Source organism: Jaculus jaculus, chromosome 9 (assembly GCF_020740685.1).
Source record: "Jaculus jaculus isolate mJacJac1 chromosome 9, mJacJac1.mat.Y.cur, whole genome shotgun sequence".
NCBI classification, from domain to species: Eukaryota; Metazoa; Chordata; class Mammalia; order Rodentia; family Dipodidae; genus Jaculus; species Jaculus jaculus.
The window spans coordinates 43,833,518-43,977,696 of record NC_059110.1 but is presented as its reverse complement, the minus strand read 5'-3'; the positions used below and the strand labels follow the sequence as shown (position 1 = coordinate 43,977,696).

Sequence of the window (144,179 nt, the reverse complement as noted above, 5' to 3'; positions counted from 1 at the left end):
CATGATACAATGAGACCATGAAGCTTATTGCATCATAGAAAAATTATTTCATGGCACCTATAAATTTTATATTTTAGTTTAAAAGGTCATGCAAGTTTGCTGCAGATAACCTAAAGCATAACAGAAAATAAAACAAAATACAGGCATATCTAATTAATAACCCAACTTTTTGTTTTAATTCCAGTTTTTTTATTTAATGGGCAAGGTGACTTACAAATATATTTTCAACCCTAGGTAAGGCATATAAATACTATAAAATAGAAAATAATTTTAGAAACAATTTCTCTCCTGATAGAGTAATATCTCATAGTGGGAACAATATTAAGCCTTCATCTAGACTTTTTCAGAGCCTTAAAACTACAAATTCATAAGTATTCCAATGGCAGTGAATTAGTCAAGCTGATTCTTTCTTTGGAGCAGAATTTATGTATTCCTGCTAGAATAGCAACAGAAAGATTTTTTTTGTTGTTGTTGTTGCTGCTATTACTTAAGGAAAGGGACATCATCTTGACTCCCACTAGGTTGAAATACAATCTCTTCATGTGTGGGGGTCATACAGCAGAGCAACAGTAAAGTATATAGATTTACCCACAAAAAAAGGATTCATTTATAAATATACAGTGAATATTTTTACCTTCATGTCCCTCCTGACTACAGGAAACTGGAGCACTCCAGCTCTGGCATGTAGAGCTGAGATCCTGAAAAGAATGGATACTAAAAAGCAGCAGAGCAGTGGGTGGTGAGGGCACTCCAGACCCTTAAAACACACAAGCACACAAGCACACCAGCCCACACTGCGTAAAGTGATTCGATGGTAGTTCTTCAGCTGGATTGCACATCACAGGAACAGAGCCCACATTCCATACCCTACCCACTAGTCACTGAGGGTCATGTGGGCTAAAGTATGGCAGTCACAGGAATGGGAGACTCTTCAGTCACATTCTCCTGCTGATTTGTGGACAAATCATTCCAAGTACCTTTAGTTCAAATGATTATGTTTTCTAAAGAAATTAATCCAGATTATAAAGACCCATCTCAAATTTCATTCATTTTCTTTTCAAAATAATCTATTTTCCTTCTTTCTTTGAGAGAGAGGGGGTGGGGAGCAGATAGAGAGAATGGGAACACCAGGGCCTCCAGCTACTAAAAATGAACTCCAGATGAATGCACTGCCTTGTGCATCTGGCTTACGTGGGTCCTGGGGAATCAAACCTGGCTCCTTAGGCTGGGCAAACAGATGCCTTAACCACTGAGCAATCTCTCCTGCCCCTCATTCACTTTCAAAACAGATAGCTGAGGTAACAATATAGACACCACACATTTCTCACCCAATTTTCTCTAGTTCCCTTTGGTATGAAAGGAATTCTTTAACCTGAATTTGTTTGCCAACTAAATTTCCTTTTCATTTTAGAAACATGAGCAATGTAAGCATGCATTTTACTTGTAGAACCATTGTGTTTACTTTTGCTTATTTAGGAAATGAAAATAACATGCAATATTTATGTTTGTGATTGTCTTTATTCTGGCATAATACTTAAATCATGCATATGATAATGTTCAATTATTCAGCTAGGAAGATTCTTGTGTCTCACTGCCTTTTGGCTGTTTCAGACTCTTACCTTTGGTGATGTTGTTGCTGTTCGCTGTTATGAAAAGGCATGAACAAGCTGGTGTTCTTTGAGTTTCTGTTTCCTGGAGTCTCAGACCAGCCTGCTGCAGAGCACATCCAGTCATCACTAATTAGAAGGTTACTTGGTATGGAGCAGAAAATGGTGACTTAAAAACTTCTTATTCAAAGCATCTTCCCCTGTTTTGATATGTGCAACTCATCCTGTTTTGTTCTGCAAATTTATGTTTTATTGTAATTTCCATTACAATTTTATAATAACTTTTTTATGAAGAAGTAAATATATCTATTGGATTTGGAATGCAAATGAAATTGAAATAAAAACTTACCCTCTGCTTTAAATTTCTGTGTCATTTTTATGTCTTCAATCCAATTAGGAATTATATATTAGAGTTTTGAATAAATTGCCTTTCTTATGGTATGAAGTAAGACTGGATAACCATTACCTTGGATGAACACTAATTTTAAAAACAAGCCGATGCTTTGGGAAATGTGAGATGTCATATTTCTTTTGATACTTTCATGAAGAATTTGTGATGAATAAATTCATCTGGTTAGGATTTAAAGAAGTCCTATCACAGTGGATTTGACTAAAAATTATTCTTTTTTTGGTATTAGAAGCATGTAGTCTAAAGAAACAAAATGACAAATTTCAAAATGTATTGTTCAAAGATAAATATAGGGCTGGGCAGCGGTGGCACATGCCTTTAATCCCAGCACTCAGGAGGTAGAGGTAGGAGGATTTGGCCTGAGTTCAAGACCAACCTGAGACTACATAGTAAATTCCAGGTCAGCCTGGGCTACAGTGAGACCCTACCTTGTAAACAACAACAACAACACAAAACAAGATAAATAAAAGGGTATAGGGAGATGGCTCAATGCTGAAAAGCACTTGCTTTCCAAGCCTGCCAACCCGAGTTGAATTCCCAGCTACCCATGTAAAAGTGGCACAGTCATCTGGCAAGATCTGGTATGCCCACCCACCTGGCCCCCCACACACACAGAGTGTGTGTAAAAAGATGAATATAATCCAAATGTCATATAATGCCATTCATCAAAGTTTCTATGAAGACAGTTAGGGAAAGGAAGTGGTTTCACCTTGGATTTCTAAAGGGTTTTCCTGGACTACTTGCTAAGTAGAACTGTAGAGGTGCCATAGTGAAATATGTGCAGATGGGGAATGAAAGGTTTCAAATCCCTCTCTTCCCTGGAGGGGATGAAAAGGGGAAGATGTTCTTGGAACTTAGTTGTCCAAACCACAGTAAATAACGTAACTGGTTTGCATTTTTAATGTACAAATCAACAAATATGACTCTATTTTGTTATTTACAATATAGCTTTTTGCCATTTTCTCAATCTCATTACATGATAGAGTGTTTATTGTAAAATGATGAGGAAATTGTGGATTAAATTTATAAAAGCAAGTTCTCATGTATAGTAAATTAATGAAAACAGGAAAATGCAGTTTCCCTTTACTTACTCTTGAAAATTAGTAATTTGGCCTTTTTTTTTTCTGGAACAAAAATGCAAGCTTTCATTTTCCCTTAGGAAATCTTTCCCCTATATCCTATAGTCAGTCCCTCTCCCCCCCCCCCCCCTCTCTGTCTTGGAAATACTCACCCTAGTGATTTCAGCAAATTTTTTTGTTTTGAATTTTTGTTTTCTTGAGGATCTGGGGCTGATCTGGGATTTACTATGTAGTCTCATAGTGGCCTTGAACTCAAGGCGGTGATCCTCCTACTCTGGCCTCCTGAGTGCAGGGATTGAAGGTGTGCACCACCACAACTAGCTCAGCAAGATCTTATAAATTAACTCAAGTCCCACGTAAGTGAGATGTTAAATGAAAGAGTACTTCCTTTGACTTACACATCCCACTGCAATATTGTTACCTCATTATTATAGAACCTAAAATATGAGGGTGCTTCCTTTAATTTACACAGCTCACTTCAATATTACTACCTAATTATAGAAAAGGCTGGCTATGCAGGAGCAATAATGTTTTGGATTTTAGAATACTTGCATCCACATAATGATGTATCTTGAGGATGAGATCTGAATATAAACACAAAATTCATTTCTGTTTCACACATACCTTACCTAAGTATGTGTAAGTTAAAGATAATTTTATAAAATATTATCAATGCACTTACATTTTGACTGGGACCTGTCATTTAAGGCCACATTGTGGTAAACTCTGCATGTGCTGTCATGTCCATTTGGAACTTTAGAATGTTTTTGATTTTGGATTTCTGTATTAGGGATGTTCAGCATGTACCTGACTATCATTAGAGTACAAAACAGGATTCAGAATTTGAATGTACAATTGTTATATCAAAATAAGATTACCTAGGACTGGGGTGATAGCTGTAAAGTGCTTGTGCTTGCCTCACAAGCATGAAGATAGGAGTTAGATCCCCAGAAGCTATGTCCAATACGCTGTGGGTGAGGAGGCAGCTCAGCAGTGAAGGGTAAAGAATGGAAGGGTGCTTGGGGGGCCTAAACCGGAGACTATGATACGTGGGCTAAAGGACCAGGGGCTGCAGTGGTAGGTCACATACCTATTTCTAGAAAGATCATTAACAGATATTTTTGTTCCCTGTATTTTTAGAGGGTACTTGCAAATCATTTTTCTTCAAATTTCATTTCATTTAATAATGTGTCATCCAGTGCACTAACTTTTTAATCCCCTTTCCCATTGCTTTTCAAAAGAGTTCAAATAGAAGGAAATTTACCAAGACCACGGGCAATTTGACCAACATTTGGTAGAAAAAAAACATTTTGAATTTACAAGTTCTCAAATATATTTATGCCAGGCTAAAAGCTTCCTTATGAAGACTAGCCACGGACCACTGGCAAAAATATGAATTCTATGCTGCTATCTCATGTCTTCCCTCTTTCAGATAAATGCACACCTGGGACACAGAGACCCACAAATAGGGCCTAAGGTTGTGATGTACCCGCAGAGAAGCTGGTACATGGGTACGTTGTGCTTACAGAGCCAGTGAGGGGGAATTAGGTAGCTTTATAATTAAGTAGCCAGTCAGGAAAGGGTCCAAAGAACGACCACCACCTGCCTGCTTCAGCAGAACCAGAGGTCAACATTTGATCCAATCTTATCCAATCACCTTTCTCACCCCCTTCTTCTGAGCCAGCCCTGTGTCCAGACCAATCAGCTCTCTCTGAGACTCAGGTGGGTCTGAGGGTAAAGCCCACCCCAAGAAGATTATAAACAGATCCTTACCAGGTGGGCAGGCTTCTTTTTGCTGCTCATCTCTCCTGACCCTTCAGGTCACTGGTCTGGTAAGACCCCCATCCCTACCTCTGCTGGCCTGGGCTGAGACAAGGTTGGTAGAAAATTCCCAGGTAGGCACTCTGCTCCCTTCTGCTTTCCATATGACAGGAGCTCTTTGCATTTTTTCTCTCTTAATTTAATAAAGTCTATTACCCTCTTATCTATAGATTTTAATTAAAATTTTTAAGACAGAATCCAGGTTTCCTTAATTTGTTGGTACATTGGTGTATTTTCAAGGAGCCCCAAAACTCTTGTAACACAAGTACAAAAGAAAATCGAAGAAAGTGAAGTGAGTGAAAGGGTGCACGACATCTATTCACTCACTTTAAACATATCTTTTTAGGACTGCAAACATTTCTTACGTTTCAAAATGTGTATGTTGCATTTTGCTTACTTAACTGAAGAGCTGTTTCACAATTAATTTCCTTTCTATGTGTACTGGAGATTGGAAAAAATGAGCAAAAGTTTGGTAATTTTACAATTGCTCCATTTCCTGTCTTAAAATGCTTCAACTAGGAACTCTATTTTGCTGGCTTTGAAGTTGCTCTTTCACAAGCTCACCATTGTGTCTCCTGTCCCACTCTCCCGCATTCAACCCTGGGCTGAGGACTGAGCACCTGCAGATTACTTTTCCTGCCCTTGGGAAGCCTTTTGGTTTTTGCACTGCTTCTGAATCACTCCCAAGCGGGAGCAGGACTTGGAGGGTCCTGGCAGGACCTGAAGAGAGGCTTGGTTCTCATCTCAATACCCCTTTCATGAGATGCACTCATTAAATTAGGCAGGCTACAAAGTAATCTTCTCCCTAGTGAGAAACAAATATACTGATTGAGATCAGGCTGTGCTTGCTCTAAGGTATCCCATATTGTAGAAAACAATGGCTTTCAGATTGTGACTTGCCTGAGGGACTCTGCTTTGAGAGTGGAGGATAACTCCCACACCTGGGTGGATGTGTACTACCCATGCAGCACAGGCAGAGAAATGGCTTGTTCCTGGGAGCAGAAAGAATGCCACCCTACAAAATTATCAGGGTGAATTGGGACTCTAGTAATGTTAGGTTCAGAATTTAGAAAACCACGGAGACAGTTTCTTTTGGGCCCCATGTTTTAATTAATGCCAACAATGTGTTGGAGGGGTTCAGAGCAAAGAAAGAGACAAGGGAACCCTGAAGTGCCTAGCAAGAGAAAGAATGCTTGAAAGTCTTCTTGTGGTAGTGATAGGAAGAAGTTCTTACACTGTGCTTATGGGGTGTCTGACCCTCACTGTATGTATGGGGGGAGTTCTGCTGGAGCCATACCTTCCCACATCTTTGGAAGGTGGGACTTTTGATCTTGTTTCAGGTCTACAGGTGCTAGCTCCTAGGGATGGAGCTATTTCCTTCACTCTGGTACAGAAGGGCCTAGGAACGACCACAATAGTAGGTGTTGCTTGCAGACCGACCTGAGTTTACTTACAAGGAGGGGGCAGAAACAACTATTGGAAGCCTCTATTTCACAATAGAATATGGCAGTCTCTGGCAGTTAGAGTGAGGCCGGGATGAAATGAAAGGCTTCTGAAAGCTTTACAAGGAACATATAAGCATATTGAAATCCCATCAGGAAAACTAGGCACTAGAATATTATCAGACACACCAGACTGTGGAATTGGTGCAACTCTCTCACCTGGGCCCCATAATGAAGGAGACGCCTAGAACTGTGATACCAATTGTCCAGAGAACTGTTATCTGACCTTCCAGTATGTGCATCAAGGCACTCATGATCAGTCCAACTGCAATGGAAGTTTTGGAGCTCCTTGCCAAATAAATAAACTTAAAGAATTATGAATTTAAAGAATTAAATCTATAGACCAGAGGGTAAGACACAGAGAGATTTAGTTAGATTAAGAGAAGGAAATAAAAGAAAATACAGATAGCCCCTGCCAAGTAGAATGCAGGAATGGATAGGAAGCCCACATGGGAATGGGGGTGTCCCTCGTCCCCCATCTCAACCCTGTAGGACCCAGGTGAGGGCCTTACCACCCTAGGGATCTGGAAGTTCAGGAGAGGTGAAAAGCCAAAAGAGACCTTGCTCACCTCTTAAGGATCTATTTATAATCCATTGTGGTGGGCTTTGCCCTCAAACTCAAAGAGAACTGCAGGTCTGGGCTCAGGGGCTGAGTCAGGAGTCAGGGGTGAGAGAGCTGATTGGGTGGCTGGATCAGAATGTGACCTGTGGCTCTGCCTGAGCAATGTTCCCTCTTTGGGCCTTCCCTCCTGACTGTCTACCTTAATCTCCCTCACAGGGGCTTTAGCTCAGCTTGGTCCTCATGGTTTTCTACCTGTTGTATTCAACTGCCCTCAGCCAATTTGCCTGTTTGCCTGTGGAGACCAGCCTTGCATTGGTCCTGGACTCTCCTGTCCTATACTTTGCCTGGCTCCAGCACAGCTCTGAGCCTAAAGCCCAACTCTCCAGCCATCAGCAGAAGCACTCTTGCTTCTTGATCCTGGTCACAGGTCATCTTAGCAACACAGAGACCACTGTGTTGCATTTCCAGTAATTCTCAGTTCTGGCTACTTAGGCCTGCTTGAAGCTCTTTGTCTTTGAAAACTTTTGTAGACATTCCATAATATATGCAGAGATATTTACTGTATAAAGTGTGATTTAAGAATCAACTTCAGTAATTAAGATTGGAATAAAAGAATTTGTGTTTGCCTCCAGGGCTATCAAGGAAGGCTCAAGTATCTGGAAAATTGCTGCTATTGTAAACACATACCTTGTGAATTTATTGTCATTCAATTCTGACTTTGTGGAACGACATAAGTGTGTTTACTATGTTTCTAACACAGTATGCTCACAACACTTGTAAAATATCACTGGTGTAAAAAAAATCCAACTGTGCTTTAAAGAAATATGAAAATAACTTACTCTGAGCCAAATGTGAGTGACAATGACCCAGGTTCATGGACTCAAGTTAGACTGAAGATGGCATGTTCTGCCACAGGAAAGGATACATGAATTTTTACAGTCACAGAACAAAAGTCGTAATCTAACACATGTATGAATTATGTTGGTGTAGGATCAGATAGAAAGATAAGGCAAGGCAAGAACTGTGTAAGTATTAGCTATTGCAGTGTTCTTAGCTTTAGGGTTGGTGGAAGCTAGAGATAACTAAGTTTAGTGATATACTCTGAGATGTTTATTGGTCAAGAGTATGTTAGGCCAGAATTACAGGTTAAGGTAATTGAGCGAGGGCCTGAGATATCCCAAGACAACTTGGCTACCCGCCTATAACATTCCATCTTCTCAGAGTCATCAGAGTCTAGTTAGCCATGGTCAAGCAGCCTGCAAGGTCTTTAAAGCAGACAGCTTCTTCAGAGCCTTCACATGCTTACAAGGTGTTTGCCAAAGGACTTTTCAAAAGAAATCCACGCCTTATAACTTTAAACTATTAGCCTGACCTTAAAGAGGCCAGCATCACCATAAATGTAAAGGAACAAAGAATAATGTAAGAACGTATGCCTAACAGTTTGATTTTAAAGAGGCTAGCACCCTTACAGATCATAAAGCAACAAAGAATATATGCCTAACACGGTTTGGAGACTCTATATTTTTTGTTTCTATATAAATAGGCCAAAGTAGTTTCAAAAATCCCGTGTGTGTGTGTGTGGAAATGCAGCAGTGTCTATTTTACATTTTCTTTTTGTTTTTTTGAGGAAGACTCTTAAAAAAAATTATTTGACAGAGAAAGAGGGGAAGAAAGAAAGAGAGAGAGCGAGCGACTGGGTGCCCCGAGGCCTCCAGCCACTGCAAGTGAACTCCAGACGCCTGCGCCCCCTTGTGCATCTGGTTTACGTGGGTTCTGGGGAATCGAACCTGGATCCTTTGACTTCGCAGGCTTTAACCGCTAAGCCATCCCTCCAGCCTTATTTTACATTTTCGATGTCTCCAGCGTGATTTTGGGTTACATTTTAACTCGGTTGTGAAAAAAGTTAAAAACTGTATGCACCGTGGTGACCGTGAGCAGCTGTGGCGTGGGTGCTGGGGACTGCGCATCTCGAATTCGCAGGCGGTAGAGGCCCAGCACAAGACGCAGGCAGCCGTCCCAGTGCTCGCCGGCACGTCCCACGCACACCTGGGCCTAAGGACCCGTCACTTCAGCGCCAGGACGCTTGAGACGGCTGGTGGGCAAGGGTGTTCCTTCCGTCTGACCCACGAAGTAAGCTGCGAACCCGCTCGCCGGGGAATCCTCCTTGGCACGTGACCTGCAGGGCGTCCACCCCAACGACTCCGGCCTGCTCCACCCCCGGCCGCCGAGCCGAGCGCCGCGCCGCGGAGTCTCGCCGGGCAGAGGCCGCCATGGCTCTGCGGGGCGCCGTGCTCTGCTGCGTGCTGCTGAGCGCCGGGCCGGGCGCCGGGCTGCCGCTGGCGCGCCGCGGGGCGCCGGGTGAGTGGGCGTCGGACGCGGGCGCGGGCGGTGGCGGGACGTGGGGGTGGGCGCCGGCGAGGTCGCGGGCGAGCTGCTGCTGGCCGCGGGGACCCGCTGCCCGGCAGGGGCGCTGCGGGGCTCTTGTTTACGAGCTGCCGCTCGGTTGCCTTGCGCCCGCGGAGGGGGAGGATGGAAAAGCTGCTGGTCCCGGGCCGGGAAGCTGTAGGCTGGATCTCGCCCCTGCCGTCGTCCTTGAGTCGCCCCAGCCTATCTGTGGACGGCGCAGTGACTGACTTGCTTTGCCCTTCTCTCAGCAAGAGCGACTTAAACCACAAAATTCCCGGGCCATTTCACCCTTGAGTCCACTGGGCTTTCTGCCAGGGCACCGGGTTCATTCATGTCCAACACTTATACTGCCTGTCACTAAGTGTTTCACAAAGTGGCCCGTGCATAGGCAATTTGTTTGCAGTGGGAACAGGCCCTGCTATGCACATTCATATTCATTCTCATTCTCTCTCTCTTTTACTTCTTGTAAATAAATAAATAACATTTAAAAATCAATTATATGTGAGAAAGTAGCAAAATCGTTGAATTTACATGTAAATCAAATATAAGGAAACTTTGGGACCCTTCATGTGGGGCATTAGTAAGCTATACATATTTGAGCAGCCGTTGTACTTTAGCTGATATTAGTTTCTCCCCTCGAAACTCAGAAATTCAGAGTCACTTTCAGAATGAAATGACATAGTATATTTAAATGGCTTAATACTGTGCCTGGCATAGAATAAATATTTTATGAGGAGATACTTTTTCTAATATTTCCTTCAAGAAGTAAAATCCTTCTTAAGATAATTTCCAAGCAGGAATGCGATCAAAGCATCTGGCTTTTCCCTGAGCCCAAAGAGAACACTATCTTGAACAAATGCCTCCTATAATATTAACATTTTATGCAAGTGTATGATAGGCCTACCTCTGTTACATAGCTTTAAAAAATTTCTTGGACTTCCTATTTTAGTCTCATGGTTTCAATCGGAGATTTGTATTTAATGACAAGAGACAAGGTTATATAAAAGTTAATTGAGATACACGTTTCCTGCTTCTGCAGTAGATTCACTTGATCAAACTTGACAAAGTACATCATGTTTCTAAATCAGTCTTTTCTACCAAGGAATAGTTCTGCAATGAGACATGCTATTATTGAGTTTCCATATGATATGATCGACATGATCATTGGTCTCCAGAAGGATGAGTCCATAAATTTCATTATGCAAACTCCCCTTTGTTCTATAGTCTTTGTTAGGTAACCAAGCATTGCTAATTTTGAGTTCATTAGTTCTAACTCATGCATCTTGGATGTTCTTCCTACTGTTCTTTGAATCTTCACCTTCTCCCATGGAAGGATTGTATTCAGTCTTGTGTCAGAACACTTGCATTGTGAAGGCTTTCTTCTGTCTCAGGAGCACTTATCTGTACTTTACTATTAACATTTGCATGGGAATTCCTGAGGAGAAGTGGATTTATAACCATTTCTTTTCTAACCCACAGGGCAGTTTTGGCATGTGACTGACTTACATTTAGATCCTACTTACCACATCACAGATGACCACACCAAGGTGTGTGCTTCATCCAAAGGTGCAAATGCCTCTAACCCTGGCCCTTTTGGAGATGTCCTCTGTGATTCTCCATATCAACTTATTTTGTCAGCATTTGATTTTATTAAGAATTCAGGAGAAGAAGCATCTTTCATGATATGGACCGGGTAAGTGTTTATATAAACACCCCATGCTTGACTATAGCATAGCATTTTACTTCTTGTAAGTCCTTAAGCAGGTAATGAAATAGGCTGGGATTCTGTGTTTTTTTTTTTAATTGCATTTTTTCTTTTTATAGAATTGTCTATTGGAGACAAGTAGACAAGCACCCCTACTTTCTGATATGGGGTCTTGCTATGCTGCCCCAGGCTACTTTCAAATTGCTGGGCTGGAACAATTCTTCTGCTTCAGCCTCCTGATTAATTGAGACTGCCTGTGTACTGCCACAGCTGGCTTCTCACTGACTCTAATTGTACTCCGCTATTCGAAGTAGATGTTAATAAAGATGACACAGCAAGGACTTATGCATAAGTCTCCAAAAATGATTTTCTTATTCATGCTTCTGACTTATCAGGGATAGCCCTCCTCACGTTCCAGTACCTGAACTCTCAACAGATACTGTTATAAACGTGATCACGAACATGACAACAACCGTCCAGAGCCTCTTCCCAGACCTGCAGGTTTTCCCTGCACTGGGCAATCATGACTACTGGCCACAGGTAAACTTGACCTTAACTTCTAGAAATGCTTAGAGAAATTTTCCCCCTGAGTAGTGTCAGAGTTTTCAAAGGCTTTGGGTAGCTTCAAAGGCTTATTGAAAAGAATTCATTTATAGTATGTTGACAATGCATTCTTTTGCATTGTTTATGTGCTCACTTGTTTAGAAGCGCCTGTGTGGCTGTGCATGCTACTGTGTGCACTTGTGTGTTGAGACCAGAGGTTGACATTGGGTGTCTTTCTCAGTCACATTCCAACTCACTGACCCAGATGTTGCTCATTGCACCAGTTGAGCTAGGCAGCTGGCTTGCCCCAGGGATCTCCTGTCTTGACCTCCAAAGTGCTGGGATCACAGGCAGCCACCACTACTTCTTGGCATTTATAGGGTTGCAAGGGATCTGAACTCTGTCCTCATAGTTGCCAGCAAGCGCTTTATCCACTGAGCTATCTCCTCAGCCCCTTGATAAACAATTTTAGAAGTAAGTCACCCCAATTTGTAGATGATAATTTCTTCTCCTTCACAATCTTCTTCCATTCCTCTTTTCCTTGAATAATTTTCTTATTCATTTGCATTTCCATGATAGGTTTAGCTAGCAAAACTAATGCTGACAAATGTTCACATTGTTGCATACATAGGATCAGTACATTCCCATCAGCTGGATTGTGATTAAGAACAAATAACATAAGAGTAGTATAACCAGTACAGGGGAAGTCCAAATTCCAACCCATCTTATTTCATCCAGATGCACTTCAAAGCAAAAACTATTTTTAGAATATTCAAAGTACTTGATGTATAACCCTGGCTATATTCAATCACATTGGCTGACCATTTGTTGACCTGTGTGTAGCAACAATCAGTAGTGGTCACAGGTACCTGTAACAGCCATGAAGAAACATATTTGTATAGATACAAAAGATCCCAGAGATTGTTGCTTAGCTAGGACTTGGCAAACTGTGGTATGTGGTTCAAATTCATATTTTTGCCTGCTTTTGTAAGTAAACATCTTTTAAAGGATAGTCTCTGTTTCCACTCATTCTGTATTGTCTCTGTGAGCCTTTGTGCTATTATGGCAGAGTAGATTCATTGTCACAGCAATCCTATGGCCTGTATTCCTGCTTTGTGTTCTGTATTTCCCATTATAGATATGTCCATTGATCTGGATCAACTCTCCATTTTATCAAAGAGAAAACTGAGGTCCAGAGAGGCTAAGCTGCTTGTGTGTGCACCAGTCAATCTTATGTTGTATACCTGTTCATTTCAATTCTCAGCTCAGTTAGACAACATCCAGTTGCCTGCCCTTTGTTCTTGTCAGGCTAACAAGCTCAATATTTCCTAAATTATATGCTTTGTTTTCATTTTCCCGTTTGCTTAGAGTATCTTTTCCATATTGCTTCACATGTGTGCTGAGTGGGGACTTGAATTACTTTAGCTAATATAGCTTGAAGATGGTGATTTTGAAAAGTTTCACTCTAGGAAAAGCTCAAGCTTCAAGTACTTTCCTAGCCTTCACGTCCAATCCTGGGACAAACAGCATGTGAGTCTTTTTGGTCAGCCCATAAACTCGTTTTTTTTTTTTTTTTATGTTTATGTTTTTCAAGGTATGGTCTCGTTTTAGCCCAGGCTGACCTGTAATTCACTATATAGTCTCATGGTGGCCTCAAACTCAGGGCAATTCTCTTACCTCTGCCTCTCAAGTGCTGGAATTAAAGCATGTGCCACCATGCCCAGCTGAGCTTGTCAACTCTTGGTATATTAGGCAGCACAGTGCTGAGGATTGGGAGTAACCAATGGTCAGAAGCCCAGGGCTGTATACATTGATTTTATATGCCTTAGATGGTCAGTAGCCTGGAAAATACAGGGTTTAGAGTCACATTCACTAACATTTAAATTTCGACTCTACCCTACTTCTGAGATTGTAATGGGTAATTCACATACCCCACATCCATAGCTCACTCATTTGTTAGCAGGAGTGAAAATTCTTGCTTTGCACAGTTTTTGTGAAAATTAGTGATGATATAGGAAAAGAGTATGGCTTACATCTTGGCATCTCACATGCCCTCAGTAAGTGGATGGGTGCTTATTAGGGCTTGTGGGATTTTTGGTTTTTTTTTTTTCTTTTTACCAAATCAAATATTACAGTAATTCAAAGATATAAATTACTAGCCTGGTGTGGTGGCACACACCTTTAATCCCAGCACTTGGGAGGCAAAGATGAGTTCAAGGCTACCCTGAGATTACATAGTAAATTCCAGGTCAGCCTGAGCAAGAGCGAGACCCTACCTTGAAAAACAAAGTTTACTAATTTCTGTTTTTGCATATGTGTATGGTCCATGTTCATGTGTGATTGTATGTGTATGGTTTCACAGGTATGTGTGATTATAAAGGCAGGTGTACACAGTGTATGTAGGGGCCAGATGTTTATATTGGATATTTTCTTCAATCATATTCTACTTAATCTGAGATAGGGTCTCTCACTGAACCAGTTTGGTTAGATAGCTAGTGGTGCTCAGAGATTTGAGATTCCCTGTTTCCGTTGCCCCAGTGTTGGAATTACAGGCATATACCACAACACCCATCATATGACCTGGGTTTTGTACTCAAGTCCTCACTATTGCATAGCAAGCACTTTCTCATTGAGTCATTTCCCCATCCCATAAATACTAATTTCTCTAATTTATAACCATAGATAAGTTAGATTGCATATGTACTTTATTTTTTCTCTTCCTACCTTATGATGTTTTTTATGGGGATTGAACCTCAAGCTTCCCACACACTTAAGCACATACTGTATCCATTAGCTCAACCTCCAGCTCCTAGATTATCATTTTGTATCTAAAAAGCTTTTTAAAAATAATATTCACTGCTATCTTTTCGCCTCGGACATTTAGAAATATCAATTATCACATGAAAGCTCCACAGCAAGTGCTCCTAAGACTGCTGTTTGGGAGTTGATGGTTATAGAATATCCAAAATAAATTTGACACGTGTGATTCTTTCATTAAAACTCCATGGACCTTCACCCTATCTTAATAAGCATACACACAACAGTGCATGTCCCTGCCCAGTATATGGAAGCAGGAATTAATGTGGGCAGCTTAGGGATTCCTTCCTCTCACTGCCCAAGTATGACTTTGGGTCCCTATTTATAGCAACAACACTGGAACTCCCACGCAATACCCCCCCCCACACACCAGTATGCCACATTTCTCAACAGTGGTTAGATCACAGCCTCAGAGGATCAGGAGGAAGCATGGTGCAGTAGACAACTGAGGTCACAGTGATGGGGGAGGACCTAGGTGTTTGTGGGACTGACAGCTTCCTGAATTATTCACCTCATTTACCTGGTCCTCTCATTAAGATAGTATAGGCTGCCATAAAGAGACTAATTCAGGATCAATAGATGTCTCAGCAGTTAGAGGCACTTGCTAACAAATCATTATGTCAGGGATTCAATTCCCCAATGCCCGTGTAAAGCCAAATGCACAAAGTAGTACATGAATCTAGAGTCTGTTTTTGGTGGTAAGATATCCGGGTACACCCATTCTTTCTGTGTTTGTCTCTTCGTGCAAATAAATAAAAATATTGAAGTAAAAAAAAGAGAGCCTAATTCAACCCTAAAGCATCTGTCTATAAATCTATTCCTAAATTTAAGGAACTGAGAACCTTCATAATAATTTTAGTATTTCAAAGGACTTTGCTAAATCCTTAAGTCATTAAGGTTTCCCAGTACCTCAGTGTGCTACCCTAGGGCCTGCATGTTCAGGGCCAGCCTATCCTCATGGTCTCATGAACACACTTCTCATCTGTCTGTACAGTGGACAGGCCAAACACATGCTTTCCTTTGTACGTCCCACACATGTCTACACCTCTAGGTTTGTGTCTGTGCTATTTATTTTGCATTGATGGCCATGATTGCACATTTGGTGAAATTGTTGTTCAAGACCTGGTTTAAATGCTTCCTCTTCTGCTACTCCCCCAACTTAATGTTCCTGTTTTTGTGCTCCCAGGACCTGCATGATAAGCATATAACGTCTTGTCATTAATTGATCACATTTTGTCCCCCTTTTCTTAGCTAAACTATAAATTCCTTAAAGAAGAAATTTACTCTTGTATCTACAGATGTGTAATGTAGCAGTCTGCATTCAAGTATTGTTATAGTTTTAAATTTTTAATTGTTGATTGTCTTGTTTGTGGCCAGGATCAGTTGCCCATAGCCAGCAGTAAGGTGTACAATGCTGTAGCCAACCTCTGGAAACCTTGGCTCGATGAAGAAGCTGTTAGTACCTTGAGGAAAGGTAAGAGAAAGACACCCTTACCTTGCCTCTCTTTTGATGCATGTTGCTCCTTTCTCTGGCATTGCCCTTCTGGGGAGCCTCTGCCCCAACTCTTTATGGAGACAGTGAGAGGCCCATGTTGCCTTGTGAGCCTCTTTACCTTTATGGGAGCTGTCCTCCCCATTCCATCCTCAACCAAGATGCTCAGAATGAACAAAAGCTGAACTTTGAATATAAATGTAAATAAAATGTGTACATTTAAAGTGGAAAATGGATTGAGAAGATAGATTGGACTTTAATGTTTAACTGAGAAAGAACTTTATGAAACCAAAAGTGGTAAGGTGAGAATAACTAAGCTTCTAACAGGGACTTTGCAGTACTTAGAAAAGGAATGCAGAGTTAGTGCCTGATAAGTCCTTCCTGGGTGTTGTCTAACCTCAAGCCCCGTGGGAAGCCCCTGAGAGGGTGGTATGTGAAGCTGGGAGAGAAGCTGAAGCTGTGATAGGGATCCAAGTAGCCAGAGACACAGGAACATAGAACATCTCCTGGAAGAGGAAGCTGGCAGCAAGCATAGCTCAGGAGAGAGGCCATGTGCGTTGAAGCGAGAAAGGCAATAGGTGCTGGGCTGCTGCCCAATTTCTTAACAGCTGGTGTGCCACTACTGTGTGCCCTGGGTGCCAGACATGGAGCTGCAGGAGGCAATATTCATCCTACTGCTTTGATTTAGCCATCCTTATGACTCATTGTCTTTTCTTGGAATATCTTCTCTTAGTGTTTTGATGCTGTGATAAAATTCTTGAAAGTTTATTTAACTTAAGGGAGGAGGTATTTATTGGGTCTCTTGGTTTCAAAGGTCCGTGGTTAGTTGGGTGTATTGAGGCAGAAACATGTGATGGAGGAAAGCTGCTTACCTCATGTTAGTCAGGAAGGAGAGAAAGATGTGAGAGAGAGACAGACAGAGATGCAGAAAAAAGACTATGACCACGATAGACAATGGGTGCCAGATACACCCTTCAAAGACATGCCCCTCTGGTTTATATATACCCTCCAGCTTGGCACCATCTCTAAATAGATCATTCAGCCTTTGGGTTAAACACTGATGAAGTTAGCTCCTTCATGGTTCAGTAACCTGTCAGTAAGTCCACCAACTGGAAAACCAGCTTGGGTATATTTCAAATCAAAACCATAATGGGATGCTTACCTTGTGATTGTTGGCAAGGCGTCACTCATTTTCAATGTTTTATAGGGCTCATAGGGAAGAGTTCATTGTGACACTCAGAGGAAAAGTGGAGTTGTGTTTTTGAGAAATGCTGGAACTGTTGACACTGTGGGGACTTCTGACTAAATGCATTTTGTGTTGTAAGTTGGACTTGGGAATCAGGAGTGGAATATTGCTCATATGGAATGTACCCTTATAAGGTTCATGTGTTGAAGGCTTGGTCTCCAGTTGGTAGTGCTAATGATAGGTGATTGGATCATTATAGGACTAGTTCATTAATGAATTATTACATTAATGATCTCATAGCTTAATGAGCTCATGGTAAATAGAACCTAGTTGGAAGTAGGTCACTGGAGGCATGCCTTTGAAGGGTGTATCTTTTGCCTTGCCTTGATTTTTGTCCTCCCCGCCCCTCAATCTCATACACGCTTACTCTGTCTCTCTCTTTGTGTGTCTCTGCCTATCTTTCTGTCTCCTCTCTCTCCTTCCTACTACCATGAGGCAAGAAGTCTCCTTTTCCCTTTCCTTCTGCCACAATGTCACATCTTACCACAGACCCAGAGTCTTGGACCTAAGTGACCATGGCATGAAACCTCTGACAGCATGAGCCAAAATAATTCCCTCCATCTTTAAGTTGATATTTTCAGGCACATGTTCCCCCATAGGGATGGAAGACTGATTAGCATAGTCCTCTTCTCTTGTAGAAATATTGGTTGGTCAATATGTACTTCTCTGACATTTTATGATCTTAAGTAGGGTGCTCATCTATGAAACTCAAATTCTAGTGCAGTAGCTTTTATTTATTTATTTATTTATTCATTTTGAGGTAGGGTCTTGAATTCACTATGTAGTCTTAGGCTGGCCTCGAACTTACACCAGCAGACCTCCTACCTTGGCCTCCTGAGTGTTGAGATTAAAGGCATGAGCCATCATACCTGGCCCATCACTACTTTTGTATATATGAATTTGAGACCTACTATCTTAGAAATACGATTCTGATTAATCTGGGGAATTGTATATGGTTTTAAACTTTCAACATGAAACACATATGGGGAGCTTGTACACATTGAAGGACGAACCACAAAGTATGATCAAGATTCTTAAAGAGCCAAGTGAAGGAGCACATTCCTGTAATATTATGAGTTTGAGGCCAAGGATGTTCACCTAATTTCTGGTAAAACATTGGCTTCATAGAAGTCTGTCTTTGGAAGCCTTAAGAACAAAAGTGATTTCATCAGATTGGTCCAGCATGATGCTCTCCAAAGTTGTCATCCCAGAACCTCAAGTGATAGTTGTCAGCTATTTTGAGAAAACTTGCAGGGTGTTGTAACTACAGGGGTGAACATAGGAAATTAAGGAGGCTGGGGCCCGTAATGATTGAAAGGATGGCAAGGTAAGTGGATACAAAGCCAAAATGACAAGCTCAGTAGTGGTTCATTCTGTAAGTGCCAGTGTGGCAATCAGGGTGTGGTTGGGTCATGCCTTATACTACTCCACTGAGATTTTAGCAGTTATAATTTATTCTAACTTTTCTCCCCAGTGCTCTCAGCAGGATCCATATGTACTCCCATTCTTTACATTTTATATTCTATAATATCTCACATTTCCTATCACATAAAAGTATAAATTATTCCTTTAAAAATCAATCTCTTTGCTTATTGCCCAAGTGTATAATTATCTTTTCATCTGAATAGTTAATACAACTGCAACACCTCTGTACGTAGACCTGGAACATAGTATCTTTTTTTTTTAATTTTTTTATTTATTTGAGAGCGACAGACAGACAGAAAGACAGATAGAGGGAGAGAGAGAATGGGCGCGCCAGGGCTTCCAGCCTCTGCAAACGAACTCCAGACGCGTGCTCCCCCTTGTGTATCTGGCTAACGTGGGACCTGGGGAACTGAGCCTCGAACTGGGGTCCTTAGGCTTCACAGGCAAGCTCTTAACCACTAAGCCGTCTCTCCAGCCCCATAGTATCTTTTTGATAGTGTTCAATCAGATTGTTTTCTAAGCAATGAGAATAAGCCTGTTTCCTGACTGCTGCTCTGTAAAACTTGAGAATTTACTTTCAAGGTGTCTGCATATTTGTGTGCTTATGTTCCTAAAATGTACTTTAAATTTGTGTTTGTAGGAGGATTTTATTCACAGAAAGTTACAAGTAATCCCAACTTGAGGATCATAAGTCTGAACACAAATCTATACTATGGCCCAAATGTTATGACCCTGAACAAGACTGACCCAGCAAACCAGTTTGAATGGCTGGAGAGCACTCTGAACCACTCTCAGCACAATAACGAGAAGGTAGGTTCCATGGACCAAATGTATATATAGGTTACTGTGGTATTTTGAGTAGATGTCCCTCAATAGATTCAGGAGTTTTGTTCAAACTTGTAACTTAGATCTCCAGCCACCTGGCTAGAGAAGGTGTCACTGGGTGGATCCTGGGGTTCAGCCCTAAGGTGTGTATGGGGAATTCCAGTTTAAAAATATGCAAAGTGTTTGAGCTTTGCCTGGGGTTCCTAAAGTGTGCTTGCTTGCATTTTGGTGGTAGCTTTTCTCTTTCTCTGCTTGGGCCCATGAAAGGGGGCCAACTCTTTCTACCATTATGGAACTTCCCCTCTATCTTCAATAAATCGCTGTCTACTATAGTTACCTTATGTCATCAAAACCAAAGTATAAATGAGACAAGTATAATACACTATCATTAATAACTTCATAATTTCAACACTTTTGCCCCAAACAGGGCAGATGCTATATTTGCTTTCTAAATTTTTGTATTAGTAGACTGTTGTTTGTATATTCAAATGTCATTCAGTGGTAATGAATGTGCAAATGAGCTCTCATGTATCCTCCTTGTATTTCTTTTCCCAGGTGTACATCATAGCACATGTTCCTGTGGGCTATCTACCATATTCAAGTGGCATCCCAGCCATGCGGCAGTGCTATAATGAGAAGCTGGTAAACATTTTCAGAAGATACAGCACTGTCATTGCAGGGCAGTTCTACGGACACACCCACAGAGACAGTCTCATGGTGCTTTCAGATACAGAAGGTAGTGTTACATTCTGTGTGCACCTCCCTGGTCCAAGCTGCCAGTGAAAAGCAGTAAATATCCAAAAATTAAAATAATTGATTCAGGATATTTAAAGCTCTGTTTAAAAATTGCCAGGAGTCACCTTTTCTGATTTATCTCATATGCTTGCATGTTGAGTGTCCAAGTCATAAGGTCAGGCCTATATTTGGTTTCTCCAACATGAGCTCCTCATAGCTTTCCAGGGATAGCCTCATTTGTCTGAGATCCACAGAAAAGTCTCCGAGGCTTCAGCTCTCATGAAGTTCCTCTCAGGTACTTGAATTTCTAGAGCTCATGATGTTATATCTGCCAGAGACATTTCCTTTCATGTGTCTTCTTTCTCGGGATTTAAAATGTAGATCATGATTTCACATTTAAAATCTGTTAACCTCATACATGTTGATGCTTAGTTATCTTTGTCACTTATCATCAGCAAAGCGGAAGAAAAAAGAAGCTATAGCAAGAAGTTGAGAGTTACCACAAGAGTACAGATTACATGCATGATTTTCCGTGGTCTCTGAATCTACCACATGTGTATTTCCCTTACACTCTAGATCTACCACATAGGTGCTCTCACTTATCTCTAGGTCTACTACCTTTGTAATTTCCTTAAACTCTAGTAACCATGAGTGTATCTCTCTTTGTTAGTCAATTCTCCTCTGAATTTATTGGACTCTGCTTTATATTTTTTCTCTTATTTTTCCTTGAGCCTCACTGTTTGTCCTCTTAACTTCCCTCCACAGGAAAGCATGTGGTAGATACCATATGTGTTATTCTAAATATCTTTACACAGCTTCTAAATTCTATCCTCCACGTGCTAGTGAGTCTTCTCCAGTATTTCCTGGAAAGCCTCAATTTCTTTTAAAAAGGACATTATTAACTGTGCAGCATTTTCCACATGAGAGCATGTTTCCTACTTCCCAACTGTTTGTGACTCTGTACCAGCCTTCCTTCATAGACTGAACGTTCCTTAAATAAACCCCACAGTTTATAATTACTCCCTAAAGTAAAACCCACAAATTATAATTTCTCCCTAAATAAATTTAATAATTCATGATTTATCCCATTGAGTCCATCTTTATCAATTCTTTCTTCAAGGTAGGACAAAGTTTTTTTTGATAAATTCAATTAATCTGCATTATGTTTTGTCTTGTGCAGGAAATCCTGTAAATTCTGTGTTTGTGGCTCCTGCTGTAACACCAGTGAAGGGTGTTTCCCAAAGAGAGACCAATAATCCTGGTGTCCGACTGTTTCGGTATGAGCCTGGCAACTACACATTACTGGTGAGTCAGTGCAGTTTCAGAGTCCACCTGCTACTGTGTGTATTGGTGGTTTTCCTTCCTTTACTGGAGTCCTTCTCAGCAGACCATATGAGATGACTCAGTGTTGATGCCTCATTGTGTCCTTTTTTATACACAGGTATCTGTTAGCACTTTCTGTGCAGTGTGCTTAAGAGGTTGACTGTCCCTTTAAGGGCTTCCCACTTATTTCAAGCTTTACTCCGTGGTGCCTTGTTTGTGCCTTTGATATACTTTTTCTCCTCAACCAAATTAACTATTATTCTCACAAACATAAATATGAGGCTTAATGCAGGCTTTAGAGTCATAAACTCTCTTTGGTTGTACCATATACTGCTCAGAGCTCTGATCTCTCCTTCCTTAAAATGGGACAAGGAAAAGGAGAGAGAGAGAGGAGAGGGAGAGAGAGAAGCTCCAGTCCCTCTTGCTACTTTGTGCATCTGGTTTTACATAGGTACTGGGTCTGTTAGGCTGTACAAATAAGCACCTTTAATCACTGAGCCATCTCTCCATCCACAAAATGGGAATTAAAATATGACTGAATTTATAAAGTGCTTGAGATGATTCCATGGAGAAATCTGGGCATTTACAACAAGGCTTAGCTCATACTGAGTGCTCAGTAAGATTTTGCAGAAGTAATTTTTACAGGAAAAAAAATCAAATTAGATATTTACCTTTGTCTTGAAAGGTCCTTGGAGCATGTTTTGGGCGCTGTGCTTTAGAACAATGTAGCAACAAAGCAGTTGACCATTTAGATTACAGGAACCTTGGGTAGGGGAACTAACATTTTCTACAAATATAATTTGAAAATCTTTTATTTCAAGGCATTTTTCTTAAGCAGATTTAAATAAGATGGTTCTGTTATTTCTCAGGATAACAGGAAGAGAGGATGTTATAACATCTGTTTTAATCCAGTAGATGAAATAATAAACAGTAGATGGATAATAAACAACTGATACATCAGTTCAAAAATTAGTTGACATCTATCAGTGGTCTATTTAAATGTCAAATATGTGTGTATATACACACTATCACACATGTCTTGGTGTGTTTGTGTGTACACACATGCGTATCTTTGTATAATTACTGAAATGGAAAGATTCCCCTCATATAGCACTAAATAAAAGTATATCTTAGTAAACTAAGTAGACGTTTCCTTAGAATGAGGGTTTTTGGGTTTTTTTTTTGTTTTTTTTTTTTTTGTTTTTTTTTTTTTTTTTTTCGAGGTAGGGTCTCACTCTAGCCCAGGCTGTAATTCACTATGTAGTCTCAGGGTGGCCTTGAACTCACAGTGATCCTCCTATCTCTGCCTCCCGAGTGCTGGGGTTAAAGGCGTGTGTCACCACACCTGGCATAAGCCTATTTTTTGAAAAGGCCCAAAAGAGAAGTAGACATGTATATTCTAGTACCCTTCTATTTTTGTCTGTAAAGTAAAGGTGAGTGTACACGGGAGTGCCAGCAAGTACTCAGTAACTGATTCACTAGGGAAAACAGTTTGTTAACTTGGAGAGCCTGCTTATTTTCCCAGATAGAAAGTATACATGTCATGAATAACTTCAAACTACCAAAGTATAACATCAACTGACTCCCAAAATTTTTGAGAATTTCACAGTAAGCTTGGTGAGCTGGCTCGCTGCCCCTACACACTAATTTGAATACAGTTATTGGTTATTATTCTTTCAATATTTTTTTAACATGGGATACAGATTTGGTACTGAGATACTCTTTTTTATTTATTTGGGAGTAGGATGAGGAGGAGAGAGAGCGAGGGGATGCTTCAAGGCCTCCTGCTGAATGCACACTCCGGGTGCATATGCCATTTTGGGTATCTGGCTTTAGGTGGCTACTAGCTTTTGCAAGCAAGTATCTTTAACCACTGAGCAATCTCTCTAGCCCCTAGACTGTTTTTTAATTTAACCATAATGGCACTTCAAGAATGTCCTACAGGGGCTGGAGAGATGGCTTAGCGGTTAAGCGCTTGCCTGTGAAGCCTAAGGACCCCGGTTTGAGGCTCGGTTCCCTAGGTCCCACGTTAGCCAGATGCACAAGGGGGCGCACGCATCTGGAGTTCGTTTGCAGAGGCTGGAAGCCCTGGCGTGCCCATTCTCTCTCTCCTTCTATCTGTCTTTCTCTCTGTGTCTGTCGCTCTCAAATAAATAAATAAATAAATAATTGTTTAAAAAAAAAAGAATAAAAAAAGAATGTCCTACAGGTCTTGTTGTATGATGCTTCATATGCCAAAACCTCCTGTTTTCAATTGCAGGATATGTTGCAGTATTATTTGAACTTGACAGAAGCGAATCTAAAGGGAGAATCCAACTGGACACTAGAGTATATCCTGACCCAGACCTATGATGTTCAAGATTTGCAGCCACAGAGCTTACACAGATTAGCTAAGCATTTTGCTGTCCCAGACAGCAAGCAGTTTCTCAAATACTACAATTATTTCCTTGTGAGCTATGATAGCAGTATAACTTGTGATACAAAATGTAAGGCCTTACAAATTTGTGCAATTATGAATCTTGATAATAGTTCTTATATGGACTGCCTTAAACAATATTCTATAAAGCAGAGTCACTAGTATTTGACAGATTGTGTTCACAGAAAATGTAGCATCACTCTGCTTCTGAGATCAACTGTGGGAATTATTATGCAAATTTGGGTGTAATATTGAGTGTACCAGCAGAATTACCATCTTTGCCTTCTTTATATGAGGCCCAAATAGATGTTATAATATCCTAAATTTGTATTGTATTGAAAATAATTCAAGTACATTAATAGGATGATCATTGAATGTAAATATCTTGTCTTCCAAGTTTATATAAAAATTATACTTAACTTATGCTGTCATTTAAATTGCCATTTATATAATAAAGATGAATACTTCTCTCTGGGTTTCATGATTTTTTAAAAATTATTTTATATTTAGAGAGAGAGAGAGACAGATAGAGGGAGAGAGAGTGAGTTTGTACGCCAGGACCTCAGCCACTGCAATTGAACTCCAGATGAATGTGTGACCTTGCACTTGCTTCACCTTTGTGCATCTGGCTAACATGGGATCTGGAGGTAGAACATGGGTAGTTAGGCTTTGCAGTCAAGTGCCTTAACCACTAAGCCATCTCTCCAGCCCTTCATGATTATTTTTTGTTTCACTATTATTATTATTGTTGATCATGGATTTTTGTTTGCTACTGATATTTGTTAGGTTATTTATTTGTTTGAGACAGGGTCTCCCTCTATAGTCCAGGCTGACCTAGAACTTATTATATAGTCTGGGCATGCCTTGAACTCATAGCAATATTCCTGACTCCGTGCAGGACTATAGGCATGAGCCACCATGACTGGCTGACATCTATTTTTTAATATTTTTATTTATTCATTTATTTATTTGTCTGAAAGAAAGAGGGAGAGAGAGACAGAAAGAGAGAGAAAAAGAGAATGAACATGCAAGGGCCTCCAGCCATTGCAAATGAACTCCAAACATATGTCACCTTGTGCATCTGGCTAACGTGGGTCCTGGGGAATTGAACCTGGGTCCTTTGGCTTTGCAGGAAAATGCCTTAACCACTAAACCATCCCTCCAGCCCTGACATATTTTTAATATAATTTTAGCCTTTTGAAAAGCTCTTTGTAAAACATGATATGCAAACTGTGTTTCAAATTATTTCCATGTCATGTGTAAACTGAGGTTAGTAGTATTTGCATGTACGGTGTACTTGTAGGAAACTCCAGGGTTTCTCTCGGGTTATCATTGAGTCTGTAAAACATCTTTAGGTCTGTATTGTCCAGTTTTCTTCATTCTGAGAGTGTTTGGCACTGTTGAATTTTAATAATGAGAGTCATACAAAATGTACGTAACTGCTAATTCAATAAAGATGCTCTTAATCTTTGCATTAGTCCTCACCACACCCATCGTAAGCTGAAAACTCTTAATGTCTGTCTTGAGTTACTCTTTTAGACGATGTCCAGGAGGAAACTGGAACTAAGTGGACTACAGTATAGGGAATGTAATTGCTTCTGGCTTTTCACTGAATATAATATAATTGCACTCTAAATATAAATTACTTTGGCTGTCAAAAACCTTCCAACATTTTTATTCAAAATTAATCTTTCTTCTCCAAAGCCTTTAGAGCACCCTTCTTAAAATTGTTAGAAACACTGGTAATAACTACCTTTTTCTATGTCCCTCACCTCCATTAATTGAGAGAAAATGATTTTGCTTTATGCAGATTTAGAGCCTTATTGGCCACCATGGTGCTTAACAAATAAAAAATGTTTTAGTCTGATCTGCTGCTATAATAAATCATATAGCCTGCATAGCTGGGTACTATAAACAAGAGAAATTTATTTTCTCACAACTCTAGATATTAGAAGTTCAAGATCCAGGTACCATTAGGATTGGTTCTTGACTTCTAATAAGTCACCTCTCCATTTCCTCCTCCCTCCCTTTCCCCTTCCCTCCCTATCACATTCTTTCGTTCCTCTCTTTCTCCCTCCTTCCCTTCCTCCCTCTCTACCTTCCTCTCCTCCCTTCCTCCCTCCCTCTGTCCCTTCCTTCTTTCTTCCCATTCCATTACATAGTCTTTCTTGGAAGGTAACAGAGGCAGAGATACAAAGACAGAGACAAAGAACAAGTGTGTGAGACTAGTCTGTTTCTCTACCTATAAGGATTTCTACATGCTAGGTTCTCACATTTTTTTTTACTTCATTTAATTTTTATTACCATCATAAAAATCTTATTTACAAATACAGGCACATTGGAAGTTAGAACTTCAAACAGTATGATTTATAACAATAGTGTTGAATAAGCAAAATTAATTAGCCTAGATGTTGATTTTTATTATTTCCTGATTACTGCCTTCCTTTATACATAGATCAGTTTTATCAGTGAGCAGCAGAAATGATACATTTAATATGGAAATATGTAACTGAGGCAAAACTTCACTATGCAATTTTATCACACTAAAGTAGAATGAGTTGATGAGTCAAACATAATAGTGGCTGAGTGTACCCCCAGTCTAGTTTAGATAGATGGTAGATTCTGACCATTAGTGAGCTATGGAAAAGGAACAGAGAAAAGAAGTGGAAATGCTGAGAAATGAATAACATGTCATGAAAATTAAACAAAAGTGAAAAGAACATGCCTCAGTTTCTAGACAAAGTAATTGTAAGTACAAATATAAATGACCCAGATGGCTTCACCCCAGGGATGCTTAGTGGGTTCACATAGGCAAATCAGCATAGGAAATACAGGACATGATTATACAAATACAGCCATCACATAGTCATCTGAATAGATGCATTCTATTTCTCAGATCTCACCATTCCTTCAGGACAGAATGTTATGGGGTCCGGGGTCACACAAGTAAGACAATTGACTCACAAAATGTGAGGCAGTTTTATTGGGTAAAAACGAAAAGAAAAAGAAGAAAGTCTGGTATATGAGGTCTGCACCCCAGATGTAATCTCAGGGTGAGGCCACAAACTGTTCAGAGTGTCAGCTTTTATTGGAAATAACTACATGTTGTTTATTAAAAAAAAATAATACTAAAAACAGGATAGGCGTTATACCATAAATCAGTTACAGGAAGTGCCAGGGGGAGGGTGGTGTGAGGTAGGCCTGTGACCAGGAGTCTGCCAATTTCCCACTTATGTAGGCCTAGGGTAATGCTATTCAGACCAGCAGAGCCTCCTGTCTTTCTGCCATTCCCATCTACTTAACCTATTGTTTCATTCCATTCTCTTATGAGCTCTTACAAGGAAGTGACTTCTATTTTTCTCTAAGCTAGGTATAAAGAAATGTAGAGAAATACATTTTGCCCACTTTACATTCCCCCCTCTGACATGGCACTAAGGTAAATCTTTGACTCATGAGGGATAATGTTTAGGGTTTGTTCAGTTTCAGGTAGGGGGTATATTATGTCTGTAATACCATAATCTTAACGGTACTAATTAAAATCTTTATTTTTTTTGGTCCTCTCATGGCCTCATATAGAGGCTTGGCTAATTCAGCAAATACTGGGACCCAAATTCTGCAATACCCTACAGCTCCAAGGAATTCTCAGATCTGTCTCTTAGTGGGGGTTTGAGCGATGGCCTGAAGTCTAGAGGACAACTCTTATCTCATTGGAGTTTGTATCCCAAGTAGGTTGCCTTACATATATACAGTTGAGCCTTTCTGGCTGATACACAATAGCCCAGATGTTTTAAGTTGTCCAGGAGATGCTCTGGCAGAGGCATATTCCTCCTCCATTTCTGCAGCTGGGAGAAGGTTGTCCACGTATTGTAGGAGAGTGGCCACAGGTGTTTCTTTGCCTTTCAGGTGGAATTGTAAAGTAAGCAAAATGTTATATTTCTCTACATTTTTTGTACCTAGCTTAGAGAACAATAGAAGTCACTTCCTTGTAGGAGCTCATAAGAGAATGGAATGAAACACTGTTAAAACATATGGGGATAGTAGATAAACAGGAGGCTCTGCTGGTCAGAATAGCATTACCCTGGCCAGCATGCATTATTGAGCAAACTCTTTAAGAGCAGATAAGTGGGAGACTCCTGGGAGACTCTTGGTTTCAGGCCTACATCACACACACACGCACACACACACGCACACACACTCACACACACACACCCAGGGCTTCCTATAACCACCTGTGGTGGTTTGAATAGACAGCCCCTAATATATTCAGTTCTTTATTGTTTGTAGTTTGCATGTGCAGCCATCTGGCTGGAGGCAGTGTCACTGGGTGGATCTTAAGGTGTGGTGGTGGGTTTCAGATTTCAGTCTAAAGATATGCAATGTGTGCCTAGCAGGAGTTCCTGAAGTGTGCTGTGGCTTTTGGCTTTTTGGCTTGTGCTTCTCTCTGTCTGCTTGGGCCTATGAAAGCAGGCCAGCTTCTTCTGCCATTATGGAACTTCCCCTGGATCTGTAAGCTTCAATAAATCCCTTCCTCCATAACTGTGCCTGGTCTGGAAATTCATCTCAGTGAACCTGAAGCTGTCTGCTACACTACCCAACAGACCTTTTTACAAGTTCCTTTTTTCATCTTCTAAGATATAGTGAATTCCCCACCATGCTTAAGATTATTTTTATGGCTGTAACTGTCACGTGTAAGTTGTGATTTATGGTTTAACCTCCATCCTAACACACACACACACACACACACACACACACACACACACACACACACACACATATATATATATATATATATATATATATATATATATATATATATATATATGATGTTATTTCCAATAAAAGCTGACATGCTGAACCATTCAGGGCTGTACTCTGAGATTCTGGGATGCAGACCTGGACTACCAGACTTTGTTCTTTTTCTTTTCTTTAATTTTTACCCAATAAAACTTTGCCTCTCATTCCATGAGTCGATGGTCTTACTTGTATGACACTGGACCCCATAGCAGAAGCATACTGAGCCAATTATAAGGGCTGTCTTATGGGGCCTTGTGCTTTCTGGAAGGTAGCCACCATAACTTCAACCATTTTCTTTGCCTATCTTCTGGAGTGTCTCTATTATTATATACCCTGGTAGCAATATGTATTAACTCTGAAAGACATTTACCCACAAAGCCTTCTATTTTTTGAATCTCCTTTCTAATATTTGGTGTGGAGTAAGTAATAAAATTAATGTTAGTTGCTCTCCTATTCTCAGGGCCTTCAGGATCTATGGGCGGGGGGGGGGGATATGTTCTATATGCTTTCTGCAGCCTTTATAGGAAAGGAGCAGGGGAATCTATGGGCCCTTGGATCACTTCATTCACCTTAGACAAGTTTGTAGGGTGCTGAGCTAACGGCTGCCTGGAGACCACCCATCAGGGTCTGGTGAAAGAGATTAAGGGACGCACTACTTTCAGCAGTTTTGGGATCCCTGACTGGTCATGTGAAAGCAAAGACCTCATCAATAATATTAGGTTTCTTTGTGAGGCAGCCATCAGCTCCCAACACTACTTTCTTGGCTTCCCTGCAGATTCATTCATGCTCCTCTGTGGTGAAGAGGGTCTGCAAGAGTTGTTAACAGTCCTCCCATGTGGGCTGATGGGTAGAGAGACTGTCTCAAGAAGGGATATCAGAGAACCTGCTTTAAATCAGATTTAGGTTTAGCTATAAGAGGGGCTGCTGGGGAATCGAACCTAGGTCTTTAGGCTTCCCAGATAAGTACCTTAAACATTAAGCCATCATTTACTTGATGTCACTTTTTTTTTAAATTTTTTTTAAAATTTTTATTTATTTATTTGAGAGTGACAGACAGAGAAAGAGGCAGGGAGAGAGAGAGAGAGAGAGAGAGAGAGAGAGAGAGAGAGAGAGAGAGAGAATGGGTGCGCCAGGGCCTCCAGCCACTGCAAACGAACTCCAGACGCGTGCGCCCCCTTGTGCATCTGGCTAACGTGGGACCTGGGGAATTGAGCCTCGAACCGGGGTCCTTAGGCTTCACAGGCAAGCGCTTAGCCGCTAAGCCATCTCTCCAGCCCTTGATGTCACATTTTTATCATCTGTTTATATCCTAATATACATTTTATGTAAGTCTGATGTTTGCCTTATATAAAGAGATTGTAACTTGATCAAATGCCTGGACACAGTTTACCTATCTAACCTTTCGTCTACTGAGAAATTTCATCAAACAGATGTGACTTTAGGTGTTCAAAAGAGAGGAACTAAGAAGAGAAACAAAGTTACATGCTGTTTGTCATCCCCTTTTCTTATCAGGCACAAATGGCCATTTTTTCTCTGGACAGGGTCAGGGGTCACATGGCTTAAACTTGCATGGGGTCTGAGATAAAGAGGGTGTCATCCCTCTCTCCAGAGTCTAGCTTGGCATGACTTTAAATTGTATATAACAGTAAGCAAGAACAAAAGAGCAAAGCAGAGAGCTAAGCATTTCGGCATTCCTTGTCTTACTCTGAAAAATTTTTAACCTAGATAATTTATTCATTTGTAATACATCATGTGATAGGGTCTTGTCTATGTCTAGCTTTCTTAGGCCTCTAAAGAATATGAATTACATCTGTGTTTATGACTTTGTGACTCACCTAGCATAGTACATTGCCTGTGTCTAGTGTAAGCTGAATTTACATTACATGTACGGCCCTATATAAAACTTTACAGCATCCTTAAAAGTTTTTAAACAGTTGAAAAATCTTTAACTTCAGGCATAGTCTGTAGGTTTAGCCTGAAAATTAGCTTTCTGTTCCTTCTAAAAAGAAAGTAATTTTAGGCAAAATTTGTTTTGTTTTTATTTTTGTTTTTTGGATCTTATATCCTTTCTACATATGCTTATCTTTATCCATTTACTTTAACAATATAATCTAAGTTCCATTCAAAAAGCATTTGTAACAAGCATTCTATGTCCAACATTGAAAAATACTTTCCCAGCTCCTTCCATCATCTCATCTCAACCCATAATTAACCATCTTTTTTATGAGGCTATTAAGAAAAATGACACCAAATTGATTAATCGTATTTCCCATGGACAAAGAAGCAAGTAGTCTGGCTTCAAAGAGTTAACCATCTTAGTATTGGAAATTTGTAGACAAAAAGCCTTCCTTAGTATTTAGGTCACCAAAAAATTTCTACCTGACAACCAGACTTGCTCAATAATATCAGAATATATACCTTTAGTTTTATATGACCTATTGATTTGAGATAGCCCCTAAAAATAAATAAATATAAATAAATAAACTATAAATAAATAAACTCCATGAAATACACGTATAAATAAACTATAAATACACATTCTATGTATACAAGGCAAAACATGACGACCATTTTGGGGATAATCTTTATCAATATCTCTAACACATTTGGAAATGCTTTTATTAGGAGTAATTAAGGCAATTTTTTTTTTTTCTTGAGGGAGGCTTGCCTAGAACTCACACCATTTGTCTCCTCCTTTTAAGTAATAGGATATTACAATCTTTTAAAATACCTGGCAGATTATGAGTCACCATCTCAGAGAGAATTTGTTGTTTTTAATAATCCTCTACGTGAGTTGATGTTGACCTACAACATGAACCCCGTAATTATATTTATGAGATCATATAACAAAATATGGCTTTGATTACATAAAATTTTGGCTTGCCATTGGCTTTAGTTAAATCTCACTTTTAAGGCTGGGCATGGTGGCACATGCCTTTATCCCATCACTCGGGAGGCAGAAGTAGGAGGATTGCCGTGAGTTCAAGGCCATTCTGAGACTCATAGTGAATTCCATGTCAGCCTAGGCTAGAGTAAGACCTTACCTCAAAAACAAACAAACAAACAAAAAAGAAAAACTCTGACTTTTAAAGACAAAAACCAAAAATCCTTGAAACAAATCAAATGCTAAGAAAAACTTTAGGAGAGACCTGTTGAACTATTTGGATTAATAAAGAAATGAAAAGGTGACTATATACAATGTCTTCTTTGTTTAAGGCCCAAACAAAATAGGAAATATCAGGCACAGTTCAAATTAAAATTATGTACTTATTTTAATCAAGCAATTTAAAAGTCACATGGTTTAAAATATGAGCCTTTTGTCTCAGTTTCCCAAGTAGCTACAATAATAGGCCTAGCTCATTTTATTTTCTCTCTTTCTCTCTTTTTTTTTTTTTGAAGACCTTAAAGTGGTTTTTAACAAGTTTTAAAGGAGATTTTTCAACAGAATGATTCTGACTTAAAGATGAGGACCAGACAAATGAACACACCACCAAACACAAACAAGCTAGCAATAACGGCTCTCCTGACACTGCCATGAAGCTGCCAAACCAAAATAGAATCTAAAACAGACATGCTGTCAAACCCAAACTGAGCCAGAAATAGACCTCAATTGGAAATCTCCAAATGGAGCCAGAGGACAGCCCCTAGATCCCCCATTTAGGGGAATTAATGCTGCGTCCAGCTTCCTTCTTGGACCCAGAAAAGCGCACAAAACCAGAAAAAATAAAAGGAGGAAAACAAAAAGAAGAGTGGACAAAGCACCTCCCAAGGTTTCTTACCCAGTAAAAGAGGGGGCCAACAGTCCTAGGCAAAAGTTCCCTGTCAGTGGCTTGCTATCAACTTCAAAACCAGGAACACACAGACATATGGAGATATGGTTCTTGGGCTGAAATTAGGGGTCTTTCCCTGGTTTAGCTGCCCTAGAGTGTGGGAGGGAGGTCATGAAATCTGGATCTAGGGCAAGTGCCCAAGATATTATGGGGTCTGGTGTTGCATAAGTAAGACCATCAACTCATGGAATGTTAGGCAAATTTTTATTGGGTAAAAAAGAAAAGAAAAAGAAGAAAGTCTGGTATATGAGGTCTGAACCCCAGATGTAATCTCAGAGTATAGCACCTGAACTGTTCAGCGTCAGCTTTTATTGGAAATAAAAACAAAATAAAAATAAAAAACAAAAAAGTAAAAATAAAAAAAACAAAACAAAACAACAAAAACAGATGGAAATTAAACCATAAATCAGTTATAGGAAGCACCTGGAGGGGATGTGAGTTAGGCCTGTGACCAAGAGTCTGCCATTGTCACACTTATCTGTCCTTAAGGATTTTGCTCAACAATGTAGGCACAGGGTACTGCTATTCAGACCAGCAGAGCCTCCTGTTTATTCACCATCATCAGAGACTCTTGTTTACTTACCATCTCCATTTGCTTAAACAAGTGTTTCATTCCATTCTTTTATGAACTCCTACAAGGAAGTGATTTCTATTTTTCTATAAACTAGGTATAAAGAAATGTAGAGAAATATAACATTTTGCTCACTTTACAAGAAGTCTTGAAGAAAGCAAAAATAGAAGTTCAACATAATGAAAGCTATCTGTGACAAACCTATAGCCAACACTATAGTAAATGGAGAAAATGCAATGATATTTCCTCCAAAATCTGGAACAAAACAAGGGTGCTCAGTGTGTTTTTATTCAACATAGGGCACAATGTCTTTGCTACATTGATAAGGCAAGAGAAAAAGTACAAAGGGATACAAATTGAAAGAAATCAAATTATCCACATTTTAAATGACATAGTTATGTATTTAAAAGACCTGAAGAATTACATCAGTGTGATGGTTTGAATGTAAATGTTTGTCCCCGATAGACTAAGTTTTTTTTTTTTTAACTTTTTATTTATTTATTTGAGAGTGACAGACACAGCGAGAAAGACAGATAGAGGGAGAGAGAGAGAATGGGCGCGCCAGGGCTTCCAGCCTCTGCAAACGAACTCCAGACGCGTGCGCCCCCTTGTGATTCTGGCTAACATGGGACCTGGGGAACCGAGCCTCGAACCAGGGTCCTTAGGCTTCACAGGCAAGCGCTTAACCGCTAAGCCATCTCTCCAGCCCCTAAGATAGTTTTGATTGAGCTTACTACTTAGTCTTAGAGCGCTATTAGAGCAGGCATGTCACTGGTTGGGGGGCGCAGATCTTAAGTTCAGCCCTATGAGGTGTGTTGAGAGCCAACTTAAGCTCTGACTGTGAGTTTTCTCTCTGTTGTGATATATGCTAAAGGGAGCCAGCTTTTTCCACCATGATAGAGCTTCTCCTGAATGTGGAAGCCTGAAATAAACCCTTTCCTCCCATAAGCTGCATCTGGTTGTGTGTTTTTTCCAGCAATGAAAAGGTAAATGCAACAATAAAATTAGTACCAAGAGGTGGAGTTGTTGCTGCAATAAGTCTGACCATATGGCTTTTGATCCTCTGGAATATGTTTGTGGGAAGAATGCACTTTGGAGTGGAGAAGGCTTACAGTACTATAAGCAGAGTTGATGGGCTATTCTGTAATACTTTAAATATCATAAATGCAGAGAGAATTGTGGACGGCGAAGGCTTGGCTCATGAACTTTCATAGAAGGAGAGAACTTTGCTGACACTGGGCTTATAGTGAAAAGGCTGGCTATATTCTTCCATGTCCAGAGAATTTGATCCAAGGTGAGTTTATAAGTAATGGACTGATATGCTTGGTGGAAGTATAGAACAGAAAGATGAAAGATGCACAGTTTATCACAAAAAGAAACACAAGTAAGTTTGAAGTTACAGTCATAGAGAATGGTTTTAGATTACTTAAGATGCAATTGTTAAGGAGATCACCACCATTAAAGTTGGGCCAACTGTTTTGCATTAGAAATGATGCCTTGATAGTGAGCCACAGAAGGCTCAAGCAATTATGAATGCAAATTTTTTTTGCAAGGAGGATCTTTGAAGGAAGAATTTGAAATCACCTGTTCTTCAAGGTCAAGATTTATTCACTCACTGGATTTCCAAATTTGCCTAGACTTTCCACCAGTTCCCTTTTTGGGAAGCATGAGAATACAGGGAAGTGTTCATGAAATATGCATGGTTCAAGGAGTGGCTGAGGTGCAGTAATGTGAAGCAGAATTGAAATCCCTGTATGGAGACCCAGTAAACCCATTGTGTGGAGCTATGAAAATGAGCTAGTTCCAAGAGCCACTGACATGCGGCAATGTGAAGCAGAGTTGAAATCCTTGTATAGAGACCCAGTAAGGCCATTGTATGGAGCTATGAAGAGGAACTGGTTTCAGAAGTCACTGAGGTGTGGCTTTGTAAAGCCATGTTGCAATCCCTGCCTGGAAGCCAAGTTAGACTATTGTATGGAGTTCTTTTGCAGTGATAAGAGGCCCTAGCATGATCATTCTCTCTATCTCCCCATTCTTCACAAACAAATAAAAATCATTTTTAAAAGAATAATAATGGCTGGAGAGATGGCTTAGTGGTTAAGGGCTTGCCTATGAAGTCTAAGGACCATGGTTCGAGGCTCGATTCCCCAGGACCCACGTTAGCCAGATGCACAAGGGAGCATACACATCTGGAGTTTGTTTGCAGTGGCTAGAGGCCCTGGTGTGCCCATTCTCTGTCTTCTCTCTGCCTGTTTATCTCTCTCTCTCTCTGTTGTTCTCAAAAAAATAAAAATAAACAAAAAATTATAATGACATGCATGTATGATATTAGCATAACAAAGTGCATTACTTTGTATGCTAACATAATATAATGAACATATTAATAAAATATATTCACTTTTCTCAGTGGTAAAAGAAAAGTTATAAATATTAAGATCGTCACTAATGTCATCAAATGCCCAAATGGAACTAAATAAATTTCAGAGAGACAGAATATGTAGATTGAGGGGGTGGAGAGATTGCCTAGTGGTTAAGGTGTTTGCCTACAAAGCCAAAGGATCCCTGTTCAATTCTCCAGGACCCATGTAAGCCAGATGCCCAAGGTGGCACATGTATCTGGAGTTTGTTCGCAGTTGCTGGAAGCCCTGGAACACCCATTCTCTCTCTCTTTCTCTTTGTCTCTCTCAAATGAATAAAAAAAAAAAAAAAAAAAAAAACTGTATTTTTAAAAAAACAGAGAGATTGAAACAAAAGAAAACTAGACCTCACACTTTTCAGTGTTAGTCTGTGAAGCATTGCTTAATTATACACAAATAAAGATATAGTCACTACTTTCTTATAATATAGCATCACCACAGATATGCACTTAGTTCTTTGAAAGTTCCTGACATGATGCTAATTAACAGAATGTAGTGGCTTTGGATGAACACCCACTGACTTGTATTGTTAACAGTAAGTTAGCTGACCCCAACATTTTAACATCCAAACTTTTTTTTTTTTTTTTTTTTTTTTTAGTTTTTCAAGGTAGGGTTTTGCTCTGTTCCAGGATGACCTGGAATTAACTATGTAGTCTCAAATTCATGGTGATCCTCCTACCTCTGCCTCCCGAGTTCTGGGAGTAAAGGCATGTGCCACCATACCCAGTTAACATCAAAGCTTTGTATTGCAGCAAGTCTACTCTTAGAAATTACCTGCTATCTTATTTTGTCACTTCTGTTTAATTGTCTGAGAAGCTAAAACATCAGAACTATGGAAGACCAGCATTTCCCACATGCAATACTACTTGGACTCACTGTTTCTATAAACAAAATTTTATTTATGAGTCTACACTCAGGCTGTTTTTTCTGGCCAGTGAGATGTGGGAGCATTGATTTCTGGCACATGCCTTGTGATTCTTATCAATGGCAAAGAATGGAAAGACTTTTTTTTTTTCAGAAGCAGATTTTCATTACTTGATTGGATATTGTGATGCAAAGGTCAACAACTGTCTTCTTATCTATTGTCGTTTGAAATCTTTACAGATTCTTGTAGCATTATTTCTTCAAATCTTAGTGAAGTGATTTCTGTTTTTGTGTAATGTTGGTGGAATTTTTCCTTCATAGTCAGCATCTAAGATATAATAAAAAAAAATTCCTGCCTGCATGGAACTTAAGTTCTTGCCTTTTTGATTTACTCTGTGACTCTAGAAAATAGTTAACACAGAAGAATTGCTGGCAGATGTTATTTAACACCAAAATACCTAGAGTCACTTTTAGCCCTCCTAAATCCTGATCAAAGAAATTAAAGTTGTTAAATACAACTATACAATAGTTAATATATGTCCTACATGGGTTCTTAAGAATAATTCTCTTAATTCTTTATATTTATTTATTTACTTATTTGCAAACAGAGAGAAGGAGAGAGAGACAGGCAGACAGACAGATAAATAATGGGCACACTAGGGCCTCTAGCCACTGCAAATGAACTCCAGATGCATGTGCCAGTTTGTGCATCTGGTTTTATGTGGGTACTGGGGAATAAAACTCAAATCATCAGGTTTTGTAGGCCAACATCGTAACTGTTGAGCCATCTCTCCAACTCGAGAATAATTCTTTTTGTACTTTGATATTTCAGGAGAATTTTATTCTGTCTACCACATTATGGACAGAGTTGAATCAGAAGAATTAAGTGTTCAAGAAATACAACTAAGTAAATTAAGAAGCTGAAAGTCATACCCACACCTTCATATTTTGAATTTAGGACTATTTCCATTTTTTCTACTCATGTACCGTTTCTAACATATTCTGTACTGGTGTATGATTCATTAGATTCACACAGTATAGGATGATGAAATCTACCCAATTTCAGTGAGGTTTGCACAACTGAGTTAGACAAGACTACCTATTAACTATGAAATTTTGTTTATTTGGTAACCATCTGGTTCCTTTTGTCCTGTTAGAGTAGCTTGTGCACAGCACTCACTATCAACATTTCCATGGTGCCACAAGCCTCTTGTGAGGAGAATTTCTGTTTGTTGTTATTGGTGAGTTGGGAACTCAGCCGTAAGTAAGGCTGCATGATGATTCTTGACCTGGGTCTACTAAGTTGGAACTTTGATTTATATTTTGGTTGATTCTTTTTCCTCCTGGCTAAGATACAATTTAGGAATCATTTAAGAAAGAACAGATCTTTTCCCCCATTGCTATGGATTAAGAAAAATGTAGCTTTTCACATACTGGATAGTATGTTTTTTTTTTTTTTTTTTACAATCTTGATGCTCAGATTAAATTCATTTCAAGTATATTGCTAGAAAATTATCTTTTATAGTCTAACCATCTATTATGCATTTAACGGGATTCAGTTAATTATTCACTTGGCATGACTTATTAAACCTATACTTAATAAAAGGCTTATAATTTATTGGAAGAAACCTAATTATTTTAATTTATGGAATGCTTTAGTAGTTTCTGCACTGATATTTGGTTATCAATGGCCTCAGAAACATTTTATATTGAAGAACATCTCCTTTGGCCATCATTCCACCAATTCCTTTGTTCAGAAGTGACAAAAATCATGCAATTACATGAAAAAATATCATATTGGGCTGGGCATGGTGGCATACACCTTTAATCCCAACACTTGGGAGGCAGAGGTAGGAGGATGGCCATGAGTTTGAGGCCACCCTGTGACTCCATAGTGAATTCCAGGTCAGCCTGGGCTAGAGTGAGACCCTACCTCAAAAACCAAAAAAAAAAAAAAAGATACTGTATGGGGAAAACATATCCATGTATAGTTGATACGTGTCAAAGCCAGCCCTCCTTCCTTCCTTTCCTCCTTCGCTCCCTCCCTCCTGGCAGTAGCACAGGCAGGTTGGCCTCAAACTCGCCAGCCTTTGACCACAGGCCTCAGAGTTCTGGGATGATAGGCTTGGCTTATGCTCTCCTACTTGGATGCCTCAGAGCTCATCATGGAAGGCATGTCTTAGCAACTTCTATAAACGCACACACACACACACACACACACACACACACACACACACACTTGCACACTCATTAAGTTGCAGTTACGAAATGAGAGGCTTTCACATAGACATGAATGTGGAAATTGTGTGAAAAAATAAAAATATCTCTCAATAGATAAACTAGGATTTGTGTTTAATGAATTTGCAAAAATATTTGTCAATATTCTAAAGACATGAAAGTGAGAAAAGGCACAGTGCAGAATTCTTTAAAAATTTTTGACTAATAGCATTTTACATAAGATACAGAAATTATTTTGCCACTAACACAGTAACAATTATTTAAAATAAATATCAAACTAAAACTACTGGATAAGAGTCTGTGTTTGCTTATTTTATTTATTTATTCACTTATCTGGTTTTCAGATAGGGTTTCACAATGTTGTACAGGATGGCTTCAAACTCAACAGTAACTTCTGTCTCTCAAGTGCTAAATTTACAGGCATACACCACCAGACACAGCAGACCTAGTGAGAAGCTTAACAGAAACAGTGTATCCAAAATTATCTGAAAATATCTCGACAGATTATAAACTAATTGCAAAAAATAAAATTGTAACTTTACTATAGAGAAAGCTAACAGACATCTCCTTCACTACATGCTCCCAGTTCATGTCACTTCCAGTGGTGCAGTCACCCTTCCTGCTGAGAGACCAAGGATATCCTACTCCTACCTCCAATGCTTAGAAAAATGCAGCTAAGGAACAGAGGGACCCATTCGTGGTGAGGAATCTTGTGTTGATTTGAATGTAGGCCACCTATAGTCTATGTGTTCCTACTTAGTCCCCAGCTGTTGGAGTCCTTGATACATGTAGCTGCTGGAAGAGGTGTGTCACTAGGGATAGGCCTTGAGGTTGATTAGTCCAGCCTGCTGTGTGTTCAAAGGCAGCTTGCTCTTGGTGTTTTCACTCTGCTGTGGATGTCTGATATGAACTGTTACTTTTCTCTGCCATAATGAATCTTCCCTTTGAAACTGTAAGCCTGAAATAAGCCCGCTCCTGCCATAAGCTGCTTCTGGTTGTGTGCTTAATGCAACAATAAGGCGTTAACTACTGAAGACCTATAAAATAACTGGCCTGCAGTGTTTAAAAACATTAGCATTGTAACCAGAAAGACTAGAGGAAACATTATGCTGAATTAAAGGAGGTAAAAGAGACCTGATAGATAATATGGTATAGAAAATTCTATTATTGGGATAACTAATAGGTATTTTATTTTTATTTTTTCAAGGTAGCATCTCACTCTAGCTCAGGCTGACCTGGAATTCACTATGGAGTCTCAGGGTGGCCTCAAACTCACGGCTGTCCTCCTACCTTTGCCTCCCAAATGCTGGGATTAAAGGCTTGTGCCACCATACCCGGCCTAATAGATATTTTAAATAAACTGCATTTTATAATATTGTATCAGCACTAAGAGTAAAAAATTATAATTAGTGTACATGTGACATGTATGCACACATACGGATGCACATTTACAAATTATATGAATTTAAATAAAATAAACTATAAACTATAGAAAAGTTAATGTAAGAAAAAAATTAGTAAACAAAAATTAGCCAATAACAATCAAGAGAACAGAAATTGTTAAATTTGTACTAACTCTTTTTTTTCTCCAGTGTGGAAGTTAGTTAACATTTGCAAGGCTTATTCTAGTTAGATTCTTTCACTGTGGCAAACACTCTCAGATGTCCATGCTGTTGCTTTAGTGTTGTGAGCTATTTCTTATGGGTTTACAATGTTCATGAAATTTATTATAGGATGCAACTTAATTTTCTATTCTTGAAGGATTTTTCCTCTCTCTTGTTATACTCTATAGAAAACCGTGACTAAAACAAGGTGCCATTGGGTTTCACCCAGCACCATCCGGTGCTTTGTGCAGCCTCATCCACACTGCATTTTCAGCATGGCTTACAGTGAGGCCGCCTGTACCATGGTAACCTTTTTTGACTCAGTAAACAATGAAAGTCAGACAGATAATTCTTTCTCAGGGAACATTGTGAGGAATCAGCTTTCATTTCTGGCTTTTGTGCTTTGGTGATAGGATTTAGCTGCTGTAAGCAAAGAATATATTTGTTCCCCTGAAAGGCCAAGTTCAAGATTTACATGAACCTTTTCTTTTACTATTCCACAGCCATTTTCAGTTTCTCTTTTAACCTTTAAAATGGAAAACATTGCACAGTACGTTCTTTTCTCTGCAAATATTCCTGAAGGCATTCTGGACTCTGTATGGAAATGGTCCAGAGGAAAATATTACTTTTCCCCATATGCTAATTCAGCTATGAGTAATCAGAAAGAATATGACTAGGAACTATATTTTCCCATAGAAAAGGGGGGCTTCTTTCAGCTTACCTTCAAGATTTGATTGCTTAATATTTTATGCAAAATTAATCACATGCATTACTTTCAACATTCTCAAAGTTTTTTTTTTTTAAATATTTTATTTATTTATTTGAGAATGACAGACACAGAGAGAAAGACAGATAGAGGGAGAGAGAGAGAATGGGCGCACCAGGGCTTCCAGCCTCTGCAAACGAACTCCAGACGCATGCGCCCCCTTGTGCATCTGGCTAACGTGGGACCTGGGGAACCGAGCCTCGAACCGGGGTCCGTAGGCTTCACAGGCAAGCGCTGAACCGCTAAGCCATCTCTCCAGCCCTCAAAGTTTTTTTACTGATATAAAATCTCTTCATAGTAATAGTGATGTAGGATTTTACTCATTTCTAAGTCCTTCTTGCTGCTATAGAATCGTATCAACAGAAGAGGTGTGCTCTTTTGCACAAGGGGCTTTTGTCATAAGGCTTTTGAATTGGTAATTTTGAGGCTTAATCAGGTCTGTGGTGTCTCTTTTCCTGTCACAGACACTGTATGCATGCTTTACTTTAGCTGATTTTCTCTTTGCATCATCCTATAACTGGATAGTGGTTTGCACTAGTCTATGTGGAGAGAGAAAACTCTGGCTTTATAGAAAATGAAGAGGTTCTTCAGGGTGGTAATGATTACCCCAAAACCTCCCATGAAATTGTTAAATCTAGTGCAAACCCTGTGGCTGGGAGGGTCATAGGTGCTAGGTCATAGAACCTAGTACTGTTGTGTGGCTGAATGGATATGTGTGCATCAAATTGTCCTCTAAATATTTATATTAATTCCTGTGTGCTACTCTCACCTGGGGTCAGAGAAAGCCCATTTTTGCAGATGGCTGTGACTACTATGAAGACTCAAAACTCATCAAAGTGCTGAGAACAAAGGACTGTTGAGTGCTCAGCACCAACAAGACATCTACATCACCCCTCCAAGGCCCAGGGACCATGTGGCAGAGAGGGTGGCAAGACTGTTAAGAGCCAGAGAGAACAGAGAGGGATACTTTGGAATGTTGTTTCTCAACATGATATGGAGTGGCTGTTGCATTCCTGACCTCACAGTGTGATGTTACCTGTGGAAGACCTGTGCAATACTGGACCCACCAGCATTCCCTCATGGATGATGGAGGAGGGAAAAAGAAGAGGGACTATTTGGAAGGAACAGGGGTTTCAAATGAAAGGAGGAGAGGGGAAGGGGGACAAAATCAGATGTGGGAAGGGATTATTATTGAAATACATTATGAACATGTATGAGAGTTGTCAATAAAAAAGAACATTAAAAATGAGTCAGATTGGTGGTATTGCTCAATTATAATGCATTTACATAGTATGCCAACAGTCCTGGGTTTAGTCCCAAGCAACACAAAGCTGAAATGTCCAGAAACGTTTTGAGCTTTTGGTCTATCTGGGATTAGGTTGGTTTGTACGCTTGTGTGGTGCGTGGGGGTGGGGTGGGGAAGACTTGATGAAGTTCCCAAGAGTTGTCATGTCTCTAGAATTATGTGCTGAAAACAGTCAAAGCAGGAAGACAGTGTGGCTTCATGGCCAGTGTGCTAGGATGGTCCAGCTGTGTGCTTTCTGTAGTCTGTTCACCTAGGGAACTTTCAGCTAGGTCTTGTCCACTTCCCTTTTCATAATCACCTTTCTCCAATTTTACAGAAACATGGCTGTCCTCCTATCTATTCAGGATTGCTCCAGGTTTATAACATCACTAGGTAAAAATTCCCACATACAAACTTAAAGGACACTGAAATAATTTGTGTCAAAAAAGTGAATACCTATAATGACCAGAATGGAAATCCAAATCAAGAGGCATATAACGTTTACTTATCAATATTCTGATAATTTAAGATGATTTTTTATTTTTAGTTTTTAAAAATATTTTTGTTGATTTTTATTTACTTGAGAGTGACAGATAGAGAAAGAGGCAGATAGAGAGAGAGAGAATGGGCACGCTAGGGTGTCCAGCCACTGCGAATGAACTCCAGACACGTGCACCCCCTTGTGCATCTGGCTAACGTGGGTCCTGGGGAATTGAGCCTTGAACTGGGGTCCTTAGGTTTCACAGGCAAGCGCTTAACTGCTCAGCCATTTCTACAGCCCTAATTTAAGATAATTTTGGTGATAGAACACCATAAGATTTGGGCATTTAAGGAATAGATTACATTTCTTTACTACATTTATTTTTACCACTTTTATGTACATAATGTTTCTTAGACTCTATATCCATTGTATATTTTTATTCTTATTTTTATGCATGCATTTTTCCATGTTTGTATATGTCAGGGCACATGTGTATACAGTATTGTGGGGGCAAACCAAAGCTCTAGGTATCATTCCTCAGAAATGCCACCTGCTTTTATTGAGACAGGTCCTTTCATTAACCTGGAGCTCACCAGATAGGCGCCATTGGATGACCAGGGCGCCCCAGGAATCTGCTTGTTTCCACCTTGCTAGTGTTGAGATCACAGGTTTGTTCCACCATACCAGTTTTTTTGCATGATTTTTGGGGGGCAAACTCAGGTCATCATGATTGTAAGGCAAGCACTATGCAAATTAAGCTATCTAACCAGCCGAGAATTTATATCCATAAAAATAAAAAAAGAGGTAAAATAAATCTTCACAATTGCCCATTCAAACAATCTATTTCTAAAATATATACAGTAATTTATGATAGAACCCCATGGTTCTATCATATTCTTCATAGATACCCCAATAAACCACATCATTAGGCTCTACCCCTTTGTCCCCCTGAAATTTTGTATCTTCTTCCAAAAATGATGTGGTGCTTAGTCCTTACTAGGAAACCCTCTCTTCAGTCATCCACAACACTCTTGATGCTTCACTCTGACACAAGCTGAGTGGGTTTTCTTTTCTCTTCTGTCCCCACCACGAGCTGGATGAACTAGATGCAGGTGCTCTCTGGAGATGGCTTTAGACTCAAGAGTTAGACAGGTATGCCTAGGGAACAGCTTAGCAACCCAGGACAGTGAACACACCCCTTCCCTAACAATGCAGCAAGCAACCTGCTGGAAACCTGGAACCCCACCTGTGTCAAGCTGCATATGTATATGCGTCCCACTCCAAGCACTGGAATAAGTTTCTCCTCTCCTAATAACCTTGGGAAAATCCCCTTTGAAATCAGTTTTTGTTCTGATATGTTTGGGATAGAAGACAGAGGTCCATCTTGCCTAGATTGGTTTTGGATGCATACACACTAAGGTAAACTGTGTCCTCAGTGAACTTTTAGAGAATCCCTGGGGTAGTTCCAATGTATGGCTACATAAACGTAGGTGTTTTATCAACATTGCGTTTGCAACTTCAGCTTCTAGCGGGCGGAGTCCTGCTAGAGAGGGCATGTCTCTGGGGGTCGATCCACGAGTCTGGACCTAAGGTGTGTCACTGGCGTGGGTCTCATTCCAGTTTGTGGAGATAACAGTTTGAGCTCTGGCCGGGTTCGTGCTATCTGCTGGAGTTTGTGTTTTACTTGCTGCAGTTGTTTCTCTCTTGGATGTATGGAAGTAAGGTGCTTGTTCTGCCACTGATGGAATTTCCCCTGGATCTGTAAGCTTGAAATATAAAAAGCTCTTCCTCTCATAAACTGTATCTGTTTTGAAATTCATCCCAGCAACATGGAGCTGACCACAATACTCTCCATGTTCACCATGTTATGAATTGGGTTTTGTATGATTAAAATTAGATACATCCTGGGAAGGGACTTGAGTAGTAGAGGAAACCTTTCTATCAAACCAAAGGACTTTGAAAAGGTCTCCTCCTTCCCCTAAGGTCCTATTACAAGAAGTCCCAGGCAACTTCCTGGTGCCCTTGAATAATTTCCCACTCTCACTGTCTGCTCCCCCTTCTGGCAGTGTGCTATCGCTTTGCTCTTAATAAAGTTTCTTGCTGCTTCATGTTTTCTGTGTATCTTTTCTACCTTTTTGAACAGGATGGCAAGTTGGAAACACCCAGACAGAGCACACTAGAAACAAGAGACAGGTCTCACAAGTCCACTTCTACTTCTTACATCAGTGTGCTGTCATATTATTTGCTGAGTGAGTTCACAGACTCAAGGAAACAGCTTGCCATCCTCTATTGCAGTTCACAGTGCTCCTCCTTATGAGCAGGGTTTACACTCCATGACTCCTCAGTGTGTACAACAAACTTCAGATAGTACAGGACTCTACATGTGGTGTTTATTCCTCTCCAACTGAACATATGACAAAGCATGACTTATCCATTAGAAATCAACCACAGTAATGACAATAGAATAATTTTAATAGCATTCTGTTATAAAACATCACTCTAATGTGTACTGTTCCCTCTCAAAATATCACATTGTACTGTGCACCGTCCTTGGGAAGATTTGACATGACTCATGATGACATTAGCTGTAAAGAGGAAAATTGTGTAAAAGAACTCTGAGTTTTTCAAAATGAAGTCCAGACCTGATTGTGGGGCAGAATTTATGTAGGATGCAGCTGCTGCCTGGACCTTTACCCCCAAGCTGACCTCAGCATCTGACCTTGTGCCCAAAGTTCCAAGATAGTCATGAAGAAGTTGTCACACTCTGGTCTTATGGCCCCTTCCATTCTGTCTATACGGTTTCTTCTTCATCTACTAGTCACATTGGCCTTGTTTCTTTGCAACATTCAGTATCTCATATCCCATTTGCTTCCCTTTCTCAGAAAACTGAGTCAGAGATACCTGAATCTGGGGTTCTCAAATTGCAATTTGTATCTTCCAAAATAGAGTCATTTTTCTGCTTTTAAGTTTGAAATGATTGACACTAATAAGGGACTAATGGGCAGAACCCACACAGTACTGCTGTACAGGACACAGGTATGATTCACAGCTTCCATGTGGTAAGAGCAGGACAAGATGATATTTCATTACTGTGAAGATTAAAATGAAATGTAAAATTTATAAGCCACTCCTACTTTTTACCTGTTTTTGAGTGAGGGTCTCTCACTGAGTTGAAGCACATCAACAAGTCTAGCCTCGCTCAATAGGGTGCCTCAGGGATCCGCTTGTCTTCGTCTGCCCAGATTACAGGCATGTCATACCCTGCCAAGCTTTATTTAAATGCAGGTCTTGGGGATGGGACTCAAGTCCTCATGCTCACAAGGTAAACAGTTTGCCAGTAAGCCATCTCCCCAGCCCTAGCAATGCAATTTTTAAAATCGTTAGTGAGCCATTCATTATGATATTTACAGATGCATGCAATATATAGATTCTTTGATTTCTATCTTTTCATCCATCTTCATATATGCATACTTATATATTTTGTGAATCAAATAGATCCTAATGATCTTAGGTAATTCTGAGAAATGGATAACCATCTCTGCTGCTTTTTTGTCTGATGCTGACAGCCAGACAGCCTGAAGGGACAGTAGAAAAAGCTGGATATTTTGCTCAAACATGATTTTAAGTAAGGAAAGAAAAGTCCCAGGTCCATTCTCACTTCCCCAAACTAATTGGCCAGGGGCCTGCAGGAGAGGCCCGTGTCCTTCATTGTGGAGGTATACACTCCTGTCTAGGAGCTGGCGAGCCTCATCTGTAGGTCTGTGCCAATGAAGCCTATGGGGAAGCAACAAGTTGCATGGATCAGAACAAAACCTGTGCCTCACTGCCATCTTTCAGTGCTTCCATGTGATCCTCGGATGTGACCAACTCTTAGAAGAAAATACAGGAAAGAGAATTACAGTAAAAAGAGTTCAGGCTAACCTAGTTGCCACACTGAAGATTCACTAAACTTTGTATTCTTTTAAAAGAGTTTTTCTCAGATTCGTTTAAAAATGTTGATAAGGTATAGGACATGGTGCCCCCAAACATGACACCTTGGCATTTGAGAAAATCTGAGAAACCAGAAGGTCACTAAACATTGCACATACTCTTCTTCATAACAGTCAGTACTAATGATACAGGATTTTGAAGCTGGAGGGGTTCCTCAGTATTTTGAACCCCAATTTTTGGGCCCTTGTACTATCTTAGCCTAGAATTGATAAAAACAGGCTTGATAAAGGTTAAGCCACGAGTTATTGACTTTATTTAGGAGAAATTGTGATTTGTGAGGTTCACTCGGTAAAAATTGGTGTCTAGGAAGAGGCTAGAGTAGGTATACACACATAGAAAACAGGACCTACAAGTCCATGCTAAAGGATTTAGAGGAAACATTCACACTTCCACATGGGAGCAAAAAGCATCAGCCCTGTACCTTCACATAGGGGAAAAATTACAAGATTAAATGGTGAAGCACTTGGGGCTAAGGAAGGATAACAGAGGGGAAGCATTCAAGCAAGGACAGGTAAATTAGGATACAAGAATAATGATTAGAAAAATCAAGAGAGTTATTACACACGTGATAGACCCAGAGAATGTATACATATGGTAGATCCAGAGTTTAGAGAAAGTACATATGGTACACCCAGTGTTCAGAGGAAAATCAGTGAAAAAGGAATGTGGAAACAGAATCTATGAGTGAAGCGAATACAAGTGTACCCATCCACAGCTAACTGGAGCCCTCCCTTAGCTGACTGGGAGAGGGGAGAGATACTTATTCACTATTTAAATGAAAGAACACAGGTCACTTGGGTCCCCCAGGTGGAAGAAAGAGAAGAGATACTCAGGCCAAAACAACTGTTCCCCCTTTACCAGCCAGGATGGAAAAGAGAATGATGGACTTCATGCTGTGTTCAGGCAAGGTCATAGGGCAAAAAGAGAGGACTGAGCCACATAAGCAACCACCTTTACACAATCAGACAGCCAAAGAGGATGGGCCTTGTTACCAGCTAAGGTGTGTAACGAGAGACCTGATTTGATTGGCTCATGGGGGCTGACCCAGAAAGAGCCAATACCTGATTGGCTTGTGGGCTAAGGAAGTTGGCAGGAGTGTCAAAACTCTCATGGGTTAGTGGACTCAGGGGCCTGATCCAAAGAGGCTGAGTTGAAAAAGACAGAGGGAGTTCCCGTTGGGGTTGGGTGTCGGTTGCTGGGAGCCATCTTAGGAAGGACAGGATCAGTTTTGAGTTACAGTTTTGGTAGGCTGGGCAGAATGTCATCTTTTTTCCTCTTTGGGCTTCTGTTCCTAACTGCCTATAAAACGCTACCTTACTCCTGTTCTCCTTCAGTAAACTCTCAATGCCAAAGCCGTCCAGAGAAAAGAAACATCTCATCCCAAAAGCTCCATCTCAATATCCAGAGAAAAGAAACTCTTGAAACACAAGTCAAAAAAGATCTGATGATTTTGTCTATCAAAAAAGTAAGTGTTATCTCAATTTTCCAGGTGCTAACTTACTCTCCGTTGGAGAATCTGCTTCTCTTTTCCAGATAGATGCAGATCCTAAGAAGAGAGCCACCCCATCATACCTCAAAAGGGGCCCAACTGAAACTAAGGACAACTGGTGAAATAAGCAAGGGTGATGTTTTCCTGTGAACCGGATACCAGCACAAAGGGGAAGGAGATCAACGCAGAGAAAAATCAACTCCTACCAAATCAGAGAGCCAAAGCCTCAGAGGCCCCCAACACCTCAGCACTGAAGCAGACCAAAAATGAACCCAACATGGCTCAGGGAAATCTTGCGGAAGAGGGGGCGGAAAGAATGTCAGAGTTACATGTTGGGTCATGATTTGCAGAGACATTTATCATACTAATAACTGGGGGCTAACTCCACAATGCACGACCCATTTTCATTAACAAGGAGGGTCTAATGGGAGGGGGTAGATCACAGATGAGCCTAAATAATGGTACCAAACTGCCTGTATTCACTGAAATGAAAACTAATAAATTAAATTAAAAAAAAAAAAAAAGATCTGATGAAGCCTTGCTAACTCTGTCCCAGTTTATTATCATCATCCCCCCTTTGTCCAAACATACTTCTCTTCTACAATTCATGCTTCAAAAGGTAAGAAATACATAGTTTATTCATTTCTTTAAGTTTTCCTGTGTAGACTTTCATGTCATGAAAAAAAAAAACTAAGTAAATTTGTATAATGTCTTCTTGTAAATACACCTTGTGTTGTGAGATCCTTAGCCATGAAATAAATGTAATCTCCCACAGAGTTTCTAATTTTCAGTCTGAGACTGTTGGCTGGGTGTGTCATAGGCTGAAAGTAGCTTATTCAGTCCAGAGGGTTCTGTTAAGGTACCGCTGGACCTTTGACAAAAGCCAGGATAAGGTCAGGATGTTTAACACATCAGTCTTCCAGATTGCAGTCTGTGGAGACTATGGTCACTAAGAGAAAAAACCTTGTACTAGTGTTTATATCTTCCATAGTAAAATAAAATTATAAACTTTTCTCCCATTAATGTTGGTGAGATTTATTTTCATTCTCCTGGATGGGACCCCAAGAGAATTGAAGAAAATACTTTTCTACAGTATTAAATTAAGAATATACCATAATTTTTCAATTGGTTAAATTTATGTTGAGTAGTCTTCCATGTTCACCTGATGTGTGAAAGGGTATAGGAGAGGAATGGTGTGCTGAAGGTCATGGCTGACCTCCTATAACAGAAAACAGGTTAATGGGGAAATAGCATTTGTTTAAGCAAAGTTTTAATCCAAGTTTACATGACTCGGAAGCCTTCAGAAATAAAGACCGAAATACCCAAGAAAAACTGTTTTTTATGTATTTATTTTAAAAAAACAATTTAGTGCTTACTTCAGTGAAACATTCACAGATGAGAAAACATGTGATTGGACAGAAGGATATGACCTCAAGGTAAGAGACTGAAAGGGACTCAGAAAGCCTGACCATTCAGAGAAAGCTTGACCTTTCTGTGTAGCTGTGTTGTTGGCTAGGTTTGAGTCAAGACCTTCTTGATGAAGGTGGTAGAGGAAGAAGTGAGAAGAAGAGTGTTACCACAATGCCTCTGTAGTGAGGATACCTAGTACTGTAAGAGTGAGAATTCACTGCTGTAAGTAATAATTAGCCCGGTCTCAGGAGAACATGAATTTCTCTTATAGACCTATCCCTCAATACATGATTTATAGAAAGAAAGAAAAAAATCTTCAAACCAGAGCCAATGGGAAGGCAGCTGAAGCATTAGAGATTGGAAAGAGATTTTGCAGAAAGTTCTTTTGAGGAGCAAGATGCCAATCTGAGTCACTGGGAACCTGGAGAAGGGAAGAGACACAAGGTCTTGGTAAGAAGGCAGATCTCAAAGAAGAGTCCAACCCACTAGGCATCCAGCTGGGGACAATTTTTTATTTTTTCTTTTTTAATTTGTCGAGGTTGGGTCTCAGTCTAGCTCAGGCTGACCTGGAATTCACTCTGTAGTCTCAGGGTGTCCTCAAACACATGGTGATACTCCTACCTCTGCCTTCTGAGCGCTGGGATTAAAGGCATGTGCTGCCACATCCGGCTCTGGGGACGAATTTTCTCAGTGTCTTGAGAGTCAGAGAGTGAATGTCATTTTAAAATATGAGAAATTATTGAAACAGTAGGCAAAATGAAATGAAAATTAATTGCTTAAAAGATATGAAACATTTAATGTTGTTGATATCAACTCAATCTGTAAAATTCTATGTCCTTGTTATATCCTTATCAGCCAAGTATGAGAGTGTATACATTACCAAACAAGGAAGGTGATTTTTGTTTGTTTGTTTGATTTTTGAGATAGGGTCTCACTCTAGCCCATGCTAACCTGCAATTACTATGTAGTTTCAAGGTGGTTTAGAACTCACGGATATCCTTCTGAAAGGCCCAAGAATTCAGAAGCTCAGAAATACTATCACGCTCCAAGGGGAGCTTAAGCGGGCTCCCTGCATACCTCAAACTCCAGGCTTTACTCTCTGTTGGAAGCAAGTAAAGAATCCCTCTTCTCATTATATCAGAGCCCACTCCTAATATAAAACTAGGTAAAAGGGCATGAGATAGCCCTCGAGGATGGGAAATGAGTAATGAAGTGAACCACTTATTTGGTTTCTGTAAATAGCCTACACTATAAGCCTTACACTATAAGCCTTAATAGCCCACACTGTTAGCCTTAGTAGCTCACACCATAAGCTATAACAGCCTGCCTCAGACCACCAAGGTCACAGGAGGCTGATACCATACTCTGCTACCCCCACCTAAGGAATTGCACAAAGGCTGACCTCCAAGGTCATAGGAGACTGGTACCACACTCTGCTATTCCCACCCAAGGACCTGCGCAAATGCTGACCACAAAGGTCATAAACTAATTGGCTTAGAAACTATGGGGTGGCACAAACTGACTGGCTAACACCCTGCGGGGCTCCTAATATTAGAAAATGATTGGTCTAATGCACAGGCTTTGTTAGAAACCCTATAAAAACTGTCCTGTTCCTGCATTCGGGGCTCTGCAGTCCTCTACCCCTGTGAGGTGTACGACTGTGGGCCCCAGCGCGCTTGGAATAAAATCCTCTTGCAGTTTGCATCAAGACCGCTTCTCGTGAGTGATTTGGGGTGTCGCCTTATCCGGGCAGAGTGTGGGGGCCCCCTGCGGGGGTTTTTTCCTACACTTCTACCTCTCCCTCCAGAGTGCTGGGATTAAAGGTATGTGCCACCATGTCCGGCAGAAGGTTAGCATTTTAAAATACTCAGCCACGTGACTTGAGACAATGTTATCTTACTGCATATTTCTTGGAATTACTCACTTAAAAATATTTTATCTTATTTATTTGCAATGGAAGGGGGAAGAGAATGGGTATGCCAAGGCCTTCAGCTACTGTAAACCAGCTCCTGACACATGCACCACTTTGTGCACCTGGCTTACGTGGCTCCTGAGGAACCGAACCTAGGTCCTTTGGCTTCTCAGGCCAGTGCTTTAACTGCTAAGCCATCTCTCCAGTCCTGTTTGAGCTTCTTAATGTTCATATTTCCTTTTGTAATTTTACATACTGACATTTAATTTAGTTGTAAAACAAAGCATAAGGGTGTCAGAATTTTTTAAATGGAGTTGATAGAAGTATGAAACCTACCTTCTCCCAGATAATTCATTAGCAAGAGAGTGAAGACCCTAATTTCTTTACACAGATGGCAGGGGTTCAGGGTTTAAGTCCTATTTTAAGGTCTTTGCTTTTTTTGGTGCTGCTGTTTTCCCCTGGTGCTGGCTACCTAACCCAGGGCCTTGCACATACCAGGCAAGTGCTTTACCATTGAGCTACATCCTGAGACATATCTGTAATTTTAGCTATTACACCTCAGTGTTCTAATCTATAAGTGCAACCTTATGAAAAGTAAGTACTATTTATCTATAAATTTATTTTATAAATTCAGTAACTGATGAATGGATAAAAGTTTATTGATTTTAAGTATAATTCTAAATTCCTACATATCTCCCACTGAAATGTTAGTAGGCTCTTGCATACTCAGGAGGAAATTAACATTTGTAAGCTATCAAGTTGGAAGTAAGCAAGTCCCCATTTAAGGGACTTAACCAAACTTGTCTCTTTTTACTTTTATAAAATATCTCCTTGAATCTACTAAAAAGGTGAATTGGTATTGTTGAAATATTTTAAGAAGAAGGTAGGGTTGACTGGGGTGCTATAGAGCATGACAGAGCCTGGCATTTCAATTCTCCGTGTGTGTGTTCAGCCTCACATCAGGTGCCCAGGAGCCACCAGGAAAGGGAGTGATACCATTTACTTTCCTAGGGAAAGGCATAATCCTAGGGAAAAACATAATCCTTCATTTCCTCTTCTAGGAAAGAAAGAGGAAAGCAGATCCCCTCCCCCAACCCTCCACAGCCTGTAAATTTCTGGCCTTCAGCACAGTGGAGGCTGGGACAATGCCCTCAGGGAAAAGACAAAAGATAGAGCCAGATTCTGATTCCCTTCACAGCTCTGAGGACATTTCTCCTTCTACAGAGGTAAGGACATTTTCAATTTTACTTTTGGGGGCTCTGTTACACCTAAACTGCCTCAGGAAAACGGAATGGAAGGAAGAACTCTTTCTGATGCTTATATTAAAAGCATGACATACAAAGTACATGCAGTTTATGAAATTCCTGCTTAGAGACTAGCTGAGCTCCACTGAATCCTAGAGTAGAGGAGGCAGCATCAGTACTGGCATTGCTAAGGATGCTGGTTCCCTTCTGATTCCTCTGTTCTCTTCTTATCTCTTTGTTCTTCAATGATACTTTCCACATAGTAATCTTCTTCCAAGACTGATGTTGAGACCGAACTCCATCAGCCACGCCCCTTCTCCCTGCCTAGTCTATGCCATTCCCTGATTGCTAAGGAACTTGAAAGCTTTCTTTCTCAGCCTGGGGCCACTTTTCTTTCCTTCCTTAGGGAAGCTTTGTATGCTTTTTGAATGCTGCCTTGGGTGGCCTATGTGGAGACTGCTTGTGCTCAGATGTAATTTATTTGTTCATCGGAGAATCTGAACAGTTCTAAGGCAGCCAGTAAGGTTGCCCAGATCCATTACATCAGCATCACATGCTGGCGATCCTTCCAAGCCTAATGCTTCTCTTTGCAACCTTTGTTCTTTTCTTTTTTTCAAGGACAGAAAGAAAGCCTGGGAAAAGGGCAAAAGAGGTCTGCCTTTCATTGACAATCACTAAATATTTTTTTCACTTTCATATGGGAGGGACGTAAAGGAAGAGTTAACCCCCCCCCCCAACCCAAGGAGTAAATTATAGCTTCCAGGTTATCAATTTTGTCTGATTTGAGACTGGATTTTCACTGAGTTCTCACCTTTAGTTATGTTAAGAATTTCTCTTGGAAATGTCCATATATACTAATGGAGTATATATAGAAAATAACACTTCTGTTTCCCAGTGAGGGTTGGGAGGGGAGCAGAATGGAGAATAGGGGAGGATTTCATCAAGAATAGTAGAATGTTTCTTCCTGCTTTCTTAATATTCAGAGCATTCTCTCTTCAGCTTTCTGTGACATTGCTTACAGAAGAGTGTGTGCTTCACGAAGCTTTTCAGCCAGCTGGGGCTGGGCAGATAGCTGAGTGGGTAATGTGCTAAAGAACTGAGCTGGGATCCATAGCATTCTTGGAAAATAGGAAGCCTTTGGCTGGAGAGATGGCTCAGCACTTAAGGCTCTTACCTGCATAACCTATCAACTTGGGTTTTATTCCCCAGTACCCACGTACCAATGTGCCTTTTTTTTCCCTCTCTCTCTCTCTCTGTGTATCTCTGCTTGTAAATAAATGAAATGTTAGAAAATAACTTAAAGCTGCATTCTGTAGAGATCCACTAATTTTTCCATAACGGATGAGGCATTTATAAAACTCATTCCCTCTCTGTGACCGCAGGTGTCTAACTATGGTACTCTTCCTTATGACATTTGCTCCATAAACTAAGGGACTACAAATGTGGTTAAAAAGTAACAAATTGCTGGGCGTGGTGGCACACGCCTTTAATCCCAGCACTTGGGAGGCAGAGGTAGGAGGATTGCTGTGAGTTCGAGGCCACCCTGAGACTCCATAGTGAATTCCAGGTCAGCCTGGGCTAGAGTGAGACCCTACCTCGAAAAACCAAAAAAAAAAAAAAAAAAAAAAAAAAAAAAAAAAAAGTAACAAATTGTGGGATAGAGAAATCACGCAGCAGAAATGTGCTTGTTCCAGGTCCAGGTACCATTCTCGAATACCCACATAAAACCAGATGCCTAAAGTGTAACATAAGTCTGGAGTTCCTTTGCGATGGTAGGAGGCTGTGCTGTGTCCATTCTTTCTCTGTCTCCTCTGCCTACCTCTCTTTTCTGTCTCTCAAATAAATAAAATTATAAAAATTGAACTTTTACTTGTGGGAAGAGAGATGATTTGTTCTGAAAAAGTGATTCCAGTTAGAAGCAGAGGGACAAGTCACGAACTGCAAGTCTGCCACTCATCACACAGCTCCTTCCCAGTGTAACTTGATACCGTTCATCTTCCCTTGGCAAAGGACAGTTTAGCTTTATCATTAATGTCTGGCACAGACATCTTTATTGCTGTATTTTCAAAGCACTGATTAGATAAGTGAGGTAAAATTCTCATTATGGAAAGATTAGACTATGTGTGTAGGTAACGTGAAGGAGGGAGCTCCTCCATCATTCCAGCACAGCAGGAGTGCTTCTAATATTTGCTCCGTTGACTTCCAGGACACTTGGAAGGTGACAGGGGGTACCTCGCTTCTCTGGGGCAGTTAGCTAAGGGTAGGAGCCCAATGAAAACCAGAAGACATCCGCCTGCTGGTTCTGACAGCTGGAATTCAGTGTCTGATCCCATCTCATTCACAAGGGCTGCAGCACCTCCTGCTGTCTCTGCAATCTAGCACATTACCTAAGTGGGGAGGCTTCGGATCACCCCTTGAATCCACAGACAGACTCAGTCTCTCCTTTGCCTACCTGAGTCTGACGACAGAAACCCATCCTAATTGACCACAAAGACTTGTCCATGCTAACTTCTTCCTTTGTCCTCTGTGATCTTGCCTGCCTGAATGGGCATGTAAGTCATGTATATGTTGGGTCACATCAAAATACAGACACATATTAAACATCATATAAATTTGGCAAGGTATTGGGGCACACACCTGCAATCACAGGCAGGGGGATTGTGAATTTGATTCCAGTGGGTTCCACTCCAGCAAGACAACACAGCATGACCTAGTTTCAAAACAATAGCTAAACCCCAAAAGCTGAAATGAAAAACAAACCCCAACAAACTAACTCAAAAAGTACTGTATAAAAATTGCCTTTCTTCAGGCTTTTTTTTTTTAATTTCTTTTTGTTCATTTTTTATTTATTTGAGAGCAACAGACATAGAGAGAAAGACAGATAGAGGGAGAGAGAGAGAATGGGCGCGCCAGGGCTTCCAGCCTCTGCAAACGAACTCCAGACGCGTGCGCCCCCTTGTGCATCTGGCTAACGTGGGACCTGGGGAACCGAGCCTCGAACCGGGGTCCTTAGGCTTCACAGGCAAGCGCTTAACCGCTAAGCCATCTCTCCAGCCCTCTTCAGGCTTTTTGTACAATTTATGAAACATAAATTTATTTTATGCTTAGACTTGTGTCCTCTCAGCAAAATATCTCATACTGTGTACACAAATCTTCCCAAGCCCTAGAAACTTCAAACCATAGAACACGTGTGGCCTCAAGGATTTCCAATCAGGTCAGCTGCCCTGTGCCCTGTGTGAGAACATGGGATCTGATTAGGGTGGTTTGGTTTTTTCAAGGAAGCCTACCTGGTATTCATTCAGAAAATCAGAGTTGAGTGGTGTCTTAGTGTTCTTCTGATGTGTGTCCTGAGTACTCCTTTCCCAGTTCCTTAGTGGTCCCACATGTTCAGCAATGGCCTTAAGCCAAAGGAAGAGAACTTGCAGGATTGATTTTATTTCAACTAAATGACCAGCTCTGGGAAGTTCAACCTGTGGTTTGCTCATGTTCTCTCTGCATTTTTATTTTCCATTGAGAAAATTCTTTGAGACACCAATTTGGAGATGACATTCTTAAACAAGGCAAATGCCAGGACTAGGAATGAAATTATTGTAAAGCAGAGAATAAAGAATTTAGAATACCCAAAAGAATTACCTTAATTAGATTTATTTAAATATCTGATCACATATTTTTTTTGCTTGCAAGAAATTTTTCTATTGAGTAGTAATACACAATTTGACAAATTTTATTCTGAGGTGCTATGTTAGCAAAGCATGAAAACTAATCTTCATAAATCCTTTGGTGACACTTTTATTCCTTCAAACCAACAAAATGGTAAGTGAATTTCATTAATGGTAGTGATATATAAAAATGAGCCAGGTTGTAGCTCTCTCGTGTAGGAAGTGACTTGCCAGCCACAGCTGACTCTTCACTGCCCTCCTCTGGCCCATTTTGGAAACACTGCTCTTTTTTTTTTAATATTATTATTGCTGTTCTTAGTTTAAATCTCTTGCTTTCTTGATGATGGTTGACTTAGGCAGGAAGTACTAGAGATAAAATGGTGAATGAAAAATATTTTGGGACTGGGTTATACCAAATTCCTCCTACCCAAAGGGAATAAACTGAAGTATTGTTTTCTGGAAATCTCTGTTTTATACAGCAGCTCCAAGTTGTTTCTACATGAACCTTGTGCACCCTTCCCTGTTATGACTGTGTTGTAATGGCTTGGTTATTTCAATTTTATTTTAAAATAAATTTTATTCATTTATTCAAGAGCAAGCGAGAGAGAGAGAGAGAGAGAGACAGAGAGAGAGAGAGAGAGAGAGAAAGAGATTGGGTGTGCCAGGGCCTCTAGCCACTGCAAATGAACTCCAGATGCATGCACTCCCTTGTGCATTCTGGCTTACGTGGGTCCCGGTGAGTCAAACCAGGATCCTTTGGTTTTGCAGGAAAATGCCTTAACTGCTGAGCCATCTCTCCAGCCCTTTATTTTTAAAAAACTTACTATTAAGTAGAAACTTTGTAGGGATTCAGTGCTCTTGTGCTGCACTCTGGTGGCTGAGATCATACATTACAGGTGTAAGTTTTAGCAGGTCTGCTCCTTGCATTCATACTGCCATCAAATACTGAGGGTCCACAGTATGTTAGCCATGCTCTAGAAGTTGGAGTTTCAGTAGTCAGACAGAAAGAAAAGATACTTATCCTTAGAGGAATCATGTGTCAATGAGAGACATGACTATACTCATGGTATACAATGCATGAGTGATGGAAATGATAAACTGAGGGCTGGATGTGTGTATAGAAGCTTATAACCACCTTTAAGTAGGTGGTTCTGGGGCAGGGGGCTCTCAGAAACCATGAAATTGAGAAAATGGTTTCAGGAAGTGAGGGAATAAGCCATGGTGCTGTCTGAGGGAAATGGCTTAGACAGAATATATGTGAAGATGATGGGGGCCTACAAGGGACCTGGGAACCAGCAGAACCCAAAGATCAGCCTAAGAACCTTGAGCTGAATAAGAGGCAGGGAGAAATATGAGGACCAAAATGATGGAAAACAGGAGGCCTGGTGGGGCCCAGGTTGAAGCAGAGAGGCCAACCATGAGACTTGCAGTCATAAGCAGCATGATGGGAGAGAGCTCCGAGGAAGGGCTCACCATGTATAAAGGTGCTGGGCACACTCACAGTGGAGACTGTCAGCCTCCACTGATGGGGTGACACAGGACATGCAACAGACATGCAAATTGATCCTGGTCTCCAAGGGCTCAGCCTGAGTGTGGGTAACATTGTTCCCATGTAATACAATCACTTTAAACATGGCAGGAAGAGGTTGAGCAGGCAGCAGAGTGTGAGGAAGAGATCAGGATTGTAGTTTGGAGAATATGACTAACAGCACATGTGGGCAGACTCAGTTTTCTTGAGTAGATCCTAATTACTATGTTATGTAATTGTCCTCATATAATTTCCTTTATCAATTCTCCTTGTGCATATCTGCTGCTGATCAGTCCTCTTAGCTTTTCTTTTGGTATAACAATCATTATTTTACTTTCAGTTTTGGTGTATGTGTATGTGTGGAGTGATCTGCACACACACTGTGGGTACCCGTGTGAAGGCCAGAGGAGGATGTCATCTGTCTTCTCCTACTGTGTATCCATCTTCTATCCCTGAGACATGGTTTCTCGCTGAACCTGGACCTTGTGCCATTTTTTGGTTATGTTGCTTGATCATCCTGTCTCCTCAGTGTCGAGCTTACAGGCATGTGTGGCCACATCTGGCTTTTTTATGTGGGTGCTGGAGACCGAGATCAGCTCCTCGTGCTTGTGCAGAAAGTGCTCTTCCCTTCTGAACCATTTCCTAGCTCTTATTTCATTTCTGAATGATAAAGCTTCCCTGCATATGGAACCCCAGGCTAGTCATCCTTGGCCACCTCCACTCCCAAATCCAACCAGTACATTCACTTGTCTCATCTTTTTGCTTTTAACATTTTTTTGCATGTGCAGTATATGTGGTGCGTGTGTACCCACAGGCATGCAGGCATGCAGTGAGCATATGCAGGCGTATATACAGGTGCCTTCATAGGATCATGGTGAATATTGGGTACTGTTCCTCTATTGCTTATCAGTATATTTCCTTGAGACAATCTCGTGCACAGCTGCAGTTTTTACGAGCCCCAGCATAACTCTAGTCTCTGCTCCCTGCAGGATTGGTATTGTATGTGACCACAGCCAGCTGTTTACAAGGGTTCTGGGCAATCAAACTCAGGAGGCTTCAGAACTGCTAAGGACCTCATACTTGAAGCAAACACTCACTGAGGTTATCTCCCCAAGCTGCTTTTTATAGCTTTTGACAAGAATTCTATTGTTGTACTGATATTTGTTCTGAATCTAATAAATATGTACATTCAAATAGATGTTCTTAAACTATTCCTTTGATCACATATTTTCAGAAATTTGATTATAAAGAACTTTGGTACTGTCTTCTTTATTCTTTATGTTTCTTCTTTTTTGAGTTCTTAAAAGTTCTAGAATATATGAATTCATTTTTTTCATCAAATTTACAATATTTTTGGTCATTTTTCTTTTATTATCACTTCCCTTCTCTGAATCTCTATGATATTATGAGCTGTTAGATTACTTGATATTGTTGTGCAAGTCATATATATACACATACATATATGTACGCATATATACATGCGTGTATGTCTGTGTTTAAATATATGAGAGAGAGACAAGGGAGAAGAGAAGAGGACCCACTGTATTTCTGAAACTGGCATTGAAATTCTCTGTGTAGCCTTGGCTGACTTCAGGGTTGTGATTTCTCCTGCCTCACATCCTGAAATTGAAGGCATGTGCCACCAACCTAGCTTTTGATTGTTTCTTAAAAGTCTGTTTCTCTCTGTGCTTTATTTAAAATATTTTTCCATTGCCTAAAGTTCATTTTATTGTATTTAAATTCACTGGGTTTAATTATTGTTGCAGTTACTTTCTTGTTGCTGGTACAAAACACATAACAAGAAAGGAGCTTATGGGAGGAAAGGGTTATTTCATCTTACAGGCTCCAGAGACTACTTCATGTCAGTAAAATATGACATGAGCAAGACAGAAAGGGAAGGAAGTAGTCTAAATACCGGGCTAACAAACTTCCAGTGACACACTTCCTCCAGCAAGACTCCACCTCCCAAAGGCTCCACCAGCTGGGGATTGAGCATGAGGCTTGGCCAGTGGCATGTGAGTCTGTGGGGGACGCTTCACATTCACAGTGCCACAATCACACTTTATTTTTCTGCTTTTCATTCCAGATAATATACTCTGTTCTCTACACATTTCCTTTGCTGCTTCATACGTTGTTCACTTGTTATAATGTTACCATTTTGTTTTATTTCCCTAATTATATTTAAACAGTATTTCAAAGTCTCTTCTTGTTAACCTCATTATTTCTATAAATCCTGTTTTTGGTGCAGCTGACTAACTTTCTTCCTGGTTTGGGTCCCACACATGGTTAAGGTGACATGTCCTGCTTTCCTCCTGGCTAGGTTCATATGTCCCACTCTTTTATCTTTGTTATTCTTTTATTTGAAGACACAGAACAGACTTAATATACCTGATGATGTATTTATTTACATACTCTTGAACATTATTTTGGAATCCATTTAAATTATTAGGATTGGTTTGATACTTTTAAGACATGCCTCGTTTGGTTAGACGGACCCAGGTCATACTATAGTCTAGATCTAAGTTGCTTGTAATACGAAGATGAGATGCCTATGTGAATTGCAGTGTGTCTGACTGTTCCATCTATTACAAGGTCTTTTATCTTTGACCTGGGGATTCATTGAGTATTCCCAACTCTGTGTTAGCTGTTAGAAAGTTTTACCACCCTCCGTCTCTTCTTCCCTCCCTCCCTCCTCTTCTTCCTTCCTGTAGAACAGAGTGGCCTTGTATTCATGACACATTTTACCCCCGCCTGCACCTTGCATGATGTAGGCGTGCTATCATGACTACTATGCTTGGCAGCTGTTACCACTTTTCTTCCTGCTGTTGATGAAAGGGCTTTGTCTGCCCTGGTTTCTGTGCTGTCACCTGTGCACACACCACTACTCAGGTCAAAACTTGTGAGACTTCCTTTGTAAGTTTTGAATTCTTTGTTTGCCCCTCCTATCTGGTATTCTGTTTCACAAACTCTTACCTCAAAGTGACACCTGGGCCCTGCTTGCATTCTTTCTCTTTGTCCAGTGGCCTATGAGCCTTTTCCAAGCAATAAACTGGGCTCGTCACAGGGTTCTTCTTATTTAGTCCCTTGTTCTCTGGGAATCAGTGTACTCACTACCAATGTCAAATGACTGGAAACTAGGTTACTATTGTGAAAGGCTGGCTGCTGCTGCTGCTGCTGTTGATTAAGTCTAGTCCACCTCAGTAGGAAGTGTAGCCCCAGGGTAGTTTAATTTTGAGACTGGTCATTTGAACATGAAAGCAGTGATGTCAAGGAGGCAGTTAAATAATGAATTTTGGATTCAGGAACAAGAACCAGATTGGGTGGATACATACATACATATACATACACATACACACACATGCACACAAGGGGGGGGGCAGGCAGGGGAGTGAGTCTTAAAGTGGTCTGAAATTAATTACATAGATGAAAATTATCTTGAGTTTCTGATCTTGATTCTAACCACTGAGTTCTGAAAATACATATGTATCCTTGGTTTATACAGTGCTAGTAATCAAACTCAGGACATCATGCATGTGACGCAAGTATTTTACCATCTGACCCCTTGAGATACACGTTTTATCATGAAAACATAATCACCTGTCACCTTGGACAATTTCTCCAAACTGTTTGCCTTAGCCCCACTCATCACATTTTCATCACTACTGGGTCTGTCCTATCAAATAAGATGATCAGGTATCATGGATGTGGTGGTTTGATTCAGGTGTCCCCCATAAACGTGGGTGTTCTGAATACTAGATCCCCAGCTGATGGATGTTTGGGAATTAATGCCTCCTGGAGGGAGTATATTGTTGGGGTCAGGCTTATGGGCTTTATAGCCAATTTCCCCATGTCAGTGTTTGGCACACCCTCCTGTTGCTGTGGTCCACCTTACATTGGCCAGGGGGTGATGTCCACCCTCTGCTCATGCCATCGTTTTCCCCTGCCACCATGGAGCTTCCCCTCAAGCCTGTAAGCCAAAATAAATCTCTTTTTCCCAGAAGCTGCTCTTGGTTGGGTGATTTCTACCAGCAATGCGACCGGACTGCAACCGTAAAGTGGTACTGAGGAGTGGGATTGCTGCTAGACACCTGACTATGTGACATCAGCCTTTTGTAGCTGATTTTCAAGAGGAATGTGGAAGGAGTTGAAACCCTGGCCTAAGAGATGCCTTGCAGTGCTGTAAGTACAGCTTGATGGACTATTCTGGTCAGAGCTGAAAGATCTGAAGGCAGTAAGAACTATGGACTGTGAGGTTTGGTTTATGAGGGTGAAAAAGAGCTTTGCCTGGACTGGACTAGCAGTTTGTGTGAGAAGCTTGCTCTTATGCCCAGATCCTGAGAAATTGTGCAGGGTTGCTTTGCATATAAATGAACTAGTGTGAGCAGAGGGATATGGCACAGAAAGAAAAACTTTTGGGTGAACTGTTGCCCATTCAGCTGCAACTGAGAGATTACAACCTTTGAGACAGGGCTAGCTGACCTGCACTTGGCAACAGTAAGAATGTAGACTCTTTTGAAGGGGCCTGAGTGCTCAAGGAGTGTCCTGTTCTTCAAAATCTACTGTATTCCCCCCTGGATTAAAAAATTGGCACCGTACTTGGTATCGTGGAGTATAAGAAATGCTGGAAAGAGGGTTGTTGAGTTTGCAACACCGTCTTGTGTTTTGGAAATGGCCATGGGCAGTGTGAAGCGGGTTTGCTGGTTGCCTGCATACAGACCCCATAGGGCCATGAGGATGAACCGTGGATTACAGTGGAGACCAAGTGGAGATGCCAGGACCAAGAGATGGCTGCTGAGGAGCTGCCAGCCTCAATGAAGTTTCCCAGGACTGTGAGTAGCTTAGCTGGAGGGGTGGAATTGGAATGCCAGAGACTTGTTGCTGGTTAGAATTATTGGACTTGAAGCTACAGAGTTTGATGTTTGCCCTGGTTGTTTTAAATCTTGTATTGGTTGAATGTTTCTTTGCTATGCCCAGTGCCATCTTTTTCAGTGTGAATATTTATTCTGTGCCATTATGGGTTTTTTGAGGTTATATTTTGGTATTATGGCTCAGTTAAAAGATCTTGGACTATGGGATGTATGAACATCATTGGGATTGGTAAAAACTATGGGGACTTTTAAAGTCAGACTGAATGCATTGTATTTTACATTATGTATGGATATCAGTTTATGGGGCCCAGGGGCGGAATGTGGTGGTTTGATTCAGGTGTCCCCCATAAACTTAGGTGTTCTGAATGCTAGGTTCCCAGCTGATGGAGATTTGGGAATTAACGCCTCCTGGAGGGAATGTATTGTTGGGGGGCAGGCTTATGGGTTTTATAGCCAGCTTCCTCATGCCAGTGTTTGGCACACCCTCCTGTTGCTGTGGTACACCTTATGTTGGCTAGGGGATGATGTCCCTCTGCTTATGCCATCATTTTCCCCTGCCATCGTGGAGCTTCCCCTCGAGCCTGTAAGCCAAAATAAATCTCTTCTTCCCAGAAGCTGCTCTTGGTTGGGTGATTTCTACCAGCAATGCGAATCCGACCGCAACAATGGACTTACTCTTTAAAGGTACAGACTTATTTGCTAGTAAGTCCTTTTCATAGTAAATATCTTCGCCAAGCAAATCCAAGTCAATTTTATTTGAAATGCCAACTCTTGTCTAATTATAGTGGCTGCCTGAAGTGCCACACACAGAGAGAATCTGAGGCCATGTCCAGGCTGAGAAGGAAGGAGGCCGATGAAAGATTATCCTTCTTCTGGGAGAGAACCAAGATAGGTGTACCATGTGTGTACATGTCTTGGCATAAGACAGTGTACTTGGGGCAAGTAATACAGAACTAACCCAATATAGTCTGTCAGCTACTCTACTTTCATTGAGAGTGATATAAAGTAATTTTTCTCTGGAAGGCCTTATGAGCATATACTCCCCCAAATTAGTCAAGAACACTAGTTCCTGTTGCATTTTCTCTAGAACCATTGGATTGGAAAATAAAACAGTCCTTTATCCAACCACAAGTGGTGTGTTTTCCACCTTATAAGACTCATCAGTACAACCCCATAATTTACCAGAACAAACTCCATTCTGAAACACAAAATTTAAAGAGAGATTTACCTCAAACATCAGAGCTAAACCTTCCCTAGATTATACTGAATTATATTTTCAAACTTGTTTTGAATAGTGCTTGAAACATTATAGCTCTCAATGAATATTTCTTAAGTGCATCAAGATCACTTTTCCATTTCTGTGTGGAATGGGTACCCAAGATGATATCTAAGGATTTTCCTTATAGTAAAATACTGTTATATTGAGATTACATTGTATTTTAAGTGAATCTTGGGAATCCTTTGCCTTACACAAGATAATGGCTAGAGCTGATAGTGCCCTTCACAGTGATGAACTTCAAAGTATAGAAAACTGGATATGAGTTATAATTTTATATGTCAACTTGACTAGGTTAAAGGTTGTCCATATGACTGGTAACACATTAATTTTGTAGGTGGGGGTATGTTTCTGGTAGAGATTAAGATTTGAATAAGTAAATTGAATAATGTTATTCCCTACTAATGTAAGCATACAGTATACAGTTCATTGAATGCACAGGCAGAACAAAAAGTTGGATGGAAGAGTGTTATGGTTTGTCTATGAAATGCCCCTCTTAGTTTAATTTTTGTGTTGAAGGTTTACTTCCCAGGTGATAGTGCTATTTTGGGAGATGGTAGATAGTGTGGAAGATTGGTCCTGGCTGGAGGAAGAATGAGACACTGTATATATGCTTTTGAAGGATGGGTCTTTTCCCTGTTCTCCTTCCTATCTTGTCTCTGTTTCCTGGCTGTCTGGAAGTGAGCAGCCTCCCCCTCACGCACTCCTATCCTCATGATGTTGAGCTTTGCCTCAGACCCAAAGAAAGGGAGGCAGCTCACTGTGGACTAAATTCTCAGAAATTGAGCTGAAACAAATCTCTCCTCCCTAAAGTTTTTTTTTTTTTTTTTCCCCTCTGATACTTGTTAAGGTGATAAAACCTGAGTAAGGCAAAGTATGTCTGTGTGTCAGTCTGTCTCTATCCTTTACTGTCCTCAAACATGAGAGCTAATATACAATGGTATGTATGTTAGCACACACTTCTCACAATTCCCATTCTCAGACCACAACAACCTACTTTCCCAGGATGCCAGATATAGATGAGATTTGGAGATTATTTACCTCCATAATTGCATGATCCTATTTCCATAGTAACACCTATCTTGGTGTGGAGTGTGTATGTCTGTGTGTGTGTGTTGTATGTGTGTGTATTGTGTTCACATTTGTGTAGGAGCATATGTGTGGATGTGAGTGTGTATATTTGTGCATGTGAAAGTCAGAGATTGACATTGAGTACCTCCCTCTATTGTGTTTTCACCTTAATTAATACATATTATTATTCCCAAGAAGAGAGAGATTGAGAGAGGGGGAAGGAAGGAGAAGAAGGGAGGGAGAGAGAGAATGAGAATATGGGCATGTCAGAGCTTCTAATTGCTGCAAATGAACTCCAGATACATGTAACACTTTGTGCATGTGGTTTTTCATGGTTACTGGGGAATCAAACCTGGGCCGTTAGGCTTTTCAGGCAAATGTTTTAACCACTGAACCATCTCCCCAGCCGCCTGCTTTTTTAAGATTGGGTTTCTTACTGAACCTAGGAACCTAGAAACCTCACTAGATTGGCTAGACTAGTTAGCCAGCTTCAGGGATAGATCATCTCCCTCTCCACAGTGCTATTACCATAAATACTTGCCATTACACTCTGAATTTTATATGCTGCATCTGAACTCAGTTCCTCTTGCTTGCACAGCAAGCGCTTTATTCACTGAGCCATATCCCTTGCATAAATTCATATATATGCTATTGGTTTGGTTCCTCTGGAGAGCTATGACAAGTACAAGGACCATGTGATGTAGATACCCTTATCATCTCACCCAGATCCTCCTCTGCCAACTCAGGCAGGGTTGGTTGCACCCAGACATCATGCCTTAGTTTCACTTTACTTTGGTTTGCCAAGCATTTCCCAACTTATTCTAAATGGAGTTTTTCACACTCAGCAGTGTGCAGCCTGAGCTTTCTAACTGTTAGCTGATGGTGCTGCTGTCTGTGAAGATGAATGTTTGGTGATTTTCTTGCTTTCTCCCTTGAGAACCAGCAGCCCTTCTCCACCCCTTTCAGTCTTGATAATATCTCCAGACATTGACGTGTGTCCAGGAGAAAAATCACAGTTGCTAGAGGATCAATGTCTTAGACTATCCTGTTGAAGAGTGGTACATTCTGTGTGTGAAATGGAATGAACCTGATGTTTATTTTGCAGTGTTCAAGGAGAGAGAATGAATGTTTGGCCATAGAGTCTTTAGTTAACTTACAGTGTAAAAAGTCACTTCTGTTAATAGAATGTTTGAGGTGCTCAGTCAGACAGTGTAGAATGTGTGTGTAAGTGATACTGAGGGTCTAATGAATGGGGAGTGTTGCTCAGAGTATGGCTCTCCTTATTCCTAGGGATGGCTGGAGGAATTCCTAGTCTCTCCAGTGTCCTACAAAAGTAGTTCTGCTTAGTCCTATAGCCTATCGACAAAATTATTTTATATTTATAATATGTAAAATGAATGATAATCTGACCAAAACTAACTAATAAGAGGGTGTACCAGTCACCTGCCTGTCTCAGGGACAAAGTACATGTCAAAATCAATGTCGAGAGAGAGAGCTTATTTCAATTCACAAGTCCCTCATGGCAGGGAAGGCATGGTGGCAGGAGCCGCTCACATTCAGTTCAACTGTGAAGAAGTAGAGAGGCCGGGCGTGGTGGCGCACACCTTTAATCCCAGCATTCGGGAGGCAGAGGTAGGAGGATTGCCGTGAGTTCGAGACCACCCTGAGACTCCATACTGAATTCCAGATCAGCCTGGGCTAGAGTGAGACCCTACCTCAAAAAACCAAAAAAAGAAAAAAGAAAAGAAAAGAAATAGAGAGGACTTAAAAATGCTGAATGCTCAGTTGATGTTCCCCTTTTTATATAATACGGGAAGGACTGAGCCCTTGTGGTATTGCTGGCCTTAGTTAGGGAAGGTCCTCCCATCACAACTAATCTAAGCCAGAAAATTCCTCTCTCATATGATCATATTTGTTTTCATAATGATTCTAAATTCTTTCATGTTGACGCCTGAGATTTACCTTTACAGAGCAAAGAAGGATGGGATTTTCAAGATTCTGAAGAGACCACCTTGATTAGACCTAGTGACTGGTTAATGTGGAGCTGAAAGTAAGGAGTCCCTACTCTTTGTTTAGGTGCTGAGAAAGAGAGAGAGAGAGAGAGAGAGAGAGAGAGAGGGAGGGAGGGAGGGAAGAGCTGTCAGCCTATGAATGTGAAATGTTCCCCCATAGGCTTGTATTTAAACACTCCGTACCTTGCTGCTGTAGCTGTTCAAGAAAGTTGTGAAGTCTTTAAGACGTGGAGCCTTACTGCAGGAAGTGTGTCTCTGGGGTGGGCCTTGAGGTATTACAGCCAATCTAGCAACAGTTCTCTCAGTTCTCTCTGCTTGCTCTGCTGCAGTGTGACCCAGGATTTCTGTTCCTGCCACGCTTCCCTGACATGGACCTGTGAGCAAAATTAAACCCTTTCCTTCCATAAGCTATTTCTAGTTAGGTGTTTTTTTTTTTTTTTTTTTTTTCCTGTAGTGAGGACTTAATTGATGCTACTTTACTAGAGGAGTTAACTGCCTAGAGAGATGTTTTGTTAATCATGAGTTGGAACACACATAAAAGAGCATGTATAGGCTCTCAGAGTGTGGATGTTGGTAGATATGTAAATTCTAGATTCTACCCAGGCTACTCTGGGGTCAAGTCCAGATGTCTGTTTTTCTAAACCCTCTAGGTGATTCTGATGTATGTTTGAATCTGAGAGTTTTTGTTTGGAAATAGGGTGAAAATTTCCATCTCAGACTTGCTGAACCTTCTAGTAGAATATCCAGTGAAGATGTTCAAATCCGGTGTTGAGTAACATATATCTATGAATATGAATATCTGCCTATATGTATGTACATATACATATATCATACATGAGAGAAGGTAAGATGTCATATTTTTCATGATTCCCTGAGGACAGATGGAACCATAGAGAGCATTACTTTTAGGAATCTTTCACACAACTTGGATAACTAATGGTTATGGTGGTTCCATTTCAGTTTTAAGTCTACTCCTCCTTTTTGAGCCCTAGAATTCTACTAACTGGTTGGTGGATTTATGTGTACCCCTTTCTCTGGCTTTGTTTTTTTCACCTTATCCTTAACTAGCAAATGGCTTGGGTACTTCCTATTCACAACTTTCAAGTGAGTTATGTTTATTCCATATATTGACAGGTATTTAGATGACACCTGGACTCATCACCAGTGTCAAGACCAACAAAGTGAGGATGCTGACTACCTCTATATCGTCCCATCCCTTTTTAGAACAGAGATCAGCAGTAGCCCATTGTCCAAATCTGGGCTGTGACCAGCTTTGTAAACAAGGATTTATTGGAGCCCTGCTCTACCCATCCTTGTGCATCTTCTTTGAGCCCTGTGGTCCCTATTTGTGTGCATGTTTTATTTGAGCCCTGTGGTACTTAGCAGTGTGCATGCTGCTTGACTGCCTTTGCAGTTCTCAGCAGAGCTGTGAATGTCTACTGTATCTTTAAGCTTAGAGCACATCATCTTAGCCTGAATGAGAGAAAAAGGCTCCCTTAACTTTACTTACCCTCAAGGGATTATTTCAGGCTCTGCTTCAACTGTGATCATTCATGACACTATTTTTATCCCTCTGGCCTTCTCCTGGTATTCTCTTTCTCTGCTCAGGTGGAATCCCAGTGGGGGTGGGACAATGCAGAAACAGTAGAGGTGTGGCAAGTTAGCTAGGTAGGCTCTAATCAGTAAGCTTTGGCTCAGATGAAACACCCTACCTCTTCAAGATACATAGAAGAGTGATGGGAAGAAGATATCCAAAGTCAACTTCTAGTCTTCTGTAACTCCACAAGTAGCCAAATGCAAACAAACATGGATATCACGTTTACATGCAAATGGAAAAAGAGGGAAATTAATGAGTTGTTTAAGTGAATATCAAGGAAAACACCTACCTAGTCAGAAGGAAGCATTAGTGGCCACAACATTGTAAGATGAAATGTACTAACACCAATTCTCTCCATTTATTCTAGGTTTTATGCCACATATATACTTGCATAACATCAACAAAATTTTGTTCTGTATTCATATATATATATATATATATATACATTTAATATTTCATATATGTTTAATATTTCTTTCCTTGAAGGTTTGAATGTTGCTGAAGGCCAGGTGGTATTTCTCTTCAATAGTAAAATAATAATAAAGTGTTCCTCACAAAGAGTGCTTGTCAAGAATTCACTGTTGAGGCCCTGCTGTGTTTCTTGCTGCAGTAATAATGCTCTTGCCCACGTGATGGTGGCTTCTTCTAGTATCCTTACTCTTTTGGCTTAGAACTATGATAAAAAGCCATCTTTGAAAAACTGGAAGCTTCAGTTTTGATAATAAAATTAACAGATTTTTGGGAAATGAAGTATTTTGAAGAATGGATATACTAAGAAAACCTCAAACATCTAATTACTACACATTTGATTTAATACTAACTGCTGATAATATGCCTACCTTTTCTTTTTTTAAAAATTATTTATTTATTTATTTGAGAGCAACAGACACAGAGTGAAACACAGATAGAGGGAGGGAGAGAGAGAGAATGGGCGCGCCAGGGCTTCCAGCCTCTGCAAATGAACTCCAGACGCGTGCGCCCCCTTGTGCATCTGGCTAACGTGGGACCTGGGGAACCGAGCCTCGAACCGGGGTCCTTAGGCTTCACAGGCAAGTGCTTAACCGCTAAGTCATCTGTCCAGCCCAGGCCTACCTTTTCAACATGTCAGTTGCTTCCATTTAAAAGTGCATCAGCAAAACTCTCTTGTGGTGTGAGGCAGGGGGGTATTTAGTTATACCAGACTTTTCTTGAAAGGGCAGAGTTCACTGGTGAGAGGACAAGAGATCTTTTTGAAGTTCTGGGAATATTTTGTTTTTCAAGCCTCGTGATTATTTAGAAATCTTCGTTTATTTTATTTTGTTGAAAACATGTTTTATTGACAGCTTCCATGATTTTAGAAAATAAACCATGGTAATCCTCTCCCTCCCACTTTCCCCTTTACAACTCCACTCTCCATCACTCTCCTTCCCCCTCTCAATCAGTCTCTCTTATTTTTATGTCACCTTCTTTTCCTCCTATTATGATTGTCTTCTGTAGGTAGTATCAGGCACTGTGAGGTCATGGATATCCAGGCCATTTTGTGTCTGGAGGAGTGTGTTGTAAGTCCTACCCTTCCTTTGGCTCTTAAAATCTTTCTACCACCTCTTCCACAATGGACTCAGAGCCTTGGAAGGTGTGATAGAGATGTGTCAGGGCTGAGCACTCCTCTGTCACTTCTTTTAACACTATAGTACCTTCTAAGTCATCCCAAGTTCACCACCATCTGAAAAGAGAAACTTCTCTAACCAAAAGTGAGAGTAGCATTAATAAATAAGTATGAACACTAAGAGAAGTGCTTACTAGGCAGTTTGGTGAGCATAGTGTATACATTTATCCAGACACTGGCACATGTTATACCCCCTAGGGCTCATGACTTCTCCTGTAATAGGTTTTCAGTATCAGACATGAATTCCCTCCTGTGGAGCTGGCCTCCAGTCCAATTAGAGAGCAGTTGGTTTCCCCCATAAAAGACATTCCACTATTGCACCCATTGGCTCATTTGGCCAGACTGACCAAATTTAAGGATTGCAGTATCCACTGTTTATCTCCACTGATGACTTTTATCTCTCCCTTGGAACTGCATGCAGCAAAGCTTTTTCCAGCTTTCTGTCAGCTGGAGGAACTTTTTCAGCTCAGCCTCAGCAGTATTTCTCAGTGAACTTGCAGCCCAAGTATGTGGAGTCTTCAGCAATAGGGTCTTACTATCTATTCCTGGTGGGAAACCAAGAGCCTTGGTAATCATTGTATCATTGGCAAGGATCAGGGACCTCCCTGGCCAACAACTCACTGGAAGGTATCCTGTCCCAGGCACTGAAAATTTTCTAGTAACAATCTATGGCTTCTGGGTGTTCCATTGTCCAAAAAAGTAGATTTCCATATGACTTATTCATACCCTCTTAGATTTTGGTTAGCCCTCTCGTGCCTTTCCTTTACTCAATCTGTTCCCCTGACCTCACACCCAGTAATTTCTTCTACTTACATACATGCAATACCATCCTCTTAAGTCCCCCATCCCCTCCATGTCTATTTCTTTTATATCTTCTTTCTGGCTTATTGGCCTCTGCTACTGAGTTTTATTCCAACTCACAAATCCAATCATTGGCAGCTAGTATCTACATATGAGAGAGAACATGTGACATTTGACATTTTTTATATAAATAGATGATTTTATGTCCTTTTCCTAAGGTCTAGAGATCTAGCTCAGGATCTCACGCATGGTAGGCAAGTGATCTATCACTGAGTTACACAGTTACATCGCTATACCCTGGCTTGAGCCCTTCATGTTTGTTGAACTTTGGTGGAAATATTTGCTAAACAAGTACAATAGTTTGGGCTAACTTGAAAAATCATTTCTGATGTTGTTCTGTAGTTGAAATTATCATATATAATAGTTCCATATACAACCCAATTATCTTGTAATTTAGGAAATCGTACTTTTAAAAATAATTTCTATATTATGCAACCAACATATTTTAGTATGCCTGGACTTCCCCTCCCCCTATTTATTTTCCTGGAAATAGTACTTTGATGCAGACGCTACCTAAATGTAGCCTATTCATTTAGGGCAGTCATCAGACAAAATAAAAATATATATAATTTGTCAAACTTATTATCATTTGGAGTTTTCCAGCTATGACCCTAGAAATGCTGTATTCTTCCTACTTGCTTCTGTTACTTGAAATACTCCCTTGGAGACAAAATGCTGCACTTGTAAGAGGTCTCCATCTTGTCTTTCAGCTTAAAAGTTCTCAACTTAAGCTGGCATGAACGTTGCTGAAACTCAGAAACTGTAGTTCAGCATTTGAATTTTGACCTTTTCCTGGGACACAGCTATGTGGCCTGATGCTGTCTGATGATGCTGGACATGGCAGTCAGCTGCAGCAACCAGTCAGCTACATAGAAATGAGAACAACTGATATATTAGTGTGTTATGCTGAGGAGTTACTGTGTTCAATTGGTTAACAGGACTAAGTGACTTAACTACTATATAGTGGTTTGAATGTGAAATGACCCATAGCCTCAAATGTTTGTGATTAAACCTAATTAGTCACCAGCTGATGGTAGTTTGGGAGACTAGTGGAGCCCTTGGTGGGTAAGCCTTGATGAAGGAGGTGTACACTGGGGGTAGACCTCAAGGTTTATTAGTTCAGCCCACTGGGTATTCAGGACTAGCTTGCTCAGACTTCTTCCATCTTGTTGTGTGACAAGATGTGATGTCCACTGCTTGCTATGCTATGATGAAACCTCCCCTCCAAACTGTAAGTAAAAAAAAAAAAAAGAAATCTTTTTCCCATAAGCTGCTTCTGGTCACTTTTTTTGTTCCAGTAATGAGAAGGTAACTGCTACAACTGTATAGTCACTTATGATGTTTTATTGGGATATAATCTGATCCTAGTCAAGGAACACCTGTATATACAGATATTTTTTATTACAAAACAAGGCATTTATATTATATTATATTATATTATATTATATTATATTATATTATATTTATATTTATCATTTTTATTCCTTAATAAGAAATAAGACATACAGTCTGGGAAGGATGACAGATGTCTATTGGCAGTTCTCTATGAAAGAGTTTGTGAAATCTTGTTCAGTGGCCTGACAGGCTACTGACTGTTTGATACCAGGTTGTCAGGGATGAAGATTGGAAGGTCTGATGCCTTGGAAGCAGATGGATCATTGAGTATTTTGGAGCTTTTTGAAACATATTTTAGAAAATTGGCTGAACCATATTTTGGCAGGTTCTAGTAAGAGGGATTTCCTTAGGATGGAAGAGGGGTCACTGGGTGAGGAGGATGGGCACTAGCACCATGTAGCCCAGGCTGTCACCACATTCTTAGTTCTCCTGCCCCAGCGTCTCCCATGCTGGGTTACAGGCATGTGTCAACCCAGACGGCTGCTGGGGTTAGCTCGGCATGTTTGTTGTCAGCACTAAGGCATGAGTAAGTCAGTAGACTACACCACACATGATTGGCAGGTACCCTGCAGGCTGCATAGACCAATGATGAGAGGTTTCAAATGATAAGGTTAATAAAATCATTTGATAGCAAATTACTAGTTACTGTGGTAGTAGATTTCTATGAATGAGCACAACTTGATTGCATTAAAGAAACAACACATAGTTCACATCATTCACATTTTTTCAGTAATAATAAACATTCCCATTACTTCCAATGTAAAAATCAAGTGACCAAATTATATATGGAAATATGATATTCTCTTCTTTATTTGGAAAAACTGAAAAACTTAAATATCATAAAGTTTACATTAAGTCCTATTCCTATTTCCAATAACCTTATTATAAAGATTTTTGGGTGAGGGCTGAGGAAATGGCTCAGTGGTTCAAGGCATTTGCTTGCAAAACCTGAGGGCCCAGGTTCTGCTCCCTATGCGCACAAAAAGCCAGATGCACAAAGTGGTGTATGCATCTGGAATTTGCAGTAGCCAGAGGCTCTGATGTGCCCATTCTCATTCTCTCTCATGAACACACACACACACACACACTTTTGGGTGAAAAGAAGCATCTGCAGAAGCACTTCCACAGGCTCTTCAGAAAGTAATTTATTTCTTAATCAAGAAGAATTGCTCTAGGAAAGACAAAATATACTCGACAGATTTTTTTTTTTAGATGACAGTTTTTCTTTTTAATTTTGGGATGCTAAAGAGGATAGAATTATTAAGCCCCAGGGGATCCATGAGTCTTCCATATGCAGCTGTGCAGAGCTTGTCTGGCTCTCAACATGGGAGCAATACTTCTTGCAGACAGCACATGTGTGGAGTTTGCAAAGAATGTAAAACTTGGGATTTACTCATTTAACCTATGGGAACAATTAATAGCCTATATACTGGACTAAGGAAAGAAAAAAAGTGAATCAGGTCAAATTTCTTGATACTAGGTTAAAATGAGTAGTATATCACTTTAGATAGAGAATGATCATTTCTGTCAATAAAAAGAGTAAGTGTGACATGGTTACATAAGGGGGAAAAATGAATCCAAGTATTTGTAACTACCTTCTGCTATTTACTACTTCTGTAACTAAACTTAGTCAATCTAAACAGTAGGTTTTCCATCCATGTACGTAGTATAAAGTTGCTCTGCTGATAAGACATGTAGCTACTGAAAGAATGGTAAAGATCTCAAGAAGATAACATAATTCCAAGCACTGACTAAGCGATATCCTCTCTGAGAGTCTTGAAGAAGCTGGAAAGGAAAGTACCTGTTAGTTAATTTCTCATTGCTGTGAACAAACACATGACCAGAAGCAACTTCAGAAGGAAGGGTTAATTTTGGCTTACAGTTCCTATGAGAAGCTTCATGACAGGGAAGGCATGGGAGCAGAAGTTGTGTGTGTGTGTGTGTGTGTGTGTGCACGTGTGCGTGCGTGCACAGTTCTCTTGTGTGTACAGACAAATGACCATCCAGATTTACATGAGTGGCTGGGGAATTGAACTCAGGCTGGCAGGCTTTACAAACAAGCACCGTTAACCACTGAGCCATCTCCCTAGCTTTGGTTTGTTATTTTGGTTGCCGAGTAGTCGTCCTTGCTCTGGTGGAGCAGTAAGTCAGGCAGTCTTCAGATCCAGTGTCTGGCAAGGGCACATGCCCTGGAGGTAAGATGCTGCCTTTTCTCTGTATCCTCACAGGGGAGAGGGAATAAAGAGGGAGACAGAGGGGTAGAGTGAGGGAATAGGAAAGGGAAAGAAAGCATTTATTCTCCTTTATCTTAAAAGGACATTAATCCCATTCATGAAGGCTTGTATTATCACATAATTACCTCCCAAAGACCAAATGTCATTGGGAGTATTGGGGATTACCTTTGAACTTCTGAATGGGGCATAAACATTTAGTTCTTAGGACTTTTGGAGAATGTGTGATATTTTGATATTTATCAGATGAGTCATTTTGGAAATAGAGTAAAGAAGGATAAAGTTTATTGTAGCACAATATTAGACATCCTCTTTTGTCTATGAGCCAATGGGCAGTGTTAAGAATTTACACCCAGACTTGTGTGGCTATTTTAGAGCAGGTGGTGTTTCAGAGGGACTCCAGCAGGGTGCGCTATGAGGCCAGAGAAGGACGCATACCAGGAAATTGCTGTCTCCCAAGTACTGAGCAAAGGGTATATATGTAATTCTGAGTTTATTATGGCCCTAAATGGACAATTACCCCAGAGATGAATGGAAGAAACTGGATAGAAAAAGGTGCAAGAAAGCAGTCAAACCAGACCCAAACATTTCTGAGATATTAACTATACCATTTAAACATTTGATCAGAGCATGTTGACTGAATTTTTTCTGCTGATTCACATGCTTTTCCTATAATCCTTAGTAATTGCATTTGATAAATTTATTCTTTGCAATATTAACCTAGTTTATACAAGACAAACTACTTTTCAGAACTTTTGGGACACAGTCATGTTTTTATTTCCTGTTCTTATGTAGGTGGAAGGAGATGAAGACACAGGGGGAGAGAATACTGTAAAAGCAATATAATCAGTCCTTCATTCTGGGATAGGATCAAAGGGAGCTATGATAACAAGAGCTTTCTTTGTTAATGAATATAGATGACACCATCTAAAAGCAAGTTAGCAGCTGCAAGAGCTATTAGTGGCAATGAAATTGTGTTAACTAGAAATTGCCCATTCCTTTCTATCTCTTCTCTACTGGTAAATAATGAGTATCACATTTGGAAAACACAAGCGCTTCACAGAATACCAGTGCCCTGGACCCTCTGCAGTGGTATGGATAGCCCAAACTGTTCAACTAATAGCTTAATCTGTTCATTTAGAAAAATAGAGGTCACTGCTCAAATTAAAATATATATATATATCTAGAAACACCAGGACTTTAGTAGAGAGTACTATGGCTTGAGCGTCAAATGTCTGTCATAGGCATATGTGTTTGAGTACTTGGTCTGGCTGTGCATTGAGCTGGCAATGCTGTTTGGAAAGTTGTGGAACCTTTTATAAGAGGTAGAATTTTGTTGGAGGAAGTGGGTCACTGTAGGCGGACCTTGGGGTTTTATGCTCTACCTCCCTACTTCCTCTCCTCTTTCTGCTTCCTGACAGTAAACGCAAGGGGACCAGTTGCCTCACAATCCTACGTCCATGTCTTCCTTGCCCTGGGGGACTGTATCCTCAGATGCTAAGACAAAATAAGCCCTTCCTCCATGAAGTTACTTTTTAGAAATAATATATTATTTTATTTCAGAGAGGGAGGGAGGGATGGAGAGGTGTGTATGCGTGGGGGGTATGTGCTGGTGTTTGTGTGTAAGGGCAAGCCAGGGCCTCCTGTCACCTCAAGTGAATTCCAGACCCATGGGCCACTTCAGGCATCTGGCTTTACTTGCGTAATGGGGAATCAAACCTAGGCTGTTGGGCTTTGCAAGCAAGTGCTTTAACCACTGAGTAATCTCGATGGCCCCTTTCAGTTACTTTTGTCAGGTATTTTGTCTTGCTGTAGTCACCTGTTCATTTTGTCTAGTGCAAATTTTGAATTTCAAAGATAGAATTAAAAGCAGCTTCAGAATATAGCACAAAGAAAGAGCTGAGGACTTTAATAATAATGTTGAGTTAAGAGGTTTGAGGCCTTGGGGTTTGCATTCTATAGATTGTGATCCATGAGTGGTACCAGTAAATTATTTAATTAGATTAAGTTTTGAGAGAAGGAGCATATAAATCCCATCCGAGCTTGGTACTTTTTCTTCATAGTTGTGGTTCACCAAAATGTAGGAGGAAACACCAGAGGGGAGCAGTTTTACCTACATCTGTTTTCCTCACTGAGTAAAGGTATGCCCTTCATCACATGCTGAATGCGTACATGCCTGAAGTCTGTTGGTAGATTTGAATTTATTTCATTGATTTATTTGCCCAGTCTCTGATAATACCACTTTGATCTTGCTTATTTATTTCAAGTTATTTACTTTTAATTTTTTTAAATTTATTTTTACTTGAGAAAGAGAGAAAATGGGCATGCCAGGGCCTCTTGCCACTGCAAATAAACTCCAGATGCATGCATCACCTTGTACATCTGGCTTACATGGGACCTGGAGAATAGAACCTGGATCCTTAGACTTCACAGGCAAGTGACTTAACTGCTAAGCCATCTCTCCAGCCCTCAAGTTATTTACTTTTTATTTAACAAACATTTGCATAATACCATGGGCCAAATAGTATTCTTCATGATTTATGACTTAAAGAGATTGCTTCATAGGGATATTTGGTGGTGATATGTTTCAATGATGATAAGTCATGAAGAATACTATCAAATTTGTTTTGCAGAGGGAGGAGTGCCATGAATTCTAACCCCTCACCTCTGGTTCACTGGAAATACCAATGTTCTTAAGATTTCTAGGAAGGCGGGCTGGAGAGATGGCTTAGCAGTTAAGCGCTTGCCTGTGAAGCCTAAGGACCCCGGTTCGAGGCTTGATTCCCCAGGACCCACGTTAGCCAGATGCACAAGGGGGCACACACATCTGGAGTTCGTTTGCAGTGGCTGGAGGCCTTGGCATGCCCATTCTCTCTCTCTATCTGTCTCTTTCTCTCTGTGTCTGTCGCTTTCAAATAAATAAGCAAAAAAAAAAAAAAATTAATTAATTAAAAAAAAAGATTTCTAGGAAGGCCAAAAGGCTCATTTTCAGTGCTGTGGGGATGGTTTAGCTGTTAAGGCACTTGCCTGTAAAGCATAAGGACGGACCAAAGTTTGATTCCTCAGTACCCACACAAGCCAGATGCACAAAGTGGCACATGTATCTGGAGTTTCTTTGCAGTGGCTGGAGGCCCTTGGCCTGCCCATTTTCTCTCTTTATCTCTTTCTCCCTGCTTTTTCCCCTCTCTCTTTCTCACTCAAATAAATAAAACATATATTTTTAAAAAGGCTCATTTTCTCGTACCTCTTTGATGCAGTTTTGTTTCTGGTGAGCTTTCAATTTCAACTACATTTCACTTTACAGAGCTATTTTATTTTTTGAGGCAATTGTTTCTTCAGGTAGTACTTGACTCTCTCTTCTTCATCATTCTGAAGTATTTATTGCTTGTGAAATTATATTTATGATTAGCAGATAGAAACTTATATACTGTTAGAATCAACAGAAGCTTTTGAAATTGTGTAGTCCAGGTCGTCTCATATATCAGTAGTTCTCAAACTTGTCTGCATATTGTAGTCTCCTGGGAAATTCATATACAAATACTAATGTCTGAAGATCCTGAGGTATTCTGATTAAATTAGATCAGGGTGTCAAGAACTTCTCTGGTGGGTCACAGCAGCTGTGAGTGAGTTTAGTGTCCTCCGCACAAAAGGCTCTGGGGTTTGCATCTGGCTTCGAGGCAGATTATCCAGTGCATCCAACTAGTCCATTGAGTCTGAGTTTGAGACTGAGGTGGACAACTATGGCACCTAATGTGTTGGGTGCATTTAAATGAGGGGATAATCATAGGGGCTGCCCGAGAGAAAGCTGGCCAATCTGGAAAGGAAAAGGAAAAGCCATCCAATACATGGTGGCTTCATTCAATACATGGTGGCTTCGTTTTTCTTGTTGCCATGGCAAAGAAGGTGCAAAGTGGCTTTTGGCTGTCAAAAGGTGTGTGGCAAAGCAGTTTGAGCATACAAGGTTTTCAAGCTGTGCCTGCCACCAGCAGCAGGCTTTAGTCATCACTTGCAGCCGGTGGTCGGGTATGGACCCTCAGGGTGAGCTGGCGCAGAGTTAATGACACAAACTCTTGGGCGTCAGGTAAGTGACAAAAGCAGACTCATTTATTGCAGCAGGAAGTAGGCTCCTTAATATGCCCCCTGCCCGGCCACTCATTGGTTTTTTAGGCATCTGGAGTCCTGTTGTGTCTTCCTCTACGGCTCATTTCAGTTGGTGGTCTTGATGTCATCTGTCTCCAAGCGCTCAGGCTGATTCTAGGTTGACTTAAGGCGGAACTGTGTATTGCGCATGTGCCCATTGTATCAGGCACTCGGGGTATTGCTTCAGGTGCCTGGTGCACGTTAGGATGTTGCTGCTACATTTCCACCCTTTTTGTTTGTTTTCAGAGTGACAAGAGTCACATTTTTACCCCCGCTTAAGCAGACATCCAGCATATTGGATTGTGCCTGTTTTAGGATGTCCCCCTTGAGGCTAGGCCTTACCCGTCATTGGAACCTGAACATTAATTTCATGTCCTGACTTAGGTTGACTCAGTCTGGGAGGATACTGCCTATCATTGGCTACCTGGCCTTGAAGGAGTATCAGATTGAGGGGTGTGTAGGGATGGAAAGGTAGGGGTCACCTAAACAATGACCTCTCAGATCTCAACAAGCCATGCATGAATCACCTGCTTGGGTGGTCCTGGGGTTGGGGTGTTGAAGAGCCATGAGTATCTGGAGAGTTCTTTTATTGGAGTGCTGTCTGATGATATGCTGTATGAGATACTTAAGCAAAACTACTAGTATGATAATAATTCCCTCCAAGAGTGCATAAGTTAGTATCCATGAAGTGTCATATAATATTTTGATACTATTCCATACTTTGGTCATGAAGTCAGCATCCCATGCTAGGGCGGGGACCCTGGTGATATTCAAATGGTAATCTGTTCCTGCAGTAATACTGAGTAATTAAGGAATTTTTCAGACTATGTTCCCTTCACACCTTGAGCCAATTTGAGTCTTTCATGGGAGACATTATATACTTTACATGAGGTTAGGCAGATTGCCTGATAGCGCGGGTCACATGCCAGTAGGAACATGTCTGTCAGGAGTGCCAGTTCCTCCGCCAGCAAATCAACTTGTTGCTGTAGGATATGTATGGCCTGATATAAGTGTTGATTAATAACTTCTGGGGAGTGTAGGGCTTCAGCTGACTTGGCCACCACCTGATCCAAGGTTTCTGCAGTGGGGGCCGCTTGTATGAGGGCAATGGCCCCTGCTGTGGTGCCCCCACTGCAACTATTACAGCAGCAATAATGGCCGCAGTGATTCCCAAGTCCCACTTTCTTTGGAGCTCCTCCAACTGGGTCTGGGCCATAAGGGTAATAGCATGAAAGTGGGTGGCACCCACCACAGAGTACCAAATAGCTGCAGGTTGTCTTACCAGAATTGCCAGTTGAGAGGCCCCTTCCCAGCATGCCCATAATTGACAAGAAGGCAGAGAACAATTGAGGGAGTTGGTTACATCAGTAGCATTAGAAACCAGGTCTGACACATGCAGGGGTGGCTTTGCACTTGATTTGGTGGGCTATGGAGACATTTGGTGTTTCATGTTGGGCCCAATGGGTGGCATAGCCATGGGTGGAGTTCCTATAGGAGGTGTTATTATGTAGATAGTTTCCATTAAAGAGTTTTCCTTCCTTTAAGAACATAAGAGGTCGAAGATCAAGACAGAGGGGCTGCATAGGTCCCAATGTCCCATCACAGTATCTATAGTATGATCCTAAGAAGTGAGGAAAGACAGTAGCGTTTTCATCAGTGTTGAACCTCCATATATAGAGGGGGAGATTGGAACCCAGTAGCCTTTCAAAGGCCAAAGGAGGTGCAGGCTGGCAATGTTCCCAAGGAATAGGGAGGCCTATCCAAGTAGATAAGCGATCCATTGAGGGCACCTTGGTAGAGGGGGTCTTGCTATAGGCTTACTATCTCTATTAGGGGGATATTGAGAAAGGGTAATATAGGCTCGTAGGCCAAGCATAGTCCCTTTCTCAAGACTGCCATGGAAGTTCCCAGTGGTTAATTGATGGAGTTTAACACAAGGGCTGGAAGAAGATGCGTTAACAGTAAAGCATAGGGCATTATCTAGGGACCATGAACCGGACGTATCTGTGCAAGTAGTTATGTCATCCATGAAAGGTATCCCCAGACTGGAGTTGGAGGTAAACAGCATAGGGTAGGCTGGCGAATCAACGGCCATGGGTAGCATGATGGAGGTTATAGAAACAAGAGTCCAGAGGTCCTACCCCCTAGTGGTACAGAAAAGAAGTGGGGAGAGTGTGAAGTATGTTACCCATCCTCGGTATGCACGTCTGTCATTGGTAGCTCCGTGACTGGTTGCACATCTCTGGAGGGAACCCATATTGGAGTAGTTCCCTGTGGGAAGACACAAGCATGCCCTCGGCCTCGTATCTGTAGTGGCGCAGGCTCTTGCCATTGTTGCGTGATGGGGTCACGCCATCTGACCAGTGGCAGAGGTGTGTTGCAGGGTAGGGATACCCAATGTTTGTAGTCAGGACTAAGGCCAGCTTCATCAAAAGTAAGGAAATTAAGGTGGAATAGGGCTTCTATTAAAGTCAGGTTTGGGTCATGCCTAGATTCTGATGATGTCACCTTGGCCAGGAGGCCCTTGAGAATTCTATTAGTTCTTTCTACAATGGCTTGGCCTTGTGGATTATAAGGAATGCCAAAGGTATGGCTGATCTTCCATGAGGCCACAAAGTTGTGGAACTGATGGGATGTATAAGCAGGCCCACTGTCTGTTTTTAAAGTCCATCGCATGCTCATGACTAGCATTGCTGATTTGAGTGCCTTGATGGCACATGAAGCCTTTTCCCCTGAAAGTGCAACAGCATGAGCAAAAGAGGAACAGGTATCTACTTTACATGGACATAGTGAAGGCCTCCAAAGGGAGGGTGGTGGGTGACATTCATCTGCCAGATCACATTAGTCAGGCGGCCTCTGGGATTCACCCTGCTTCTACTAAGCGGGCTGAGGGGTGCACATGTAGCACAAGATCTAACAAGATGTTTACATTGAGAAATACCTAGTTCTGGGAAGAGCTTATATAAGCTTTGTGGTGATAAGTGAAATTGTTGATGCAATACTCTTGCCTGTTCAAGAAGGTCAAGGTCAACTGTCATAATCATATTGTCAGTCCTCTCATTACCTTTAGCTAAAATCCTGGGCAGCTTAGTGTGGGATCTAATGTGAGAGATAAACCAGGGGAAAGCTCTATTATCAAGGGCCTTCTGTAATGATCTCATAAGAACTGGTATGGGCTTATTAACATTCTTTATTTGGGAGAAAACTAAGGCTCTCATCACCTGTACTGCATATCGACTATCTGAGAAGATGTTAAGAGGTTCTGGTTGACATGCCTCAAAGATTTTTAAAAGACCTAATAATTCCCCTACTTGTACTGACCCTGGGTTTGGCCTTCGAAATGGGACCAATGTATTGGCCATGTCCTATCAGCATATCAAGGGTAACATTTAGGCCATATTGGAGATTAAGGTGTGCCTGTGTTTCAGCAGGGTCGTCATAAGCAGATCTCCAGTTTAAGAAAACAGCTGGTTCCAAGACCACTTTAAGGAGGTTGTACCAGTCATAATGGGTCTGAAGCTGCAAGACTCATTGGCAGAGAACTTGTTCAAAGTAGGGTGAATCGGGGCCGGATTCATTGGCTGCCTTCCTTATGAGGGCCAAATTGGTTAGGGGGATGGGAAGCCAGGGCTGAGCTGCAGTGTCTGGGCCAACATTAATAGGAAAGGCCTTGGTCCGTGTCATAAAAGGGGGGGTTAGCCAGTTCTGAAGAAGGTGGGGCCCCAGGAGTCCTGATCTCTCAGCATGGGTACAGTGGAGGGGGATCCTCAGCTGGTTTAAGTGGGACAAGTGGAGATGAGCCAGGAGTATCCTGACAGTGGGGTGACTTGGCAGGGGTTTTGGTATCCTCCTCTTCTCCACAACTCTCCCCAGGGATTGTATGAGTCTATGTGCAGAGTGATGGCTAGATCAGTGCTGGCCTGTTCCTGGCAGTGCTTGTTATGAGCTGCAATGACCTCCTCAGCAGAGGAGGACCTTATTAAGGCTGCCAATAACTCCCAGGACAATGGGGACAAAAGAAATGGGGGGGTGTGATACCCTTTTGGATCTCCTGTTTCCTTGCTAGGTATAAGACTCACATCCAAAGATCTGTGTCCCACATATTATCAGGGAAAAACCAGGGGGCCAGGGTGGCAGCCTCATCCAAGAAGACCTCAATATAATTGGACCTGACCTTGAGACCATGAGTCACCAGAATTGACTTCAGGGCCTTGAATTGGGGTTCCTTACAATGTGCAGGCAAATTGCCCATGGATAACTAAGGAAAGGACAAAAGGGAGAGAGAAGAGAGTGTGTCAGACCCAGAAGTCTTGTGCTTAGTGGGGAACTTCCTTGGTTTATTAGGCCAGGGCCGTATGCCCACACGGTGTCTCTGGTTGTGAAAGGTCATTCAAATAGACCAGTTGTTGGTTCTGTCTCCTGGATGGGCAGCCCTTATGTGGAGATGCCGGGGGAACCATAAACAAAAATAGGAGAGTACCTCCCTAACCAGACAAACCAACAGAGAAAAGAAAAGGAATCCTAGGTGCTTACCTCTCACCTGGATAAAGCACACAAAACACAGAGGGGCCAACTCACTGAAAATTGCTGATGGGGGGCACTCGATCCTGCTGCGAGAACAGGGAGAGGTTCAATCCGAATGCAGAACAAAAAACAAGCAAGACAAGTACAAAAAACGAAAGGAAAAAGAGAAAGGATATGACCCAAATGTGCCCTACACCCATGCCCCCATGGGTAGAGAGCCCCACATTGGGTGCCGATGTTGCCGGTGGCCCGCCCCTTGGTGGCAGGGCCAAGCTACTGCAAGATTTAATGTTACAAACTCTGGGAGGCAGGTAAGTGGCAAAAGCAGACTCATTTATTGCTCCTTAATATATCCCCTGCCCGGCCTCTCATTAGTTCCATAGGCATCTGGTGTCCTGTTGTCTCTTCCTCTATGGCTCATTTCAGTTGGTAGTCTTGACGTCATCTGTCTTCAGGCACTGAGGCTGATTCTAGGTTGACTCAAGGTGGAACTGCTTATTGTGCATGTGCCTATTGCGTCAGGTTCCTGGAGCACATTAGGATGTTCCTGCTACAATCACTAAGCCCCTCCTCCCTCTCTCAATAGTAGTTCAGCATTATAAAACAAAAAGTTCTCTTTGTATTTTTTGAATAATATTTACATACTAACTCATTTAAGTCTTATACTAGTTAAAATAAATAGGGAATATTATTTCCATTTTAAAGGTTATAAATCTAGGCAAAATAGAGCTAGTAACTTGCCTTCACAAGGTCACATAGCATGTGCAGAGAACTAAAGGAGTCCTGCTTCTGACCTCAGACTTTTGACTTCTACACTCCATCTTTTAACACTTTTAGTCTAGGACAGGAAATTGTGGGGGTACAATGGTGAAATGTTGCCCATAGCCTCATGGGTTTGTGATTAAATGCAGCCTTACTGGAGGGGGCCTCAAGGTTTATTAGTCCAGCCCTACTGGTTGTTCACTAGTGAGGCCATCCATGCTGTTACATCCCAGCTAATGTGTCAAGCTGTGATAACCAGACTCTGCTCTGCCATGTTTTCTTCACCATGACAAAACTTCCCCCCCACACTGTTAAGCCTGAAATGAATCCTTTTCCCCTATAAGCTGTTCTGGTCTGGTGTTTTGTCTCAGCAATGAGACAGTAACTGAAACAGAAGGTTTACATATTTGCTAGTGGAGTTTTCTTATTAACCAATCTCCATCCAGATAATCAAGCTACTGCCAACATTTTAGTGGCATTGGACTTAACAAAATTCTTTCTCTCTAACTCCCTTCCTCAACATGTGTGCTCACACACACAAAATATTTTGAGCTTTTATTGTATGTATGGCCTATATGACATATGATGTCTGGGATATTCCTCTATAAGAAAAATATAAATATATTTATAGATGTAAATAAGAATCTGTTTTTAGATTCAGGACATTGTGTCTCTTTTCCCTGCCTTCTGGTAATTAATTAAACTAATAAAGTGGAACTATCATAGTTTTCCACATAATGATGATGGCAAAATGTAGCAGTGCAAGGTTAATCCTTTTATTTTCAGTGCTGCTTATGTGCACATTCATCTGAAAGTCATGCCAGTTGTATCAATGAAGGGCAATGAGCTCCCAGCAGAGTCTGTGGGATTGGCTGATTGTGCAGCAGTGTTGCAGGTTTCAGCTGCGAGGATCCAGAAACAACACAGCAGTGCAGGAAGCTGCCTTCACTGGGGCCATTAGTTACCATGGTTTCTGAGTCTGCAGAATTGCTGGTGCAGGGTAAGAGGCTTCAGAATTCAAACCCTTACTCTCAAGGCAGAACACTGAATGTGAACAACAATCTAGACAATTCTCATAATGTGAGGTAAAGACAGCTCCCTGCCCCCTCAGGTATTGTCTGTCTACATGATGACTTTGAATAATTTCCCCTTTACTGGTCAATACGTTTCTTTCTCTCATGGAACATGTGGGTAAGAAGGAGGGAGACAACATTGTGCCTTTATGTGACAACCAACCCGAAGCATTTTTTAAGAACATTTGCATTTCTAATTAAACCAATAGCATAAGGCATAGTATTTATTATATTTTGATTATACATTAACAAATATATGTATTTTAGATACTTAAGCTGTTGAATTGTCTCAGTTCTCCCACATGCCACTTCCAAAGTATGTGTACATTAGCAGTTTAGGGACTGTTAGAACTTCTTTTCTATTAAAAATACCAGTTGAATTTATTTCTCTGTTCATTTTTGCTTCATAAAACATATATAGCCTACATGTTCTCAAAGAATGTTATAATTTTATGCCCCCTAACATAAAGAATCTTTTGTTGGAGCTTTAAGTATAGAAGAAGCCAGAGACATCTATGGAAAATTCCACATTTTGTAGCCTTTCTTCTGCATCTCCCTTACTCTACTGCAGTGCTGAGATGCTCTGATACTGTCCATGGTAGAACATTCAGGTAAATAAATATTTGACTTCTTAACTTATCTGTATTATTCTATTATTCTTTGCTCATTTCTCAAAAACAAACTAATATCTATAATCATTACCAAGACATCGAAGTAGATCATTGCCATGTTAATTTTATAACTATCATTATCACAATATTACTTTAAAATCTATGGATCTATTACACATATGCATTTCTTATGCTTATAGCCGAGGCTGATTGGAAATCCACTCTGTTCCCCAGGCTGGCTTGGAAATGTTTTATCATTCTTTTTTTATCTTCTTCCTTTCTAAAAAAATTAAAAACATACTTTGTATCATTACATCATGTGTTGGTACCATATTTTACCTCTTCCCAGCCCCCATTCCACTGAGGGCCCTCCTTAGTGGGGTTGATAGTGTTCCCCATGGGGTTTGGGTTATGCATTGTGGGAGCAACAGTTAGTTACTGAGGTGAGGCAGTGTCTCTGGGCATGATATCCCAACCTCTGGGTCTTAAAATTTTTCTGCCCCCTCTTCTACAAAATTTCCCAAGTCTTGGTGAGTGTGTTTTAAATCTACTTTAGTGATGAACTCTTAGGAATCTCTGGATCTCTGTTTTGGTATGTGTTGAGTATCATCAGTGTCTTTCTCCTTTATACCAGTGCTGCTTTTCAGGCTCACCCATGGAAGCAGCACTCTTGCTCATCTCCCCACTTCCTTGGTGGTTTTTCCTGAGCCTTGACAGAAATTCCAATGGTGGTTTATCTCCTAGGGTCTTACTACCTTCTGGAATATGAAAACAGATTTTCCAACAGACAGTGAAGTAAACATAGGTTAAATGGGGTAAAAGTTATTAATGTAGGGAAGTTTGATTGATGTATTCCCACTTTTAACCAAACACTACCAGGAGCTTGACACTGGAGAGCATAATCTTTGACTCCATAGGATTCTGACCTGGTTTGCAAATCCAGATATGGGTTTCTTTCCACTGAGTGGATCTCTTAGCCAATCACAAAGCTATTGGTTACCCACCATTGCACTGGCACTTTTGTCAAGCTGGTTGCTTCTGAATAGTTTAGACCTCCTACTTGCTCACATCATTGTTGGCCACTTTACCTCAATAGCTATGTAACACTTTCTAGCACTAGACAGGCTTTCTGGAGACTGGCTGTCTTCAGATTCCCCCTGATCGCTTCTTCTTCTGTGACGGCAGCATGTGGTGTCTTTAGCAATGGAGTCTTACCTTTTACCTCAGGTGGGTACAAGTGCTTCCACAGAAGCCTGTCTTCTTTTGGGGGCCTCGTAGGTCCCTCTGATTATCGCCTCATTGTGAGTACCACCAATTTCTGGTACTGCGAGTTATAGAGCCATTTTTTTTTTTTTTTTCGAGGTAGGGTCTCACTCTGGCTCAGGCTGACCTGAAATTCACTATGTAGTCTCAGGGTGGCCTCGAACTCTCAGCGATCCTCCTACATCTGCCTCCCGAGTGCTGGGATTAAAGGCATGCACCACCACACCCGGCTCTAGAGCCAAAATATTTTTAAGGTTAGACTTCATCCCACTCTCCTCAGTGTCCTTCTTTTGTGGCGGTGCCCCATACTCATGTTGGGGAGTCTACCTTTAAGTAGGTACCAGTCCATTTTGAGTTTAGTTTGTGTTTATTTTCCCCCACCCTCCCTTTCCCCTTCCCCCAAACCCTTCCATCCTATTGTCTGGGCCTCAAGTTGCCTGTTCAGTATGCCAGCAACTCAAGCTAATCCCCGTTAGGAGCCACGGATGAGTGAGTGGCAGTTGCCTTTCCATGATTCTGTTTGCTGAGTATGATTTGATCTATGTCCATCCATTTTTCCATAAACGTCATTGTCTCATTTGTTTTTTACTGCAGAATGTAATTCTATTGTGTATATGTACCACAACTTCATAATCTATTCGTCCAATGATGGGCAACTGGGTTGATTCTAGTTCTTAGCTATTATGAATTGAGCAGCTTATAGCTGCATGGTTGAGCAAATATCTCTGTAGTCATGTGTGGAGCATTTAGGGTAAATGCCTTGTAAAGGAATAACTGGGTTTGTTGGTAGTTCTATATTCATATTTTTAAGGAATTTACATATTATAGTAGTTGTACAAGTTTGCATTCCTACCAACAGTGAATCAGGGTTTCTCTTTCCCTACATTTTCACCAACATTTGTTGTTTGATATTTTAATGATTGCCAACCTTAATAGAGTAAGGAGGAATCTCATAGTTTTCATTTGTATTGCCCTGATGGCAAGTGATGTTGAACATTTCATAAGTGTGTGTTAGCCATTTGTGTTTCTTCCTCTGGGAACTCCTTATTCAGTTTTCTACCCCATTTTTTGAATGGATTGTTTGATTTTCTTACTTTTTTTTTTTTTTTTGAGTTCTTCGTAGATTCTAGGGAATAGGTTACATTCAATAGTATAGCTGGCAAAAATTTTCTCAGATTCTGTGGGCAGTTTATTAGCTCTGCTTATGGTATGTCTGTGGAAAAGCTTTATAGCGTCATGAGATCCCATTGTTTGAGAGACTGTTTGATTTCCTAGACTACTGGGGTTTTGTTCAGGAAGTCCTTCCCACTCCTATACTGTGGAGAGTTCCTCCTGTTGTTTTTTTTCTTCCAGTAGTTGAAGAGTTTCCAGCCATATATACTAAGGTCTTTAATCCATCTGGAGTTGATTTTTGTGTATGGTAAGATGAATGGGTTTTATAGGAAAATGGATGGACATAGATCAGATCATACTCAGCAAACAGAATTGTGGAAAGGCAACTGCCACTCTCACTCATCCGTGGCTCCTAACGGGGATTAGCTTGAGTTGCTGGCATACTGAATTGGCAACTTGAGGCCCAGGCAATAGGATGGAAGGGTTTGGGGGAAGGGGAAAGAAAGGATGGGGGGAAATACACACAAACTAAACTCAAAATGGACTGGTACCTAGAAAACTTTCTACTTTTTAAAAATTTCTATACATGTGGTTATCCAATTTGTCCAGCACCATTTGTTGTAGATACTGTCTTTTCTCCAGTGTACATTATTGACACCTTTGTCAAAGATGCCAATAATATAATTTTTTAAAAATTTGTTGCTTGGCAGGCTTACCTTCTCATTTTTTACTTTGTTATTAGTTATGTACACACTTTGTATACAGTCATGTTGATACCATTGTTAGCCTCCTCTCTATCCTCCACCTTCCTCAGGGACCCCCGTCATTGGGGAATATGGGTTGTGCATTGTGGGGTTAGCCATCAGTTATGGGCAAGAGGCAATATCTCTGTGCATAATGATGTAACATATAGCTCTAATGCCCCCTCCTCCGCAAATTTCCCTGAGCCATGTTGGGTTCATTTTATGTCTACTTCATTGATGAGGTCTTGGGAGCCTCTGTGTCTCTGGATGCCTGAATTGGTTGGAGTTGAGTGTCCTCTGTGTCTATCTCCTTCATGTTTGTACTGGTGCCAGGTTCACCAAGAAAGCAGCACTCTTGCTCATTGCCCCAATTACTCTTCGTTTCTGCTGGGGCACTTTTGAGATGTGATGGGGTGGTTCTTTCCTTAGGATCTGCATCCATCTGAAAAAGAGAGGCAAATTCTACAGCAGATAGTGAAGTTAGCACCAAATAAATAGGATAACCATTCTTATTTTAGAGAGAATAGGCATAGGCTCTCTTCTAGCTCATGATTGGTGGAAGCTTGATAATGGAGAGCAGGCTCATTTTTGGATATGGTTCTGACTTGTTTTCCAGCTGCAGCTATGGGTTCTGTTCCACTGAGCAGATCGGTTAGCCAAATCATGAGCAGGTGGTTACGTACCATGGCTGTGTGCCACTGTTGCACTTGTGTGAGCAATACATCAGGCTGTTTGCTGCTAAGGAGCTTAGACCACTAGTTGCTTGGACATATGGTGGTTAGTTTCCCATGTCACTCATGTAGCACCTTCTGTCACTAGATGAGCTGTCTGTCTGTGAACTGACTCTTCTAAATTCAGGCCAGGTCACTCCATGTCCTATACCATAACAGCATATTGTGTCTTCAGCCATAGGTCTTATCACTAACTCTTGGTGGGTCATCAAGTACTCTGACAGAAATCTGTCTCTTTCAGGAAACCTTGTAGGTCTCTCTGATCAAGTTCATTGTGGATGTTAGCCACATGCTGGTACTGGGAGTTATGGGCCAGCACCAAGGAAAAGAAGGAAGAAAAAAGATAGGTAATATAAGAGTTAGAAGAGGGAGGAAGGAAGGGAGGGAGATAGAGGGAGAAATAGGAAAAGATTAATGTTAGTCTTCATCATACCCTCTCCAGGGCCCTATGATTCAGGTGTTCCCTCTAAGGTCCTGATGAAGGATGTAGAATTTTATGACACCATTGTCATTTGGGTCCAGTTTTGTGTCCCCCACCTTACCCTCCCCTCTCGCCCCATCCATCCTATTTTCTAGTTCTCGAGGTGCTTACTAGGCATGTCAGCATCTCAGGTAGATTCAGGTTAGGAGCCACAGATGAGTGAGACTGTGTGACAATTTTTCTGTGATTGGGTGAGCTCACTGAGAAGGATTTGTCCCCGGTTCAACCATTTTTCTTCAAATTTCATGGTGTCATTTTTCTTTACTGCTGTGTAGAATTCAATCATGTAGATATACCACATATTGGTTATCCATTTGTCTAGTGGTGGACTTCAGGGTTGATTCCAGCTCTTAGCTACTATGAATTGAGCATCTAAACGTAAACATGGTTGAGCAAATCCCTCTGAACTGAGGCATGGAGATTTTAGGATAAATGCCCAGTAAGGGAATAATTGGGTCTGTTGTTAACTCTATAGTCAAACTTTTTAGGAGTCTCCATATTGCTTTCCAAAGTGGTTGTACCATCTTACATTCCCACCAATGTAATGTGGATGAAGGCTCCTATTTCTCCACATCCTTGCCAGCATTCGTTTTCATTTGATTTTGTGTTGTTTACTATACTACTGGGTAAGGTGGAATCTCATAGTTGTTTTAATTTGAATTTCCCTCATGATTATGGGTGATGAACACTTTCTTAAGTGTGTATTTGCCATTTGTATTTCTTCCTCTGAGAACTCCCTGTCCAGTTCTTTGCCCCATTTTGGGGAGACAATAATGTTTTTGTTAGTATGGTTTTGTAATACAGCTGTTTGTCTTGCATGGTGTTACCTCCAGAGGTGTTTCTTTTGCTGAGCATATGTTTGTATATTTGAAAACTGCTACCATTCCATATAAATTTGAGATTATTTTTTCTATTTCTGTGAAGAATGATGCTGGAATTTTTATTGGTATTGCATTAAATATGTATATTGCTTTTGGTGGAATTTCCAGTTTCACAATTTAATTCTACCTATCCAGGAGGATGGACGGTCTTTTCATCTGCTCAAGTACTTTTCAATTTATTTCTTGAATGCTTTTATGTTTTCATTATGTAGGTGTTTCACATCATTAGCTAGTGTTGTTCCAAAGTATGTTTTGTGGCTATTGAAAATGGGACAGCCTTGCTAATTTCTTTCTCTGTATATTTGTCCTTTGCATATAAAAAGCTACTGATTTTTGTGTGTTGATTTTGTATCCTGCCACATTTTTGAAGGAATTAATCATATTTATATGTTTTGAGATGGACACTTTTAGCTCACTTATGTATATGATCATGTCATCTGCAAATTTGGCTAATTTGACTTCTTCCTCTCCAATTTGTATCTCTTTTATTTCTTTCTTCTGTCTTACTGCTTGGGATAAGACTTCTAGTACTATGTTTATGAGAGTGGTGTGAGTGGGCACTCCTGTTTTGTTAACTATCTCAATGGGAACTCCTAGACTCTTTCCTCATTAAGTATGATTTAGGATTTAGGTGTTTTATATATAGCTTTTATTGTGTTGAGATATAAACTGTCCATACCTGTTCTCTCCAGTGTTTTGATCATGAAGTGATGTTGTAGTATTTCAAAGGCCTTCTCTGCATGTATTGAAATGATCATGTGGTTCTTATTTATTTTATTTTACTTTATTTATGTGGTGTATTATGTTGACATATTTCTGCATGTTTAATCATCTCTGCATCCCTGGGATGAATCCTGCTTGACCAAGGTGGATAATGCTTTTGATGTGTTGTTGCATTTGTTTTGCGAAGATTTTGTTCATGATCTTTGCATCTAAATTCACTAGTGAAATAGGCATATAGTTTTCTTTTCTTATTGTGTCTCTATTTGGTTTTGGTGTTAGGGTGATGATAGCTTCATTAAAGGAGTTGGGTAGGATTCCTTGTTCTCTGATTATGTGAAACAGTTTGAGGAAAATTGGTTTCAGTTCTTTGATTGAATTTTCTTTCTGGAGAGGCTTTTGATTATGTTTTCAATCATGATGAATGTGATAAGTTTGTTTAGGAAATTAATCTGCTCTGAGTTTGGTTTTGGTAGGTAGTATGTGTCTAGGAATCCATCCATTTCTTCCAGGTTATCCAGTTTTGTGGAGTAGAGGTTTTGTAAGTGTGTCCTGTTGATTCTTCCATTTGTTGTAACCTCTCCTTTTTCATTTTGATTTTGTTAAATTGAGACTTCTCTTTATTTTGCTTGATCAAATTGACCAAGGGTTTATAACAATGTTGTTTTCTTCAGAGAAACAGCTCTTTGTTTCATCAGTTTGTTTTCTTAATTTCTAATTCATTAGTTTTTGCTCTGATCTTAATTTCTTTCTGTCTGGGCCTGTTATCATTGGATTCTTGTTTTTCCAGTGTATCTAGATGCATGGTTAGGTTATTGATTTGGGATCTGTCTTTGTTATGAAGGCATTTAGTGCTATGAGCTTTTCCCTTAGGAATACCTTCCTTGTGTCCCATAAGTTTTGGTAAGTTGTGTGGTCATTATCGTTCATTTGTAGGAATTTTACAATTTCTTTTTGATTTTTTTCTACAGCCTATTCTTTATTAAAAGGAAGTTGTTCAGTCTCCAGTAGCTGATAGAGTTCCTGATGTGTCTCTTGTTGTTAACTTCTAGCTTTAAAGCATTGTGATCTGATATGGTGCAGGAAATTACATCAATTTTTCTAAATTTATGTGGGCATAACTTATGGCCTAATATATGCTCTACGTTTGGAGAAGGTTCTGTAGCTGCTGAGAAGAATCTGTATTCTGTAGATTTGGGGTAGAAAGTTCAGTATATGTTCATTAGGTCTAGTTGATCTATGTCGCGCACTGCCAGGCACAGGCTGAAGCCTTCAAGGGAGGGGTCTGAGCTTCCAGGCATGGCTGAGGACTCCCCGGGCTACACAAGGCCACTCCTTCTCCAAGCCCTACACACCTGAGCTTAGGCTTTGCCCATAGCCCTGTGACCTTTGGCCTAGGAAAGTCCTTATCAGCCAGTACCTTTATACAGCCCATCCCCCTGAGACCCTAGATTACCTGACCCACCATTGCCCATGTGGTGGAATGAATGTTGACATAGAAACCTTGTAAGTCCAATCCCCTTAGGACCCTCTCCCTACCCTCAGATGCTTATAAACCCATTTCCCTGACAATAAACCAAGAGAAATTTTCACTGAAACTATCTCCCAGGAGTAATTCTTTCTCTCATCATGCACTTACTCACCCTTATTGCCTGGATGACTTCAGGAGGGACCATGGCCAGCCCTGGAGCAAGAACCCAGGAATCCACAGCTAGCACCTGAACAGGGACCCTATGAGATGGGCAGGGTAGGTGAGTGCTCTCCCAGAGGAACTGGGAGACATCGGCTCATGCAGCCTTGCTTCCATGTTTTTGAGACTGGCAGGTTTCTCTTTTCCTCCTTTATTTTTAGTTTATGCCATTGCATGGGACCAGACATGACGAACTGGGATCTGATGTCTCTTGTACTCTTTGGTATTGACAAAAGGCCAGCTATCCTCTTCCTTGACCCCAACATCCCATTTGGTATTCACAAAACCCTCTATTTCTCTTTCCTCCATCAGATGGAAGCTATTTTTTCTCCTTTACTTTAATATTGTCTCCCACCAAAAGGAATCACAGATTTGTAGATTATGGGTTCTCCTGAAAGTTAAGAGAATTAAGTTTCCCCAGAGGGAGGCTTGCTCCTTTTGGGATGTCCTCCAGGTAACCCCCTGTATGATTTCTGAGCATCCATGTTGCCCAGGCACGTGGAACTGGCTAGAAAATGACAAATTCAGGAAGGCAATTTCCCCTCACACCCTTTAGGTGGAGAAACTGCAAGTCAGCATTGCAAGCTCTTGAAAGCAGCTGAAGTCACAGGCAGGTGGCAGGCTCACACGTGCCCAGACAATGTTGCCTTGACCTGCCCAGGCGCCATGTTTCTGCCTCCTCCATCTCTCTCCCACCCCCTGGCAGTCCTGGGGATGCCTCTTCCCAGCGGGCCGCCTCTTTCCAATGCCCCTGCAGGCTCCCACCTTTCACCCCCCCCCACCCCGCAGGCCTTCTCCTTTCCCAGTGGACCTGGGGATGCCCCCTCCCTTTGGGTAGCTGGACTCAGACTGTGGCGGTTGTCTTGGCCAGTCTTGGCCATGAGCTCTACGTGTACTAGACTGGATCCAAGGTGAGTGTCTGGGAGCAGGGCAGGGCTGACCTGGGCAGGGCTGATCTAAGGTCCCGCCCAGCCACCGCAGCACCAGCACCAAGAAGCGGCAAGAAAGAAAAAAATGGTCATGTTTAACTAAAGCCTGTGATGAACTGAAGTTTTATGTAAAGAATGCCATGCTTTGTTACATGCTATCATAAGTATAATTACTGAGCTTATGTTCTAGGTCAACTTCAACTTACATAGAGGATTATTGAAAACAACAAAATTCTCTCTGAGGTGGTGACTTATAATTTGTCAGGTATTTAAAAATAATAATAAAAAAAGATTGTAATGTCCTGTTACTTAAAAGGAGGAGGCAACACCAAATGGCTCTTATCAAGGTTAAATGATATGTGTATGTTTCTGGTAACTCTGCTAATATCTTATCTGTTTTACAAGCCATGTTGAATACTACTGTGCCATTTAATGGTCAGTTCTGGAAGAAACTTGCCTTCTTTGATGCTGGTCAAGTGATGTCTCTCTTGTCTCTCTGCCTGTCCAGCTCTAAGCTGACCATAGCTGAATGCCTGCTCAATATTTCCATAATCCAGACCTGTTGTGTCAAGACACTTGCTCTCCTTTGGTTCAAAGGAGTAACCACCCCATATATAAATATTTACTCTCCCACTTATTGTTCCCCAGTCTTGATTGCTTCACAGGTATATCTCTACAAGAAAAACATCAGCCTACAAACTCTGCCTGTGCCAACTGCCAGCACTAACTAAAAGTGATCATCATCCCTCTGCTGGTGGGCCTCATTTTGATGCTGCCTCTGGGTGCCTCTGGTGACCAATAGCCTTGAATCTCTCCAGAGACAATTGAACTTTCTGATGGGTGTGGTACTTCAAAACTGCCAAACCTTAGACTGACTTACTGCTAAATATGGGTGGGGACATGGATGGTCTTGGAAAAGGAACATTGTTTTTTTTTTTTTTTTTGTTGTTGTTGTTAACAAATCAAATGTTGTTAAGTTGCTACTAATCAGATCCTCGTATACCACCTAATTCTATCTGGACCTAGGGCAAATTATAAAGAACTAATTTGGAATGACACTGCCCCATTATAAAAATGAAGGGGAACTTTTGGCCAAGGTGGCGACCACCTAGCTGCGCTGCAAATCCCAAGGAAAGAAAGATAGATGCATATCCTAAGGAGAGAGCCACCCCATCATACTCAAAAGGGCCCTGGCTGAAACTAAGAAAACTGGTGAAACAAGCAAGGGTGCTGTTTTCCTGATGAACCGGATACCAGCACAAGGGAGAAGGAGACCAACACAGAGAAAAATCAACTCCTACCAACTCAGAGAGCCAGAACCTCAGAAGCCCCCAACACCTCATCACTGAAGCAGACCAAAAATGAACCCAACATGGCTCAGGGAAATTTTGCAGGAGAGGGGGAGGAAGAATGTCAGAGCCACATGTTGGGTCATGATATGCAGAGCCATTTATCGTACCAGTAGCTGTGGGCTAACCCCACAATGCACAACCAATACACCTCAACAAGGAGGGGCTGATGGGAAGAGGGTAGGCCATGGATGAGCCTAATAATTGTACCAAACTGCCTGTATTTGATGAATACAAAACTAATAAAAATAAAATAAAATAAAAATAGATGGGGAGTTGTTGGGCATTGCCAGGCACAGGCTGAAGCCTTCAGAAGGGCCTGAGCTTCCAGGCATGGCTGAAGACCCTGGGTCTACAGGAGGCCATTCCCTCTCCAAGCCTGGCAAACCTGAACTTAGGCTTTGCCCATAGCTCTGTTACCTTTGGCCAGTTGCTTAGGAAACTCCTTATCATGCAATACCTTCACATAGCCCATCCCCCTGAGACCCTAGATCACCTGACCCACCTACATGCTGGAATGAATGTCCCCATAGGAACCTTGTAAGTCCAATCCCCTTCGGATCACCCCCCCCACCCGCCAGAGCTTATAAATCCATTTCCCTGACAATAAACTAAGAGAGCTCTTCACCAAAACTATCTCCCAGGAGTGATTCTTTCTCTCATCACATGCTCACTCAGCCTGGTGGCCTGGGCACCTTTGGTGGCACCTCAGCTGGCCGTGGAGCAAGAACCCAGGAACCCATAGATCTATACTGTTGTTAAGCTCTATTATTTCCCTGTTGATTTGCTGCTTATATGCTCTGTCTACTCATGAGAGTGGAGTATTGAAGTCCCCTACTAAGATGGTGTTGTGCTTATTTCTGTTTTGTTGTCAAAAAGGTTTTGTTTTATAAATTGTGGTGCACCTACGTATGGTGGATGTAGATTTTTGATTGTGATGAACTCATGTTGTATCATTCCCTTGGTGGGTAAGAAGTGGCCTTCTTTGTTGTTTTTGATTACTTTTGGTTTGAAGTCTATGTTATTAGATATTAACATAGCAACATTTTCTAGTGTTTTATTTCCATTTGCTTGGAATATAATTTTCTATAATTTCACCCTGAGGAGGTATCTGTCTTAGTGGTGGGGTGGGTTTCTTGAAGACAGCGATGGAAGGGTCCATTTTTCTGATCTACCTCTTAACTTATGTCTTTTGATGGGTGATTTAAGACTATTGATATTTAAGGGTATAACTTTGTAGTTCAATTTAATCCTCGCCATGATGGGGTTATTTATAGGGTTTTGTGCTTTCTTGTGTTTTGTACTTTTCTGAGCCTGCTCTAGTTTTTGTTATTGTGATCTTCTCCTTGTAAGCTCATGAGATTGGTTGTTTGATTCTTCTGTGTGGAGTGTTCCCTGAAGTCTTCTCTGTAGGTTTAGCTTTGTGTTCATATAATCACAGAGCTGACTTTTTTCATGCAAAGTTTTCCTTTCACCGTCTTTTATGAGAGACACTTTTGCTGGGTACCATAGTTTAGGTTGGAAGACATATTTTTTTAAGACTTAGAATTGTTCCATTCCAGGCCTTTCTGGCTTTCAGGGTTATATTTGATTTTTGTTTTCTGTGTTTTTTTGGAGTGGGGTTTATGTAGATGTAGTGTCTCACACTAGCTCAGACTGACCTGGAATTCACTATGTGGTCTTGGGTAGCCTCGAACTCACTGCAGTCCTCCTCCCGTGTGCTGGATTAAAGGCATTCACCACCATGCCTAGCTTTCTGTTGTGTTGTTTTTTCATTATGTCCATCTCTTTTTTGAGGTATGATTTCAGTTCAAGGTCTGATTTTCTTGATGGTTCCTGATATTCTTTCTTGCATTTGTCTTCATTAAGCTTAGTCAGCTGGTTACTGAGTTCTTGTATTTGATGACACATTTTCAATTCATTTATCTCTCTTTTGAAGCTTGTCTGGTTTTCTTCAATTAAGTTACACCAGATGATTTTGCTCAATTTCATTTTGTGATTGTTTGTTTTTCTTATCTTTTGATTCTTGTTTAGCAATTCTCTTCATCAGGGTCACATAGCCTATTGAGTTTTCATTTAAGGATTCAACTTCTGTTTCTTTGTGATTTCACTGAAGGCTTCCATTGTGGGACGAGGATCTTTGGTGGAGATCTCTCAGTTTTCTGATTTTCTTTTTTTCTTTTCTTTTTCTTTTTGTGGCATTGTGGTCTACCCATCTTGGTGTAAAACTTGTGATTTTTTGAGGAGGAAGCCAGTATTTTCCTTGTAGGATCTTCAGTGAGTGTTCTATTTTAAATGTGAGTCAGATTGGTGCATGATGGGGTTATAACAGCAGATGTACATATTGTGAAGGTTGCAAGTACATCAAAGATACCTGGGGAACTGGGACTACTCACTCCATTTGAGCACACTCTTCAGCTTCAGCACAGGGGATCCAGGCATTGGGGAACCAGGAGCTGAGAGGCTAGGGATCCAGGGGCAATAGGCCAGTTACCACAGTGGTCTGTGTACCTTCTAGCCCAGGGTAGCAGGGATTTGAGGTCCCAAAGGCCAGTTAATCAGGAAGCCATTGGAAAAGGCCTGCTTCTGCAGCACCCACATAGCTTCCAGGCTTCCTCAGGTCAGTATCAGTGGTACCAGGACCAGGGAATTGGGTGGTGGGGTAGGAACTGGGAGATCTGGCCTACTCACTCTGTGCATGAACCCTCAGTAGTAGGAGATCTGAAAATTGGGGATCCAAGGCCATTCAATCAAGCAGGCCGAGGAAGGGGCCTGCTTCTTCAGTATGCACACAGTGTACAGGCAACCCAAGCCTGCTACCTGTACCAGAGAACTGGGAGCTCTGCCTATTTACTCTTTATAATTCTTTTAATACTTATTTATTTATTTGAATGTAGAGAGGAATGTAGAAGAAGAAAGAGAGATAGAGGAACAGAGGGATAAGGGGGGGTTGTAAGGAGAATATGAATATGGGCATGCCTGGGCCTTTTGTCACTGCAAACAAACTCCAGATACTTATGTCACTGTGTGCATCTGGTCTTATGTGGTACTGGGGATTCAAACCAGGCTGTCAGGCTTTATAAGCAAGGGAATGTGACCACTGAGAAATATCTCTAATACTTCTATTTTACAAATTTTCATGTTAAGAATTAACTGTGTTTATTATCAATCATTCTGAAGAGCCAATCAGTGTATGTTAAGATGAGTCTTTTTTCTCTTCATGGCAATGAGCTGCTCTTAACTTGAAAATATCTGTAATGTAGTGATCTTCTAATGGGTTATTATCAGCTAGTGCCTGTAGAAATAGAATCTTCAAGGTCTAGCTATTACAGGTATTCAGGATAGGTTAGTGCTCAGTTATAAAATAATTTTGCGGAGCCTGGCAGTTCTGTACTGGTGTATGTTACATCATGTCCTCTCATCAACTTTTCACTTGACCAATTAGGACAGTCTTCTTCAGAATCTGGTGAAACTCCAGATTTTTCTGTCACAAACCTGGAAATGCTTGGCACACTTCTAAAGTGACTTAATATGGTGGCACTGCAAAGGTCACATTCATGATGTACAGCCCCACCCTGTGCTACCCTGTTAAGTTATCATGTTTCCATAGCACCTTCTCCTTTGCTATTTCATGTTGGAATTTCATGGTAGTTCCTCCCCTGCTGAAAGATGAGCTGCAGAAGACCTCGGGCCATTTTCTGTTTTGTTCAGTGATATATTGTGGTAGAGCAGTGCCTGGAGCACATAGACACTGAATGATTATTCATAAAACACGTCACGTGCTTATTAAGTTTGTTAACAGGTTGTTATAAGAAGTGTTGCCATGAGTTAAGAACTAGATTTCCTTCAAATTATGTTTTTATACTTAAGCTATCCAAGGCAGTTTTATTGAATTCTAAGTTATATGCAGAGCCTTGAGTTGCCCTGCCTCAAATTCAGAACATAGGCACATTTGACAGTTTTGTGGAATTAAGTGATCACAGGAAGAGATTATATATATATGCGTGTGTGTGTGTGTGTGTAAATTATTGAAAGCCAGTATGAAATGAGACAATAGGTATTTAAACGACTATTCCAACTTAAAAAAAATCAAAGATTTATGTTTTGGAATGCTCTACTTCAGACAGAAAGTGGTCATTGCATTCATGACCTCACAGTGGCTTACACTACCTACACAAGACTTGCATAATTTAAGGACAAAAAACAATGGTGACATCAAAACATAACAAGGATTAGTTGGAAAGAAGAAGTGGATCAGTTGAGGAGGGATAAGGATAGAGGAATCAAGGATACTGGTGGGAGGGGATTATGATCAAGGTATAATATGTATGGAAGATGTCAATAAAACAGGGCTAGACAGATGGCTTAACTGTTAAGGCATTTGCCTGCAAAATTTAAGGACTCATGTTCAACTCTCCAGGTCCCATGTAAGCCAGACACACAGTGTCACAGGCCATGAAGTCGCACATGGTGCACAAGGGGGTTGCATGCATCTGGACTTCAATTGCAATGGCTGTAGGCCCTGGCATGCCAGTTCTCTCTTTCTCCCTCCCCCCTCTCCCTCTCACATAAAAGACCAGTCTGTTGTGCTTGCCTCAAAAGCAAAAGCAAAACTAATAAAATGAATTAACAAAAAAATATTTTTTTCTAGGCCTCAAATTTATGGTCATTATCCTACCTCACCCTCTTTATCACACTTAGCTAAGAAAAAATATTTTAAAAATATATCAAACCCAATAATAGTTACTGCTAAATGATGGAAGGCCTTTACCTTTACCAGCAAGAATTTTCTGAGGATAAAGGGCTACCTTATACCTGCCTAGTCAACCAGTGACAGAGCTCTACAAATTTTAAGATGGAGAACAGTGATTTCCAGGTTAACCCTTGTGGTCTGTTGTTAAAGCAGAATTTTTTTTCCCAGTTTAGTTCCATGGAACACTCCAAATGTCCATTAATGATTTGTGCTAAGGCCTAATCCTAAGCCTAATATGAAGGACAGATGATATACCTATACACAACAGACAAGCAAACAATTCAGTCACCAAAACACTTCTCTTTGCTATATATAATATAGAAAATTCCCTAAGGAGCCTTCTTCAGTAAACTCAAGCATTGTGCATTGGCTAGATTTCAAAAAAAAAAAAAACCCCCAAAAAACCCCAGAAACAGAAAATGCACAACCATATCTATTTCTCTGTTTTATTACTTTGAGCATTACCCTCAATACAGGTTGATGGTAAGCCTTTCTGTGTGGCAAGCACTCATACCTGTCTGAAGCCCTCCCCACCCCCAACATCATGGAAATGGCTGATAAACGTACAGCCTCTTTTGCCCATCTGTTCCCTTGTCTCCTTCACCTTGCATTTTACTAGTTTCATTTGGCTTCTGTGATAAGGTTTCAATTTCTTATATTTCAATTGTTTTTAGGAGAAAAAATGTTAATATCCAGTCATCACATATATTATTCAAGTCTCTGATAGTACATATACTGTTTCAAGATGGTGAGAGAGTTAAAAATTGTAGGCAGCACATCACTGCATCTCTTCATTTCATAGGCTTCTAATAACAAAGAAAGTATTTTCCTGCATTCTTACCTTTTTATTTTCTAAATATATGTCATATGTGTGTATATCTATCTATATATATATTTGAAGGAGAGAAAGAGATGGACAGGGAGAGACAGGGAGTGCTAGGGACTCCAGCCACTGCAAACAAATCTAGACACATGTTCTATCTTGTGTATATGGCTTACACAAGTACTGGAGAATTGAACCTTGGTCCGTAGGCTTTGCACACAAGTGCCCTAATCTCTAAGAAATCTCTCTAGCCCTTTATATTTCTTTTACTGAAAATTTGTTTTTAAACAAGGGAAACTTCCATTCTGAAAGATGCATTATAAATGTGAAATGATCACAAACGTGACCAAAACCCTCTTGTAATGCAAAACCATGAGACTAGATACCTAGAATCTAGATATTTTAAAATGAGTTATAAGGTATCAGATGATATAGTGATATAATTCTCTCTACCTAGAATATCATTCCTGATGGTTGATCTCTTGGCCTCTGCATGCTTACTAATGAATTATTCTTATATGAGGTAGCTCATTTCATCCTCAGAAATGATGGTTTAAGTAAGTTTTCTTAAACCTAAGGCATTTCATTATCACTAATTCTAGCAACTAGTACCTGAAAATTTTTCTCATATAACTTTTTATTTTGAAGTTCTCTATTGCATAACCACCTTTCAAAAACTTGCAATTTTAGGTCTGGAGAGATGGCTTAGAATTTAGGGCACTTGCCTACAGAGCCAAAGAACCCAGGTTCAATTCCCCAGGACCTATGTTAAGCAAGATGGACAGGGTGGCACATACATCTGGAATTTGTTTGCTGTGGCTAGAAGTCATGGCACATCCATTATCTCTCCCTACCGGACTTCTTTTTCACTCTCTGTCATTGCTCTAACAAATACATTAATTAATAAAACAAACTGGCAATTTTATATAAAACAAAGGGGATATTATGTGAGGAATAAAGGGATTCCCTTGAATTACTGAGGCAGAGAGGAGTGAAGGTATAACTTGATAAAACTAAAAGTAAAGACAGAAATGGAAAGCAAACCAAGAATTAGGCAAATTATGTCCTGATGCAGTAGAACCAGAGAATATGTTGGAGTTATTAAATTGACAGAGTGACACTTGACCCTGAGGAGAAAAAGCTGGGTAGAGCTCTGTAGAGTTAACTGGGCTATCTAAGGGAAATAAAAGTCAAACAATTGGTGGATAACTAGAGTGGCCATATGGGAGATAAACTGATGATTTGGTTATGCAAGGTAGATTGGGCCATTAAGAAATGATGTCCTTTGATAGTAAGTGCTTCAAATGTGTAGAGGAAATGATACAAACTTTCCACAAAACCATTGGGAAGTCTTTCTTCTTATTCTTAAAGCACACCTATGGGGTAAGAAAGTGTTCTTTTCTTTTTCTCAATTTTTATTAACATTTTCCATGATTATAAAAAATATCCCATGGTAATTACCCTCCCACTTTCCCCTTTGGCATTCCATTCTCCATCATATCCCCTCCCCATCTCAATCAGTCTCTCTTTTATCTTGATGTCATAATCTTTTCCTCCTCTTACGATGGTCTTGTGTAGGTAGTGTCAGGCACTATGAGGTCATGGATGTCCAGACCATTTCATTATGGAGGGAGCACATTGTAAGGAGTCCTACCTTTCCTTTGGCTCTTACATTCTTTCCTCCACCTCTTCTGCATTAGACCTTGAGCCTTGGAAGGTGTGATTGAGATGTTCCTCAGTACTCCAGTCACTTCTTTCCAGAACTATGATACCTTCTGAGTCATCCCAAGGTCACTGCCATCTGAAAAGAGAAGGTTCTCTACCCAAAGTGAGAGTAGCATTAATATAAGGGTATAAATATTAAGAGAAGTGCTTACTGGGTAGCTTGATAAGCATAGTATATACATTTTTCCAGACATCAGCAGATGTTACACCCCTAGGACTCATGACTACCCCTGTTTTAAGTTTTCAGTATCAGGAATGTGTTTCCCACCCATGGAGTGGGCCTCCATATACTCGGGCTGCAAGGTCACTGAGAAATCCTGCTGGAACTGAGCTGATAACCTCCTCCACGTACACCAGCTGAAAGAAAGGTGGAAGAAGCCATTCTACATGTAGTTCAATGGGAGAAAGAGATACCACCAGTGTAGATACTCAACAGTGGACACTGCAAGCCCTATAATTGGCCAGCCAGGCCAAATAAGCCAACGGGTGCAATAGTGGCAGGTTTGTCATGGTGGAAACCAACTGCCCTCCAATTGGAGTGGAGGCCCACTCCAAGAAAGTGTTCTTTTAAATAAAGTAAAATGGTAAACTTCTGCTAGAACTTTGCTGTACTATATGGTGTTCATGGTTGTTGGATGTATGAATTTGAGCTATATACATTTGAGCTATACTAGTGATGCAACAGGTCTCACCACTCTTTATGTGTGAGAGTTGTTCCCTGAGAGCTCTTCTCAAGAACCTGAAAGGTGTTGCAGGTTTGTACAACCTGAGTCTTTTCAGTCTTGTGAAGTGGGCTAAGAACTGAAGGAAACTGAGACCTTCTCATAATAAAAGGGACCTTCTCCATCCCGTAGAATGGGGGATTAGTTTCTTATGCTTGTTTACTTACAATCCCAAAGGGTTTCTGATAGACTGAATAATGGTCCTTTAGAGATGCCTCTTTCTCTACTGCTTGCAATCTGTCAATAGAGTAGTGGTTTTCAGATATGTGTAAGAATCTCTATAAGCCCAGTAGGTCTTAAATGCAATTACAAGGCTGCTAGAAGAAGAATGCTGGAGATTAGAGTTAGCATAGGAGAGGTAAGAACACAAGCATGAGATTGAGTGGAGTCACCAGAGGACCAGATGAGTACAGTTAGGAAAGATTCACCCCTGGATCCTCCAGAAGCAACAGACACTACAGACACCTACATGATCGTAGCCCTAGAAAACTCATTTTAGATTTCTGATCTGCAGAATTGCATGAGGATAAATATTGTTGATTTAAGTCATGGAATTGGTGGTATTTTTTAAAATATTTTTTGTTTATTTTTATTTATTTATTTGAGAGCAACACAGAGAGAAAGAGGCAGATAGAGAGAATGGATGCACCAGGGCCTCCAGCCACTGCAAACGAATGCCAGATGCATGCACCCCCTTGTGCATCTGGCTAACATGGGACCTGGGGAATACAAGCCTTGAACCAGTGTCCTTAGGCTTCACAGGCAAGTGCTTAACTGCTAAGCCATCTCTCCAGCCCGAATTGGTGGTATTTTGCAACAACAAGTCATAATGGGAAACTTTGTATAGAGTATATTTTCTATTAACTTCTTCCTGCCAGTACAGGATAAGAATATTTGTTTCTGTATCAGACATTCCATGTCACTCCAACAAGGGGGCCTGTGGACATTATGCAAAGCCATGTATTATTACACAGAAATATTTTTGGCAAGGTTAATTGACTGCAAGGACCAGAAACAGGAGTCATGTAGATTTAACTGGAAAATGAATTTACTCAGAGGATACTTGGACATCAAAAAAAAAATGTAGGGTTTTAAAAAAAATAGCATGAAAATCAGGAAACCTCCAAGCCCAAGTTGATAGGACATTCCTATGAGTCTTCTTGGACCTGGGTGCTGCCACTGCTTCCTCCACAGGTTCGTAGGTGGTCTCTTACAGCACACCCTTAGGCTCACACAGCAGTCCCTTACAGCACAGCTCACCAACCAGCCTCCTTTCCTGGCCTCATACTTTCTGGTGTTAGCACTCCTGACCATTAGTATAGACATTTTCCTGGTCTTTGCATATCTTGAACCATTCATTCTTCTTCAGATTTGGGTAAATATGGTTGGTTAAGTATGGTATAAAGTGTATTGACACACAAACAGAAAATTAACTACTATTATATTTATTATAGTAAATAAGATATTGAGACTTGGAGACAGAGAACTCAAAATCTAGTAAAAAGTAGAAATGGGAAACTGTCACTATTGAAAGAGAACAACATAAGAGTTAACTTTTGCTAAGTGTGTATTATACTCCACGCACCATTTTAATTATTTAAAATATTCATATACATAATTGTATTCATGGAGGAAAGCATGATTTTACTCATTAACAGGTGTCATAATTTCAGTGAAATGTCACCCAGAGGCTCATGTGCTTTGAATACTTGATCTCCAGCTGGTGGCATTTTGGGAGGGTGGTGCCTTTCTGGAGGAAATATATTGCTGGAGGCAGACCTTAAGGTTTACTATTCCAGCTCTGTTGCATGTTCATAGCTTGGCTCAATCTCTTGGCTATCTCCTGATTGATATGTGCAAATGAGGTCCAGCTTCCTGCTCATGCTACGCATTTTATTTTATCTTACTTTTTTGAGAGAGAGAAATAAAATGGGCATGCCTGGGCCTCCAGCCACTGCAAACAAACTCCTGTCTTGTGGGTTACTTTGTACATTTGGCATTAAATAAGGGAGTCAAACTCAGTTCCCTAGCCTTTATGGGCAAGTGCCTTAACCTCTGAGCAAATGGCATTTCTCCAGCCTTCATGCTATGCATTACCTGCCATGATGGAGCTTGCCCTTAGAAGTCTCAGGTTAGTAAACCCTTTCCTTTCTTCAGCTACTGGATATTTTGTACCATCAGTGAGAAGGTAACTGGAAAATAAATGAGGATCTTAGATGTGCAGAAAGCATGTCTAAGGTTAGACATATACAATCAGCAGACCAGGAGATATACCTGGGTAGTCTAGCCCAGAGTTGAAATCCCTGGTATATATGGTCTCTTGAAGAACCTATGTACTATATACTATGAGGCACAGGGGTGCATAAGTTAAATATATGTGTGTATGTATACACATACATACCTATTATATATCAGGTCACTTTTAAATAAATGTAGCAAGGCTGGAATGGGTAATAAAGTGACTTGGTAGTGAGATGGTATAAAGATATGGGAAATAAATTTGGCAATAATGCAGACTTTGGGAAAAAAGACAAATTTTCTTTACTTCTAATGTATGTACATTATATATATACATATATATGTATGTATATATATATGTATATACATATATACACAAAAATTATTTAAATCAGTAAGCCTTTTTCATTAATTTTGTCAGAAGTTCTTGTTCCTGAGATTGCTTGTAGATGTGTAAATTTAAACTATGGAACTATATCAGAATAAAATACCTTTCAATTTAAGGCAGTTATGTCTCAGAATATGCCTAATGATCTCTGGAAAGCTGTGAGAAAAATATACTTTTCACCCATTGTTCACACTCAAGTCTTTACTCATAGCTCAATGAGTCTTTTTCTCAGATGGACAATTATTAAAACTATAACAAGACAGCTTCCACAACATGTCACACCCACTCACATCTTCCTCCTTGCCAGCTGTGCCCTCCTCATTATCACAGAAGTGTGTGTGCTCTAGCAGAAACTGTGTGTTCAGTGCTGGTTCCCATTTCTTTCTTCTCATACTTCAAAAATTCTACCTTCAGCTGAATGTGGCTAGAGAAAATGCTGCCATCCTGACTGCTACTGCTTGAATACTTTCCCTTGAAAAGTTACTGAATTATTTGATAAATTTTATTGGAGGATTATACAACTGGGAACACAATAGAACATCCATCAATCTCTCCACAAATCTTTGTAGTCACTCAGTGGCTTTCAGATTTATAATTCTCCTTGCTCCCGTATTCATTATGAAGAGACTCACACTGGGCTGGTTCTCTGTTTTCTTTTGCCTCTTTACCATGTGTGGTAGTTTGAATGATGTCCCCCAATAGACTCAGGAGTTTATCAAAGCTTGTAATTCAGATCTCCAGCCACCTGGCTGGAGAAGGTATCACTGTGAGTATTCCAGAGACCAGCCCTAAGGTGTGGAGGTGGATTTGGAATTCCTGTCTAAAGGTATGCAGAGTCAGAGCTCTGCCAATAGGGGTTCCTGGACTGTGCTTGCTGGAGCTAGTGGTGGCTTTCTTTTTCCCCTCTCTCTCTGCTTGGGTCTGTGAAAGGAGGGGGTCAACTTCTTTTGTCATTATGGAACTTTGACCTGTAAGCTTAAATAAATCTCTTTTTCTTCCCACAAACTGTGCCTGGTTTGGAAGTTCATCACAGTAGCAAGAGGCTGTCTGCTATACCATCATCTGGTTTTTTTTGGGAGGGGGAGGGGGGTCATTTTTGTTTTTTCGAGGTAAGTTCTCACTCTAGCCCAGGCTGACCTGGAATTCCCTATGGAGTCTCAGGATGGCCTCAAACTCATGGCGATCCTCCTACCTCTGCCTTCCAAGAGCTGGGATTAAAGGCGTGCGCCACCATGCCCGGCTTTTTGTTTTTTGTGTTTTTTTTTTTTTTTTTTGTTAATGAGAGGAAGGACTCTACTTAGGCTTACAATCTAGGGGACGTTCCATCAATGGCAGAAGAAACTAAGTCCTTTTTACAGATTCCAGCAGAGAAACCACCAACAGCCAGCACCACAAACTCAGAAACAACCAAAAGTCAAACTGCTCTCTCCATACTGTTGGGCTGGAATCCAGATCAGCTCTCAAACCCATTTTAGGGCTGGACTCTGGGATTTGCCCCAGTGACACTTCCTCTAGCCAGACCTTGGAAACTCAAGTTACAAGTTTAATTTCAATGTATCACCTAAGTCTCTGGAGACATCCATTTACAGTATCATATTCAAACTGCCACATGTATCCATTCAAAGGTTAAACTGTCAATACAGTAACTTTTTTTTTTTTTAAGTAGAAACTTTGTGGGGACACATATTATGTTGGTACTACCAACTTCTTCCTCTCTGGACCATTCCACTAGATCCCATCCATCTTTTAAACTTTCTCAGATCTTGAGGAATAGTATGTGTTGGAAAGAGAGAGAGAGAGAGTATGACAGTAAGTACAGAGATGTTAATCAAGGGAAGTTGATTAAGGAAAAGGAAGATCATGGGGACTTATTTTAAAAATTAATTGAAAAGTACAGCAGGTATCAACAAAATCACCTAAAATGTAAATGTATGGAGAATAATTATGACCCAATCCCAAAGTATAAAAGTATAGTTCTTAGTTTTCCTTACTTCCCGTCATGTTCTTTTATCATCACACCAATAGCCACTTGACATTATGCTGATTAATTTATATTTATCTCATTGATTTACGTCCACTTGCAAGTACAGAACAGTCAAACAACCAATCTCAAGAGCCAACAAAAAGAAGTTCACAATAACCAAAATAGACCAGGCTCAAAGTAGTACAACACACAAGAAAGCACAGAACTCCATGAAACACCTCATCATGGCAGGGATTAATTCAAACATCACAGCAATAACCTTAAATATTAATGGTCTTAATTCACCCATCAAAAGACACAGGTTATCAGCATGGTTAAAAAATTGGACCCTTCTATCTGCTGTCTTCAAGAAACCTACCTCACCACTAAAAATAGACACCTTCTTAGGGTAAAATGTTGGAAAATTATATTTCAAGGAAATGTAAATAAAAGATCAGCAGACATTACTATATTAATATCTGATAAAACAGAATTCAAACTAAAAGTAATCAAAAAAGAAAAAGAAGGCCACTTCTTATTCATCAAGGGAATGATCCAACATGAGCACATCGTAGTCATAAATATATACATATAGGCCATCCCACCTCCACAAACATAAACCATTCAAGAAGGCAAGAAATGTTGAGCATTGGGCTTAGTTTTGTTAAAAGTACAGAAGGAAGGATGAATGTATCCCACATCTATACTGGAATTATTAGGGGAAGGTGGGGCCCAAATGTAAGTTCCAGAGGAAACATTGGGAAAAGCTGGACGGGGATAGGGAAGGTGGCTGAGCAATGTACTACAAGCAGCTGGGGAGACCCAGATATTTTAGGTCTCTTGCTGGTGTGCAAATGGATCTTTTTTTTTTTTTTTTTTTTTTTTTTTTTTTTTTACAAAGTTTTCCCATGGACAAAATTTTCATGGGCTTTACACAAGTTTTAATTAAAAAAAAAATCTTTCTGTTAACAGAGTTTTTGTACTTTAATGACTTCTCAGTACAAAAGATTATCCCAAGGTTGGGAAACAAACAAGCCCTTTGATCTTAGCAATATAAACATAAATATTAAGGAATGGCCAAGTCTTATCAGTAACACTGAATGTGTATAATCTTGTTTACATGTAGGTGTTAAAGTCTTGTCAAATGGCCTGGAGCTATGGATACAAGGCCAGCCAAATGGCTTTAGACAATTTCCCCTTATTTATTTATTATTATTTTATGAACTGAGCCCTTCTGGGCCTCAGTATAGAAATACTGTGTCTATCTTAGGTTGTCCTCTACGATATTTAGGCCTTACCCATCATTGGTACATGAATTCCATCATTCATGCCCTGTCTTAGGTTGACCTAACTCAAGAGAATCTTACCTGTCTTTGACTACCAGCCTCTGCAGGGGCTTTAAGATAATGTCTCAGGAAGCCAGGGTCAGGTCCATAGCTGTATCCCATGTACTTTTGTATGGATATCTATAATGGATCTCAAAAGGCATTTATGGGAAGCAATCACAGAATGAGCAAAAGACAAACACCTGTAGTAACAACACTTCCTATCCAAGAAGTGAAAGAATTCCATCTAGGGAAGACAGACTTAAAAGTAGATATTAAGTCATCAGCAACTTTAGCTGCATTAAAAATAAGATGATTATTTTGCAAAGACAAAGTCTCTGAATTTAACTGAATCAGATCTAGGAAATACTATCGTTGTGCCAAATATCCCTTAAATGTATTTTCCCAACACTGTTGACTGTTATTATATTTTTTAGAAGTAACACAAATCCATTGAAAATCTACATGACACTCCAAATGAGTTTTAACTTTCAACCCTAGTATATAGAGTGTCTAACAGGTGAAACTGTACCTAGGGTAAGGATTGAGCCCAAGATCTTAAAGGGAGGTACAGTTTGAACTTTCTCAGGAGCTACTTTAAAGCTATGAGTATGAAGGATAGTTATACATTAAAAGTACAAGCCTAAAGCCAAATACCACAGCACACTTTAGGAACTCCTGCTAGGCACACCTTGTATATCTTTAGATTGAAATCTGAAACTCACCATCACACCTTAACATAAACTATTGAATATATTGGGGGTCATTTATTTAAATTAGCACATTCTGCCCCTGGAGTCCAGTCGATTTATAACCATCACACATTATAAATTGTTAGAAAAATTTAGAATATTTAGGGTAAATAATGCTTTTTAGTTGGTCGTGCGGGGGCAGAGATTCCCCCTTTTGTTTTTGTAATTGAGACTTGAGAGTTTGATTATATCTTAATGATAGCCTGGCCTTGGGGGTTGTATGGAATGCCTGTGGAATGTGAGATTTTCCAAGTCTGGAGAAAATCTACAAAGGCCTTGCTTACAAAGCAGGGGCCATTATCTGTTTTAATTTGATCAGGCAGCCTGAGAGTGTTGAAACATTGAAGCATATGACTAATGGCATGTTTAGATTTTTTCCCCAGTAGGTGCAGGAAAAGGTCAGTGAGCCCAGTCACCACAAGAGGGCGGACTTCTCCCCTGCCCCTACCTGGGTCAGTCCAAGGGGGCCACGTGGCAGTCTCCTAGAAGGTGGATTGCCCACCAATTCCCAGTAGGGGAGGACAGGGCACAAGCTGCCAGGAGGGTGGCCATCTATTTAAATTACCAAATTTAGCCCCTGGCTCCCAATAGATTTATAATTATCATATATTATAAATTGTTCTCAGCTTAATTTTAAAGGTCCCCACAGTCTTGACCAATTTAATATATTAAGACCTGTAAAATTAAACAAGTTAAACACTTCTAACATATAAAGGCACAGAGTAAACAATTTTAACTGGAATAAGGCATAGCAAGGAGAGACTAAAACAATATAACTGAACCACCATAACCTAAAATTAGTCTCAGTGCCTGTAATTTTTAACTTGCTTGAGGTTTTCTAGCTTAAAATCCTAAGTCTCAGACGGGCGTGGTGGTGTACACCTTTAATCCCAGAACAGGAGGATTACCATGAGTTTTAGGGCACCCTGAGGCTCCATAGGGAATTCCAGGTCAGCCTGGGCTAGAGTGAAACCCTACCTCGAGAAACCAAAACAAAAACAACAACAACAAATCTTAAATCTCTTAATCCAATATCTCTAGCTAAGCATATCAATCTATTACAAATTTAACCTTGATTAAACAAACTCTCTGGGCCTGAGCAGCAGGATTTAGCCAGCCCTTATGCCAGTAGCCCAGTTCCAATGAAGTCCCCTGTAGTCTTTCTTTCCTTTTAGAAAGCTTATAAACCAAGTCTCAAAGTTTAATGCTGTCTGCACTTAGTATTTTTAAACTTTTATCTGAATAGTCCATAAAATTTGGCTTACCACTCCAGAAGACACCTTCAGTTGTAAGCACCAAGTCCATGCCTATTTCTCCAAAACAAAGGTTCCAAAAGATTAACATCCACATGGTCAGGTTCATTTTAGTTCATTCCTTGGTAAATTTGAAGACTGCCTTATAACTTATGAGGGTACACTCACCTGCACATGTACACCGATTACCTCCTCAACGAATGCCTCTCATGGGGCACTAGTCTGCTGGACTCCAAGAGCCGCACATTAGACACCAGATGCCAGGCTCCACTGGCAGGGGCAGGTAGTACTGAGGGAAGGACCAGGCCTGCTGGTTCCTTCCAAGGGGTTAAGGAGGAAGATGAATATACAAGGACTCAGACCTCTCCTAGCCACCGGAGAAAAACCACAGTGAGATGGGAGTCTTTTCGAAGCAGGAACTCACGGGAACTCTCTTTATTGCTATGAGCAGTTGCCTATATAATGTTGGGGACGAAAGTGGGGATTTTAGGAAGGGGGGGAGGGAGGGAGAGGTAAGGGCCAATAGTAAACTGTGACTATTGAAATAGTAATTTCAACTCCTGTGGGGAAGTAGCAGGCCAGAAGCCATTAGGTGTCTTGCTGAGTCCTAGCTGGCCAGAGACAGGTCACCAAACTTTAGCCTGGCTCAGGAAGTTCCACCAGGCCTCACACCTGGGCCTTTTATTAGAGCCCAACAAGATTGAGGCAGGAAGATTAGAGGTTCAAAGTCAGTTTAAGCTACAAAGCTATTCTGAGGCTAGCCCAACATACATGAAAACCTCTCAAAAGATAAAAAAAAAAAAAAAAACTCTTAAGACAATGAAAAAAGAAACTTAAATAGCTCTTAACCATATAAAATTAGAAAATAAAATTAGAAAAAATGCAAGCATTGATAGTTTTCTCCTGTCACATGAGCAAATATCCAGATGTAGTCACATGCTTTTGGGTAAGCTACTTTGTTCCTAAATGTACAGCTGCAATCAATATTCTTTTTTGATTTCAGTCATGAATAAGAACATTCAATGGGCTTCCCATTATGGAATCAGGAAATATGGGACAGTGATTGAATTCACACTTTAAACCTGCACAAAACCCCACAATGTATTAAGTACATTGCATGGGAGCAGTGGGCTGGGCAGTAGTTAGTGCACTACCTGCCTGTGATCCATATTGTTTGCAGGTGGAATAGTCCTTGCAGCAGCTTGGGAGCTAAGAGCTCTCACTGAGAGCAATGCTGAGAGACAAAAGGGAATTCAGCCTCTCAAGTCGTCATCATCTCACAACCAAGATAGATAATTTCAAATAGAAAACAATTCTGGGAGTGGGATGAGGAGAAGAGAGGGGGTGACAGAAAGTGATAAGTCCTGATTACACATATCTATCCATTTAAATTAAAACATCTCCCTAAAATAAAACAATGATAAGTTAACAAATAAAATAATGAATATAATACAAAGTTTCTTACAATAGATTTTGCAAGCACGATGACATATTACTGTCCTGTAGCTGCACCTGAGTGTGGTGCTTTTCCTGTAGCACATACATAAAGCATCAGGTATACATGAATGAATGTGTGTGTGTGTGTGTGTGTGTGTGTGTGTGTGTGTGAGTGTGTAATGGTGCTTTTCTATCATGGGAAACAACAACAACAAAAAAGTAAAAGTAAGAGAAAGGGTTTGCATTTCAACAAAATGAAATAACAGTTTTACTTCAGATCTAGGTTGACTCTACAGCTTCTTGTCACAATAGATTCTAAGGAGACATGAATCCCAAGAACAGCTGTCTGCACATCACACTCTCCCACTATAGCAGTGGCAACCTGCCCATCTGCAGAAGGAGGAAAGGTATTGAACACAATTTAACACTGAGATGTCTGAAAAGCTCTAGTAAACATCTATGAGGTGAATATCTAATAATATTCAGAGGCCTGCCATGTCAACTAAATTTCATAAGGTTTGGTGGCCAAGGCCACAAAGAGACACTTTCAAATTAAAGACAACTTATGGTGTTATGACCCCAACCACAGAACAGGAGCACATCATCTCAGTTCTAAGGTTTTAAAGGTCAGTATTCCTTACTTAGGAAAACTGATCTGTCCATGTCTGGATGCCATGAAATACTACATTCTGGAAAAAGGCCTGGGAGTAGGCCAGGGATAAGAAATATTCAGATTAGGCTCTTGGGAGCCTGCTGCTTGACGTGTATACAAGTCAATAAATTCTTTCATAAGATGGCAGTTGCAGTGGTCAAAAAAATAATGAAAAGATTGTGATCTCAGTAGATAATGACAATTTATATGCCTTGAATTTTCGAGTAAAACACCATTTATGCCTCTTTAAAAAAAAAAAAAAAGCAGTCTACAGGGACCTAGTAAAAAAATAAAGTGTTGACCATGGATTTCATCTACCTATCAAGAGGTATACTTTCTTGCATTACTGAGTCACAAAATCATGCAAAACTAGCAGCAATCCATAGCAAAGTGAAAATGTACATTCATGATGAAGTCCACATGAGACTAAAGTATACTGATAGGACCAAAAATGGAGCATTCTAGAATGCCCTATTGTGTAGCATGTGGGCACTAGGGCCCTGCATTATGGATTAGAGCCAAACAAAAGCACCTCAGGCAGTAGCCAGAAGCCTGGGTTGGTTTGCCATGGGTGTGATCAGTTTGTGAGTGTATTTATATGTGGTATAATAGCCAGAGGTAGGTGAGATATGATGAAAATTAATCATCAAATGATAATTGTTAAAACTATGAAAAATTCATGGAGGTTAATTATACAATTTTCATTTACAAAGTGCCAAATATTGACCATCATTTAAATGTGAAATAATGATAAAGATAATCAAGTTAGAAAAAGAGAAATTTCTCAGTGAAACTGTGTAGTAATAATCTTAATATTTTTAAACTAATTTCTTTTGGTCTGAATTTATTTTTTCAAACTTTGTTTGAGAGAGAGACATACACACAACAGACAGAGAGAAAGTGAGTGACTATGGATGTGTCAGGACCTCTTGCCTCTGTAAATGAGCTCCAGACTCATGTGCCACTTTCTGCATCTGTTTTTTTGTGGGTACTGGGGAATTGAACCTGGTTTTCAGGCTTTGTAAGCAAAACACCTTTCATTACTGAGCCATCAGTCCAGTCTCAATTTTCAATGATTAGTGTAATTTCTTGGAATGCTATTCTGTATTTTTCAATATCAATGGAGTTCAATATTGTGGTAGTCAAAGTGTATTTTGCATGCACCGATCTTAACTATTTTTATCAAATTGTTTAAATAAGCACCTGTAGCTTTTCTTACCACTGTTTTCATTGTGTCCCATCGATTTCTGTGTGTTGCTTTCAATGAGACTTAATTTATTAGTAGTAATTGTTGGCATCCCAAGTAAGTTCACTTTTGTTAGCAGTATACATATTTTACAAATGTACATCACATACTATAGACATGGCATCTTTATTTAGCTTTGATACTTGATAAGATCTCCTTTTGAAATTGAGATATAGTCATACTGATTCTTATTACATGGAGTTCTTCAACTAATGATACCTTAAATTGCTGTGATTTGATGTATCTGCCCTCCTAGGATGCTGCTCATTTAATCTTAGTGTAAGAAAAAGTTGTGTAAAAGCTATTTTTTTTAATTATTAGATGCCCCAGCCCACCCTGTGATTCCTCTCTTCTGCTTCTCACTCCACGGCAGTGTGACCCAGATACTTCACAATGTGGCCCTCACTGTCCCAGCTGAAGTGAAGCTTCTCAGATACTTTTCTATGGAGAAAGCACATGGATGCTTCCTCCATAGCCTGTCAGTGTGGTACTAATGGTGAAGACATCAGTGTCTATAGACCTGTCAGAAGCTTATAGGTGCTTCACTACAGATCCTCTCATTCCTGAGTGTGGGGAAAGGTGGGAGTAGGAAGGAATGTGTGGGAAGCTAGTGGATGCTATGCCCCAAAGCTGGTCAGTCCTGCACTTTGAGTGTCTCATCCAGAGTAACTACCCTAGAGGACCTCTTATTTATCATGAAACAATTAACTTTATTTACATATTCAAGACTTTTCTCTTACTATTCTGAATTTTTGAACTCACTCTTTTGCTAATATTTTGTGACATATGAAGTCTTTCATGATTCTGTAAAATTATATTGAATTTCTAACCAAGCATATTGCTTTGAGAATTTGAGGGTCTCTTGTGTGTTGTTACTGAGGAAATTCTCTATCTCAATGCCAGGAAAGTGTTTAAAGACCAGTAATTAATGGGTGTGATACAGATCTTGCAGTACTGAGCGCTGCGGTCACTTCTTTCCATCACCATGATACCTTCTGAGTCGTCCCAAGGTCACTGCCATCTGAAAAGAGAATATTCTCAACCAAAAGTGAGAGTAGCATTAATATAAGGGTATGAACATTAACAGAAGTGCTTACTGGGCAGCTTGATAAGCAAAACAGGGGTAGTCATAAGCCCTAGGGGTTTAACGTCTGCTGTTGTCTGACCAAGTGATAATACTTAATTTTTATACTTGTCATGTCTCATTTATTATTGTTATTTTTCAGTACTTTCTCCAAAGCTACTTTCTTCCATACTGCCTTCTTCACAATCCAACTCAGCTCAGACACAGGTGTGTTTTCATATTCTGTCCTGACACTGTGATGTTAGTGTAAGAGATACGGCATCTAAGCTCCCTATCGTATCCTGTGTCATTTTGCAAATGTCACCTGCAGTCTTCCCACGTGCAGTGTGGCTGTGAGGAAGGGGCTTCTCGTCAGTTCTTCTCTTTGCAGAGTTCTACACTGTGCAGAGGCTTCGGTCTCTCTGTTCCTGGCAGCTCTGCACTCCACTGTGGGGAGTCCACGCCTGACCTTTGCTCTGGTCCATGTTCATCTGTCTTTAAATCTGGGATATTTATCTTCATTATGTTTTAATATTCATTGTTTTCTAATATTTTTCTTATGACAGCTTATAGTAACTGTCAATGTACATTTTTTAAACAGCATTTTTTTTTGTTCATTTTTTATTTATTTATTTGAGAGCGACAGACACAGAGAGAAAGACAGATAGAGGGAGAGAGAGAGAATGGGCGCGCCAGGGCTTCCAGCCTCTGCAAACGAACTCCAGACGCGTGCGCCCCCTTGTGCATCTGGCTAACATGGGACCTGGGGAACGGAGCCTCGAACCGGGGTCCTTAGGCTTAACAGGCAAGCGCTTAACCGCTAAGCCATCTCTCCAGCCCTCAATGTACATTTTTATGGATAATCTGTGGGTATTTCCATTTTTAAATTTTTCTGTTCATTTTGTGCTTCATTTTGAGAAAGTAACTCAGATTCATATTCTATATGGGCAAGAGTATAGAAGCTGCTTCAATAGCAGCTGTGAGCTGAGAAACACCAGCAGCTCAGCCTTCAAGTTACAGCAAGTGATATACTGTATTTATAGCCCCAGCATCACCATTTGGCTTTGGACCATCTACTATAACCCATCTGACCAATGGAAAGTGCTGACAACAGGCATCCCATACATACAGGCCCCACTTCTGCACTCACTCAAAGTGCAGGACTGACCAGCTTTGGGGCATAGCATCCACTAGCTTCCCACACGTTCCTTCCTACTCCCACCTTTCCCCACACTCAGGAATGAGAGGATCTGTAGTGAAGCACCTATAAGCTTCTGACAGGTCTATAGACACTGATGTCTTCACCATTAGTACCACACTGACAGGCTATGGAGGAAGCATCCATGTGCTTTCTACAGCATCCCAGGCACCTCTGCCTGCACCCTTTCCACAGGAGTGCGTGGCTCTGGGGATGTCAGCTCATCCTCAACTTCCTACATGTGTAGTACACCTGCTTTCATGAGGCCTGCAGCCTCGCCCAGTGGAGCAGGACTCAGGCAAGGGTAGAGCCTGTACTGCTGCTGCTTGCCATGCCATTCTGAAGACTAGAGACCCTCCGAGTCACAGCAGGCACACTGTGCAAGGGCTTGCCAGTTGGTGTTAGAATAATGCCAAAAGGTTCACACACTTCATTCCCTGGTCTTATGGCCAGAAAGCCTGTTTCATTGTTTAAGGCAGTGGACTCTAGTAAAATATATTCAAATTTATGGACTTCAAGTACTCAACTTGACAGGTGATAATATATGTGGATTCCTGAGAAATCATTTCCACAATTTAGAGAAGAAATACACTGGTTTTCAGGCAGAAGTTTCCCCATGTCCCTGGATATGCTCTTCTCTCCACTGTTCCCATTTCCTGCCTCCACATCCATGCCACTGAGAAGTGTTGATATTCCTAGAAATGTACAGTAATTTAAACAATGTTGCTTCACTGAAATGGTATTCTCACTGAGAATACTTTCTGTGAGTATAATGAATATTTTTCCATGTATTAATAGGTTATTTTGGTAATATTTGTGTTGTTTTGTTAGTAAACATGAAACTGCTGTTGATGATCTTGTAGACTTACCCACAAAAATAAACTTTGATGGTTCAGAAGAGAATCGTTGTGTTCCTATACTTGACTTTCTGGGAGACTCTATCATTCTCATTGCCTATTGAGGGTGTGTTTAAATTTTATCTTCTTTGACTTTAATATTTTCAGGTCACAAAAGCTTAAAATTTTATCCATTTCTTTTAGGTACCCAGGTTTGGGCTGTTTGCATTTTTTTTTCCCCGGGGCAACACATGTCTTCTCCCCAGATAGGGCACAGATGTAATAAATAATAGGAATGTACACACCAAATCCAGTTTTGGTGAACCAGTGTGTTTATTGCTGTTACATATCAGGGTGAGTAGTTGCTTACAGGAGCAATAGATACCACAAGGCCTGGGGGGAAGTGCTACCATAACCACCCCAGCACAGGTGACGACTCATGGGAGCTGCATCTCTGGAGCACACAGCACAACCTGCAGGCAGCTGACTTGGAGAGTCTCAGCATACTGCATGGCAGGCAGCTCAATTAGGTTGCTGCTCACTGCACCACTTCCAGGTAGCTCAACTGGAGATTCTCCTCTCCAACCAGTTGTTTTCCCTTCAGGACAGTATTTTGCAACATTTTTCAGGACTTGTTCACTTCCCGAGTCTCTGTAACTTTCTTCCTGCTAGCCCATCTAGAAAGAACATTTCCATTTCTAGTTAATATAACCTTGGGGAGTCGGGTTTTCCAGAGTTGACTTTCTGAATCAGAGCCTTTTTCCTCTCTTCAGGAGAGAATATTTCAATTCAGAGGAATTTACTACACAACAAGAAAATGTTAAATTTCCAAAATATTATTGGATTATCTACCAGATTTCATTAGAGATTGTTGTAACAACTTTCATTTCATCTCTAAATTTTAGTTCATCTTTTATGTTAATTTACTTTGCAGAACTGATTCCTGTAAAAAAAAAAAAAAAACAATTTGTCAAAATATGATTTGAATTCTTCTGAAACAAATAAAAAAGATCACACTAAGAACCATTACCAATCATATAGGGATGTTATTATTCCAATACAGATGGTCCCAAGGATAGAAAGAAAGTCATTTGATGAACAAAAGAGGAAGTGGGTTCCCTAACTTGACAGATTACAAAAAAGTACACTTGAATCTCACCTGTCAATACTGTGACAAAGTCAATTAAATAGTGTGAGATTCAGAAAGAAAAGTGAGAATAATGATATTGAAAGCTGAATCAAAAATGGAATCTATATCACCCCTCAATGGCACAGGGTTGTCTGTGGAAGAGGGGGAATAGTCAGAGGGAGACATGGAGCGTGGCAGAATGCTTTTTTTGTGCACATAACTTGGCCTTTTACAGTCAGAGCAGTTGTGATTATCAGCAATGGTCTGCACAACAGGAGGTCCATTAGCATTCTGTCATGGAGGGGGAGGTAGAAGTTCAGGAGACCAATTCCTCAAGCCTCATGTTTCTACACCCTATTAATAAGTAGGCATATGATTTTTACTAAAAGAATCTAAGTTGTTAGAGGTCATCAGGGATATAAAAGACTCACTTTAAGATCAGGGACAAGTTGGGGAAATGGGTCTTCGTAATAAGTAGAATTCTAGCTAACATCTACTTTACCATGGTTTGAATACCATAACAACACTATCTTGCGTAGTGGAGCAGACCTATATTGTTCCTGTTTGTATAGTTGGGATTACGCTTCTTCTCTTTCTTCCTCCCTCTCTTTGACTCTCTCAAGAAAAATAAAATGCAATGGACTTGCCACTTTGGTTGTAGCAAGGACGGAGGCAGTGAGTGAATTTCCTCCCACTTTAGACTGGAATAAAAAGAACCAAGTGTTAATTGTTGCAAGGGAGCAGTAGGCTGGGAAATCACTAGTGCTCTCCCTGGGAGTAGTCCTTGCATTAGTCTGTGGGGAAGGTCTGCTATAAAAGGAAGTGGAGAGAGACAGGGAGAGGGAGAAAGGGAGACACACACACACATACACACACACACACACACACACACACACACACACACAGAGAAGTAGAAATAGAAGAAGAAGGATGAGGAGGAGGAAGAGAAACAATAGGAGGAAGGAGAAAGAGAAGGAAGGAGAAGGAGGGAGAAGGGGAGCATGAAGGAGGAAGAGGAAGGAGAGAGAGGAAGAAGAGGAAGGAAGGGGGCAGGAGGAAGAAAAAGGTGGAAGAGGAAGAAGGAGGAGGAGAAAAGACGTGAGGAGAAAGGAAGAGGAGGATGGAGAAATGTAAGACCCAAAAACCTGAAAAAAACTAATGAAAAAATTAGAACACTTTAATATAGATAGTGTAAGACTTTCTGAATGGTTTTCCATGAGCCAGGAATTAATCAATCAACAAATGGGATTTTATGAAACTCAATAACAATTGCACAGCTAAAGAAGCTATTATCATCTGAATTAAGTGACACCTTATTGAATGGGAGATAAATACATCTGACAGCTAATATCTGGACTATAAAAACAACTAAAAATATAAATAATAAAAATCAATTAACTCAATTAAAGTTTCCCATGGAACTTGAAACAGTTTTCAACTAAGAATACACAGGCCTAACAAACATTAAAAAAAAATATTCAACATCTTTCTCCATCAAAGAAATTCAAATTATGACTTCTTTGAGATTCCATCTCAGAATAGCTATAATTAAAAAAAATCAAACAATAACAAGTGCTGGAGAGGGTGAGGGGAAAGCAGAACCCTTATTCACTATTGGTGCATGTATAAACTGGTCACAAACCTAAAATTGCATCTACCTTTGACTCAGCCATTTCACTCTTGGGCATGTAACAGAAGCACTATACACTTAACAATTGAGATACTCAGCCACATTCATTGCTGTTCTAATCACAATAGTTAGGAAATGAAATCACCATAGATGCCTATCAGCCGATGAATGTAAAAATTTTATAATACATATTTTTTTTTCATTAGTTTTTTCAGGTTTTTGGGTACACACACACACACACACACACACACACACACATACACACACATGCATATTGGACTTTACTCAGTTAAAAGTAAAAATGAATTGTGAAATTTATAGTAAAATGGATGAATACAGAAAATTTTTATTGATGTAAAGTAGGCTCTTAAAGGCAATGGCTGCATGTTCTTTCACATGTGGATCATAGCTTTGCATGCTTAGATTTGTTTGTAAGCAGGAGTAGTGTCAGTAGTAGAGACCAGGACATTTGAATGAGACCAGGGAAGAGGAGAATTGAGGATGGCTAGAAGAGGGGCTAGTGGGTAAGTATAGGATCAAAATATAGTAGAAGAAGTTTAAGTACAAGGGAAAGGAAAGGAGGGAAAGATGGTGGAGAGGGATACACAAAACTCAAGATGTCATTAATAGTGAAATAAAACGTACTTCTTTCTAATTAAATATATAAGTTTAGGGCTGGAGAGATGGCTCAGCATCGAAGGTGCTTCTCTGCAAATCCTAAGGACCCAGGTTTGATTTCCCAGTACCCACATAAAGTCAGATGGACAAAGTGGCACTTGTGTCTGGAGTACATATTCAGTGGCTAGAGGCCCTGGCACAACTATTTTCCCACTCTCTGTCTCCTTGCACATAAATCAAAAAGATATTTTTTAAAATTATAAATAGAAAAAAAGGGAGAGAAAGATAGGAACGGTGGTGCATTCTTTTAATCCCAGCAGTCAAAAGACTAAGGTAGGAGGAGCAAAATGAGTTTGAGGCCAGCTTGGAGCTGCTACAGATTGAGTTCCAGGTCAGTCTGGGCTACAGTAAGACTGTGCCTAAGAAAATGATGCTGGGGGTGGAGGAATGGTTTTAAAGAATTATCCTACTAAGGTGAAAAATGTTTTGCATCAAAGCTGCAAGTTTTTACAGGTGCCAATGCCAATGTGGTTTCAATCCCCACCCCCACCCCCACTGAGTTGTTTATCAGGGAGGCTTATGAGGCCCCAAAATAATATCAGTTATTGCCAATGCTTTTGTAAACCCCCTTGAAACTAGAAAATAAGACCTATTGCTGATAATTCCACATAAAGTTACAGGGCACTGAAAAGTCAAGCTGGAACTCATGCGAAAACTACCTAACTTCTGGCCAGGTGCCACAGTGATGAAAGTGCTGTGCAGGCTGCAGGGAGAGCAGAGTCTTCAAGAGCCTTAACATGAAGTGGATCATCCCAGTGTATACAGCCCACTAGCTAGGCAAGGTGTGCCCAAAGGTGAAGCAGTGGTACACAAGATTTGGGGCTAACCAATTGCTCTCTGATTGGATTTGATGCCTGCTCGATGGGAGGGAATTCATGCTTGACACTGAAAACTCTGTCAATGCCTGTGACTTGGATAAATGGATATGTTGTGTCCATCAAGTTGTCTTATATTTATGACCACTGATCAATGCTGTTCTCATTTTTGGTTAGAGAAGTTCTTTTTATAGTTGTCAGTAAATACCAGGAATACCCAAAATGATGAGAAAAGAAAGCTCAATGCTTAGGATTACACAAGTCATTATGTGTCATATTCACCAGGTTTCAAGAAACATTGCAGAGGAAGTGGCAGGAATATGAGTGCCACTCTCACTACTATACAGATAAACTTCTCTAGATGGCAATAAATACTGGGGAGACTCAAAACTCATCAAATCTGAAAACAAGAGGCTATTAAGAGTTCTGCATTAAACAAGATAATCTATCACACCCTTGAAGGCTCTAGAAACATTGCATAAGAGGGACTGGAAAGAATCTAAGAGCCACAGGGTGGAAAGAAGTACTTTGGGGCACTGCCCTCTAAACATGAACTGATTGGTGAAGTCATGATCTCACTGGGTGCTAGTACCACTTTGATATGCAGGGCAGAGGACAAAAGGAATGAAACAATGAAACAGGAAAAGCTACCTAGAAAGGGGGGGTATGAGAATGGGATGGGGAAAGGAGGCAAGACAGGATTATGGATAGGAATATATTAAATTATAGTATGTTCACATATTGAAATTCTCATAATTTTTTAATGTAAATAAAAATAGAAAAAATATTATGCAAAAGTTAGGGCTGGATAAATGGCTTAGCAGTCATGGCGCTTACCTGTGAAGCCTAAGGACCCATGTTCAAACTCCCCAGATCCTATGTAAGTCAGACATACAAAAGTGAGGCAAGCACAAGGTTACACATGCCCACTAGGTAGTACGTGTGTCTGTAGTACTATTATAGTGTCTGAGGCCCTGGCATGCCAGGTCTCTCTCTCTCTCTCTCTCTCTCTCTCTCTCTCTCTCTGTCTCTTTCTCTAAAAAATAAGACAATTAAAAAATTTTAAAAAGAAATTAGAGTTATGCTGTTAGTAGGAATGCCAATTGTGAAGCTGCTTTACAGAAAACAGTAAAGAATTACTTTAAAAAATTAGAAATACAACTGTCTGTAACTGCAAGTCTATTTTTGCATCTATGCAAAACAATTGAAAATAGAACATTGAAGAGGTTTGATTAAAATGTTAATTGTAGAATTGTTCATAATGTCTATGAGGTAGAAATAGCCTAAGTGTTCATCGATGCATGAGTAGAATAGAAATATAATGGAAAATATATGTACATAAAACAAAATATCTCAACTTTGAAAACAAAAGTATTTTTGTTGTGTGCTATAACAGATGAAACTTAAGGTTACATTGTGTCATTCCATTTGCCAAAGTAAATATTTAAACTAATCAAACGTATTGAATAGTGACTTATTCTCTCAAAAACATAAATATACTCCCCTGTTCACTGTAGCATATTTCATGATAGGGAAACAATGTAAGTCATTGTCCATGGTTGAAAGGATAAAGAAACTGTGAATATATATATCGTGCAATATTATTCAATCTTCATAAAGAGGAACTATGACCATCGGTGGACAAATGAATTAAGCTGAAGTATGTTATATAAGTGAAACAAGCCAGACCCATAAAGACAACTGTGTGTAATCCCAGTCACATGTGAAAAAAAATCAAGCCCATAGACAGAATAGAAGAAGTTGGAAGATAAAGGAAATTCGAAGAACTTTTGGTTATAATATTAGTAAGTTCTAGACACCTAACATACATGTTAGTAGCTATAGCTAATAATAACACATCATAGCCTTTAAATTTGCTAAGAAAGTCAATTTTAAGTATTCTAATCACAAACACAAAGTTAATGTATGATTGATCATATATGTATGTGGCTATCATTGTTTTATATCTTGAATATATATTTCATTTTTAATTATACTTTAATAAAATTGAACAAAAAGTTAATTTGAAAAAATAAGTAGATGGTAGTTGCTTAGTCTGGAGGGAGGGGAAAATGGAGAGCTGTTTAATAAGGCATACAGTTTTAGTCATGCATGATGACAAGACATTGTACAGCAATGTGCAAATAGTTAATCATACTTTATTATACAGAGTAGATTTTTTGCTATAGACTTATAACTAGCTTAAAAAGTTAAAATTCAGTTATTTTAGGAAAGAGGAAAGGAGTGAGGGTGAATTCTTGGTAAACAAAAATGGCAACTATATATCCTTAAATAGGATCTTTGGCCAGGCATGGTTGTGTACACCTTTCATGCCAGCATGTGGGTATCTGAGGTAGAAGGATTGCTATGAGTTTGAGACCAGTCTGGAGCTAGGGAATAAGTTCCAGATCAACATGGGCTGGAGTGACACCCTACCTCAAAAAAACAACTGGTCTTTGATTATTATATACTCCAGACTGCATTTCAGCCTCAGAGGGTTGAACTTGTCAGTCTAAAAGTTATAAAAATATGTATGCTACATTATATTGTGCATAATACCATTCATGTTCATTAACTGAGTATATAGTACATGTACTCATATTTTGGTAAAATAATTAAATACATCACTTACTTTAACTTTTACAAGAATACTATAGAAATTCGTAAAATTATACCCATTTTGCAAATATGAAATTTAAGATTGAGAGTTTAGGGGGTTTGTTCAAACTGAGAAAGAAGCAGATGAATTCAAACACAGCAAGTATAACTGCAGAGCCCATCCACTAAAACAAGCAAAAGCAACACAAACCAAAGTGTGTTCTAAGAAAATCTTCCTTCCAGTGAGCTCACTGTGATTGACACAATCATGATGGCAGCTTAAAAGTAATGAAAACACTAATTTCAGCATCTCGCATAACCACATGTAGGTAAGAGAACAGTTATGAATCAATATTAATCTTACTTTGACCCTCTAATGCAGCTCTGGCTTCATTTTCAATTTACTGACCTAAGCATGTGAATGTTACTGACCCAAGTTAACTCAGAAACAGTGAGCAAGTCTTAATGTTTCTACTTTCCTCTTTGCATTCATGCCTACTTTGATAGGCCATGGCAATAGTTAAATGATCAGAAAGTTCAGGTTTCCTTCTCTTTAGAACTTGTACAAGTTGCTTTTACTTACCTGTATCAACAGATTCTTCAGGGGACATTTAAATACTAGTGTTAAGTGTTATCTCTGGGTCATTGTGGCTGGAAGCAATTCTAGTATTTTTCCCGTTCTAATTTTGGTTAGGGAAAAATCCTCTTTCCTTATGGATGATAGACTGAACACAGTCATAATTAGTTTTACATTATATTAATGAAATTGTGGTCATTTTCCTGAGTCGCCCTTCCCTTATAGTGCCATATTAAGAATCCTAGAGTAGGGCTAGACAGAGGACTAAGTGGTGAAGTGCCTGCAAAGCCTAAGGACCAAGGTTTAATTTTCCAATACCCACGTAAAGCCAGATACACAGTGGCTCATGCATTTGGAATTTGTTTGTAGTGGCTGGAGGCCCTGGTGTGCCCATTCTCTCTCTCTTCTCTCTGTCTGCTTGCAAATAAATTAAAATATCTTTAAAAGAATCCTAGAGTAAAGCAATTTTTCAGCATCATAATCAAGACTTAGCTCTTCAAAGCCATATTAAATTGATTTTCACACTTGGTTTTATCCTTGTATTTTTTCAAAAGTATTCTGTAAGTTACATTAAAAAATTAAATTTATAGTGTTCTAAGTCATATTAGGTAGAATTTAGGAATACTATATCCCAGTGTTTTTCACCTTCTACTATACCTTCTCATTCATAACTCTGAAAAGGAATTTCACTTTTGCCTCATTCATATTTTTTCCTTATAATGTTGCTTTGTTTATTATCTCGTGGAAGAATTTGAATCGTCAGTGTTTAAAAAAAATATATATATATATATATATACATACACACACACACACACATATACATGAAATATTTATTTGAGAGTAAGAGAGGAAGAGAGAGAGAATGGGTGCACCAGGGCCTCCAGCTGCTGCAAACAAACTCCAGACACATGCACCACCTTATGCATCTGGCTTATGTGCATATGTGCACCCTAGAGAATGGAACCTGGGTCCTTTGACTTTGCAGGCAAGCACCTTAATCACTAAACCATTTCTCCAGCCCAGTAAGTGTTTTAAAATAAAGTGTTTGTTTATAGAGAGGGATTGAGTTGAAGTAGAGTCAAGAGGTATGAAGCCATAGGAGCTAGAGACTTGGACTTTTTCTAGTCTTTCTGTATTGTCAGCATCAGAAGAAACTATTCACTTGAATAATTTACCAGCTATGCTCCCACGTGAACTTTCAAGAATTCTCTTTGTTTTAACATTGTATCATGGGAATTTTCAAACACACAAAATTAGAGAGACTAACTACAATGTGTCATATGCCTATGAGCCAGTGCCAACAATTGTTAACATTTTTCTAGCTGCTCCTCTGGAGTGTGGTAAAGTAAATCTTTTTTCAATAGTTTTATTTTTATGGAGTTTTGTTCAACATTAAAAATTATGTAAGGAAATTATTCAAATGAATCTGACAGTCACAGTCAGACTTCTAGATATGCTCTTGTAGTAAAGGTGGAAGGGAAAACTGGTCAGCTTCCAGTTTCTTGACTCTGTTTCCTCTTTCTAAACTCTAAGGTAGAGAATAAAAAATAGCCTTCGCCAAGTGCTTTCCTTGCAAGCCTGAAGACCTGAACTTGATCCCCAGTATACATGTAAAATGCCCAACATGGTGGCGCAAGCCTGTGATCCCAGTACTGGGAGGCACAGATAAGAAGATGCCTGGAGCTTACTGGCCATCCACTCTAGCCTAATGGATGAGCTCCAGGCCAATGAGAGAGCATCGTAAGTAGAGGCAGACAGTGTTCCTGAAGGATGACTCCCAAAGTTGTCCTCTGGCCTCCAGATCCATGTGTACACATTTACACATACACATGGATGCACGCATGCACACACGCACACACACCAAATCCTTTTTCTCAGAAACAATTTCTAGCTTATAAGGATGAAATATGTAAAGAGCATTGCAAAGGTCAAGTAAATCTTGGGTTAAATGGAAACGTGTGTGTTGAAAATGAACTTATTACTTGCATAGTATGCTATGAAAAGTATGAAATTGAATCACTTTGACAAATATTTTGTTGAATTTCAATGAATAGACAGCAATTTAGAAATTGTAATGAGTACATATATTAGGTACTATTTCTTAATTTTTTTTAAATAAAGCAACCATAAAATTGACAGGTATTTTCACTGGGGATACTTCACTGTTATGCAGTAAGAACAAGGCAGACTATTTGTGCATTACTGTTTACATTAAGCAGTAGATTTTCCTATCTTGTTTTCATGTGAGTATTTAGGAAATACTGGTGATGCCCAGCACAGTCACCAAATGTGCCTTCCCTCCTGGAACCCTGTTACCTACGGCTAATTATCAATGGCCACATGGTTGTGAGAAAAATATTTTCTCTAAGCAATACAAAGAAAAATTGTTTTGAGTTAGTTAAACTCAATTCAATTTTGCAGAAAAATGTTTCTTTTCTCTCTTTATTTTTTGTTGTGTGAGGGCTATAAAGAGAAGCAAGCATGATATTGCTCAGTGACACTTGCAGACACTGTCATGACGAGAAACGTACAAACAAAAAGGCCTTCTGCCAGGCAGGATAATGTAAGTACTTTGATAGTGGTACAAATAAAAGACACAGCAATTTAAAACCTAAACAGAATCCACTGGCAGGCTAAATAGTTTCTGTGAGATAAAGTAGCACAGAGCCTCAGGAAGCTTTGCTTCCCAGCTGCAGCCCTCATGATTTGTACCTGGCCTGCTGAATTCATACAAGCCAGAGGGATTTTTCAGGTACTCTGTGGTTGTTCTTGCTTCACTACATTGCACTGTTCAGTGGTCTGTAGAAACTGTGAAAGGCTGACAGCATCTAATAAATGGATCTGTCCATAAGCCTTCATACTCAGCAACACTTCTATATTATTATCTCACCCTCAGTGCAGTGGGGGCAGAGAAGGAAATGATGGTACCAATATATGATGTGTCCAGACAAAGTTTCTAGTTAATAATAAAATAAGTAACTTCAGTATAACGAAGAAATTTTAGACAAGTCTAAATTGAGGGCCTTCTATCAAATATCAGTGGCCTTATATCTTTTTTCAGTAGTCATCAAGGTTAAGAAAAAAACAGGAACTGTTTCTATATCAAAGAAGAATAGTGAGGCATGGTAACTAAATGCAACATGTGATCCTGAACCAGAAAACAATGATTTTTTTCTTTGTCATAAAAATCATTAGTAAGAAAGGGCCAAGATACTGTCCTAATGTTAATGTTTCAATTTCAATAATTGGGGTTAAACAAAACAATACTGTTTTTAGAAGTTACATATTAAAATTAATTATTAATAGGAGACCTACCATTTATGAAAGTTACTTTCAAATGCTTCAGGAAAATTTGTGCCAGGGTCCAGCCCTGGCTTGAAGGAGGGTCCCCGAAGAGAGGTGTGAAAGGGAGCGGCGAAATAACGACTCGAAGTCAAGTTCTGGTGCAAGCTGACAGGCTAATGCTGAAAGCAGCTGAGTTTTTCCATCTTTCTCTCTTTTTTTCTTTCTTTCTTTTTTCTCTCTCTCTCTGCCACAGCTCTTAGCCTCAGTCTTTTATTTTCTGATCACGTCATACAAGAACAAACTTCAAGAAAGGTACAATTTTACAGAATTCATAGAAACTTTTTGTTATTCCTTATCATCAAACAATCCCATAATTATTCACCTCAAGTAAAGTCGTCAGGCCCCTGTAATGATTAACTGTTTTTACATTTTCCCTATGTATGTGCGGTCAAGCACTTGTGATTTCTTGGACTTCTACTTTCAATTACTCTATTAAAGGTGAGAGGAAAAACAACCACAAATGGGGCTTCCCGTCATTAATCACTGATCCAGTAGATCCATTTATCCTTTAATTATTTATTTTGAATTTTCCTTTTCACATCCCTCCAAAACTTAGACTTTGGTCCCCCCCCCCCCTCCCCGATTGAACTATTTCTGACTTCAGTTGTTTTTCTGTAAGGATTTCTGGTAAAGAGTCAATTGCAATTGCCACCATTTAGAAAAATTAGTCATATAACAATTTTTACATTGTTCCAGGATGTTCATTGTTTCCTTCTAAGTTTACTGTACTCCATGCCTGACTTTCTTTAAGGGCTTTAAGGAAAACAATTATCTCTGACCCATTTTCTTATTTTTCCAATTCTATGCCAGAGCCTCTTTCAGATACATTGACCAACACTTCACCAACACCAATTTTTACTGGAAAAGTAAACTTAGAGATTGGGACACCAAGTGAAAGACAGAGAAAGACAAACATTATACAGAAAACCACATGTTTCTGTAGTGTAGAGAGCCAAAGATTTTTCTATAGAGAGGCTACATCGGACTTCAAGGAAGAGACAGCTGGGCTGGAACTGTGTCAAGCAGCTCTGTAGCGCTTGATTCCTCGTGATCCTGAAATGGCATGCTTGCTGTCTCCGGCAAATATGCACATATTGGAAGACAAAAAATATAGGAAATATGGTTAAATATTAATATTGAAAAGTCTTTGTAAATAACATGTTGGAATTGTTTGTATAAGCTTTGTAATTTTTCTGTAAAAATAAAATTATTACATAATAAAAAGATACATGGAAAAAACTGAAATTTAGGAAACTTTTAAATTTAACTAAGACTGTTGGTTCTGAAGAATGGATTATGAAGACATGGTATATATACACAATGGAGTTTTGTTCATTTGTAAAGAAAAATAAAGTTGTGAAATTTGAAGGAAAATGGATGGAATTGGAAAAGATCATATTGAGTGAGGTGATCCACACACAAAAAGACAAACACAGCATAGTCTCACTAACATATGTGTCCTAGCCAGAAAATTTTAAATTTCTGTGTATAAGTTGCAATGAGTGTCTATACAGGTGAGGAAGTTAAAAGGGGTGCAGGATGGGGAGGGAGGAAGGTGTTTCAAAGGGATTGTATAACACATTGGGTGTGAAAGTAAAGAGGGGATAGTGGAAGGGAAAGGTTTAAGCAGCAGTAGGAATGGAGGGATGAGGAAGGGATGGATGAGGGAAGATGAACCAGAACTAATGCTACGTGAAGAACCCATATGGAAACCTACTAATTGTTAAGCCAACTTAAATTGTAATTTTTAAAAAAAGTTTAAATGAAGATCCCTTACATGCATGGCTAAAAGTGGTTCTGAGAAGCCACAGGGTATGAACTGAAAATCACAGTGCCAAGGATGAGATACCTCTCAATGAGTTGGTGATAATGGAAGGCACAGAGGCTCCTAAAATAATATTGAGTATTGTCATTTCTTTAGGCTGCCTACAAAAATGACATATTAAGTCCTTGTTGCTGAACACACCACGTACTATACTGGCAGGACCTAAAGAAGCCAAGTTGGAGCTGAACTAGAAGCTTCCACCCTGCTGGTTAATCTCCTCATGTCAGAACGTGCTACACAAGCTGCTGGGGGAGAAGAGTAATGAGCAGTCCTACCCAGCTGTGGACCACGTGCACTTCACCACAACCTGCAGGGCACGGTAGGGTCACTGGTGCAAAGTCACAGAGTTATGAAAGTCACTGCTTTATTCTCTGATTGGACCTGAGGCCTGTTCTATAGGTGAGAAATAATGTCTGTTACTATAAATCTGGCCCAAAGTCTGTGGCAAGGTACTTGGGCCCTAGGAGGGAACCCATTCCTATGGTTATGTTAATCAAAACAGCATGTCAAACTACCTTGTTAGTATCTACATTGTTCTCATAGATTGTTACTGTTTGCAGCCTTTATGCCATGGGTAGAAGTGAATACAGATATGCACAAATGGCACAGTTAACAGGAATAAGTGACTAGTTGGTGCTTAGCCCTAAACACAATACCTAAAATACACCCTACAAGAACTAGGGAAACTCAGAGAAGTGGGGACAGAAAGAATGAAAAGAGGATAGGTAGCATGACTGCAGAATGCTGTCTTCTTGATATGTCAAGTCTACTGTACTCATTGAACTCAGAGCAGAGGGGCTTTCCTGTACATGATGGGACCTATAAATAACTCCTCACAGATGAAGGTGGAGTCCAGGACACCCCATACCTCCTAGTGGCAATTGATGATTTATAGAAGAGGAGGTGTCATGTTCTTTAGTGATAAGCTATGGGAGGATTGTTTATTCTCCAGTAAACAATTCCACAGCCATGATTATGCAAGATACCCTAATTCAATTCTGTGGTGGTGGCATCTAATAGGGAAAAGGGATTTAGTGGGAGGAAAGTGGGAAGAGAAAGGACAATTTTGTGTATTGGGATAAATAATACATTGTATAAGTGTTTTAAGAATAAATAAATTTAATTTAAAAATTAAATGCTTCTGGGTTGCCTTTGAGTGTGTTATTGTGCCATCTGGAGGTTGTGAAATTTCCTTTGCTGTGAAGATACCTTGGAACCTTCCACCTTAGGCTCAGAGGATACTGTGGAGGAAGGGTGGAAAGGGCATTGGAGCTGGAGGGTGGATAGGAGTGCTGTGGAGCACTGTTGTCTGGACATGACATGACTATTGCACTCATATGCTCATGGCAGCTAAAGTTATCTTCACAGGGCTGGGACCATCAACATTTAATCAGACATAATGGAGATCTTCTATTCCCTGAGGAGTTAACATTTGCTGGGGGAAAGAGGAGTCATTTGTTTTAGTGATGTATCTACTAGTAGGTGGTGGGAAGAAGAAGTGGTTCAGAATGAGTAGGAGGGAAATAAGAGTTGATAATGATAAAAATAAAAAATATATATAATGGGCTGGGGAGATGGCTTAGCGGTTAAGGCATTTGCCTGCAAAGCCAAAGGATCCCGGTTTGACTTTCCAGGACCCACATAAGCCAGATGCACAAGGGGGCTCATGCATCCAGAGTTCATTTGCAGTGGCTAGAGGCCCTGGTGTGCCTATTCTCTCTTTCTGCCTCATTTTTCTCTCTCAAATAAATAAATAAATAAATATTTTTTAAAAAGTCATGTGACACCACACCTGCCTTAAATATCTATATATATAGCTATTGATGAATAAATAAATAAATCTATTTTATAATCATCTATACGATATGCATATATGAAAATACTACAATGAAATCCATTATATTTACAACCAATATATGCTACTAAATAATATTTAAAATAAAGACATAAAATTATTAAAATTAAAAAAATGCTCATACTTTATGGTCTTGCTTTCACCTTGAGGAATGTGCAAGATCTAGCTATAGTAGACAAGTGTCTCCTCTGTCCCTGATCCAGTTGCTCTCATTAGCATGGTCTTCTTTCAAGAAGAAGCCCTGGATTCCTCAGGTTCTTTCCTTAGGTCATCTGGTGGTGAGGTGGATAGAGCAGGGTATGGATGGAAACACCATGTGAGGTGTTTCTTTGGTTGCACATATGCTGGGCTCTCATCCCTAGATTTTCTGCCTCCCAATGCTCCACCTCTATGCCATACAGCATTTCTCTCCCAATCATCTTCTAAGCTGCATTATCCAAGACAGTGGGAGGAGGACTATGCTTACTACAGATAGAGTTAATAGATTTCTATTCAGCCTGAGTCATGCTTGTCTTAGTTGATACATAATCAATGTCCATTCTACTAAGACAATTGATTTTCTCCCCCTATGAATTACTTTTAATTTTGCTCCAGCAGTTTGTGGATAGAATTCAAAAGTGATATTCCCTTGCTCACCAAAAGTTGGAAATTCTATGTTTAGAGTCACATAGTAATGTTCTGATACTTAATCAAACATATTTGAAGTACCATGATAAGATTTTAAATGTAGCATACTTGTCTCTGTATCATTCTAATCCAAGAAGGTAATGCATGAAAAGATAATAATAAAACACACAGTCAGGGGAAGGTAATTCAACTAATAAGTGAGTTTCTATTTCAGGTTGAATCATAGTGATTAGAAATCTAGTGATTGACATAGAAGCACTAGATTTAAAAGTAAGTTTCAAGTTAATATTTATAGTTGACGCAAGTGGTTTCTGACTTCAATTTTATTTAAGAATGAACACTTACAATTCAATAACAGTCACAACAATAAACCAATTGATCATGAAAAGGTGAAAGGCCTTTAATCAAACACAGGTATTTTTGCAGTGACATATTTCCTTTTACTTATATTTTTGACAGTTGAATAAAAGGAAATGTATTGTTAGCTAAACAGTCTGAGAAACATTTGTGGTTTCCATAAATTCTATGTAAAAATAGTCAATGTTTTTTTTTTTTAATCAGATTAGAGGATTTCAAATTTGAAAGAAATATAAACCGATCTAACTGAACACTCTTATGGGCAAGGGAGGTGGCTCAGTAGATAAAGGACTTTCCACACAAGCATGGCCATCTGAGTTCAGATCCCTGGAACCCACAGGAAAGCTGGATTCTGGAACACTAGTGTGTGTAATCACAGCACACCTCAGACGAAATGGGAAGCAGAGACAAGAGAAATACCAGGACTCACAGGACTGCTAGTCTGGCAAATATAGCAGTGAATGAACCAAGAGATCCTGCCTCAAGCCAGTTAGATGGTGAGGACAACAGCTGTGGTTGTCCTTTGACCTCCACATGTACACTATGGCACATTTCCACTCACACACATGAACATGCACACACACACAAGTACATTACACACACATACACAGCTTTTTGTTCTTTAATAAATCTGGTATATTGTTTAAACTAGAAAAAAATAGTATTATTTATTAATTTAATACATATTTTATTACATATCTATAAGACCAGCCCCAACTTTATGCAACTTATGAAATTAAAGAACAAGAGCTTATAGAAGAAAAGAATCAGGCCATTTCCCATTTAAATCCAGTGCACAAAGTGGCCTATACCCCTGGAGTTAGTTTGCAGCAAAAAGAGGCCCTGGTGCACTGTTGCTTGAAAATGCCTACTAATTGGAATAGTCTGTCCTGAAGAGAGGATAGAGATGAAGAAGTTGGAAAGAGCTTAAACTTAGAAGGGCATATGTATTAGTCATTTCCAATGGTGATGAGATGAACATCCAAACAAGGCACAGTTTATGGAGTACAACATATATTTCAAGCTTATAAATCAAGGTAACAATAGCAAAAGAAGCTAGGCCCCCCTTTCACAGATCCAAGCAGAGAGTAACAAAAAGCAAAAAAAAAAAAAAAAAAAAAAAAAAAAAAAAAAAAAAAAAAACAGCCAGCAGGAACAAGCAGCAAGTAAGACCCCAGAACTCAGATTGCTCTCTGTATCTTTAGGAAGGAATTTGGATCAGCGCTGGTGACAAGTGTTCCCCCTCCTCCCCAGCAGGAGTCTGAAAATTGAGAAAAAAAAAAAAGCTGAAAACTCAATTTTATGAAAACACTCACGTCCATGGGGCCAGACATTCAAAGTACCACAGTAGCCATGTAGCCACTCCCCAAGGTTAGAGGAGTAGTAAACAACTATTGGAGGACAGATCTGACCAATGTTGTTTACCAATTCTTTCTCAATTGAAATATTCTTTCCTGAAGAGAGGAACAGTGAAGAGGTCACCAAGTCTGGGGAAAAGGTTGCAGGAACTCTCTAGGGATTGATAAAGGGTAAACAACTAAATGGAGAGAGTCTCTGAATAGCCTAGCTGCCTGGAAATGTGTTCCAGAGATATGGGAGTCATCACTTAGGCTGGGGTGTGCTTTTTGGTGATAAGCTGCCTTTGACTCATCCATTTTTCCTATAAGCAACTCCTCCTTATGGTCTATAAGTATATATTATAGTATATAGTACTCCTCCTTATACATCTATAAGTATATACTATAGTATATGGTACTCCTTATTGATCTACAAGTAATGCCAATAAACTCATTGATTGGTTCAGTCAAATTGGTTTTGATACAATCATACTTTCGTCTTTTCTCAGCCATATTTGGGGTGAATAGATATGTACTTTAATCACACTAGGAAAAAACAAGAGCTTACTCTTTATTTTTGTTTTGTTTTGTTTTTCAAGGTAGGGTCTTGCTCCAGACTAGTCTGACCTGGAATCCACTATGTAGTCTCAGGCTGGCCTCGAACTCATGGTGATCCTCCTACCACTAACTCCCAAGTGCTGGGATTAAAGGCCTGTGCCACCATGCCTGGATTACTCTTTTTCCTTTTTTTTTTTTGGTTTTTCGAGGGGTAGGGTTTCACTCTGGCCCAGGCTGACCTGGAATTCACTGTGGAGTCTCAGGGTGGCCTACAACTCATGGCAATCCTCCTACCTCTGCCTTCCGAGTGCTGGGATTAAAGGCATGTGCCACCACGCCTAGCCGGTTTACTCTTTCTTAAATAAAGAAATTAATAAAAAATTTTAAAGACTTCCAGGTAAGATGGTGGCTTAGGAGCCACACCAAACCAGCCTAGGAAGGGATTTAAGCAAAACCCCAGCAAAATATACTCTTCTTAAAAGTGAAGGAGTATAGGTTATTCTTAGACACAGCAGAGAATCCAGAGAGACCAAGACCCACCAGAAAGGAGGAAAATGGCCAGAGTCCCTCTGAGGTGATAGTGGCCTTGGATCCATGAGCAACGGCCCGGTGTAGTCCCACCAGATGCACCAGGCAGCGGCTGCAACAGCAGCACAGACCAAGCAACACAACAAGTGTTTCAACTCCATCAGTCTTGCAAAGTTAAGAAGTCTGAAGGAAAGACAGCTGAGATCAACTAAAGAGCTACTGAAAGTGTGAGCAACTCCAGAAGTCTGAGCTCTCCCATCCCTCACCATCAGAACTGCAAACCTGTAGCATTCTGCCCCCAGTGGCAGTGCAGCCAGCAGAGAGGATCAGAGGTACAGCTGCACAGCGCAACGCAGAGGGATCAAGGTGGGTATTCAGCATTGGTGAGATTGGAAGCCACCCCAAAAGGTAACAAGGATGGCTGACAGAAATAAACAAAATAAAACAAAAACAGGTACATAGTCTTTCAAGAGCTAATTTCTCTTTCCATGTCAGAGCATGTTATGGGGTATATGTTCTTGGTTGGCTTCACCATTGTTAAACAACCTGTACTTGGGGGTTGAATTTTATTGCCTTTGGTGCCCATGTATGTGTATGTATATGTATGTATGTATGTATGTATGTATGTATGTATGTATGTGTATATATATATTACCTTAGTTTTTTGCTTCCATCACTTTGGAGGCAGGGTCTGATCCAGATCCAGGTTGACTTGGAACCCACTTCAGAGCAGAAATCTCTACCTCCCAGCTGACAAGATTAAGAGTGTAGAACAACACACACCCTTAGGGATTTGGGCTTTATATGACTCTGTTTGTTTTAATCCCAACAAGTACATACTTTATGCTTTTTGCTGGTTTTTATTGATTGTGTATGTTACTTGGTTGAAGTTTAGAATTTGCCAGGAAATTTTTCTACCCAGTCCACTAGAATACTTGCTTAGAAAGTAAATTCAACACCTAGGATTACTGCTATGGTTTGATTGGTGGACAAGAGCTACACCTGGCACCTTGAACTCATATCCTGAGGTTATATAGAGGTGGATTGCCATGTCTGGGAACACTGAGATAAGTAGAAACCCAAGCATCAAATCAATTCAGGATGCAAAAATCACAACAATATAATACAAGAAACTCAGAGAATCAAGGCAATACAGTCCCAGCCAAAACTATAAATTCATCTGAAATGATCACAAATGAGACTGTTTTAGGTGAAATGCCTGACAAAGATTTCAAGAAAATGATGGTATCTATAATCAAAGAAATCAGAGAAGAAATGAAGGGAATCAAAGCAGAAAACAAAGGAATTAAAGAAGAAAACAAACTTCTGAAGGAGAACACAGGAAACCAGCTTAATGAAATAAAGAGGCCATTACAAGACATGGCTAAGGAAATAAAAATATGGAAGAAAAACCAGGCTGAAATCCTGGCTCTGAAGAATACAGTCAATGAAATAAAAATTAAAAAAAAAATTCTGTGGAAAGTCTCACCAGTAGAATGGATGAAGGAGAGAACAGAATATCTAAGCTGGAAGAAAGGTGGCAGACCTAATACAGTCCAACGAAGAGAAAGACAAGCTAATAGCAAGGTATGAATGAGAATTTCAAGATATCTAGGACACTATGAAAAGATTAAACATAAAAATTTAGTGTATAACAGAAGGAGAATTTCAATCCAGAGGCTTAGTAGGTGTTTTAAACAAATTCATAGAAGAAAAATTTCCTCAAATTGGGAAAGAAATGCAATGCAGATACAAGAAGCTACACTAAACAGACAAAATCTGGAAAGAACCTCTCCTTGCCATGTTGTAATTTAAACTACTAAACACAGAAACCAAAGAAAATGTATTGAAAGCAATTAGAGAGAAGAAACAAGTCACCTACAAAGGCAAGCCCATCAGAATAACTGCAGATTACTCAACACAAACTTTAAAAGCCAGAAGGGTTTGGAATGATTCCTAGTACTGAATTGTCAACCAAGATTACTTTATCCTAAAAAGCTATCTATCCAAATTGATGGAGAAATAAGGACATTCCACAACAAAAACAGGCTAAAGGAATTTATGACAACTAAACCAGCTCTACAGAAAAGAAGGACTTCTTAATGCCAAAGACTAAGCAATGCACAAGCAGGAGGAAATAAGAAAAGATAAACCACACTCAACAGTTAAAACAAATGAGTAAAGAGAAAACAGGAAACACTACAAAGAAGAATAAATGCATATGTTTCAATAACAACTCTTTTTTTTTAAATTTATTTTTATTTTTATTTATTTATTTGAGAGTGGCAGACACCGAGAGAAAGACAGATAGAGGGAGAGAGAGAGAATGGGCGCGCCAGGGCTTCCAGCCTCTGTAAACGAACTCCAGACGCGTGCGCCCCCCTTGTGCATCTGGCTAACGTGGGACCTGGGGAACCGAGCCTCGAACCGGGGTCCTTAGGCTTCACAGGCAAGCGCTTAACCGCTAAGCCATCTCTCCAGCCCTCAATAACAACTCTTAATATCAAAGTCCTCAATGCACCATCCAAAAGACACAGGCTTGCAGACTGGATTAAAAGGCAGGATCCTGCCATTTGTTGCCTCCAGGAAACTCATCTCTCAATAAAAGACAGACACAACCTGAGGGTGAAAGGATGGAACATGGTATTTCAAGCAAATGGGCCTAGGAAACAAGCAGGGATTGCTATCCTAATATATGACAGGATAGACTTCAAACCAACATTAGTGAGGAAAGATAAAAAGATCATTTTATACTGAGTAAAGGAATGCTTCTAAACATATTTGCACCTAACATAGGGAGGGGCTTCCAGATTCATCAAACAAACACTATTAGACATTAGGTCACAGATAACATCAAATGCAATTGTAGTGGGAGACTTCAATACCCCACTCTCATCAATTGACAGGTCATTCCAGCAAAAAATAAACAGAGAGACATCTGAATTAAATTATGTCATGGAACAAAGGGACCTAACAGATATCTACAGAACATTACATCCAAATGCTGCAGAATATACATTTTTCTCAGAAGCACATGGAACATTCTCTAAAATAGACCATATATTAGGACACAAAGCAAATCTCTGAAATAATACTTTGTATTCTATCAGATCACAATTGGATTAAACTGCAAATCAGCAACAAGAAAAGCTACAGAGCATACCAAAATTCATGGAGACTAAACAGTACACTATTGAGTGATGAATGGGTCATTGAATAAATCAAAGAAGAAATAAAAATTCATAGAATTAAATGATGATGACAATACAACATACCAAAACCTTTGGGACACAATGAAGGCAGTCCTAAGAGGGGAAATTTATAGCTCTATGTGCCTATATTAAGAAATAAGAGCGTTCACAAATGAACAATTTAATGCTGTACTTTAAAGCCTTGGAAAAAGAAGAACAAGGCAAACCAAAAAGCAGTAGACGAGAAGAAATCATAAAGATTAGGGGAGACATAAATGAAATAGAAACAAAAAAACATCCCAAGAATCAATAAAACAAAGTATTGGTTCTTTGAAAGGATAAACAAGATTGATTAAACCCTTAGCAAATTTGACCAGAAGAGAGAAGAGACTAAAATTACAGATGAAAAAGGCACCACTACACCAGATACCAAAGAAATTCAGACAATTGTAAGTACATACTTTAAGAATATATGCATCTAAATTTGTTTTATTTTTTATTTTATTTTATTTTTTTATTTATTTGACAGTGACAGAGAGAGAGGAAGAGGCAGAGAGAGAGAGAGAATGGGTGCGCCAGGGCCTCCAGCCACTGCAAACAAACTCCAGATGCATGCGACCCCTTGTGCATCTGGCTAACGTGGGTCCTGGAGAATTGAACCTCGAACCGGGGTCCTTAGGCTTCACAGGCAAGCACTTAACCACTAAGCCATCTCTCCAGCCCTGCATCTAAGTTTGAAAACCTGAAAGAAATGGATGATTTCCTTGATTCATATGACCTACCAAAATTAAATCAAGATGAGATAAACCATTTAAATAGACCTATAACAAGTACAGAGATCCAGGCAGTTATAAAACGTTTCCCAACTAAAAAACATGCCAGGCCCAAATGGATTCACTGGAAAATTTTACCAGTCCTTCATGGAAGAAATAGCATCAATGCTGCTCAAACTTCCATATAAAAGGAAGGAATTCTACCAAACTCCTTCTATGAAGACAGCATCACCCTTATGCCAGCACCAGGCAAAGACAGAACAAAAAAAGAAAATTGCAGACCAACCTCCTTCATGAACATAGTGCAAAAATTCTGACAAAATATTGGCAAACAGAATATAAGAATATATAAAAAATTTATTCACCCAGACCAAGTTGGCTTTATCCCAGGGATTCAGGGATGGTTCAACATATGAAAATCAAATGTAATACATCATACAAGTACAAAAATCACACAATCATCTCAATAGATACAGAAAAGGCATTTGGCGAAATCCAACATCCTTTCATGGTAAAAGTATTACAGAAACTGGGACTAGAAGGAACATATCTCAACATAATAAAACCTATTCATGAAAAACCTGCAGCCAACATAATACTAAATGGTGAAAAACTCGAAGCTTTTCCACTAAATTCAGGAACAAAACAAGTGTGTCCATTATCACCACTTTTATTTAATATAGTACTGGAAGTCTTAGCTATAGCAATAATGCAAGAGACACTCATAAAAAGGATACAAATTGGAAATGAAGAGAGCAAATTATCACTATCTACAGATGATATGATTTTATACATAAAAGACCCTAAAAACTCTACCAGAAACTGTTAGAGCTGATAAACATTTTTAGCAATGTAACAGGATACAAAATAAATACACAGAAACCAGTAGCTTTCCTATATACTAACAACAAATATGCAGAGAAATCAAGGAATCTCTCCCATTCACAATTGCCTCAAAAAAACAAAGTACCTTGGAATAAACTTAACTAAGGAAGTGAAGGAACTCTACAATGAGAACTTTAAAACACTCAAGTATAAGAAATTTCAGAAGACACAAGGAAACAGAAAGATATCCCATGTTCTTGGATTGGAAGAATCAATATTGTGAAAATGTTCATCTTACCAAAAGCAATCCACACATTTAATGCAATTCCCATTCTAATTCCAATGGCATTCTTCACAGAAATCGAAAAAACAATCATAAATTCACCTGGAGGCACAAAACACTTCAACTAGCCAAAACAATTTTGAGAAACAAAAATAAGGCTGGTGGTATCACCATACCCGAGTTTAAGCTATACTGCAAAGCCATAGTAACAAAAACAGCATGGTATTGACACAAAGACAGACATTTAGATCAATGAAACAGAATAGAGGACCCAGATGTTAATCCAGGCAGCTACAGACATCTGGTTTTCTTTTGTTTGTTTTTTTGAGGTAGGGTCTCATTCTAGCCCAGGCTGACTTGGAATTCACTATGGAGTCTCAGGGTGGCCTCAAATTCACAGCAATCCTCCTACCTCTGCCTCCCGAGTGCTAGGATTAAAGGCGTGAGCCACCATGCCCGGCTAAGCCAGCCATCTGATTTTTGACAAAAATGCCAAAAGAAAATCATTGGAAAAAACACAGCCTCTTCAACAACTGGTGCTGCAAAACTGGATATCTTTATGCAGAAAGATGAAAATAAATCCTTGGCTTTCTACATTGCACAAGAATCAAATCCAAGTGGATCAGGGACCTTAATATCAGACCTGAAACTATGAAATTGCTAGAGGAAAAGATAGGGGAAACCCTTCAGCACATGGGCATAGGTAATGACTTTTGAATATAACCCCAGTTGCTCAGAAAATAAAACCACAAATCAACCATCAGGATCTCATGAAATTACAAAATTTTTGTACAGTAAAGGACACTGTGAATAGAGCAAAGAGACAACAGAATGGGAGAAAATCTTTGCCAGTTACACATCTGACAGAGGATTCATATCCAAATTATAGAAAGAGCTCAAAAAACAGAATAGTAAGAAATCAAACAACCCACTTAAAATATGGGCTATGGAACTAAACAGAGAGTTCTTATTGGAAGGAATACAGAGGGCATATAAACATCTAAAAAAGTGTTCTACATCCTTAGCCATCAGGGAAATGCAAATTAAAACTACCTTAAGATTCCATCTCTCTCCTGTCAGAATGGCTACTATCAAGAAAACAAATGACAACAAATGATGGCAAGGATGTGGTAAGAGGGGAACCCTTCTGCACTGTTGGTGGGAATGTAATTTGGAACAGCCATTGTGGGAATCAGTGTGGAGGTTCTTGAGATAGCTAAAAATAGATTTGCTGTATTATCCAGCTATAGCACTCTTAGGCATATATCCTAATGACTCTTCTCACTACTTTAGAGATATTTGCACAACCATGTTTGTTGCTGCTCTGTTCACCATAGCTAGGAAATGGAACCAACCTAAATGTTCATCCACAGAAGGATGAATAATAAAGATGTGGTACATCTACACAATGCAATTCTATTCAGTGGTAAAGAAAACTGAAATTATAAAATTTGCAGGGAAATGGATGAATCTGGAAGGGATTATACTAATTGAGGTAATGCTGGCCCAGAAAGCTAAATGTCACATGTTTTCTCTTATGTGGGGATCCTAGCTACAAATGTATAGACTTGTGTGTGATTTGGAATCAGAAATCAGTAGCCAAGGCCCATAAGCTTCTAAAAGGCTATAAGGGAGGGAGGAGAGAGAAGGTCTTAAGAGAATGGTATTGTATATATGTAAATAGAAGAACAGATTACAGGGATGGGAAAGGCCTAAGCAAGGTCAGGGGAAGAGATTGTATAAAAGGGGGGAAGGGTCAATCAAAATTCAAGATATTCTAAATAAGATATGAAAATCTACTTTCTTAAATAATGGTGCATCCAGAAGCCATAGATTGTTACTAGAAAATTTTCAGTGTCTGGGATGGGATACCTTCCAGTGAGTCATTGGCCAGGGAGGTCCCTTTTGCTTCCAAAATATTACAAGCTATTGCCAAGGCCCTTGGTTCCCTGTGAGAAAGAGATGGTAAGACCCTATTGTTGAAAACTTTACATATCTGAGAGGCAAAGTCACTCAGTAATCAAGTTGGTGCTGAGCAAAAAACCTCCCTGTAGCCCAGCCCACTGAAAGCTGGAAAAGCCTGCACTGTATACACTCTTATGGGAGACGGAAGTCATCAGTGGTGAAAACAGTGGACACTGGATACCTCAAGTCTGGCCACACAGGCCAAATGACTGAAAGAGTGCAATAGTGGCATGTCTGCTCTGGGGGAAACCAACTGCTCTCTAATTGACTGAAGACCTGCTCTATGGGAGGGAATATGTGCCTGGGACTGAAAACCTAATCAAAAACCTATGGCAGGAGAGGTCATGAGCCTATAAAGCCTGCTCTTGTCTGGATAAATGCATATATTATTCTCACCAAATTGTCCTAAAGCACTAAACCTAATGTTCATACTTATACATTATGCTACTCTCACTTCTGGTTAGAGAAGCTTCACTTTTCAGATGGTGATGACCACTGGGATGACCCAAAAGGCAACATAGTGCTGAGAAGGGATGGAGGAATGTCTAGTATTGAAATATCTCACACCCACCAAGGCTCAGGGTCCATGGCAGAAGAGGTGATAGAAATAATGTAAGAGCCGAAGGAAGGCCACCCTGAGACTACATAATAAATTCTAGGTCAGCCTGGGCTACAGCAAGACTCTACTTTCCAGACAGAATTTGGCCTCGATATCCAAGACCTTGCAGTGCCTAGCAATACCCATACAAGACCCTCATAATAGGAGAAAAGATGATATCAAATTAAAAGAGAGACTAATGGAGAGCGGGAGGGGATGACAGAGAACAGAGTTATGAAGGAGAAAGTGGGGGAGGGGAGAAGAGGGGAGGGAAATACCATGATTTGTTATCTGTAAGTATAGAAGTTGTTAATAAAAGTATATATTATTAAAAGTATATATTGTAAAAA

General features: G+C 40.1%; 2 protein-coding genes and 1 long non-coding RNA gene across 3 annotated transcripts in view; all 3 read left to right on the top strand.

Annotated features, from left to right (window-relative positions):
- The window catches only part of Fabp7 (fatty acid binding protein 7), a 3,962-nt gene extending 1,993 nt beyond the window's left edge, over positions 1-1,969 (top strand). Inside the window, exon 4 of the mRNA XM_004651231.2 lies at positions 1,612-1,969. Coding sequence (XP_004651288.1) covers positions 1,612-1,662 — 51 coding nt within the window. The 3' untranslated portion in view covers positions 1,663-1,969. The remainder of the gene's footprint in view (positions 1-1,611) is intronic.
- A 7,281-nt stretch (positions 1,970-9,250) lies between these two features.
- Positions 9,251-24,389, top strand: Smpdl3a (sphingomyelin phosphodiesterase acid like 3A). Its single transcript, XM_045158785.1, has 8 exons — positions 9,251-9,338; positions 10,866-11,079; positions 11,487-11,631; positions 15,829-15,925; positions 19,255-19,424; positions 19,995-20,175; positions 21,355-21,479; positions 23,758-24,389. Exons 1-8 carry the CDS (start codon positions 9,251-9,253, stop codon positions 24,073-24,075), a joined length of 1,338 nt encoding a protein of 445 aa, XP_045014720.1. The 3' UTR covers positions 24,076-24,389.
- Positions 24,390-51,434: 27,045 nt separating this feature from the next.
- LOC123463578 lies at positions 51,435-132,003 on the top strand. The gene is made up of 3 exons (XR_006638992.1): positions 51,435-51,475; positions 52,626-52,790; positions 131,029-132,003. It is a non-coding gene; the product is annotated as an uncharacterized LOC123463578 (long non-coding RNA).
- Positions 132,004-144,179: the final 12,176 nt, after the last annotated feature.

Bases quoted from the DNA above. Each gene is read 5' to 3' on its own strand.
- Smpdl3a (XM_045158785.1), top strand. From the start codon at position 9,251: ATGGCTCTGCGGGGCGCCGTGCTCTGCTGCGTGCTGCTGAGCGCCGGG. The intron at 11,632-15,828 runs GTAAACTTGACC...GTTTGTGGCCAG, and splicing joins ATCATGACTACTGGCCACAG to GATCAGTTGCCCATAGCCAG. The intron at 20,176-21,354 runs GTAGTGTTACAT...TGTCTTGTGCAG, and splicing joins GGTGCTTTCAGATACAGAAG to GAAATCCTGTAAATTCTGTG.